Source organism: Excalfactoria chinensis, chromosome 2 (assembly GCF_039878825.1).
Source record: "Excalfactoria chinensis isolate bCotChi1 chromosome 2, bCotChi1.hap2, whole genome shotgun sequence".
Lineage (NCBI taxonomy): Eukaryota > Metazoa > Chordata > Aves > Galliformes > Phasianidae > Excalfactoria > Excalfactoria chinensis.
In genome coordinates, this window is record NC_092826.1 from 62,034,229 (window position 1) to 62,178,407 (window position 144,179).

General features: G+C 40.2%; 1 protein-coding gene across 3 annotated transcripts; it reads left to right on the forward strand.

The window, feature by feature from the left end:
- Window positions 1–849: 849 nt before the first annotated feature.
- TMEM245 (transmembrane protein 245) lies at window positions 850–80,854 on the forward strand. 3 transcript variants are annotated; one of them, XM_072329131.1, is made up of 18 exons: window positions 1,050–1,658; window positions 9,098–9,215; window positions 10,065–10,166; window positions 11,135–11,242; window positions 15,457–15,666; window positions 19,451–19,620; window positions 24,472–24,495; window positions 30,710–30,814; window positions 32,144–32,226; window positions 34,492–34,582; window positions 35,352–35,450; window positions 38,393–38,524; window positions 43,389–43,511; window positions 50,137–50,282; window positions 68,634–68,734; window positions 70,388–70,562; window positions 73,507–73,701; window positions 74,621–80,854. In XM_072329131.1, the coding sequence occupies exons 1-18, from the start codon at window positions 1,065–1,067 to the stop codon at window positions 74,664–74,666; spliced, it is 2,622 nt and encodes an 873-aa protein (XP_072185232.1). In that variant the 5' UTR covers window positions 1,050–1,064; the 3' UTR covers window positions 74,667–80,854. The 3 variants fall into 3 exon arrangements, with proteins under 3 accessions (XP_072185233.1, XP_072185234.1, XP_072185232.1); XM_072329132.1 differs by lacking the exon at window positions 24,472–24,495 and having other exon boundaries at window positions 850–1,658; XM_072329133.1 differs by lacking the exons at window positions 68,634–68,734; window positions 70,388–70,562; window positions 73,507–73,701; window positions 74,621–80,854 and adding an exon at window positions 55,073–59,069 and having other exon boundaries at window positions 850–1,658.
- Window positions 80,855–144,179: the final 63,325 nt, after the last annotated feature.

Genomic DNA, 144,179 nt, shown 5'->3' on the forward strand with positions numbered 1-144,179 from the left:
AAGTGTGGAAAAAGCCCTATTTTTCCTCCCCTGGCTGATGACACAGGTAGGTTTCTGCAATAGTCTGCCGTCAGGTTAGATATTAGTAAAAACTTCTCAGAAAAAGAGGTAAGGCACTTGGTGGGAAGGCAGTGCCAATCCAAAGGAGCTCAGGTGCTTGCAATGCACCTGAGTGACTGGAAGGGGTGAAGTTCTAACAGGCAAACAGCTGGACAGCATCCAGCTGCTTCAAATGTAGTGGATCCCTGCCCTGAAAGATACTCCTTCAGATCAATCACATTATTAGAGGCATTCAGACTGCCTTTACAACACTGGCTGGCACCTCCTGTATGGACACAGGTGTCTGGTGTACAAGTGATGCAGGGAGATAGTTCCTCCTTATATTATTCACAAGTACAGAAAATGATGCACAGCACAATATCACAAACGTCAGGTCTAAATAGCCCACCAGAACTACTACTACTAGTGAGATTAGTGTTCAGTAAAAGTACGGATGTTTCCCTGTGAAACAACCTGATGTTAGCGTGGGCTCAAGCAAGAACAGTTCTCCAGTTGCTCTCACCTGTCTTGCTCTCCACCTTCGCAATGACGCTGCACTGTGGAGCATTACCTGCTCCCAAAGAGTGCAGTGCTGGGAATGGGAGAACTTAATGGAGCTACGAAGGGGCTGCAGTGCATAGGCCGAGGACAAGCTGCCGAGCCCAGGTGTGCTGGGCTGCACTTCGCTCCTCTGTCTGACCCTTCAGTAACAGCAGCGGCGGAGCCGGGCAAGTTGGGCTCTCGCTCAGCGATTTCCCAAGAGCGAAGGAAGAGACGCGGTGCTCCCGCCCTCCCCTCCGCCTCTCCGCTCCGTCAGGCCGCGTTTCGGGGGGGCGCGGCCGCGGGCTCCGCCGGAGGAAAACTACATTTCCCGGCACCCTTCCCCGCCGGCAACTCCCTTCCCCGCCCGGGCCCGAAGCCGCGCGGCGGCACTAGAGGCCCCGCCGCCTCGCCGCGCCCTCGCCTCCCGCGGCGGCCTCGCCCCCTGGCACCGGCGGCCGGAGCGGAGCCGCGGGGCGGGCGCCATGGCTGACGGCGGAGAGTCCGCGGCGGCCCCACCGGCGGAGGGGCGGCGGCCGGGCGGCTCCCCCGGCGGGGCGGAGGGCGCGCCGGCGGCCGTACCGCGGTTGCCGCTGGGCGGCCCGGCCGGGGCGGCGGGGATGTCGCTGCCGCGGCTGGAGAAGCCGATCAAGCAGGCCTTCTACAACACGGGCGCGCTGCTGTTCGCGGGGCTGTGCTGCGGAGCCGCCGTGCTGGTCTACTTCATCTTGGAGGCCTTCCTGCGGCCGCTGCTGTGGGCCGTGCTGTGCGGCACCTTCCTGCACCCCTTCAAGAGCTCGCTGACGGCGCTGGGCCGCCGCTGGTTGGGCCGCCTCCAGCGCTCCCGCACGCCCGTGCTGCTGGCCGCGCTGCTGCTGCCCCTCTGCTTCGCCAACTACGGCGTGGAGGCGCTGGGCGAGCAGGTGCTGCGGCGGCGGCGGCTCCTGCTGCTGCTGGGCGCCGGCGGGCCGCTGCTCTACGGGCTGTACTGCCTGGGCAGCTCGCTGGGCGTGCAGGTGCTGCTGGCCCAGGCCGCCCGCTTCATCTGCCAGGGGCTGGACTACTTCAGCAGCCAGTGGGTGAGTGCGGGGCCGGGGGGAAGGAGGGAGGAAGGGGCGGCAGCGGGGCTGGGCGCGGCCCGGCGCCATCTCACTTGTTGCGCGGCGGAGGTCGCGGGGACCGTAAGGCGGGCGGTGGAAGCGCGATGGGGCCGGCCGGGCGCTTGTGCTCCCAGGTGTCCCGCCGGGTGGTTTGAGCTGGTTGCGCCAGTGCGTTACTGCTGTAGAAAGGATGGGCTGGAGGGTGTGTGAAAATGGTAGGGAGGGATGTGCGTGGCTTTCTGCTCCGAAGGATCGTCGTGTGCTGGGAAGTGTCGGGGAGATGCGTTTAGTTCTTACATACTTGTACGGTTAAGACTGAGTAGGCAGGACAGGCAGGCGTTCTCTTTTTACGAAGAGACAAGTTACCAGCGTTTCTATTTACCTGCAGCAAAGCGGTGGGGGGACACGAGCGTGACTCGTCGGTACTGACTGGAAGTTTTGTTTAGTTGCTGTGCCATTACCTTGCTAAGCTTCAGGCTTCCCTCTGGGTTGGAGAACGTCTTATGTAGATGTGTTGTTGCTAGGCTGCGTGGCTTGGCTAAGTCCAGTCCCTTATTTGGACTTGGTTAATCACGCTGTAATGATGGCTGGTGTGTAGAAAGCTACCAGAAGATGTTAAGTAACTGTGGCTGAAGTGCACTACCCCATGGCTGTACTTGCTCACCGCAGGCTTGTTCAGCTGTGTCTGATTCTTCTACTTTATTCTGGTGTTTCTGAAGTGACCTTTCTGTTTGACGAAGTACTATAAGATTCTAATTGGGATAAAGAAAGAAAGTTCTCAGAACTTTCAGCCTCAAGTTCCTTGGGAGGCTAATAAGCCTTTCATCCCAAGCCTTGGGATGCGGGGCTAATGTCAGAAGAGCTAAGGTTGGTCTTCCTTAAGCAAACCTGTAGCTAGTGAGCTTGTGCTGGGACTCAAGGTGAAGGCTTTAAGTTGCGCCAGAGGAGGTTCAAGTTGGGTAATTAGGAAACATTCATTTGCTGAAAGAGTGGTGAGGCATTGGGACAGGCTGCCTGGGGAGGTGCTGGAGTCACTGTTCATGGAGGTGTGACGCTGCCCGATTCTCTTCCTGAGACACTATACAAGAAGAAACCTTGGCAGTCCCTTCTGTGAATGTCCTCTGCTCAGCCAGGCATCTCCTATACATTGCATAGTGTTTTCCTATTCCAGTTTCATAGACTTTTCCTCTCCATCACTTGTATGATCTCAAAGCTGCAGCAAAGTAACTTAATTTTATCCGTGCTGCTGAGGAGCCCTGAGCTTCGTCTGCCTTGATTTCAGTTAAGCGTTTAAAAGCTGCTCCATTTCCGTGTTGAATTGCAGGCCCGTGTTTGCATGTGTATGGCCTGCTTAGAATTCATGTGTATGCTTAAAGGTGATGCAGGCCCGTGTTTGCATGTGTATAGCCTACACTGGAATTCTGCATGTTGCAAATCGTTTGCTCCGTTGTTCTCTGGGATATGAATGGTTCTTCCTTTATATTACAGTGCACCAGAATTTGTTAGTAGATACTCTGTGATAAGCAAAAGGGATGTTCATCTCATTTTTTTTGTCCTTAATTTTAGCAGCCTACTAAACCAATCCAGATTTCCATGTTTAGAAATATTTCAGTATGCAACAAATAAATAGAGAATAAATAGGTTTTTTTTTTCCCCTTATCCGGTAGGAAACACTTTTATTTGCCAGGAACATAATGTATAAATAATTTAGTAAAAGCCTAAAGAAGATAAAGCATTGTACCTAGGGAATCCTAATCTTGGACTGTTGTGCCCGCTGTAGTTTTGCGAGAGGGATCTTGTATCCAGCTCTGTATGAAGGTACAGGAATTTTTTCTGCTTTCTGTCAGCAATTCAAGTTACTTTATCGTGATGTTCTGCAGTTGCAGCATGTTCAGGTGGTTCTGTTTGTTTATTTTTTCTCTAGGAGTCAAATGCTGGTGTTTATTTAGGAAATGGTTTGTTTTCTATAGACATCCCAGCAGATGAAATGAATTATACAGCCATTCTACACTGACTCTGAAGTTCATCTTCTGAGTAAATTCAATCCAATGTGGTAATAAAGGGCAGGATTCTCCAGAGTGAATTTGGTTACAGGGCTGTCCAGGTCTTTCTCCTATGGCTGATCTTTCATCCGTGTTTTGTTGTAAGTTATTGATGAAGTTCAGAAACATGTCTTGTCTACAGTATGAACTGTAGGCCTCAGAACCTGTTAGCTGAGCTGCATCTGAATGTACTAGGTACTGCTCATTTTATGCTGGTAGCATGCAGTAACAGGACTGAATTGGTCCTTTCCTAGCTGCAGCGTTAGGCAGATCTGGAAATACAGTTTTCTGTGACCAGTACGTTGGATGGAATATTGCTTAAAAAGGTGCTTTATGTCTTGGTCTGTCAACTGTGTAATTCTCCCTTTCAGGGAACTACCAAAGACATCCACCAGGGCTAACACCATTGTGCCGGCACTAGGTGTCAGCAGTCCTTAAGGCATCCCTTGCAGTCTGAAATACTCAAATGTGCTACCTGACAAACGTTGGGAGATGCAGGCGTCTATAATGTTCTGCTTCTGTAGTGCTGTTGGGGATCACTCGTGGAGAAGCAAAAGCCTCTATATTTTGCAGAGTTCACCTACTGGGCAATTTCTCTTTTAGCAAAGGAAAGGGTTAAGTCAGACTATCATGTTGGCATAACTATAGATGAGAAGAATGCAGTTCTGATTGTTGAAGTGTTCTTTTCGCTGTTCGTAACGGTCCTTTTGCTGTTTTGGTGTCACAACTTGTAAATCACGCAGTCAGGAACTGACTGTAAACGCGTGCTACCAAAACCACAGTTCAGGTTTGTTGTCACAACTCGGTAGAGATGATTTTGTAGAAACCACGTGTCCTGTTTAAAACAGGATGGAGAGGGGCAGGAAAAGACTAGGTGTTGTTTGTAGTGTTTTCCACCTTCTCCCTTCCACACCCACCTCAGCTCTGGGAGAACCTTCCAGGACTCACCTATCCTGAAAAGCCATATTAGTCTATTTAGATTTACGTGCACAAAGTGCAACTCTGGGTTTAAAGGTGACGCAAGTCTTGAGCCTAATGATGAATGCCATGTAAAGATGGATATTTTTTGCTATTTATTATTTGAACATGATATTGTTTGGGTTTTTTTTTCCACTTCTGAAAGGAGCGTTAGTATGAAACTGACCAATAAAACTTCAGCTGTGCTCTGTGGAATAAAACAAGAAGAGGAAGAAGTTAAGGTAAATTAAAGATCCATCTTTGGTTAAAATGGCATCATGAAACACTCTGTCTGGAGAACTTCAAATCCTGAATAGCTTTTTTTTAACAAAGGTTCTCGTAAGTAATTTTCCCATTGAAATAGGAAATGTGAACTGTAGGAGGGAAGTGTTAGCACCCATCGCTGCAGGTTTCTGTATCTTAGTCTAATGGATTTCCTTACATTCATGGCACAGGAAATGTTGCAGAAGACACAGTAAATGCTTTTAACTCGTGCGTGACGGTATTGATTTTGAAGGTTAGTTCCTGCCTGACTCTGAATTCCAATTGTAAGTTCCTAATTGAGTGGCTTCAGAAAGCTGGAATCTTGCTGAGCACCAGGCTTCTGCTTCATCCGGTTTAGTGGTCACGGCATGTTGAAATCCAAGGCATTTAAATGGTTATATATTGTAACTGGCGGGTTCTAGAAGCAGAAGTGGTGCAGGTTTCTATTCCCGTGAGGGTAGTACAAGGAATAACTTGTGTACAATTACTTGCACTTTATTAGAAGAAATCACAACGTCACTTACTTACTTAGGTGATATTTAAAATATCCATTGTTGTCGTAGAATGGTTTGGTTTGAAAGGGACATCTAAACATCATCCAAATCCACCTTTGAGTCCCCTAATCTGAGAAGTTTGCATGTGAGTGCATTTTTTGTACTCATTTTCACTCCTGTCAAATGGAATTCTCAGTAACGAAGGTTTCCTTAGCGAAGGGGAGGATGAGTTTGCTCTTAAGTGGTTGGTAGCATTCCCTGTGCGGGAATTTGGTTTGGTTACGTTTTTTGGTCTTTGTGTCTGCTGGACAGAAACTCCCTCTGAACCGAAGGCCTGTGATGCTTTCTTCGTTCTGCTTAACTGCGTGTTGTGAGGTCTTGTGTACTGTGGAAGAAACAGAAAAGCTTTGTAAAATTAATTTCGATTCTGAAAACTGGGATAAAAAAAAAACTGGGTCTGCAATTCCTCGCTTACCTTGTTATCTATTTTCTCAGTTAGAAAAACATTTTCAATTAGATAAAGAAAACATGTTTGTCATGGCAAAGAGTTGGCTTTTACTCATGCGTGTAAGGCCTTACATGGATTCAGTTCTTAAGAACGTACTTTTCTGCTCAGCTTTTGCCATCGCTCCTCGTTCCTTTGCTAGTGAGAAGGCAGAGGTTAGAAATCACGTCACAAGATCTCTTCGTCTGCTACCGTCATCTGGCGTAATCACAGAATTGTAGGGGTTGGAAGGGACCTCTAGAGATCATCGAGTCCAGCCCCCCTGCCAAAGCAGGCTCCCTACACCACGTCACACAGGTAGGCGTCCAGGCGGCTGCTTTAAAGCTTGCGAAACAAGCATGGAGTGCCTGAGAAGGCTCTGTATGTGTGGGATGACTGCTGCTGATTGCAAAAGCCTAAAATGATGAAATTCCCTGTTCTTATAGGGATTTGTATGAGACCTAGGTATTTATATGCTTGAGACAGCTTGCTTGGAAACATCCCCCTGTCCTGTTGATTTACGATTTGATTTTGAAAGCAAATGATAATTGTATGGTGTGTAGGAGAGGTGTTCCTCTCCTACATGTCCATCAGTAAGAAAGAAGGGAAGCACTGCTTTCGCTAGCAGTGAAGTATTAAGTGAACTCAGTTGTAAAGCCTTAAAGATTAACCTGCTGGTACCACGAATGCACTGTGTAAATGAAAAGTGGAGTTTATTGTAAAGAGTTGAGGAGTAAGAGAGAGCTCGTATATGGGAGTTGTTAATATTGAGATTGAATAAGCTTTTAAAATGTAGAGTAGATGGCGAAAGGCATCTGTGAATAACTTCTGTTTAATGAACAGTTAACGGCAGCTAATGTGTTTTGCAGTATCTGTAGAGTGTGCGTTACCTGGTTAACTGTACCTGCATAAATCACATCTGTGTGCATTGCGGGTTAGCATGGCTTGTGTATCCACAGTTCAATTTAATTTCAGTGAAAGTACAGTGTCTTTTATTCTTCATTTCCATGGAGACAATTGTTGCAGTGGTCATGTAATAATAAAGAGGCTGTCACTGTGCTTATAGCCAAAATGTTTAGAGACCATTCGGGGAAGGAAAAGGGGGAAAGTTATGTAGGAGTCACTTAGAGGGTTAAATAAACAGAAAATTCCAAAACTCAGAAACAAATTGTTGCCAAGTTAGAAAGGGATAAAATCCTGGTCTTTGTCAGTGTGAGTTAATTCGCTCTGTCAGCTGCTTTCAGCCGTGAATTGTTAGAAGGCGGCTACTCCGGTTCCCATTCAGTACATCCCGTGTAGCATAGGGAAGCACTACTGAGTTTTGAGAGTTGCTTTGCTGTAAGGTGAACTGGTGGTGAGCTGATCTCACCACGGTATCATTGAGGTGAAACCTCTTGAACCAGCCAGAAGGCCGCACGGTTCGTTTACAGGCATTGGGGGTTGTTACTGTTTGATTTCTAAAACAAAATGACTGATTTATTCTAAAATAATCTCTTTCTCTCTAATCAATAGAAGTTAGAGGTGCTTCTACTTGGGTCATTTGCTGAGCTTTGAGAGATGAGCATTGATGAACAGAACAGGAGTAAATATTCAACAGCAAAACCCACGTGCACTAGCTTAGTTCAGCTACGTGCATGGCTAAAGGCAATGGAGCATGTTTTAGTTTGCTGGCTGTTAACCAGAGCCTCCCACTCTTTGTTTATTTTTCATTGGAGGATCTAATTGATTGAACTTACCATGTCCGTTGCAGGTAATTTTTCACTGAAAGTTAAAAAAATTGTCTCCAATGTAATATGCATCACACAGATGTATGGCTGATGTTAAGGAAAAGGGTGTTGTCTTGGAACTGAGTTCTCTCTTGCAGTCGTGCTGTAATATGACTTCTGGATGAATTTGATTAGAAACCTGTATTGCCTTTATCACGCTGCTGTGGGCCAAAGCTGATTTCATATTTATTTTAAGTCTTAATGCCTAGGACTTGTAATAAGTTTTAGGCTTTAGTCTTTGCTGGAGCAGTCCCCTTCACTGGGGCTCTGCTTCTTACATGCCATAAAGCAGAATAGAGGTGAATGCTCTTTCTTTGTGTTCTGCTGTTCTGCCTAATTGCTTGTTCTCTATCTCTGCCAGTGCATTCTTAGCTTTGGCAGTGAAGTCTGATTCAGCAAATGCAGTTAATAGCAGCTCTGTTCAAGCTTTGTTGGGGTTTATGAATTTATGAATGGGAATTCAAAGGTTTTCTTAACTGGTTGTGGATAGGGAGTCAGAGTGTTGAATTTGGGGCAGAAGCACCTCATACATATGAGATAGTGCATTCTTATTAAATATATTGAAATGTTTTACAGGTTTTAATCCTTCTTATTTCACCTCTTCTACTGCGTATTGGCTATTTCCTGCAAAAATCTATGGTTTCTGCGTTCTGCTTTTTTTACATTTTCAAGTTTAAATTCTTCATCTCGAGATTTAATTACAGAATTCTCTCTTGTCGTTAATCTGATAAACAGATTTATACCTGCTTTTTACAAGCAGCATAACCAGAATGATGGTACTCGATTTGTTACTGCAGAACCATTTTATGGCTTCAGTGGAATGAGTTTTGATCAAATTCCATGTGACAAGTTATTTTGAAGTCATGACTTCTGTGAGTGAAAGCTGCTGGCGAGCAGCATTTTTGTTTTTATTGTCCTTCCTAATGACTGTCTTTGGTATAAAGATCCTTTATTCCTTTGAGCTGGAGCACAGAAACTGGCAAGTTGTGCTGTGGTGGACTAGCTGGTGCCCTGCTGGCTCTGTGTCTCCTAAGGCCTCACTGGTGCTGCTGCTGGCCCTATGTCATTTAGACACAGATCTTTCCCTGGTAGTTCCAGAGTAGGTGCTTGGACTCCGCTGGATAACCTCCTTCAGGGTTTCTGTCAAGCAAAGAGTGTATTCCTCCTCATGTTCAAATCGTACTGATGTCAGGCCGAAGGCATGTGTGGCCTTATCTCCTTACACTTCGCACCGGCTTTGCACTCCTCTTGTGTGCAGGCTGAAGTCCTGTGCTTGATCCTTCTTTAAGAAGCCTGTGTTTCGGAATTGGAACCTGACATCAAACTCCTCACTAGACCAATGGGGGTGTGTGTGCGCGCAGTTAAAACTGTACTGTGTATGTGTACATAATTGCGTGTCTTTTTCTTACAGATATGGACACTGGTAGTTGGTTACCTGCTGATGGTTTCATTCAAATGGAATGTAAGCACCGAGCGTTACCTGAAAGCAGTTTCTGTCCCTGTTTGGATCATGCTGCTCTTTCACTTAGGTGAGTAACAAATTATATTTCTAGTGTGTCTGTATGTAAAATAGATTTAATAGTAGTACTAGGAGCAAGAAAGACCGTCTGTGTCAGCAGTCATTAAGCAAGTCTGTATCAACAGTAGCAAATAAATTTATCAGTAGTCTGTGTAATCTGTAATGCAAACATAAGATTATAGTAGAAAGTAAGACTATAGTAATTGATTTTACATATTTAATAATATCAGATTACATTATCATATGACTTTATGGTGACAGTGTTATGCAAGTAATAAAAACCTATGATGATGAAGGATTTCAGAACATATTCCGTGATTTACTTTGCTTCAGCAGCAAGTTTCAGGTATTATGATGAGCACATAGGCGTGCTTTACTGAGGTTTGTAGCTGCAGATAGTGATTTTGCATTACTTTATGTTTGGTGGTCATGTATTTTCTGGAAATAGTACATGAAAAGTTGAAACCCAAGAAGGCACTGCTTGATAACCATTCTAGAGATCTAAAATAAATCCATATTATTATTATTATTATTATTATTATTATTTAGGAAAGGGAATTTGGCTTGCCTCTGATTTCTGAAAAGTTTTTACCTCATGTGTATCTTAATGTAATTTTATCAGCATAGTTTAGGGTCATCAGTGACAATAGAAATGGTAATAACTTGGCTTGTTAAAGAGAAACTTGCTCACCTGCTTTTCCTATTCTTCCATGGGAATGCAGGAGTCATGTTAGTTTTATGACACTTAGTTTCTGCCTAGATTTTTCTTTGGTAGTGGAGCGCTTACCTTGGTTTTCTTAAGTGTAGTGATTATTAATACTCTAATTTTTGTGGTTGTCTAAAATACCATATTTTTCAGCTTCTGTCGCAGGTTCCTGGAGAATTCCTGTGTTCCTGGTTATAGTTGTTCTGATGACTGTAGGCATGTTGCATGAGCAGCAGAATGGAGAGGAGTCTTCTGGTAAGAAATGGATCTGTTTCTTCCGTAATGGAGACAGAGGATCAGGGAAGTCAAGAATCTGGATTGTATTACTGTGAATTCAGTATCATGTGAATTGGAAGAATTTACTCTAAGATTTTAGTACTTTTATTTCAGAGTGGTTTATGTGTGCTGAAGTGAATCTCCAGTTCTTTACAGAAAATCTTTGAAGTGCATAGTTTCCTTTTTGTGGCAAAGTAGTGACTCATTATCAAGCCCCATCCACCTGTAACTACAGTTTAAAATATATTTCTATAATTAAACGTTGGAGAATCCTATATGTAGCCTCAAGCATAAAGAAAGCTCAGGAAATAGGGAATCAAAGGCTAATTTAGAAAGAAACGATCAGTGTGGGTTTAGTAGCTCCTGTAATGTTGTGTGTGAGAGAAACTGAGACAACTCCATCCAGCAAGCTTACTCTATCTAATCGTTTCTGGTTAATGCATGTTTTACGGTTTGTGTTTAGACTCCAAGAAAAAATGATTTTCTCCTGTTGCAAATAATTTTGGATATAAATAAACGTCATCTGTTCCTATCTAATAATGTTGCATGGCTACTTTAGGAAATTTCTTTCCTGTTTTGCTTTTATTGTTTTCCTGAATGTCGTCATCATCTTGGTTAGTAAAATTGACTATCTGCTGTAGAGATTTTTAGATTAACTGAACTGTCAGCAACTGCAAATGACTTTGTCAGTATCAGCTCACTAGCAAGGGAAGTGTAAATAATTGCTTTTGTGTTTTGCTTCCAGTTGTATTGTAGTACTGAAATTAATAGCACTCATTTGTGTTTGATAACATTGACTATAGACAAGACATGTTATAAACTACCGGTATCTATCCGTATAATTTGTTTTATATGACAACTTCAGTGGCTATCAAGAAACACATAAAGCATCTTAAGACTTTTTTGTTTTGTTTTGTTTTTAAATGACATACGTATATATTTTACAGGGGCAGAGCTTCCTGGTCAGATGATTTCCATTGCCGCTTCAACAATTGCCATGGCTATTTCCGTGACAGAAGATGAATCCAGTAATGAACGTTCCTCACAACCCTCAGGTGACTGAATTCTCTGTAAGACATTTAAATTTGCTCTGACGGCATGAAATTGGAGGGAATAAAGAACAAATTTCAAAATAGGCCCTCTGTTTTTCATTCCTAACAAAATAGCACATTTGTACTTTATCAAAGTGATTTCTCTGTTTTGAAGAAAATGCTAAGAAGGAAATATATAAAAACCAGTTTTCAGATTATAGTATGTGTCTGTTTGTGCATGTAGGAAAAGCTAACTAGCAGATTTTATTTTCCAAGTGAGGGCATTTTTTCCTCATCTTTATTATTTTATATGCTTTGTTTACTTTTCTCTTTGATTTCTTGTCTGTTACAAGATATAACTAAGGTACAGCAGGTACAAGCAGGTACAGACAGGAATAACATTTCTGTACATCACAGTGACAAAGAAACTTTGCTTTCTTTTTTGACTGGCATGATAAGTGTGTCTTTCCTTTAGTGAGTTTACTTGAGAATGTAGCTGGAGTCGTGATATTTCACTTGCCACAACAGAAGTCTATAAGAAATGGCTTCAAAGTCTTGCAAAGAGGATGTTCAGATATCCATCACTGTTTTTGAGCTTTACCATCGTTTTTTTTCTGAGTAGGCCTTTATGGAATGGCGTGGGATACTTGAAAAATAAGCTATTATGGAAACCTGACAATTGAAAGGTTTCATCAATTTCCTGTGAAACAGGTCATTCAGCTTGACAGAATACAAGCTTCCAAAGCATCTACTTGAAATTGGCTGTGTCTGAGTGGTCTACTTGAAGACAGGATGTTCTTATATGCTCTGTAATGAGGGAATTGTGAAGAGGAGGAAACACTGAGTGTGCAAGAGAGAATCCCTTGAGCACGCTGTGTTAAAAGTGTCTAAAGAGCGGCTGTTGTGAAACTATAAAGTTACTTCAGCAGTTGGATAAAAAACAGTTGATCTCTTCAGAAATGTTTTGTTGAAACAAACACTTGCGAATTTTAAATATGTCAGTGTAAACTGTACTCGAAAACAAACTTGTTTTTTTAAATATGAAAAGGATGACTGTAGACAGCTTACTCTTTTCTCATCCTCATTTCTACATTGTACAAGACTATAATGAAGATAAATACAGAACACCGTGGACATATCCTGAAATTTGGGAATGGAGCATTGTGTGGCAGCCTTCTTTTATCTCTCTTTCTTATATTTAATTCTGGGAGTGAGTGGTGTTTTTTGCCTGGACTTTGAACATACGGTTAAGAGGCAGTCTCCCACAGTTCTGTAGTGTAAATGGTTATGGTTTTCTTTATTGTTTTTGGTTTTGTTTTTTCTTTTTTTTTAAACTTACACGTTAGTTTTAATTTCTTGGAAAGGGTCCAGAGGGAAGGCCACTAAGATGATCAGAGGGCTGGAGCACTTCTCCTATGAAGAAAGGTTGTGGGAACTGGGCTTGTTTAGCCTGTAGAAGAGAAGGCTCTAGGGAGACCTCATTGTGGCCTTCCAGTACTTGAAGGGAGCATATAAACAGGAGGAGGAATGGCTGTTTGCATGGGTTGATGGTGATGGGACAAGGGGGAATGGTTTTAAAGTAAGACAAGGAGGTTTAGGTTAGAGATTAGGAGGAAGTTTTTCCACCCAAAGGGTGGTGAAGCACTGGAACAGGTTGCCCAAGGAGGTTGTGGATGCCCCATCCCTGGAGGCATTCAAGGCCAGGCTGGATGTGGCTCTGGGCAGCCTGATCTGCTGGTTGATGACCCTGCACACAGCAGGGGGTTGAAACTGGATGATCACTGTGGTCCTTTTCAACCCAGGTCTTTCTGTGAATCTATGATGTAGTCACCTGAATGGCTGTTCTGATGCTAAGAAGTCTGTGTGTTTGGCATGGGAAGAATACTATGAGGTCGTTGGCAGTGTCAGTACAGTTTTGCTTAAAGCATTTAGAACTGCATTCTGAAAAAGGTGTTGTATCTTAGGATTTCCAATTTTGTAGCCTTTTTTTTTTCTTCTCCCTGCCTTCTTTCTTTTCCTGTCATCTTATTCCTACATGTGTTTTGCATTCTGTGCAATCTGCTTGTGTTCATAGAGTAAGTGATATGTTCATAGTCTAAGTGATAAACTGTAAGAGGGTGATTGAGTTTAATTTGCATTATTCAACATTATTGTTGCTGTTATTTAGTTTTTTTTAATAGAAAAAATACATCCCAGCACACTTTTCGTTGCTGGAAGGGGTAATATTCTTTTCTTCTTTCACAGAAGTGACAGTACTAAGTGCTTTTGGGGCAGAAAGTATCAGATAACTTTCATCTTGAGACAAGGGCTTCTCTGAATTAAATTCCTTTGTTTTTTATTTTGGCTTTTAGAATTGTCTTCCCTTTGAGTTTCTGCTTGTTGTCACATTACTTCTTACTTTTATTATGGCAATTTTGGAGGAAAAAGAAAGGTGTTGAGTAAGTTGAATAGTTGGGGAGAATTCTCGATTGTGAACACACTGCTTTCTTTAGTGTATTACAAGCTTGATCTGGTTGTGCTTTTTTTTTTTTCCTTCTTTAAATTGCATGGTACAGGGCAAAGATAGACCTCTCTTTCTATATGTGGTGAGGTACTGGAACAGGCTGCCCAGGGATGTCATGGATGTCCTGTACCTCGAGGTGGTCAAGACCAGGTTGGATGGGGCCCTGGGCAACCTGATCTAGTATACGTGGAAGTTTGGTGGCCCTGCCAGGCAGGGGGTTGGAGCTTCATGATCCTTGAGGTCCGTTCCAACCTGGGTCATTCTGTGATCTGTGATTCTTATGACAGTAACATGTTGCCTGTCTTTTTAGGAGAGCTTCCCCCTTGTGAAAAATTATATCTTGGGTCTTTTTATCCAAAGTGTAGCTCATATATGAGAGAGCTGGCCTTCACCTGTTAGAAACGTGAGCGGATTTGCTAAGAAGCACTCCACCTGAGCCATCTGCTGTGTTTGGCTGCTTGCTGAGCTCCTTTCAGACTGCCTCCTGTAACCCTTTTAGGAATATTCACCAGATATGTTACCTTCAACCAGCTGATGTTTCTGTTATCTTTCAGTATCTGTCAGTTAGTTGAATCAGTACATCTGTTCTGTGGTATTAGCAAGCTTGCAAAATGCTTATAAGCTTTAAAAGTAGTTCCACTTTCTTGTAGGAAGACCAGTGCAGATTTCTAAAACCAAAGAAGAGTGTTTATCAAGTGTGTGGGGTGTGAATTGCATGTGTGAAGTGTGTGGGCTTTTTTTTTGTTATTGTTTGTTTAATTTTAAATGTATGCAGCATATTGCAATACAGTTTCTAAAGCACTTTTTCTTCATGTGGGGGAAGTGATTGCTGTTGATGTGACACAAATCCAGTTTTCATTTTTACCTGCTGTGTATGACACAGCAAATTACCTTTTTTTCATTAGCTTGGAGTGACTTTTCAGGTTTTCTTGTATCCCCATTCTTCCTTTACGGCAGTAAATGGTTTTTATATAATGTTGCATGGGAAACTTCCCCATTTTGCCTGAAGGGTCCAAGCATGGGGGTACAGTAAAAGCTGATACTGGTGTTCTCAGAAAGAGGTTGTCCTATTTACAAGAACTTTGAGTTGGATATAGTATTTTTACCTGAAGTTACTATTTGCTGTTCATTCTTAAACAACTTCATTCTTAACCTTTCACCTCACATTTATTTTCAAATTGAACTTCATCTTTACTGGTTTATAAATGAATGACAGTGTTTGCTATCTACTAACCTGTGCTTGCTTTAGACAAATCAGGATCACAGTGAGTGCTGTGTTTGTAATGTGAGCATTCAAAAAAGTGTATTGAGAAGATATAAGCTTCCTCTTTCACTTATGCTCTTTTCTGTTTAAATGGGTTTTGAGCAAATCTGAGTTTCTTTTTGAGTACTTGAAAAGATTTAAGGCAAAAATTTCTGCTTTCCAGAGGTTTCTAGAGTTTGTGGTCATTTGCTAAAGTACATTTAGCTCTCAATTAATAGAGGCTGTAGCATCTCTTCTCTGTTCCTTCTCATACTGTCTGGCATGGTGTTGTGTGATGGGGGAAGGCTTATTGCAGCCCCATTCTAGCTTTTCAAGACACAGATCAGTGTCAAGGCTGTCCCTGTCACTTAGTGAAATTGCGAAGAAATGAAAAAGGCAACAACAGGATAAGTTGGCTGTAGGGAGCAATATTCTGTTCTGCAGTGAAGATTAATGTGATAACTTCCACTTCTTTGCTTTTGTTTGTTTTAGGTGCGACAGAAGGTGCTCCACCTCCACAAGCTTCATCTTTCTCCTCCTCTGCCTCCTCTTCCGGAAACAGACAAAGACCTGAGATCGGTTCTTTTCTTAAAAAAAAGAAAACAAGTGACGTTTACTTCGTTACACTTGTGTGGGCAATTGTTATTGTCCAGATCTGGCTAAATTTGTGGATTGTGCAGCTATTGCCAGTGCCCTTTGCAGGTATTAATACAATTACTATACGTGTTTTTCAAATGATGACTTTGGATAGCTGTGGGCTTTGTGTAAAGTGAAGTAAAAGAAAAGATCTATAGGCTTATAGAGTTTTTAAGTTTAAAGCCTTTTAATGATTTTCTATTTTCAAGTGTTCAGAGTTCAAAAGCATCAATGTTTTCTATGAACTGTAGTTTCAAATAGGATGAAATGTGGGCTGTCTGTTACTGAGTAGTGGACAACTGTCATTGTAGAATTGCTTTGTCTGTTGACTGTCGTTACTATGTACGTTACCTGGAATAATGTAGTGCCACACCTTAGATTTTAGGAATGCTTTCAGTGTGGAGTACGTTTGTTTTTCTTCCTCTTGATGTCTTGTCTTTCATGTTTCTGTACATATTGACAGAAAACATTTTTCACTGTTATTCACTGTTGGAGTACAACTCATGCATCTGTTTTAATTTCCACTAAAAATATGTTGCTAGGTTCTGTGAACGAATCACAAGATAAATTTGATTCTAATTCTAGCTCTCAGGCTAATTGGCTTTGTCACTTGATGTCTGTGCATCTGTTCTGCTACATATCAAGAAAGAATGGAATATTTGATAGCTGTCTGAAGAAGCAATTTAAAAGCTGAATGCCACTCTAGTTGTCTTTCTTGGAGGGGTAGGTAGGGAAGATAGGAACTCTAGAAATAGGTCTGGCCTGCTGTAAACAAAGTGAGTTGCCAGATTTCTTTTGGCTTTTCTCTAAACTTCCACCATTTTTTGTGTATCTAATACTGTTTACCCTTTTTCCAAGTTTTGTGGGTGGGCTCCAGCAAGCAGCAAAAGTATCCTAAAACTGCTTACTCTTTCCTTGTTCTTCAGTGTGGGCTTATCCGTAGGCTGTGTTGCCCCTGGGGAGGCATGACTTTAGCACTGCAATTCCTCTGGGTGCGCCTGCTCCCTTATGGGACACTTCTGCTCCTCTGGCCTTTTTGTTTCTTTCTCCTCCCTGTTTGCTTATTTCCTCCCTGTTCTCTTCTGTGTTCTTCCTCCTCTCCCTCTCTAGCTTTTTCTGCTCTTTCTTAAAAACGCTTTCGTGGAGGCAGCATATGTGGCTGATGGGCTCAGCTGTGTTCTGCTGTGGGCCTGCTGAGGAGCTGGCTGGAACCATCTCAGACTCTTTCCTGGTTTCTTTCCATGGAGGCCACTCTGCTACCTGGTACACAATGACATTATAGGCTTTCCAGTCTCCTGAAAATATCAAGAATGATGTAATCATTGGAAATAACTGCTTGGCTGGGAGGGAAGAATGGACACAATAATTCTGCAGTTAGGCTGACAATGGTGGTTGGTTGTCCCTAAGTTTAAATCAGCTACCTGAGCAATAAGCTCAAGCCAAAATAGAAATGTTGAGAATGTTTGTGACCTACTGTCTTAGGAGGAATACCGGAGCAGTCAGTGCTTTTTCTTAGCCATGGACAATGAATGTAACTCAGTCACAACAAAAATGTTGTGAGAAGGCAGTATAGTGATGTTCACTGATGTTGACCTGGTATTGTCTTGCTTTAAGATCTTTCACTTGTTTGTTCTGTCAAATATATATTTCACTTTTTCTCCTGACTCTTTATCCTGATATAATTTCAGCCATGTAATTGACTATTGGATGACTTGATACCACGTTTGCAGAGAGCGTACAGTCAGTTACTTTAGAAGATGCCGTTTAAATGTTTGTATTTAAACAATAGTAAAAGTTTAGAATTCCATTTCAAATGTTTGGTTCACTTCTTGTAAAATGCAAACTTACCCTGTTTTGCCATCAGTTTAATTACCATCAGTGGCATTCTGTCACACAAAGCTTCAACCTACAAGTTAGGTGCTGTAGTAGGTTAGTTAGGCTAGCACTGACACTTCTTCCCTGTTTGTTTACCCTGTGATCTCTATGAGAAAGCTTCCTAGATTATTTAAGAGACTAAATCCTGTGTTTGCCACATGATGGTGCCAGAGGCAAGCAAATCAAATCTCAGTGAATTATTGAGTGAGCTCTTCATATACCCGAGTTACTTCAAAACAATAGGCTTTTGTAGAACCTTGATAAATGCACCGTGGGTGTTAAAAGTTTGCCTTTGGGGCCATGGAAGTAATTTTGGATATCTCCATGTAGAAACATAATGAGTGTTTCGCAGGACGGGAGGATTGTCATAGTATGGAAGTGTGGCAGTAAGTAATGCATCTCATTTGGAGGGGAAAAAATTCTTTTTAAGAACTGTGTTTGAATCTAGTGATGGGGAGTTCGGTATCAAATATTGCAGTAGATGTGATATACGGGATTGTGTAATGTTTTTAGTGAGTCTCATGCTTTCACTGATACTCTGATAATATCAGTTGTAGTACAAAGGGTGAATAAAAAAGAATTTAGCAAAAATATCAGGATGTTAAGGGCCCATTGGCTTCTGAGGAGAGTTTTGCATGTAGCATTCTTTCTTTGCTTTCACATTTTTTTTTGTGATTCTTTACTAGTTTTGAGTATATATTCAGTAAGCAAAGGAGGGCAGAGATGTCTTAGGAAAAGATTTACATAGAAGCCTCTGGGCAGTACCTTATTGGAAGTAAATAGATACCTGTGTGTTGGTTTTTTATGTCCTTAACTGTAATGCTAGACTTTTCTAGCGTTTCTAAGTACAGTGTAACTACATTAGGAATATTAGAGAAAAGCCATTTGTGGTAGCAAAACGCATGTTTTCAAAAGGAAAGGGAAGAGCTGTTCATCATGTTGGAGTGGGTCCAGAGGAGCGCCATGAATATGATCAGAGGGCTGGAGCACAGCTCGTGTTTTTCAGCCTGGAGAAGAGAAGGCTGTGAGGGGACCTTATAGCGGCCTGCCAGTACCTGAAGGGGACCTATAGGAAAGCTCAGGAGGGACTTCTTATAAGAACAGGTAGTGACAGGACAAGAGAAAGTGGCATTAAGCTGGCAGAGAGTAGATTTAGACAAGTTATTAGGAAAAAATCCTTAACTGTGACGGTGATGAGACACTGGAAGAGGTTGCCCAGAGAGGTTGTAAATGCCCCTTCCCTGGAAGCATCAAAGGCCAGGTTGGATGGGGCATTGAGCAATCTGGTCTAGAGGGAGATGTCCCTGCCTACAGCAGAGGGGCTGGAACTACATGATCTTAAAGGTCTCTTTCAAACCAAGCCATTCTGTGATCTGTTTCTTTTATCTGGTTTTGAGGAGCGGCATAGATTTTTCTGAAGCTTTTTGTGATGATATTCAAGCCCAAGATACAGAGCTGATCTTAAGATGATGTTTTAAGTGTTTAATGTCAAAAACCATCAGTAGTTGTATTTCAGTTGAAGGTTTGTATACTTGCTTTGTGATCTGCTCTCAGTCCCTTGATAAAAGATGTAGATTTAGCAGAATAGAAGGCCAAAAGCTAAAGGAATGAGTGAAGAACTTATTTTACGTGTAACGTGCTAATAAGTTCTGAGTGTGATATCTGTGCTGTGTGTGTGAACATATGATAAACCCACTGTACTGGAATCACGGATTGGCACCTGCTTATCTTAGGCCTTGCTGAAATCTTAGATACCTCAGAAGTGCCCATGCACTGCGCTCTTTTCTTGTGCAGTTTGAATTCAGTGTCTGTGAAGTGAATGAGGAGATCAGTAGCAAAATCACTTCAAAATTCTGAAGGTGATTTCTAGTGAGAAATAAAACTTTCTTTTTTTCATAGGTCTTCCATACTGGCATAGTTTTGTGGTGCTCCTCTGAAAATCACTAATCCTTTCATTTTCTTCTTGTGGTTGCAGTTTGGGCACTAAAGAAACTTGTGGTTCATTTTGGAGTTTTGAGTTTCATGGCAAAACGTTGCAAAAGTTGGTGGCAACTTGTTGAAAGCTTTGTGAAAGAACGTCAGGAAGCTCTTGCTCCACGTCCCATCAGAGGGCTTGGAAGAGTCATGCTGAAGCTTGACAGTAAGGTATTTCTGCTTACTTTATTAAGCAACTGAAAAAATCTGTTTTGTTCTGTGTTAACTGTAACATGCTGAGATGCCTTAACTCCAAAACAAGTGTCTGTCACTAATAGAAATGTCTGTCATGTAAAAGTGTATCTGTCTTACCTTTAGATCTCATCTCTTCTGTCACGGCTCACACTGAAGTACACGTTTAACTTTCGTTCAATGTATGCAGAACCTGACAGAAGTCACTTATAGAAGTCAAGTTAGCTTTAGAGGACTCCTTATCTAAGTCCTGCAAACGTCTTAAAGTTTGTTCTTTTTATCTGGTTGCAAAGATTTTGAAGTTAAACTGAATGAACTCAGATGTGAAAGATGAAATGTTACTTCTTTTGTGCGGACTTAAGGGTCTGAGCTAGCTTGAATGCATTTGTTTATACTATATGGACAAGTAGTTGTTGAGCAAGGTAGCGTGGTAAAGAATGGAGGCTTTCTTTTCTAGAAGATGAAATATGATGGATAAGGGAAAGACCTGTAGAGTAAGACTTCTGTGATCGTCTCACTTCCTTCATCCCCTTCAAAATGCACCCTATATGCATTGCAAATTGCAGGGTCAGAACGCTCCATAAATTTTATGAAGGCTCCTCCTTTCAGAATTATGAGTTTTCACTGAATGATGAATGATTTTGTTTGTAATAGTTTTGCCAGTTTATAAGAATGTACTTTCTGTACCAGTTCTGTCGAATTATTCTTGCTTTAGAAAAATCTGTTACCTCAGATTTTCAGTAATGTCAGGTCCTGCACCCTGTAAGTAAATTTGTTAAAGTATTTACACCTGGACAAATACCTGCAGATAATACCTCTGGGTTCCTACAAGAAAAGGAGGCATTGGAGCTCAGACCTAGTGGGTAAAAGGATGCCAAAAGGTCAACAGAAGATTTAATGGGTGTAGGAAATAAGTAACAGTTCCACTGAGTTAATTGAGGAACAAATTGAAAAAGAAAAGCCTTTTCAGAATACAGCTATGAACAAGTTGAAGGGGTTTTCAGAAGACAGTGGGGAAATGTGTTAAGGAGGAAAAAAGTTTACAGTATACAAAGATTTTTACTAAATGCTTCTGTTTTGAAAGTTAGCAGACTGTCTGGACAGAATAGTGTATGTCTTGTATTTATTGTGTTATAGAGTTTAGTGTTCTTGTATCACAGAACTACATGATAAAGGATGTTTCCTAATTCTATTAAGCCTCTTTTTCCCTGCAAAAGGTAGGGTTTTTGTCCTAATGTGCACCAGAACCTCCCACTCTTCAGCTTAAATGTACTGAAGGTCAGTTTATACTTGTATTGTTCTTGTCTAAGCAAATGAACAGTGTGGGCAAAATACATTACTTCATCTTTCCTCCCCTGTTTTTTATCTAACAGTCATACTCCTGTGTCTGTGCTCTGTGTTAAAACCATCCAAGCTCTTCTAGCCATTAGAAGAAATGCGTTTGATATTCTGCATGATTGTATTGTCCTTGTTTGTGCCTGCAGTAATTCACATGTCTCATGGGTGACTGGAGTTAACGTGTGGGCTTCAAGTATTTGTCACACTAATGCTTTCATGATCTTTTAAGTTCTACTGGATATGGTTATTCTGTGCCACGTAGGGTCAAGAATTGATCTTATCTCCAAGAATTTGGGAAGCAATGCTAGTAAGGTCATACCCATTTTTTAACTAAAATAACTTTTTAAAATAACAGCTAAAAAAAAAGACATGCTGTTCTTTTTCATTGCTCATTAGCTCCTGGTTATATTATTGGAAATGCAGACAAATTTGAATTGAAGTGATCATATCAAAGATAAATTGGGAGTTGCTTTTCGTTTTCATTCTAAACGATAGGTCAGGATCTGCTCATACATACGGGTCTGGTTTACATATGGGCTATGGAAACAGCATCATTACTGTATTCATTAGTCCATAGTTGTAGATTTGGCCGCTGGAGCTGATGGACTCAACAATTCAAATGCGGAGGTTTGCTGGAGGAAGGAGAGAAGGTTTTTGTTGTCATCTGTCTGTTCACTTTACAGCTTAGTAGCATCGTGCATGTTCTCATCAAGTCATAGAATCATAGAATTACCCAGGTTGGAAAAGGCCTTGAAGATCATCAAGTCCAACCACAGCCTAACCATAGTACCCTAACTCTAACAGCCCTCTGCTAAATCATATCCCTGAGCACCTCATCCAAACAGCTCCTAAACACATCCGGGGACGGTGACTCAACCACCTCCCTGGGGAGCCTATTCTAGTACTTGACTACCCTTTCTGTAAAGAAGTGTTTCCTAATGTCCAACCTAAACTTACCTTGGTGCAAGTTGAGACCATTTCCCCTTGTTCTGTCACTTGTCACCAGTGAGAAGAGACTTGCCCCCGCTCTCACTGTAAGCACCTTTCAGATACTGGAAGGGAGCAATAAGGTCTCCCCTCAGCTTCCTTTTCCCCAGACTAAACAGCCCCAGCTCCCTCAGCCTCTCCTCATAGGGTTGATTTTCCAAGCCCTTCACAAGCCTTGTGAAGGCTTCCCTAGTCCTGCTCACCACACCATTCCTGATACAAGCCAGGATGCCATTGGCCCTCTTGGCCACCTGGGCACATTACTGGCTCATATTCAGCTGACTGTCCATCAGCACACCAAGGTCCCTTTCCATGTGGGAGCTTTCCAGCCACACCTCCCTGAGCCTGTAGGGTTGCCTGGGGTTGTTGTGACCAAAATGCAGGACCTGACACTTGGCCCTATTGAAACTCATGCCATTAACCTTGGCCCATTGATCCAGTCTATCCAGGTCCCTCTGTAGTGCCCTTCTCCACTCAGGCAGATCAACACTCCCTCTCGTCTTGGTGTCATCTGCAAACTTACTGAGGGTGCACTCAATTCCTTCATCCAGATCATCAATGAAGATGTTAAACAGAACAGATGTTAAACGTTCCTGCACTGAGCCCTGGGGGATGCCGCTTGTGACCGGCCGCCAACTGGATTCCACTCCATTGTCCACAAAGAGTCAAGAGCCAATAGCTTGCTTCAGTCTGATAAAATTAAAACAACAACAACAACAACAAACAACACCATAGTCTTTTTACATGGTGACTGTAGCTTGGCTTCATTGAATTCTCCAGGTAGTTTGGTGGTGTAATCAGAGGGTCTGCGCACACTACTCTATTCTTGATATATTGTTGCATGCATCCTTTCTGATAGACTTCAACAAGTCACATGTTTATTACGTAGTGCTTTTAGATAGAGCATACTAGAATTTTATAATAAGAGGTCTTCAATAGGGTGTTTGGACTTTGAATAAAAAGTTATTTTAGGAATTATTTTCATAGACATATAAGACCGCATAAGTGGTTTTCCATTAATTAACTGGAAAAGCTGCTGTAGCCTTATTTCTTTTGAATGACCGGAATCTCAGTTTTAAGCTTAATACTCTATTTTTAAATGTAAAATGATCCTATTTATTAGAACAACTTAAGTATAGGTATTGGTAAGATAATAGGCAAGTAGACCCCCCCCAGATTTTCTCTTAAGCGTTAATTAATAAAATGATTGTTATTTTTAGCATGTGATGTTTTTTCTTGGTTATTGTGTTTATCATTTAATTACAGGAGGCAGGAATTATGTAAAAGCGCCAGAATTTCACATTCTGCTAAAAGCTCAGGCTGAGACTGAGGCTCTAACCTTTGTTATACATTATGCCATAGGCGAAGAAGGAAAATAGAAGGAAATTGTACAATATCGGTTTGAAGCTTTTGAAGCTTTGCCGTCCCTTTTTCCACTACTGTTCTGCTTTCCACAAGCATGCTAAAGCCATACAACTACACAGGAAAACTGGGTGCTTTGTGATGTCTTTTATGTTCAGATTTCCTGGTGTTTATATTTCCTTGTAAATCTTGCTTCTGATAAAAAATTAATCAAAACTGAGTGGTGTTTTCTGTTTTTTCTTTCTTTTTTTAATTAGAATTTTTTTGTTTTCATTGGGAGCTAATATGAGTTCTGGCTGTTGGTGAAAACTCACCCTAGCTTAATTAAGAGTTTAATAGGCTTTCTTGTGTCCAAGGAGGACCAAACTTAACTTTGTTTCTTCTTAACTTCTCACACAGATGAGTAACAGCATTAAAGCTTTTCCCTGTTGTTATGCTAACTGACTACTAATAACAAGATAAGAGCGTAGCCCTATAGAAACCAGACCTTCAGAAAGTGTACTTAAGTGCTTTATGTGAGAATTAGTAAAAGGTAAAAACGAATTAGAACAACACAGTTGTACAAGACAGAAAATGGTCTGTGTTTTTGTGTGTATGTCAGATTTCTTTCCATGTCGAGACATTAAATGTGAATGTTGTAATAATATGAATGTGGAACTAAAAAAATATTTCTGAACATCCCTATTATGTCTGCTGTTATAACAAATGAAACTGCCGGGATGGGAATATAAATGCAGTCATTAAATATTTCATGTTAAGTTTTGGTGTTTCAGTAATGTGTCCTTGTTGGGGTGCAAATCCTATTCTGAAATCAGAAATGTTAGCACTCAGAATAATGACCAGGTTAAGCTGATTGCTCTGTTAATGTCCTTGTTTGTTTTTACCTGTTATATCTCCCTTTGTTTAAAAAAAAAAAAAATCACGTTAAATGCAAGAACCTATATTTTACTGTTGAAGTTTTTACACTCCTTTCTTCCTATTACAAGTTAATTTTGTGTCTGAAACAATTTCATTTCCATTCTGTGGGTGACTGCCTGCCTCTCATTGCTTTCCCTTCCCTCTATTACTGCATTTTTCAATAATTTTCCACTGTGTTCTTGTCTTTTTTCCCCTTTTCTTCCATCTCCCTCTGCCACTGACAAGCTGTGGCACTGGCTTAATAAGAAGGTAAATAAACAGCAAAATTGTGATTCCAACTAATTGATTCTGCGGTGTTGGGGAGGTTTTTCGCAGCATGAACACTCCTTAACATGCTTTGCTTCTTAGTTTTCTCTCCCGATTGTTTCTTTTCCAGCTCTTGACATAAGCTACGGAAGGTCATATAATTCTACCTGATCTCTTGTTTTCTACTAAAATAAATGCATATAGCTACACGTTTTGTACAGGAGAATATTGCATTAGCTTTTCAAGTGGTAGTTTGATTTAGTAGCACTTGTATTTCAAAATGGTTGATCTCCTCCTACTCCTCACTTGTGTGCTTGACAAAATGAGTTAGTTCCCTGACTAGACATCTGTTCTCTGCTCAGGGGAAGCATCAGTTATATGAATTAATGTGGGAGTGGAGAGGGTTAGGGCTTGAAGTGCAGTCTTGAATCTAGGAACATGGATGCTTGCACACGGGGCATTGCATGGTTTTGGTCTGTGCTTTTAATGTCTCACTTTGAAGTGTCCAATTGGCCTGTATATTTAGTGATATCATAGCACAAGTGAAATGAGAGTACCGAAAATGAAAACTGTTGAATCCAATGGCACTCTGAAGAGAAGTGATTGCTAGTTAGAAAAAAAAAAAAAACAACAAAAAACACACACCAAAACACAACCCGCAAATATTGGTATAGCTAAAATAATAGTGTGTATCTGGGTTTTAAGAGTATGTCATGTGTTATATATGAAATGTACTCCTCAGTTGATGTGGTTCATCTTAATCAGTCCTAGTGGACTATAGCTGTTCAGGGAGCCATCAACCCAAGAGAAGTTGAAACTGAGTCAGTCTGTGTTTGGCCTCAGGTGTGACTGAAGTCTGAAAAACTCAATGCGGTGATATGTCTGAAACCTGTGCAGCACCGCTGTTGCATGTGTACAACTGAAGAACCCTAGAGTTTTGGCAAGGAAAATTTAGGATGTGATAAAACGTATGAAAACTACGTAACTGAGAGGGAGAGGAAAAAAATTAAGTACTATATGTAGAAATGGGCTATGCTCTCAGCAGCAACCTTTGTCCTTACTTATCACTTCAGAACTACTGAGCTAATCAGAGTGCTTTCTTGGTTTATAAACAGCTTTAATTTTTGATCAACCACCTATCAATTCTATTCAGATACAACTGAAGTAGAAGCCGTAAACCTGCCTTACATGTTTTAAGGATAGCTGAAATACCTTTGTTGTGAGTGATGCTGAAAACAAATAGAGCAGAATAGTAGAGCGCGTAGGCCATGAAGGGCACTTACACAACCCTCCACAAGGTTCTTTTAAACAATTAAAGGAGGGTGGGAAGCTGAAGTCTGCTGGATGACAAATGGAGTGATGCTGCAAGTAATTACAATGAATTCAGTATGTTTAATAGCAAGTATTTAACCATTGAGCTAGGACTGCGTATTTGGGAGGATTTCTGTGTTCGTAAGTAAGAGGATAGAGTTGCTTGTTTTATGATTCAGTTACAACTGTCCATTGTAGGACAATGAAGGGCAAACAAATTTTCTTCTGCTTTTGAATATCATTTGGCTGCTTTAAAGTTGTGCTTTTATTCCTGGTTTTGCAATGTTTCTGCTTTCCAGGTGGTTTGTGATCAGTAAACTCATACAGCCGTAACCCTTCATAACAGTTTGGTTAAGTGATTGGTTTGTTTGCACGCTTGAGGTGAGCTGCTAAGTTCAGTGAGTCAACAGTGAAAGCTCAGTCTCAGCTACTTTTGTCTCTGAATTGTACTTGCTTTTTTGAAGACTCGGCCATATGGATCAATTTTTGAAAGGCAGTGATGTGCTGTAAAAATAATTCAGTTGCTGTCACTTTGAACTCTGAGTTATTGGTGCTTTTTTATATTAGAGAAGTGAATTATTGGTAAAAAACCTATGGATACAGGTTTTTAGAAGAGGATTATGTGGTTCCTAGGAGGTGGTTTTGAAACTGTTGTTTGGCTTCATATTTTTATAGGAAGAGAAGCTGAAAGTCTTGTTGCATATAGTGTTGACTTCTGTGTGTTGTGAGCAAGTAATACTAGCATTATAGTCATGGTAAAGAAAAAAGCAAAGCAAGATACTGCATGAACTATAGCAGGTTCTTGAGGGCTTTTTTTCCTTCTTAAATTTAAAAATTGTGCTCTACCAAAGGCAAAGAATAGAGGAAACTTGTAATACAGGACATTACAGTCACTTACAAAGTTACTTCCTCTGGGCCTTTCTCTTTTTTGCTACTCTGCAGGGAAGTATGTTTGGGAATGCTAACATAAGTTCCTGATAATCCACTGAGGATCACAGAGATGACAGAGGCTGAAGTGATGACTGGCTGGAGCTGCTGGTGATAAACCTTAGCTTATTTTTTTTCTTCCTCTTGTAAGAGCTGTCAAAGAGCTGCTTGAATTTTTCTTTAGCAAACAGAACAACGTTTAATTGTGTTTAATGTAGCAGATACGGCCCAAAGTGGAAAATAGGTTCTACTGAGTTAGCGTGATTTGTTCTGTGACATTGTACATGGCAGGAATCTTTAGAGTTACTAAATATTGTTGATGTTGGAGAAACATGAGTATGAGTGGGCTTATCTAGATTTTTCTCCAATGCTGTCTGAGCCATTCATGTGATTCGTTTTAGCATAGTGTAAGTTGTGTTACGATTACAAGCTTCCCTTTATTCTCACCAGATGATATTAGTAAGGTGATATCAAACATTAATGGAACTAAAGGAAAAATGTTATCAAGTCTGTTGTCGAAGCAGGTATGGAAAAAAAACAAACAAAAAACTGACAGCTGGTGAAATTGTTTAGAAAGAAATTGCCCCTGTTGGTAATTTCACGTGCAACTAATGAAAATGGAACAGGTATCCAGGTGTGCATTGCTGTGTGTGAAATACAGTTTATAAAATGGTTTTAAAAAATGTTCTAGTGGCTGTGTGGTTTGAGGACACAAAAATATGAATTCATAAGTGATGGATCTTACTGTGTAACCTGTTTAGATAGCATGATTCTTGATTGCTAAACATGACGAGAAGTCTTCTTGCAGCTCAGTTTAATGGGATTTGTATCATGGTATGAAAGTTGTAAGCAGGGAGTATTTAAACATACTTAAGAGGCATTTTAAGAGTGCAACTTGGTTTAGAAATTTATTTTTACCTTGAGATAAATTCTTTAAATTTTATTTATTTATTTATTTATTTTGAAAGTTGACGCCTTTTCCTTTAACACCTTGAAAATTGAAGATAGCTTTTTGCGGTCAGTCTATCACAACTTTTTAACCTTTCAGTTTGGTTTTAAAAGTGTGACCTTCTGTAGCTTAGGAGCCTGGCTTTCCTTAGCTTTGCGTAATTTTTGGATGTTGTGGCAGCATCAGCTTCTTGTTGTTAACTAATTTTTAGATGAAGAAGCTCAGAACTGAATTTAGTGCTTTCTGACCTGGCTGATGACTAGTGCTTAGTCAGTATGTTTGTGTTTGTGTGCATGTCTACGATTTACAGAAGACATGTAAAGGGATGGCCTGATGTAGTGGTAAGTACAAGTACACAGGGATTTAGCACTCTAACTTACATGCAGTACTAAGCTAGTACCAATGAATTATTTAACATGAGTGGGCCAGGGTGAGAGCTTCTTACTGAAGTATTGTGGGTAAATTTAGATGAAGGAAAGGAAGCTTAATAGCAAGCAAATTAAAAGAGGCAGACTAAATATAACCCTAAGTTAATGTAGTGCATCTGCTTTTATTATGGGGATACTGAATCCTATTCAGATCTCTCCTCTGATTTGTTTGTACCAGTTGTGTAATGTTGATCTCCTTAAGGCTGTGGTGAGAGATGTGGTTGAGGTACCCATAGGCATACTGCACTTGGCTTCTGTGTAGATTGCACAGGCTACCTGCCCAAGAAAATAAACACAAAGTAGGCTTGCGTGGCTGAGGTTGCTGCCTGTGCTAGTGCAGCATCAGCACTGCCATTACTTTGCTAACTAGATTAAAGGCAATTGAGGCATCACATGTGTTGCAGCTGTACTTCAAAGGCCTTATAGCCAAATTCCAACCTGCAGTGAGAAGCATCAAGAAAAGATCCTTGCTGGTGATGTTCAGAGAATCCTCATCCTGATTTTTAGCTTTTTCTTCTTCCAGTGGTTGCTATGGTGGTAGAGCACCTAATACATCCAGCCTCTGCTGCTGGATGAGATTCTTCCTGTTGGGTATTCTCACACAGCTAGTGACGGTAGCAGTGAGACAGGTTTGAGTTCTAATTATAAGACTAAGTAGTGAGTTTATTTTGTCTCTAACTGAGAAAGTAAACAAGGATTAGTTCTTACTTTCACTAAGAAATAGCAAGGGAAGCTTTACTGTCTTCTTCCACAGCTTCAGTTTAAAACCCATGCCATAAATTTTCCCTTCCCTGACCATCCATTGTTTTTCAGGGACAATTTTTGGTTCTCACCTTCAAAACAGGGGCTTCTTTTTGCTTCTCTTGCTTAATTCTTAGCTGAATGTGAAGTGTGGAAGGGCACAGCAAATCCTGTTTTCTGTCTTGTTTCCAAAGAGTTAACAGCCCCAAGTAGAGATTAGTCAGAATGTTTCTGAAAGCTGCACTATTGCTATAGGCAGGTAACCTCCCCCCAGCATAAGGCATTTCTGATGGCAGAGAAATTTCAGCAATGGGGGAAAAAGTTAAAAATATCCAAGTTTTGCAGATTCCTTCCAGTTCTACAGAATTCCTTTCTGCAGGTCATGTAGATCTTGCCATAGAAACTTGCTGGCTCAGCATTAGTTTCTATTAGAAGGATTTTGCTTTCTTCCAGCTTCTTTTTTTTTCAGTATTTTAAACAGCAGTTCTAAAATGCTGAACATAATCTTTATTGTGATTCAGATCAAACAAGGAATTAGTTGTAAAAACTTTAGGCTTTCTTCTTTTTCTCTCAAAGCTTTATGTGTATTAACTTCTTTAATGTTACAGAATGAGCTTCTGTTCCTTTTCAAGCAGGAGATATAATTTCTGTGTTAAGCTGTTCAATAATCAGACATACAGCAGTCCATAGTAGTTGCTTCTTGGTTGTTGGTTTCCTATGTAGCAGTGGGGCGAATAGTAAGGAAAGAGGTGGTTTACATTTGTGAACCATCAGTATGCTCAGAAGTTTGGAAAGATTTCAATGCAAAGAGTTATCATCCTAATCTCTGGCTATGTAACTTGTACTCACTTGGAAATACTTTCTTCTCCTGCGTATTGTCATTAACCTTAGTTCTCCTAAAGCTTAAGTTTTGTAATTGTATTTTTTAATGCCAGATGAAATAAAAGCAAAACTTGGCACTTGAACTATATGGAAGCTAGAAAAATGTGCTTGGTCATACTTGCATGAGCTTTCTCAACTTTTAGCGTAGGCAGTCTACTGAGGTATGAGAAAGCTCAGCTTGCACTGTGAATCGCCATGTAGTTGAGCAGTTTTCATGTTTTTGATGACATCAGCAGAATTTCTCTAATCTTACGTGGTGCCATTGTTACCTGTGGACATACACAGAATGTGCCTTTCCATAAAGCAACAGAACAACAAACACGCATGTTCCCTCTATGAGTAGTTTTAGCTGATTCATGTATAATACTGAAAATCCTTTCCAGGTTCAAATTAGGCAGAAATATGCAGTGCAGAATAATTGGCCAGAAATTCGGTCATTTAGAAAGCCTTCAGCTTAAGTTCAGAAGGTGATAAGCAGCTTTAAACATTTGGTTATTTGCAGAGTTATCTTGGTAGCCATTTAGATGGCTACTAGCTATTCAAGTTCCAAAGTCATGATCATGCTAAACAGCATGCCCAGTTAACTTCCAACTTCCATGCAAATAATATCTGTAAGTTTCACAAGTTGGTGAAGGACAGGAAACAAAGTCACTTTCTAGGCTGGTAGTTGAAATGAATGCTAGCCTTTCTAGGTCTGCTAAGTAGATGTTGAATTATTATTTGCTTTGCAGAGAGCTTGCTGTGTCTTGTGGTAACGTGTAAATGTCGTTTGCAAAACCACATGTCATACCATCATGCTAACATTGCTTGTTAATTGTCCATCTCAAAGCTTGGGCATTAATGCTGTTTGATTAGAGCCTAATTTTGCACTCCAGTTTTAAGTAGAGATAACAGTGCCGTCAGTTAGCATCTAACATTGCTTTCATTGAGATCAATTTATATGTCATGATTTTTTTCTTTTTTCTTTTTTCCTGCACAGATGATCGTGTGGTTGGAGAAAATGCTAGATAAAATAATCAGCATTTTCATCATATTTTTGCTAGTGATAGGAACCCTTCTGCTAGCCCTGCTCCTCACTGCAAAGGTACAGTGCACTGAAGAACGTTGTCACAGAGCTCATGTTTAAAAGCTGAATGAAAGTTACTGATTCTTAATGCAAAACTGTGCTGCTTAAGGAACCTTTTGAAGTATTTAGGAACTGAATGTTCTGTAGTTGAATTTATTACCATCCCAAGATTTTTGAGGATAAATGCATATGTATTTATTTGTATGTTTGTACACAACGTAACCAATCTATAGACATTCGGGGATTTAAAATTTATTCTAGTAGTGCAGTTGTTACCTTATGTATTAATGTAACAGTTGTGTTTTGCATCTGGTTACAGCTTTCATGTCAGTAGTGAAGTTGCTTGGAATTTTCTATTTTTTCTTTAATTCACCTTGCATCAAAACTATTTGCGAAATGCTTAAGGTGGTGTATTTGTCTATTTGCTTGTGTGATTGCCTGTAATAACCTCATAGTATCCCATTCAGAGTTTAAATGTGCTGAGATTCAGATGCTCGTTGCAATTGATTTTTGAATCGTGGTTGATTTTCTGTATTTTCGCCAGAAGAGGTCACCCATATTTTTTGTTTTGTTCTGTTTTGCTTTTTCCTTTCCCCCCCCCCCTTTTTTTTTTTTTTTTATGGGGCTGTATTCTTATTTGGCACAGTCAGTGGAGACTGAATGGGTTACATGAACAGAGCTGTGGAACAAATAGCAGATTGATTCTGATGTCAGTCTCATTCCTCCAAAATGTAAACTTACATAATATTGAGTACTTAAAATTGAAGGCTTTAAAAGTTGTGCAAATGTTCCAACCTAAAGCTTTCTTACAGTCAGAAAAGAAATGCTTAAGGTATTTATATTTGGTGTCTTATGTTCTTATTGAAGAATTAATTTGGTGAGGCACTTTTTAGTGTGGTTCATCATATTAGAATTGAGCATTCATTAATTTTTACGGTTCTTTGATCCACGCCTTGGAAAGTCATATCTGAAACTTAAATGTTTCATGTTTTAGTACTTTTCTGACAGCACAGCTTTAGTTAGATATTATTTCACTATAATTTCCCCAGCTATTATTTTTTTTTCCAGTTGATGAGATGAGGTTTAAGTTTCCATTTGCCATTGTTAATTAAATGGTGCATGACCAAAACTGTCAGAACAGCCTATTGTGTATTACATTGATTTCTTTTCTGGGTTTATGCTACTTCGCTGCTCACAGTAGGTCTTTTGGGTTGTAAGAATTGTTCTTCCAGTCTGTCAAAAACTGGGCACCAACCCAGCCCCACTCAGTCCAAAAGAGAGTCTCTCAATATAGGTAGAGTTCTGCTTTGCATTACATGACATTTCTTCTCTCTTTGTTTAATTTAGGTACATCAAGAGAGCGTTCACATGATTCAAGTCACGAGCAGCTTGATCAATGAGACAGTAGCCAGCCACCCAGAATGGGCAAAGTAAGAATGCTGAAGTTAAGCGAAATAGTATAGGGTGGATGAACAAGCTTCCAGGTGCTCTTACAGATAGTTTGGTTGCTCTGTTGCTTGTTTCTTTTTTGGGGGGAGGGTTTCTTTCTTTTTTTTTTTTTCCTTTTTTTGTTGTTGTTTTTTGGGGGTTGTCTTTTGTTTTGGCTTCAGAATTCCCTAGGTGAACAGAAATGGGAGCGACTGTTGCAGGCGGATGTAAAAGCTGATGTATCAAGGAGTAGCGATGTTTATCCACTGTATACTGCAGGAGAGGCATGTAGTATCTTATCTGAGAACTATGAGCTTTGATGGAGAAGGGGCAGCTGCATAAGCTTCTGTACTTACAATTTTGGAGGAAAAAAAAAACCATAATGCAGAGAATAGTAGCCAATATTTCTTCTGCTTTTACCCAGAAAAGAAAAGTAATGGTGAAGAATGCACTAAAAGACTGTGAGCTGAAAGCTGAATTATATTTTCCATATAGAGAGCTGACTACAGAATGCCTTTGACAGAGCTGAATTTGAGAGAAATGTTTTTGGATCAAGCCAGAAGAGAGTTCAGGGATAGAAAGAATGATGGATGGTGAAAGTTTGGTATGAGTCATTTAGTAAAGGATATGCCTATTTAGAGCAGATATTATGTACACTGGGAAGACTCTAGATACAACATACGTAATGATTACAACTAAAACAAGGTAAATATTGTGGAAGGGAGAATATTACAAAATAAATGAACATAGATGAATAATAAGAGTGCAGTGGTGAGCAAACTGATTGTGTTAACAACAGAGTGGGAAGAGGTAATAAAGGAAGATTATTCAGATTTGCTTTTGTTCTGCTTCAGCTAAACAGACCTTGAGTGAATGTAAGTCAGAGCACTTCATGGGCAAAAGAACTGTCTCTTAAATGAGAATTGTTGATGTTTGTCAAGGGCACCTTCTCAAGAGAAGTGACAGTGTTTTAATAAGATTGAAAGAAACTGTGTACTGTATTATAGGAGCAAAAGGAGTTTTCAGAAATAGAACTAAAATGGTATTGTTGATAAATGCTGTAACAATGTGTTTGAGCAAAACTGAAGTAATTTCAGTCAAGAGAGACCACTTAAATGCATTTGTTTATTCCTTTGTGACATCTGTTATATCATTTAGCCTTCCTATTTTGCCACAGGATGAAAATAAGTAGGAGTAATGAAAATGGAAGTTTGAACGTCCAGAGTTTATTCACAAACTGAGAATTCTGAAGTATTAGCTGAGTAATTAGCAGAATTTTATTTAGGATGTTTACTTGCAGTTTTTGTCTCCACATTTGAAGCATTCAAAACACCATATTTTAATTCATTAGGAATAAGTATACCTTCTGTCAAATCTAACAAGCTTAGATTTCAGAGCTTGATACTTAGTACTGAGATTATGTTTAGAAATCAGTTACTGAAATGTCTTCAAATTCCAGTGCAGAACATCTCTGAAGAGTTACGCGTACAGGAAGGCTTCCATATTGAGTTAACTCAAGAAATGCAGCAGTTTTTAATTCCCAAGTGTTTTTTGTTCTTTTTTTTAATTTTTATTTATTTATTTTATTTGAAGGGCTTTAACTTTGTTTATTGAATGAAGATGTAGGAAAAAAAAGCCAGGGAACTTATGCCCTGTATTCACGGTTGTTGAAATGTTGGCAGCTCAATAGGTCCGTTATTTGAAAGTGACGTGAATCATGTCATGATTTCTGATGAAACATGAAAGTGACATGGAGATATTTGTCAGCAGATAACTTGGTAGAGCCTTAGAAATAAATGGTGCTCTAGCCTACTAATTCATCCTGTTGCTTATGCGGAGAAGCCACATTAACTAACAATTTGCATTCAGTTCGTAATTGAGAAAGATGTCTTTGTAACTAGAAAAGGCTGCCTCATGTCATATTTTCAGAAAACTACAGCAGTAAAGAAAGAGGAAGGATGTAATATGAATAAGGCTCTCTTGAAAACGTTGAGATAGCATCTGAACTAAGGTTTCAGGTACTGTTGTGAATTATAAGTATAATGACATATGCTGTGTTGAATTGTGCTCTGCTTAACATAAAATTCTCTTTGACATATAAGAACAAAGTACTCTAGCTGTAATATGTTCATTTATTCTTAGCTATTTTTTGTTGTTTCTAGATGTTGATTGTTAGTATGTTTCAGGTGTAATGGAATGGGTAAAATATGTAGCAGATAACTTTGTTTTCTTCTTTAAAAAAAATAAAAAATAATGAAATACAACAGCTGGCTTCCAGAAGCCCAGGTGTTTCAGAAGGCACTCAACTCAGCAGCAAATAACGTGTACCAGTATGGCCGAGAATGGATTACGCACAAGGTGAGAAACAGTATCCTTGTATTTTTTTTTCAGTAATATTTTGGGTGTAAGTAAAAATAAAATAAAAATGTTTTTCTCAGTGACCATATTTTTTCATGCGATTAACTGTTTTCTTAGCAGATCTGTTCTTTCCAATTTCAGTCTGTGAGTGAAGGAGGGGGTGGGAGTGATTTCAATAGATTTTATGCTTAGAGGAATATCTGTTTATAAGAGCTGAAAAATCTGTCATCATTTTAGTAACACTGCCAATGAAAATACATCAAATAAAGATGACTAAGTTTTTCATTTGACTTTAACTGTCCGGTTTTAGAAAATGTGCTGTTTTTCGGTTTTTGTTTTTGTTTTTTTAAACCAGCTGGATTTCTAAATGAACCACAAGTGGTAAATTTATTTTATGAATTTATTTATAAATTAACATTCTTCAGGAGGACTTGCCAAGCTAGCACGCATCTCACATAATTTGAAATGTTTTCTGGAGTAAGATCAGGGATATTATATTGGATTAAGCATTTCAGAGGCAGCGTTAGTTTTTGAGTGGAGAAAGAGGCCTTCAGCTTAGTGTTGCAGAATGTTTTATCGGTTAAAAAAAATCTTTGTTTTGAACCATATCCATTTGAAGAGTATATTCCATGCTGATACACGGGTCTTCTAGTTATTTGGGTTTGGATTATGCCTTTACTGATAATTCTGTGCATTTGTCTACCTTTGAGTTTGTCAGCAGATATCAGCTACCTTCTGTCCTGTGTAATAAGAGTTGTATATGTTTCAGCTTCATAAAATTTTAGGAGAGAAAGTGAACAACACCGCTGTGATTGAAAAACAAGTGCTGGAGCTTTGGGACAGGCTTTATCATTCCTGGTTTGTGAAGGTGGGTAGCTTGTTTAAATTATATAAACTATCATTTACTGTTTTCAGGTAGTTATGCTAAATATGTTTGTAAGATTAGCAAGCTTGAACTGCTGAGTAAATGTTGTAATGATACAACATTGATTTTACAAAGAAACAAAGCAAAATCCCAAGTGCATAAGGTTGAGCATGTCCAGAATTATGTCCTCCAATGTGCTTTTATGCCTGCAGTTTAATAAATTCTTTGTTCATTATTTAGTCTCTAGTTCAGAGCTTTCTTTTGGATTCTTGTTATATTGAGGGGTTGGGAAAAAGCTGGTATTCTGTGTGATTTGTGTAACTTCTCTTGATGTGAATTTGTTATGAAAAAGTTTTTGAAAAGAATTCCAATAATGGGTTCTGCACACTGAGTCTTGAATAGTTTATAGAAAATAAATCTTTGTGCTGTCAACGTTGCTTGCCTGTAAATGAAGAAGAAAGCAATTAGTTAGCTGTGACGCTATTGAAACAGCAAAATGTGAAAGAGAGGAAACTATATCTACAGAAGAGATAGAAGTAGAAAGCTGTTCTTTCATTCCCAGTCTCTTCCCCACTTAATGTGAGGAAGAATGGGCAGATGCTGGCAGAAGAAGCAGAAAAATCATGCAGCAAAGGAGATGGCTGGTGTGAAAGGACGCAAGCCAGTAGTGTGTGCTCACAGTCTGGAAGGCCAACTGTATCTTGGGCTGCATCAAAAGAGGGGTGGCCAGCAGGGCAAAGGCTGTGACTGTCCCCTTCTGCTCTGCCCTCGTGATTCCTCACCTGGAGTACTGTGTCTGTGCCTGGGGCCCCCCCAGTACAGGAAGCATGTAGAGCTATTGGAGTGGGTCCTGAGAGGGGTTACAGAGATGACTGGAGGGCTGGAGTACCTCTTCTGTGAAAAGTGGTTGAAAGAACTGGGCTTGTTTAGCTTCGAAAAGAGAAGGCTTCAGGGAGATCTCACTGTGATATTCCAGATGGGAGCCTATAAACAGGAGGGGGGCTGATTTTATTATTATTATTATTATTTTTCTTTTTACATGCGCAGACAGTGATAGGACAAGAGGGAATGGCTTTAAACTAAAACAGGGAAGGTTTAGGTTAGATGTTAGGGGGAGGTTTTTTACTTGGTGGGCGATGAGGCACTGGCACAGTTGCCCAGAGAAGCTGTGGATGCCCCATCCCTGATAGCGCTCAAGGCCAGGATAGATGGGGCCCAAGGCAACCTGATCTAGTGGGATTGCAACCAAATAGGCTTTAAAGTCTCTTCCTACCTAAGCTGTTCCATGTTACAAGAGATTTTGCTGGAAGAAAGCATATAGGAGTAGTCAGTGTTGGCCTAGTGCTATTGCTTTTGGTGTTGTAACCAGTGGGCCAGCACTGTATGGGTCAGTTGAGCATGTGCTACAGAGGTACGTTGTTGCTTCAGTATGTTGAATCTCTGAATTGCATTATATTATTATGTTCCTGTGGATTGTTATTTGAGGAGAGATGATGAGGTTTTGATCTTGTAGATGCTATAGTAGAGCAGAGTGGCAAGTTGTTTCCCTAGCAATCAAAACATCAGAAAGACCTGCAAGAGCACATTGATGCTTGCTACTTATGTCCTTAGTTTTTTTTCCTCTCGAATTACTAGTTGCTTATTAGAGACCCTAAGTTATCAGGGGCATGATGGGCTGCCGCTTACCTGTGGGCTATGGGTAACTGCCCCAGAGTTGATTAGTAATCTTGCCCCTTCTGTTATGTCCCACGTCCATTTACAAGTAAAACCTGGCTAATTTCCACCTGGCTATTTCCTCCTGTAATACTGCAGTTACCTCGTGGAGCCTTTCAGAATAACTGAAAACTAGTAAACCATATGATATTCCAGCATGCAAGACATCTGTACCACATCTTATGGTCTCTCAGTGAATCTTTCAAGCTCTCCAGTTGTACAAGCATAGTTATGCTTTATTTTGAGGCCTGCATAGTGTTGTTCTAGGCTGTAAGGTAATAATTTCACATGAAGGCTATAGAATTGAGGAAGAATTGCCAACAAAATGTGGATTCAGTCATTAACTTCCACTTTGAGAAGAGATCAGCAGATAGCAAATGGTGTATATTTTAAAAAGTTCTAGCGATGTTGTAAAAGATTAATTGCTATTGAGCATATGTACTCAATGAAATAGAATAATGGAATAATAAATCACTGATGATGGCAAAACTGCAATTAAGGTGTCATCTTCAAGGAGAACCTCTCCTTTTAGCTCATTCAGTTGTGAGGTTTTTCGTTTAATTCTGTTGCTCACAAGCTACTTCATAATTCAGGTGTAGCTACCTAAGCAACTATTTGTTGTGTTTATGACTATTGTGGTCAGTTCCTGTTGTCTTGTAGTTTTAGAGCTACAGAGCTGTGTAGTCAAAAGAAATCCTACACGCTTCTGGTTTAGTTTTTAGCTTTTGAATGAGTGAATGTTGCCAATGGAAAACACTGATTGTGAGATATATATTTCTTTTTGTGGCTTCTTTTTTTGTTTTTTATTTTATTCTTTATGGTTTGCACTGGATGAAGTTGTGTTGCCGTCAGCAAATTATGTAGGCAGTAATTGCAATTGTTGCCTCCCTGTTCTGTGCTTTCCTAAAGAGCAAAATAGATACCATCATCTTTGTCAAGCTGTCACGCTAATGTTTAACTGAGATGCATTAGTACAATATATAACTGTAATTACATCAGATAATTAACTATAGCTTTTTGTCTGCTTTTAGTTTTCCAGTTGTACAGAAAAATACTTTCTTGCTTCCAGTTATTTTTGAAGATGCCAGTTAAAGCAGACCTAACTTTAGGTCTGTACATGTAGGACAGATTCTAATCTTTGACTTGTCATGTTTGTTTTGGTTATTCAAATATACGTATATATAACTTAATATATGTATATATATATTTATATCTTTGTATCTCTCTTTAAGAACGTAACGCATTCTGGAAGACACAAAGGACACAAATGGCACATAAACCGTCAGAACAGCTGGCTTGGTGATATTCTGGACTGGCAAGATGTTGCTTCATTTGTTCATGATAATATTGAAACATTTCTTTCGGTATGTATTGTTTGGCCTTTTTTTTTTTAACCAAATTAGTCTCGTTTTAATTCCTAGTACTCTTGCTAGGGATATGGCATGCAGGTATATGGAAACACCGTTTGTGGTATTTATAATTGCGTGTATAATAATTTTAAGTCTCCTTTGGATGTATTCATATTACAAAGAGAACCAGTTGAGATGAGAAATCTGGGGATTTCAGCATTTTCCTTGATATCTCCTTCTCTGGAGTTATTCAGTACCTGCCCAGATATCTTCCTGCTCCACCCACTGTAGGGAGCTTGCTTTCAAGCATAGGGGTTGGACTTGGAAGGGACATCTGGAGATCGACTCCTGTTATTGTAGGATTACCTGTGTCATTTGCAAGCTGGTTTAAATTCTTCATATTCTGTAGTTTACTTTTCTGTTTCTTAGAGGTCATTATAAATTAAATATGTTGACCAAGAGGTTGTGACATGCACGCACATATATGTAAAATGCGTATGTAAATACATGTGTTGAATAGACTTTTTTTTTCCCCTGAAATTATTATTCATTTGGTTGATAGTAACTTTATTACTCTTTTATGAAAGTTCTTTGGAGAATGAAATTAATATTTTACACTGTATGAGTCCCTGAATTAATGCACTGGACCTTTTCACCTTATGAAAAGGAAAAGCATTGAAAGCAAAACGAATGGAAGCAACTACATTTGTCTCACAAATGATGTTGAGTCTGAAGCATGTAACATGCAGTCAGTCCCTGACACAATTCATCTTTGACCTGAACTATTGTCATTATCAAGAAATATCTGAAGATTAATATTTTTACATTTTGAAAGAGTGTTAATTATACCTAACTTGAATCTTTTGTGGATGCAATTTAAGCTATTCTTTGCCTTGAGGCAGTTCTTGGTCTTGGCTGGCAGGCGTCTGTGCCTTGTTTTCCTTCAACTGCTGTTTAAATGGTTACAGTTTCTATCATTTAAAAACATAAAAAGTGAGTCAAGAAGTTGAGAGGAACTTTTTACTGTAATGAAACCTTTTCAGCTAATACAGATAATGTGCTTAATTCTTTCTCAGAGTTGACTGTGTGTGCCTGAGGCGACACTGCAAAAATGTGTAGCAAATCATCATTTAAAATCAATTTTGCTTCTAGGTAAGAAAGAGAAGATTAAATGAAACGGAGCTACACAATAGGTGCTAGCCATTTCCTTTACTTCATTGCTACATTGTGCTCAGATACCATGTGCGTGCATCAGTAGTCTAAGTGGGCTAAAACAATGAAGAAATAGTGACAAGGGAATAAATATTTAAGTTTGAGGTAGATCTATATTAAAAATGTTAATCTATCTAGGATGCTTTACATTGTCTTGAAATCTGGTTTTAGAAGTACAGGAAAAATGCCAGCAGTAGGCTTGCTTTACTGCTTATGTCCATGAACTCATTACTTGCCATCTCTAGGGAAGTGCCTGTCCTTTTTCTCTGTACGCGTAGATCCTTCATGACAGATTGTAAACTGGTCATCATTAGTATATAATACTAGATCCTAATTTCACTCCTTATTGGGTAGCATTTTTTTAACTGGCTAGCTCATAAACCACTGCATAAATATTAATCCCATTGTTTCAAATGAAAATCAATAAAGGTCTGATGTGTATTTGTCTAGGCCATCAAGGCTTGGCTATGATAAAAAATAACCACAGTTCTAACTTAAGTCTGGTACTTGTTAGCAAGTTGCTTCACTTATCCTTGGATACAACAGAAGCTTACTGCTTCCCAGATTTATGCTTTGTGAGAGAGTGACCGTCTTTCTCTTGGCACTTTGAAAAGGAGCGATGAGTTTATAGAACAGCGTGCTCGACTGGAAAGGATCAGTAGTTTAAATGATGTGGGGTTTTTTTGGAGGACAATTTGGGGGGGCTACTTTTGTTGTTGGGTGTGTTTTTTGGGGGAGGGGGGGCTCTTACACTCTTGTGGATTTTGTTGTTTAGTAGGGTTTTTTGTTTGTTTCCTCTAGGTTATGGTTATGCTTTGCAGGATGGAGGGGTTATTAAATGTCTTGGCTATAATTGAAACTGTCTGATGTTTCTGCTTTTGGACACTTAAAATCAATGTTTACCTGTAATTCTTAAGCATACAGTAAGACGTAAATTCCTAAAACTGCTTCAACAAACATTGTTTTTAAACACAGCCTATTGAAAGAGGTAACTGTAAAGAATATGAAGCTATAGTGAGACTTCATTTTTAAAATGAATTATTTTATACTACTCGCATGTAATAAGTACCTATACATCAATTGTGGTTAGAATTTGCCACAGAACAATTCTTGCTAGTCCCACCATTTTCTGAAATATTTCAGAATAGCCTACAGGTCGCTGTATGTTCTTTTAAAACACAGCTGTTAGACCATGTCATCTTGCAATTTCCTATTAGTGGAAATAATAGCAAGCATTCTTCTTGAGAAAGAGGAGTATCTGCTTTTCACTTCCCATATTGGAGGAAACTTTGACGTTATAGTTGAAAGCATATAATTAAATCACTGGTATACCTGTGCAGGGGAATTAGTGGCGTTCATTTTGTCTGTAACAATATGCACCAATTCAGGAGTTGAACTGTCATTATCAGATAAAGCACAGAAGAGTTCTGTACTTCCCTCAAAATGTGCCGTTTGTTATGGTAACTCTAGTAGCTTTAGTTTGATGTAGGGAGATCTTATCATTTTGAAGCAATTTGCCATATAAACATGTAAATTGCCTCAAGATTTAATATAAAGATAAGCTTTTCTAAATAATCATTTTCCTATTTTAATAGCTTTGGTGTTAGCAGCCTTGATGCATTTCCCCTTTTAATTTTTCCAGCATTCAGTAGAAGCTGTAGTGTTACTGAACTGATTTTCCAGTGATGTATTTCCAAGGTGGATTTGTTTCATCCTGTTCTCAGGCTAGGGAAAGAACTGGGGCAGGTCCTCATGTCTGCCTCAAATTTTTGACCTCATGCTGTATCCTGAGGTGTTTTTTCTGGTGAATGAAATATGTAAGTGTATCTGGGCTATTAGTTTTCATTTTTTGGAAATTAAACCTTCTTAATTCCTTTTTCAATAACCTGTTTTTCCATTTGTACCTCTTACTCCATTTCTGTAATATTTGAAACCTTGAGAAAGAAAATTGCTGCTGGCCAGATCTGTGAATGATCACTTAAAACTCCCTCGGTGTTATATGAGAAATTGCTCATGTCTCCTTAAATTGATCTTCTTGCTTCTTCCACAAGAGTATTCATCATTCTACCGGCAGTTGTTTTCTCATTCAAAGATTTCTCATACAGGAAGACAGAAGACCTTCCATTAAGACATATACAGTAAGCTTTAGCTCAGTTAGGTTTCTCTATTTGTTCCTTTAGCAGTGACTGATAAATGTATATTCCAAATCAAGTTGGACTGATATCCAACTTTGGATGCTCCGTTTTGAACTGTAATGTTCTCTCGTAATGTTATTTTCTGTCCCTGGGAATTTCTTCAAGTAATTTCATAAGCATATAGCTAACACAGTCTGTTCTCCATAATGATTCCGCTCCTGTGCATTCCTTTTAGTGAGGGAAGTCTAGGAATCAAACATCACTATCTACTAAATGCAAGGATTTGCCTTTTGATTTTATGACAGTTAGTTGAGTATTTGAATGCTTTTTGATGGCGTATTCAGCGATGTCTAGTGTCTGCAATGTCTGTTTTCTCCTGAGACGTCTTGAAATAGGTAATTCTGAGTTTATGTTAGGGGGAACTTACTCTGCAGCTGAATACCCATCCCAAAACATGCCCTTGCTTTAGTAGGTAATACTGAAGATCACTAAGAGGCACTATTTGTGCATGCTTCAAATGCTAGTGATATCTTAGCTCAGCAGTTCTGATGAATGACTCCATGTAACAAGGAAGTTCTTGTAGCAGAGATGTTCTCAGAATTGATTGAACCACCTGATAGCTGCACTTGAACCAGCTGCAGTTGTTTACTCCACGTTATCAGTTCCTTAGCCTAAAATTTGTGGGGAAACTGTTACACAGCTACAGCCTATGCTGAGGAACTTAATATCTTGAAAGAAATTCTCCCAGCCTTCTCCAGATATCTGGCTCCTGAAGTGTTATTGCCTTAATTAGCTTGTTGCATCTGCATCCAGACATGAACTAATTTGGCTATACTCGGTATTCTTTATTTAAAGGTGCATCTCAATACTACTCTGTGCTATCTGTAATTAATAAGCAGTCAGTTTCCCAAGGCACTACAGGGCTTAATAGGTTGTCCTGCATTGATTAGTTTTCTGTAACTACTTGACTAGTTATTGCATCCCTGTGCAAAATCATGTCCTGTATAGTAGTCTACAGACATTATGAATATTATGCAACTTAGTTACATACAACATTTAAAACAAACATATTAAAGTAGTAATTGTATTACTTAATTTGAAGCTGCCTTCAGCTTCCTTTCTACTTTGTGATGTTCTTTGTGCTTTAGCATTTCTGCTTTTGAAGAGGTGAGTTTTCTCTCCCGAGATGAGATCTGCTTTTGATTGGTGCTGACAGAGATCACAGTAAACACCGTCACATCATCTAGATTTTATGCAGTTTTACATGATGAAGTTACTTAGAGCGCTGAAGGATTCCCAAAAACTTTGTAATTATCTACCTAGTGGCTTGTCTTTGGCCAGTTAAATGTTACCTGTTGCAATTTAGGGGAAAGGGAAGATGATTTTTTTATTATTATTATTTTATTTTATAAATGTGTAATTTTATTTTTTGAGCGTGTACCTTGATGCAGAATGACTCTGAATGCAGTTCTGTGTTTTAACTAACACAATTTGGCGATTGATTTTTGCATTTGTTGCTCCTCCTTTTCTAGATTTTGGAGTCTCTGTGGATAGTGATGAGTCGGAATGTGAGCCTGTTGTTCACTACAGTTACAACTTTGGTGACAATCCTTTTCCATAGTGGGACAGCTCTCCTTAATTTTGTGCTTTCAGTGGTAAGTAGTATGCTGTGTGTTTACATGACTGGTTTTACTGAAGGAATTTAATTGCACGTTTTGTGACATGGAATATCAAACATAAGCATGAAAACATGCTCTAACATTACCAACTTGAGTTGTTGCAACTTTCAGATCAGTTATTCAGGTGATAACCTAGGCAAAGGAGCCCGAAATCCACGCTGTGATTTCCACGTTGAGGATCTGGCAGTCTTCCCATCATTCTATTTATTGAAAACTCTTTGTTTCTGGCCACGTAGATACTGAGCTGTAACCTGTGATACCCAAAATAACTGCTGAAATCTTATGGCGTATTCTTGTAAGCATACCCTTAAACAAACTGACGCCTTTAGAAGAGTGGAAAAAATGTGCTGACTGGAATTTTGCTGAAAGCTTATGAACATCTTGATCTCAGACAGTGTGTGATATTAACAACTCTAACCTAGGACTTCTTCCTGGTTTAACTTAATAAATACGAATCTTGGAGGCTTCACTGGAATCAATGCCTTAGTTACTAGTTCAACACTGAAAAACATTTGTTAGAAAAATAGATGTTTTGCCAGTTTAACTTTACTACCCTCATTGATGCTTGTACAGGAAAGGAAGTCTTTCTAAACAAAGTTGTAAAACTGAAGTAATGTTTAACAGTATTTCAAGGCACTTGTGTGAGTTCTCCTCAGTATTTAAGAAAGAACAAACAGCAGCAAGACTTAATTTAATGACTGTCTGAAACTGAAGAAAATCACTGCAATTGAATTTTGTTGTTTTTTTAATTACCTTTTCTTTAGTTAGTGAGGAAAACGGCAAGATTCCATGGCAGACAGAGTTACATTTCTTCCTTAGTTTACAGCTTCACCTGTGGCGACACATTGGAAACAGTGTCTGAGACAAAGGACAAATTCAAATTGCAGATCGTCTTAATGCACTCAGTGCTCAGAAACAATTTAACTTTAGCTGTCCAGTGGCTTATATCAGATTCATTACATGCTGCTCTTTTGATGCCGTGGTCCTGCCTTTTTGTTTGTCATCAGGGTCTTGCCACTTGCTGGGGCGCTGTACAGTCAGCTAGCTTAGCAGAGCTAGTTGAGATAACTTGGTGCCTTGGAGCTCTTTTAAAGACTGGATACCCTAAAGGCTACTCAGTTTCCTCTACATGTGTTTTGGGCTGAATCTAAGTAACGGTCCTTTTTGGATCTCTGACACTTACTAGACAACATAATCTGTAAAATAAGCTTCATTTTATGAGCTTATTAGGAAATAAACATGCAGTCCCCTATGTATAGACCAGTCTTAACGTGAGATTCCACTGATTCCTCACTTAACTCATGAGATTTCTAATTCACAAATTTTCAGCTTCATACATTGCAAATTAAAACTCAGATTTACTGTAGCTAGCGACACGTATCTGTGGACAGTATAGTTATCTAACCAGCACTGTGTGGCCATCCTTCCTCCCCTGTCGTGGTGCAGGTGTCCCCTCTGTCACACCATGCAGTATGAAGGCCTTAGCAGTCCAGCTGCTGTTGGTTCCGCTTCAGCAACTTTTTGTCTCAGCTGATGTATTGTACCTTCTAGTTTGGAAGTTTGGCCCATTTTCGTGGTTTAGCTGTTTCTGAGGAAACTGTCACACAGCAGTGTGTGAGGATTATGGCTGAGGAGACAGCAAGCTGCAGGTGATAATAGTGACTGTTAGCCCTTCTTGGCCATCAACCCTGCCACTGTGTGACTTTGACCCCAGCTGCTCTGCTCTCAGCATACATCAGGCCTTAGCATGAGCTGTGTGTTAGCCAAACTCTCAGCCAGAGTTGATAACAACGTGCTTAAACTTTTTGTATAGAGCTAGCCCCATCCAAATATGTCAGTCCTACACTCTTGGATTTTTTTATTATTTTTTATTCTAACTGTACAGAATGTGTCAGGGTATAAAGGGATCATTGAATCACAGAACACCCTGAGTTGGAAGGAACTCACAAGGATCATTAAATCCAACTCCTGACTCCACACAGGACTACCCAAAAAACAAACCCTGTGCCTGAGAGTGCTGTCAAAATGCTTCTTGACCTCTAGCAGCTTGGGACCATGACCACTGCCCTGGAGAACCTGTTTTAGTGTATGACCACCCTCTGGTGAAGAATCTTTTCCTAATCCCCAACCTGACCCTCCCCTTGATACAGTTCCGTGCTGTCCTCTCAAGTCCTGTTGCTGTCACTGGAGAAAAGAGATCAGTTGTGCCCCTCTGGTTTGTGAAAATTTAGCTAACAAGGTTTTTCAGGCTTTAATGTACTTATTAATGTAACTTAATTAAACTGTTTTCCAGTGTCTGAATTAAGAATATGTCTTCTTTCAAAACACTCAGTACAGAGCAGCTTCTATGTGTATCCTATCCATCTACAATCCAATAGGACCATAGTTGTGTTTCCCCCAGGAAGAACAGGCCTATGTTACCCAGAATTTTCTCATATGGGAGATGCGCCAGGCCTTTAATAATCTTTGTGTCTCTCCTCTGGACTCCTCCTAGGAGTCCTCTGTCTTTTTTTTACCTGGGGAGCCCAGAACTCGGCACAGTAGTCTAAATGTGACATCACCAGGGCAGAGTAGGGGAGAGGGTCACATCCCTTGACCTGCTAGCCACGCTCTTTTTAATGCACCCAAAAAACCCTCATCTTTATTTTCCATGTGCCAGACACAGAGCTGAGACTGATGGGCCTGTAGTTCCCTGGATCTCTTTTTCCCCCCTGTTCGAAAAATGGTTTATGTTTTTTCTTTTCCAGTCAGTGGGAACTTTACCAGACTGCCATGACCTTTCACATTTGTTGGATAGCAGATTGTCAACTTCATCCACCAGTTCCCCCAGAATCACATAAACGAATCTTCTTTCTTGGGCCTCTCTTCCCTCCAAGGCTTTATCCCATGTCACACGGCCAAGCAGTTCCCTGAAGAGTTCAAAGTCCATTTTCCTGAACTCCACAGTAGCAAGCTTGCTACTCACCCTCTTTGATGCCCTGATGCCCTAAGGATTTTGAACTCCACCATTTCGTGGAGCTTCATGCTGCTTACCAGTTTCTCTTCATTGGTGAGGGCAAGGTCCAGCGTGGCACCTTTCCTCATGGGTTCCTTTACTGCTTGGAAGAGGAAGTTATTGTCAGCACATTCCATGAGCCTGTTTGATGACTTATGTCCTGTTGTGTTGGCCTTCCAACAGATATTGAGGTGGTTGAAGTCTTCCATGAAGACCATGTTTTGTGAATGCGAGCTCCATGAACTCCATCCAGCTGGTCATTGATGTATGGGGCAGTACCTTCCCCCCCGCTTGTCTCCTATAGAGTTTGTACTCGTTCCAGTTGTGGGAGCCATTCCACCATGTCTCAGTGATTCCTGTGGCATTATAGCCCTGTAGGCATGTCTACACCAGTATCTTTCCTTGCTTGTACCCCTTGCTATATGCATAATTGTGCAGGCCTTTGAGTTGGACTCCTGTTTAGGCTGATTTACTAATAATTGGAGTTTCCTTATTCTGCACCGTAGGTGCTGTCTTCTTGGCCTGTGATCCAACTCCAGGCCCAGGGCATCCATTACTATCATCAGCCTTCAAGTAGAATGGGTGAGGATCCTTCTCCCCAGCAACTTCATGAACCTCATGAAGGTTTAAAGCCTTCATGACTAAACTGGAAAGCTTGTTGTCAAGGATGGCCTTCCCCTTCTCTGAAAGATGAACCTCATCTGCTCCAAGAAGACCATATTTCTTAAAGCTAGCTCCATGGTGTAATTAGCCAAAGCCCTGGTGTGTGGGTTTGTGTATATATATTATATATATACATATATATATATGCGTGTGGTTGGGTGTACAAAAACTGTTAAAGATTGGAAGAGGAAGACTCCATTGGGCAGATAGGTATCTGCATTCCTACAGGGAATACACGAATTTCTGATGCTTCTTAATAATAGCAAAAAAAGAAACCTTTGGACAGAAAACTGAGTGTGAAAGACAATTACAGAAATACTTCCCAAGTCTCTGGAGACGGCACAGAAGCAATTACACTGTGTGTTTCTTGGTAAATGTGGGAATGTTCAATTACCATTTTCAGCATACGCTGTTCGCCAATACATTCTCATTGAATTCATTTTATTCACCCCCAGATCATAGTATTTGAAGTTTCAGAACTTGAGGGCTGTAGGATAAAAAGCAAGAATGTGTGATCTGTCAGTTATCAATGGAAAGAGCTTATTATTTTATCTTCTGCGACTTCTTTCTCAGAGTCGTCAGCAAGATCTTGAGTTTCTGGTTAGAAAAGTTAGGCAATATCTAAAATATTAGGTACCCTGTCAAAGAGATCTGAAAATATTCAAATGCCTGTAGAGATAGAGGAGGGACATAGAATTTTGCTGCTGAATGTACTATTGAAACTGTTTTAAGAAAAGTCAGCAAGCTGCTTATGTCAAATTATATGCTGTGGCTGCTCCTTGTTTCTGCATTTCTGTGCTAAAGCAAATACATTAATTTCCCAAAACATAACTGCTCTAAAATTAATTTTGTTTTGCATGGGGCTTTTACACGCTTCTTGTCTTAACAAGACTTGAATTAGGTTTCCTATCTTTTTTTAGCTTTTAGTCTGCTTTAATACTATTTTATGTCACTGCTATTAATCCCAGATGCCTTCTTTGGTGTCTGCAGTTGAAGTGGGTGTGTCTATATTGGCGATTCATTGCTCCTTAAGGAGGCAGGTTTCTTTTGTGGACACTGAGAAAGAATAACTTTTCCTGTCAGTACTGGCGCTGTGCTTGTTGACACTTTAACTGATCGCCAGCTCTAGTTCATTGCCTGCCTTAAATTAGGTTTTCTTCTCATATCGCAGATAATCAAGCTTTGATTGTTGCTGTTAATTTCCTCGTTCCTTGAATGCACTAAGCCATTCAAGGGATAGCGCTCTAAGAATTTAACTGTAGGTGTACTAATAAAACAAGATTTAATTGAGCCATTTATCAGCTTACTTTTTGTGAGTTTCAAGATGAGAGAATATTGTTCATATAGAAATACACAGCTTTTTTCTGTTGAAAATTTCACTGCAATGAGGATTTGTAGTAAGGTTCCACCTGAAGGAAGACTAAACCATGTCTGGATGCCTACATCAGGATGGGGAGTGTTGTAACTATATAAGAAAACATTGTAGTAGGTCAGGAGAAATGGCAGGTCTTACCAAGGGGAAAAAACAATGTTTACAGCATTACAGAGGATGCTAAAACATGATTCAGGTTTTAGGTTTTACTTGAAAGCTGATGTTGTTACTGATGATTGGTTATTTCCCACTAAATCAAAGCCTGATTTAGGTTTTTTTTTATGATCTCAAAATGAATGTTAACAGTATGCTGATCAAATGGGCTGAAATGGTGACTTGTTTTCGTTGATAGGTTGATTTATCACTCAAGGCCACAGTTAAACACTTGGGAAGATGAAGTCTGTACATGGTGTTTTGGAAAGGGGTCATATTGGGTGAACAGTTCAATGCAATTTCCGAGTTAAAGGCTATGATGAGGGGAAAAAACAGTAACATTTTACTGAGTAGAAATAAATTAGGAACAGAGATGATAAATGGATGGATTTGTTGAGGCTAGTAACTTAACACTGAATGTTATACCATTTGCATTTTATTTTTAGTGAACACGTTCAAAGAGAATGCAGAAAAGAGGCATGAAATGTCAGCAGACTGAATAAAATGCATGAAAGTTAAGAGAATTCTGTAGGGCAGACAATTTGGTTTATGAGAAGATTAAGATGTTATTTATTCCAACATACCAGTAGGCTGAAAATAAGAAAAGTGAGAGGTTTTTGTTTTGTGTTTTTTTTAATCTTGAGAAGACAGACAAAAGAAGTAAGGCTTGAAGATAAAGCAAATATGAGACATATTTTACCACTGGCATATCGTAGAATGAATCTTCTTTGTTTGAGATTTTCTATTTCAAGCTGGTTATATTTTTGTGTTCTTCAGCTGAAGAAGTTGCTGAGCCCACTGACCAGAAAATAAGTAAAACATAGTGGGCTGCAAGATACCAGGAACTAATATGATCTCATGGGGTAGTTTGGTCTTTAAATTGGAACAGTACAACTACCATGGCTTCTGCCAAAATTAATCTTCAAACTCATAGGAGGGGATACTCAGTCAACCTAACATAAACTTCAGATTTTCTATTTACGGGTTTTTGGTTAGCTTATATCCAATAACCAGCCATACATTAACTCCCCAAGCAGCTCAGTTTATTTGGTTTTGTTTGTTGGTTTGATACTGTTTAGTAACATTCTGTTGTGCTAAATAGGTCTCTTCTGGAAAAACAAAAACAATCTAGGAAGTTGATCAACATAGTTCAACATCTAGTTGTTTGATCTAGACTTTGACTTTGTGAAGAGGCTGAAAAGGGCTAAAAGATGTTCACTGTTTAGTTAAGTCTCTTGTGGAGCAGGGGTGGGAGTTACTCTTCTAGCTCTTAGTGTTCCAATACCAAACTTCCAATTCCAAACTTGTGGAATAGTAGTTTGTACCTTCTCAGTCAAGTCTAGTGATCTGAGGAATATCTGCATATTGTAGTTCTCTATTTATTGTCTTTCAGTTTACAACTCCTATTTGTTTTGCAGGTGATTTTCCTGACCACGCTGTTCTACCTATTGAGTTCTAGTGATGAATACTACAAGCCAGTGAAATGGGTGATAAGCCTGACTCCTCTTTCTCAGCCAGGTCCTTCTTCAAATATAGTTGGCCAATCTGTGGAGGAAGCAATAAGGTATGTTACTGATCTGTTGCCCTTTCTGGATAATTCTTTAAGGAAAAAAAAAACCAACAAATGTGTTCAACTGCAAATACTTAGTTCTTACGTCAGCTCATTTTTCAAAGACATGAGTTATAGATCTCCTTTATTTTCAAGAATCTAGCATTGATGGATTTTTCCCACCTTGATTGTTAAGAGCTGTTTGATTGGATTTACCTGAAACAAAAAGGTAGAGGTTGATGCTGTTGTGAATGCTAGTATTTTATAAAGCAAAGTCCAGACTCATCAGTGAGCATGGTGTCAGCAGCTATTTTGGTATTAACAGCTAGTGCAGCTCTGTATGAGTTCATACAGTAAAACAGTTGAAATAGAGGATTTGGCATCAGTGCTCATTTTGGAGTGAGTTACTTGGAACTATTTTTAGTCTAATCTTGGGGACTAAGTACCCATTGGCAGCTGGAGTGTGTTAGATTGGCTCCTGGTGTGCATTTTCCATTTCTTTTGTGTCTGAGAGAAACCTGCTTCATAATCTCCTCTCAAGACTTCTCCACTTTGTCTACGAGACTACAGCAAAGAGGAAAAGTGGGGAGCGTTATCCTTACCTCACTTGAAACACTAATCTGCTGTACCTGCGGAGTGCTTAGTTACCCTTCTTACATTACTACCATTTGAAATTGCTATAAACTACTATATATTACTATAAACTTATATATATATATTATTCTTCAGGGAGATTTTACAAGAAAGTAATTTTGGAGTTGATACAGTAATGTTTTCTATTCATCAGAGATGAGTGAAATTGCCAGTCTTTGCCTGTTAACAGCATGAAACTCCAACATTAGTAGCATAAATACTTTATGTAAATCCGTTTATTATATCATAGCTCCATTTTCCAAAAGATTGGTGGACTGGACAAAGCCAGCAGTCTCTGTTCTAAGATTTATGCAGCTATATCTTACAGTGTTGTATATACAAAACATGAATAGACTTTTAAATCATTGATACATTAAACTCTCTGTGTCAAGTTGTACCAGGGTAAGTTTGGGTTGGGTATCAGTAAAAACTTTACAGGAAGGGTAGTTAAGCACTGGAATAGGCTCCCCAGGGAGGTGGTTGAGTCACCATCCCTGGATGTGTTTAAAAACTGTGTGGATGTGGTGCTCAGGGACATGATTTAGCAGAGGGTTGTTAGTTAGGGTAGTTTGGTTAGGTTGTGGTTGGGCTTGATGATCTTTAAGGTCTTTTCCAACCTTCCAATCCTATGATTCTTCCAATCCTATGATTCTATGTACCACACAAGTAGGTGTTGTTTTTTGTTACTGGAATTAAGCTATTTCTGGGTATGCTGTGCAATTAGAAGTTTAGATCATGTAAGATGCTGAACAGTGATAGTGCTGTAGCAGTCCAGATAGCAGTTGTAGCAGTCCAGGTGTGGGTGCTGCTCCAAAAGCAATGCCTCCTGTTTTATGATGTTGGCCCACAATGTCTGAGGCAGATGTTGGTGGTATGACAATAGAGGTTGAACCTTCCCATCAGTATTCCATTATATTTTGTTGCTGTGTGACAGACAGCATCAGAGGGGCAGTCTGGCAGAATAGCGTCTGACATGGAAGTGTATATGAAGCAAAGATGTGTCATTGAATTCCTCTATGTATAAAATATGGTGCCCATTGACATTCATCAACTCTTGCTGAATGCCGATGGAAACCATACAGTGAATGTGAGCACAGTGAGGCAGTAGAGTGTTTCTGCAGTGGTGACTGCTGAAAGACAAACCATATTCCAGATGGACATGCAGATTTTTATGAGTATGGCATGCAGGCTCTTGTTTGTCACTCAGAAAAATGCACTGTGACAGTGTTGAAAATTAGTGTTTTGTAACTAAGAATTTGCTCCAGCAAATACTGTTAGTGTGCTCTTCAGTGGTGTTGCCATGACTCGGAAACCCCCAATTTCCCAGCTTCTTGCGAAACCTCTGCCAGAGCCAAAAGACCACCGTGACTCATCAAGAAACGTGGCAAAATGGCGTTTATTAGGAGTAATCAATATCTTATATACCTTACTACTTCGTCTACGCCCCCTAGGGCACGTTTGAAATGCGCGCCAATGTACCTTGAGATGGAAGAGGCTGGATTACTATCACCGTCACATCCCGAAAAAGCCCCGCTACCGCCTATATGCTTGTACTACAAGGTTCAGCCTCGTTAGCATCTACAACAAGTGGAAATAAACAGGAGGCATTACTTTTGGAGAGACGTCCGTGGAAAGAGACAAGTCACAGTTCTGCCAAAAAATTATTAGCCGTTCTCTTGAGAAACTGCTGTTGAGTTTTCGGTGATCATGTGGTTAACATCTCAGTTCTTCTGGAAGGTGCTGGCAGATTTATGAACTGAAACTTCTTTGTCTCACAGAATTGTTCCCTTTACTGCATCTCTGGGTGGATGGGATCAGTGTCAAAAAATAGATGATAACTTCCCTAGGCAAGGGTATTCTGCAAAGAAGATTGCGTTAAAGGGGATTTAAGGTTACGGGCCTGTTACACAGGTGGTCAAGGATATATGTCAGTGCTAAGAGTTGGTGAAAAGAAAGAAAATCATGTTTGAGAAGCAGAAGAAAAAAAAAAGGAACGGGAAAGAGTGTACATCAGTAATTGATAATGTGATGGGGAAAAGGTGAGGTCTATAGATTATGGGATATGAAACTACTTATCATATGTTTTTATTTTTAAAAAATGAGAGGGTACTAAGTCTGTGTGTTCATTCACATGGCTTGAATCAGTCGCTCATATTTTTTCCTTTGGAGTGGGCTGTGCTTGATACTTTATATATTTGAAGAGCTTCTGAGAATTTTGGTTTTTCACCTCTTTTGCTTATTTTTACCAAATTCTTCTAGATGAGCTTGTATTCCACTCAGTACTTAATGTGTCATGTTCGGTATGTAGATGAAGGTTGTACCCAACAATTTTCTGTGTTGATGCATGCAGAATTTAGAATTACAGAGTCAGATTCATCCTCCAAAACTCTGAAGTCCTTTTTCAGGACTGATGTGTTTGCCATGTGAAAAACAGCTGCCACTGGTGGTCTTTTCTTTTGTTAGAATGTAGCAGCTGTCCTTTCTTACTTTTGAAGACTAATTGTTGGTAGAGGTGTAGGATCCTAGTCATGGCTTATTGGGAACTCATGTAAAAAAGGCATGCAAATGTCTATGTAATGCTTGGTGGTAGGATGAGAACAAGGGGCTGCATTAGTATTATGATTTACCAGACAATTAAACCTTTGTAGTTGCTTTCATCTTTAGGCTCTGATAACACTGCACAAATGCAAATACAGTCTCAAAATACTTGTTTGTTTGACTAAAAATATAGGAAGATGAGATCAAAAATCAGCAACTCTTCAGCTCCATCACTGTCCAGCAGGGCATAGCATAGGAGTGCATGTAGCTAGTTTACTGTGGGGGAAGAGGGTTACTCCTGGAAATTCTTTTGCTTTGTGTCCTTTCCTGTCTGTCTCCAATCTAAGGTTAGAGAAGAGGTGGGCAATCAGGAAATAATTTCTACACCTTGAGGCATTACTCAGCTTTGAGCTGTTACCTAACAAGAACCTGGTCAAACCAAGGTCTTTTCCATGGCAGTTTGTCTCTTCAGAGTTGCACTGTGATTTCATCATTCTGTTAAGTACCTGTAGATTTTAGAAATACTTTTCTAATTGCTTTGTCAATGAATTTGCAAAAAGTGATAGTTGTCCATTCACACAGATTGAACTGAGTAGCATTTGGATAAGAGCAGCTTTCCTGCCTGTTTTCAGCCAGACAATGAATCTGACTGTTTCTGTCACAATGCCTCAAGCAGTAAATTCCTGCTTGAGTAATGGAAGCGGTAGAAGGACAAAACGATGAAGCTCTAAGAGTTTTGCAAAAGTTGTGAAATTAGAGCAAGTCTGGGAGATAAAATGCTTTTTCTTCTTCCAGTAGGAAATCTATTCATCCCAGACAGAAGAGAGGCAAAATGCCAGGAGCGTATGTCAGGTGATGGGTGTAACCAGCGATTTGCCAAGCATACATCATATCAAGGCCTAGCCTAAAAAGTTGACTTAACTGTCTGGGTAGGATGAGGAAAGATCACAGAATCGTAGGGGTTGGAAGGGACCTCCAGAGATCATCAAGTCCAACCCCCTGCCAAAGCAGGTTCCCTACACCAGGTTGCACAGGCAGGTGTCCAGACGGGTCTTGAACATCTCCAGAGAAGGAGACTCCACAACCCCCCTGGGCAGCCTGTTCCAGTGCTCCATCACCCTCACTGTAAAGAAGTTCTTAAAGAAGAAGTGAATGTAATTTACTGACTTAATGGCTAGTGATGCAGTTTACAACAGTGTCCAGCATGAGGTATGGACAGAGGGGGACTACAAGGTGAGACAAACACTGTCTCATAATCAGCAGGATAAAGTCCACCTGCAGGTCACTTGCTGCTAGTGATATGCCTCAGGACAATGGTAGGACCAGTGCTGATGATTGTCTGAAGCAAGGATTTAGGTGGTGGTGGCCACATTTTGCAAGGCTATGGGCTTAACTTCCGGTATGAGGGAGGGAAGGATAGCTGCCATTCTAAGAACCGCAGAAGCACTTTTGGAGAGACTCTTAGAGGTCTCCGATCCAGGCTCCTGCTCAGAGCAACCCCAGTTGAATCAGTTTGCTTGAGGTCTTGTTCAGTCCAGTTGGAATACCTTCAAGGACAGATTCTCTACAGCCATTCTGGGTATCTATTGTGTGTTTAAGCAACCTCATGGTTACATTTTTTTCCTTTTATTTAGCTGGGAATCTTCATCTGCCATACCAGCATGGGCCTGGTACCGCTCGTCCTTATACCAGAGAGCACCTCTGAGAAGACTTGAGCTTCATCTTCTCTGCATGCTTCCAGTAGTCAGCTTTAGTCAGCAATCAGGTCCTCTCCTAAGCCTCATCATCATGCTGCCCGAAAGCATTCCTTCAGCATGCCCTGTATGCCACGTACCCCAGCCTTTCACCATCTGGAAGGTCCTCACACCACATGCATCAATATCTTTCCTTTACTGAGGAGACCAAAAGGAGATTCAGGAGTCCAGGTGCAGTTATGAAAGTACCAAGTAAGAGAGGAGAGCATATTTTCTGTTCTGTTTATCGTTGCCTGGTCTTGGAAAGAACTCCTAATGACTCATCTTGTACAGATCTTAATGCCGCACTTTAGCACTTCCTCCTAGCAGACTTGAAGTCCTCTGCTTCTCCAGAGGAACAGTTTTCTCTTAGTTTTTTCATTGATCTGCTGCTGTTCTTTCTTTCTTTGCCTGCACAGGAAGTGTTGCCATGTCTTCAAGCACCCACTGAATAGCAATGTAATCCTCAGGCTGAGACACCCCCACCTCCAGGACCCGAGGCTTATAGTGGCCTTCTGTGGGGCCCTCCTGTTTCCCAATGCAGCTGCTGAAAGGAGGCCAAGTTCACATTTGTCTGCTTTCTTGGAAATCCACGCAGAAGAGATGCTACCTCTTCATGAGGGATAGGGATGGGAAAGGAGGCTATCCTGCAGGCAAGCCTGCACAGTGTTAATGGATAGCCCAGATAATTGGTCTGGAGGCTACATGCAGATGGTATAGTGGTGGACTTCTGCGCCTTTTAATGATGTTGCTGTGAGCACTCCAAAGGGAGCCCTGGTATGCTGGTATTGTGTCAGGTCAGCTGTTTTGGAGGTGGATTCACCTCTATCGCTTTTTTTATCTGGAGCTCAGTTCACCTCCATTGGAGGTGGATACACCTCCATGGGCTCCACAGCAGTGGTCACAACACTGGCTATTTATTGAAGGCCTCAAACTCTCTTCCTCATCTTCCTCCACATAGTCCTCTTCAGACTCTTTGGTTCCATAGGTCGTTTCTCCTTGTTCTCACATAAAAGTGAGCAGCCACTGCTACAAATCCTTTTGGTTTCAACCATAATTAGCTATTGCCAGAGGCCTGGAAGCTCATGGATGTTGGACCAACTGTAGAAGAAGTTGTTTAGTGGAGGTCTTTGTGATAGTGACCTCCATGCATGGCATGATGTAACTGTTGGGAGTGGTGTTTTGTGGTTTGAAAAATGCCCTTTGTGTGGAAGGAGGAAGACTGTTAAAGTCTGAGTGTCCCTTTTCTGGGGATGGTTTCCCTATGCCATTTTGCTTGCCAGAGACAAAAGCTACTCTTTGGGCACAAGGACTGCCTTTGTGTTTTGTCTTTGTCTTCAAGCACCCACGGGGAGCTTTCTTGTCTTCAGGCTGAGACACCCCAACCTCCAGGAGCCAGGGCTTATAGCCTCCTCTGAGGGAGGCCTCCTGTCACTGTTGGAGCTGCCAAAAGGAAGCCAGATTCACGTTTGTCTGCTTTCTTGGGAATCCATGCAGAAGAGATGCTGTCTCTTCATGAGAGACGGGTGTGGAAGGAGGCTATCCTGCAGGCAAGCCTGAGCTCAATTCACATCCATTGGTTCTTCATCTGGAGGTGGATACATCTCCATGGGCTTCTGTTGTAGGCATTAGCAGGGATTTGGGCTGTGACGTGGCGGGACCCCCCGGCTCCATCCACTGCCCGGTGATGTAAATTGGTTGCATATTTCACACATATACTCAAGGGGTGTAGACAAAGTAATTAAAGCCTTGGAAGCTCAGTGAGCAGTGGGACAGACACAGGGTTTTTATAGGATCTGGAACAAAGGGTGGGATAGTGGTGACTACTGTGACATTAGGAAGACTCTGTGATGTCTGCTGTGATGGTGGGAGTGGTGCTGGCTGGCCTGAAAGATGCCCTTTGTATGAGGAGGAAGATGTTTGGAGGGGCTGAGGGTCCTCTTCCCAGTATGGCTTCTCCATGCCATTTGGCTTGCCACAGAAAAGGGCTGCCCCTCAGGCACAGGAACAGCCCTCCAGCTCTCCTCCTTGCCCTGTCCTCCATCTTCCTCCTCATCCCATGTTTGGGGTGCGTGTACCACAAGATGGTAGCAACAGTGTTTCTGGAGTGTCAGAGATCTGCCCTTACCCTGCTGCCACTGACCAGACTTCCTGCAAGTGGTGCAGCTCCCTCACTTTGACAGGAATTACGAGAGGTTGAAGCACCCAGATGACACACAGGCAGGAGAGAGAGGTCCAGCTGGTCTGTGCAAGGTCTTCCAGCAGTCTCTAAAGACACTGCTGATGTTCAAGTGCTGCTGAGCTCTTTTTTGCTGTCCCCTACTCCTGCCTGTCTCCTTACAGCATGAAAGTGCCATGACTCATGTCCTGAGCACCGAGGGGGAGTACAGGGGCGGACCTTCTGTGGTCTGCTATGCACTATTTTCGTTGGCAGCACTTCCAGTCAGGAGTTAGGGAACATGATTTACTTTAGAAATGTGAGAACCAATAAGACCAGTTTATTGGATTTAGATATTTTTGTTTTCAATATTTGACAGTGAAGTGTGTCGAGGCTTAGAGGAAATGACCTACACATAACAGATGGCGAGACTTACTTTCCTCAAAAAGCTTCTGTAAAATTAAGTTAGTTTGTAAGTCACCCACCTCACCATGTAAACAGGAAAATTATGTCCTTCAGACTTCAACCCTGAAAGAGGGAGGTGTTGCTTCTGTCTGGATTTTTATTATTATTATTTTTTTCTGAATGGATGAAGTAGTAACTCTCCAATTCACAGGTCTCCTAAGTAGTAGCATGCACACCTTTGCCTGAACCATTTTCCTTTCCCTGAGCAGCATGTCGTTCTCTTCCTGAATGCACCATACCCTTCTTCCCTGAAGCTCCCATTCTGCTTGCTCTGGTGGAGATATTGCACATTACTAAGTTGCATGTTGTCACGGCCTCAGTGCAATTTAGTGTGTGCGATACTTTCACATGAGTGCATGCACACGGGTATGGCTGTGGCTTAAAGTTACTGCAGCTTTCAATTTTGGTGGGGCCTAAATTACATCGTAAAGCGATCTAAAATCCAGATCAGTATTTTGAGTGATGTCTTGAAATACTTGTTTGTAGAATTTTGGTTTGTACTACTAGGAAGATGAGCACTGTTTTCAATTTGAGAAGGGTTATCATTATTTGCTTCATTTTCTTCATTTGTCGTGTGTATGCTTCAAATTTGATCAGATTTTTCATTGACTATATGAATTTTCTTAAAATCTCAGGCATTCCTAAAATAAAGGAAGTATTTCGGTCCAGAAGTAATCACATTCTTAATTGAAATTTGCCAAAAAGCCAAAGGGAGATTTGATATGAAGAGTACCTGTGTATCTGGATAGCCAAAGTAGAGTCTTAATGGCTTTTAAGCTTCTATTTCTTAACACCTAAAGTGATCAGAAGTCAGGAAAAAGTAACTGTTTAAAAAGTACCTGGCTTATTTATTGTGGCTTCAAGGCAGTAATGATGAAGAAAATGAAATGGTGATACAATTCCCACAGAAAACAATAATCTTCCAGCATGTTATGCTAATGCTTAGAAAAGCTAAAATGTGTTTATTTTACTGCAACATTAATAATGTCTTTCAGAGTGATTTTTCAAAGCCAACTGTTAACTGATTATGTTTTGACTGAATTTCTGCATGCGTTCTGTGTTCCTTAGTAACAGGAGTATCTCTTGCACAAATCTGTTTTGTCATTAAAAGGATCTTACTGAAATAAGCTCTACTTACGATGTATGTTGAGGGATGGGAACAGATCTTAAAGTGATTCTGCTTTAATGAAATAATTTCCCAATCTAAAACTGGGAGTAAGTGATTTCTCAAAAAAATGATGGAGGAAAGGAAACCTTCAATTGAGTTACTGGAGAAAAAAATAAAAATAAAACAAGGTACGATCTATAAATCCAGAAGAGGTGCTGTTTTGTTTCTGTGTGTTTGTAGAGCCAAGCTGACAGTAATTGTAATCTGATTATCCCAGTGGGATAGATAGCAGTTTTTATCTGCTGAGAGTTTTGACTCGCTCGTACCACAATATTGAATACTCTGAAATATGGTCCTATAAGCAAAGAATAAAAGTAAATGACACGTCTTTTCTTGTATTTCCTTTTGATATAGTCCAAATATTTGTTCTAATTAAGTACAGCTGTCTGTTTGTTATTTTACGTGCACATGATTTCAAACAACCGTTCAAGGGAAAACACAGAGGAAGAAAAATAAAGGGATCGATTTGCTCCTGCTTAACTGTTACTTGCTTTATTTCTAAAACACATCCAAAACTGTGAAAAAAACTAGGCACGTAATGTGGGTCAAACACGTCACATAGTGTGCTAGGTTACCCTAAAATCTACCTGCACCCATGACAGGGGGCAGTCGGCCCGTAGGCCGCAGGCCCAGAAGGAAAAGAAAAACAGGGAAAAGGAAATAAATACAGCGGCAACGATCTAAGGAGGCACACTTATTTACTAAATACTATATCGGAATACAGAATAACACAATATAATACAATATAATTGGAATTAAGGCTAACGAATCAAGTAAAATAAGAGAGAGTGAGTCCCGAAACCGAGAGGCCTACTGTAACTCTAGGCAAATGGCTGGAACGCTCCCACACGGCTCTCCCCTGGCTGGCAGGATCCAAGAGAGCGAGTCCAGCACTGAAGTGAGATTATATAGTCCTGGTCATATGACTGACCGTGGTTTTCCCTGGGACATTCAGTCTTCCTTCTGTGAGCAGCAGATTCATCAAAATTATCTATGCTTAACATGATGTTATGATGTGGAATACTGATAGCAAAATTACAACATTGCAAAACCATGACACATAGTCTGTAGGAATTTTACAGTGTTGTAGACACAATTCATGAGATGATGCAATTGTGCAGTCCGATATGAGAAATAAAACAGGTCTTTTTTCTGAACTGGGCAGATGGCAAGAGTGTATTTTCAAGCATACTGACTAGCTATCAAAGAGCTTCTTTTTTTGTACTGGGCAGTGTCATCATTCTGACATTTGCTCCTTTCATTTTCTAGGTGGCATATTCTGAATGCTCCCAACATTTATTTTAATGTAGTTTTGTACTTTTTGGTTCTGTGACTGTTCGGTCTATTTAAGTCTGAAGATATCTATAGGAACACAGAGGGAATCTGTGTCTGTGTGTGTGTGTGTGTGTTTAAACTCATGTGCAAATTGCACTCAACCTTTAAGAACAATATAACTGCATAGCGTCTTATATACCGATCCTTTAATTTTGTCTTGCACTAAGTAATCAGATTTTAACTACACAGTTATGCGTGGCACACTGTTTGTTTTTTTGTTTGTTTGTTTTTACCACACCAGAAATTAGAAACAACAACAAAACAACAGAAAAACCCATATTACTTGCATGTTGTAGCTTCTATTAGGCGTTTCTAGGAGTGAAGTGATGCTCTGATAACATACTGCAAGTTTCTATGCTTGCATATCTAATGGCTCTTTGTATTTAAGGCTGCAGTATGTATTGTAACCTAGAACAGATCTCTGCTGTTTAACTTGGGAATTCATTGTAATATAAGAGAGAAGCATGGTGTAAAACGCCAGGATTGCCTGACATTTTTAAGATTTAACATTGTAGTCTTTAGCTTTCTGCTTTCTTGTCATTTTAGATTGAATTACTAGGTTAATCTACTATTTATACTCCGCATAAGCAATCAAAATACTCCCTTTGATGCTTGTGATTCAGAAGTTTAGAGTTGTAATAATCAGAGCAGACAAGTATGTTAGTATAAGACTGGAGCTGATCTTGATCATTTTTTACTGAGTCCAGTTGGCTATTTCTCATGCATTAAACTTTTGAAGCTGAAAGAGGTGTCTAAAATGATTAAATTCTTTCAAGTTGCGAGGTGAGTAATGCAATGTTCAGTGTGCAGTGCCAGCGAGTGTTAACCACTAAGAAAGGCCTGAGTAAGGTTAAAGGAAGCCCGTGCAGGTAAGCACTTACTTAATGAAGGTCACTAGAAATGAGAAAGTACTTGGAAAAAGATGAAGTTTTAGCTAAATGGAGAAAACTCTGGCAGATAGTTCTCTCATCCAGACACCAACCCATCCCTACCCTGTCCCTCAGTGCCACATCCACTCTGTTCTCAAACACCTCCAGGGACAGTGACTTCACCACCCTTCACTCCCTGGGCAGCCTATGCTGCTGCCTCACCATGCTTTCAGAGGAGAAAATTCTTCTTAATAGCCAACCTGAACCTCTCCTGGCACAACTGTGAGGTCATTACCTTTTGTCCTGACTGTTACTTGGGAGAAGAGACTGACCTCCACCTCTCTATACAGCCTCCTTTCAGGCCATTCCAGAGAGTGATGAGGTCTCTGCTGAGCCTTCTCTTCTCCAAATAAACCAAACAAATGGTGGGTGATGGGAGAAAAGAGTTTGATTAATTTGCTCAAAGCTCCTGCAAGTGCCACTGCAACAAAATTCCATTTTTAGCATTCATCAAGACTTGGAAGTGTTCAGAGGGCTGGTGAGGGGTAAGCAAGGAGTGCACAGCAATAACAAGATTTCTGTGGGCTTTTGCTGAGGGGAGGTTGAATGATGCTGTGTTGTTCTTTGCTGTGCAGATAAGCGGAGGGAGTCACCTTGTAAACCATTCTTTGGTGGGAACAGTAGCAGAGTCTCTCAGAAATTAAGGTGGCTGTAGAAGGTGCTGTGACAGAAGTGAACAAAATGAACAATAGCAGATTGCTAGGAATGTATGATATGTAGCGCAGAAAGCTGAAAAGTGGAATTAAAAGGGGGAACTGAGGAAGTACAGACAGAAGTCAGTGCCACCAGGATTGCCGTGATTTAACCCCAGCAGGTGGCTCAGTAGCATATAGCTGTATGCTCAGCCCCTCCCTGGAGGTGGGGACAGAGTAGGAAGGGTAAATCCATGGGAATTCATGGGTAGAGAGTTTTCATTGTGAAGCAGAAGCTTCATGCTCAAGTGAAGCAAAACAAGGAATTCCTTTGATACTTCCCATCCAGCTGCCCAAGACCAAAGCTGAAGGACCTATGCTTTGTTCAAGACTGTATGGCTTTATCTGATTAGTAGGATGTCTAGAAACCCTGTGTTAGGTTCAGCTCCCCCTTAACCCTCCCCCCCCCATTTTTGGTTTTTTTTTGTTTGTTTGTTTTTAATGTTGCATCATTCCTACAGAGAAATGTATTTCAACAGCAGAACTGTCAGAATCATCTCATGGAGTTGTCTCTGAAAATCATTTGCACATTTATGTTGCTCCAGAGATGAAAACCCACTTACTGCCACTTCTGCTTTATTTGCAGCTGGAGTGTATCTTGCCACTTGTTTTCATGTGTAATTTGGAGCTGAAAAACAATGAGGATCTTTTTGTCTCCCTAAGAGAACAGAACACTTAAAGAGATACAAAAATGGGCATTTTGTGGAAGGACTTCTTTCAGTCCTGGCACTCAGGAATGAAATTGACTTTTTCTAATAATATTCTTGGCTTGGGAATTCTCAGTGTAAACCATTTTATGGCTTGCCATATGTTTTGTTAGGTTCTGTCCAGTTTTTAGTCCCTTATACTAGTAACCAGCATAACTCTCTTCTGAAGCTACAAAATTCCTTCTCTAACCTTTTTAGAAGCTCTGATTTTCCTCATTTCAGCCCATGTGGTGTTCTTCCCTCTGGGAAGATGGAGAAAATTCAGGGAATTCATAGGTCAGAAATGTGAACGCCCTGAGTTGAGACTTGAGGCGTGAGCTGCATCCCAAGAGCCTTCATCTTCTTGTTTCCTTTAAACTGGGATTATCGCAGCACAAGTTTGAAATGTTTGGAGGTCTTCATATGGGAGTCAGTTCACATGTAACTAACGGTGAGCAGACCTTACCTGTAGGCTCTGTGAAGCGCTCCTGAATTCATCTGTGTATATTAGGAGGCCAGCATACATTTAATGTGAACCACATTAGAAGCAAAGGGAAAGCTGTAGGCTTTCTACAAGCAATCAGTAAAAATGAACAACCAGAATTCACTGAAAACTCCTACACCTACCCATCTAAACCCATAAAATGGAAAGGTCTCACTTTTCCTTGTGAAATTTAAAAGCAATTCTGTAGTTTCTCAGTGAGGTAGAAGCAACTGAATAGTTTAGGCCAATTATGCAGAAGCATTTGACAACTTGACAGAAGTTACTTCATCTATAATCTCAATAATGCAAAGTGCGACTCACGTTCCTCTGATTTTTTTATTTTTTTTTCTCTCCAGTTTTACCTACTGTTCAAAACTGTAAAAAATACATATGTCTAAGTGTGCCTTACACTGCATTGCCTGGAGTGCTTGTACATTACCTGTTGGCAGATGACAACTCTTGTAGCTGAAGTGGCTCATCTGAATGCGGTACCTGTGTGAGATGTGAACTGTAATTGAATTTTCTGATTTCTGAGACACAGAATTATCTTTATGTATGAAAGGGATCTGTGTGTTTGCCCAGAAGGTGCTAAGAACCAAAGATCGTTTAATGTCATAGTTTCATCAGGAAGTTACTCTTTGTATGGATGGTAATAAATTCAGTCAGCATTTGGCTGTCTTTGGTATCTTTAATCTTTTCCTCAGATTTTCCTCTTTGGTGGTATCTTTGCACAGAGATCACCTGTTCTGGACTGCACGTCATTCTTAGTGCTTTTTGCTTTAGATTGCATCCATGCATTTTTCTTGAAGTATTAGTAAATCAGTCTGGACAGCAGTCTCACAGTTGATGCCTGGGCATTGATGAGTGAAGTTGGTACTGGAGGTGTATCTCACAGACAGTGCCAGTGTGCATGCAGGTCATACGATGTTTCCCTTTTTTGCATTCATGTAATGTGGACTTGCTTATCATTTATTGCAACCATTAGCTCTTTACATAAATCTACTGGTGATTCCGTTTATAGCACGCTTATTGTTAATTTTTAGTTTTGCTGTTGAAATATGCTATTTTTTTTCATTGTTTGGACTGCATTCTTTGTAAGGTGACCTTTTCAAGCCCACTTTGAGTTGTGATCTGTGCCCATGAATTACCAGAGCTCCTCCCAGCTTTGCAGAATGGTCTACGAACTTCAGTGACCAATGAATTTCATCAGGTTGCAGAATGATATCAGCCAAAGCTGTTGTCTGGGATGAACTTTTCAGTTATTTTGCTGTTGCATCTATAATGAGTTGTGGATTTACAGTGTAAAATTCTCCTACCAATGGCATGATGACACCAGCAGAAGAAATGTCTGCACTTGAATTTAGGCTTGAAAAAATTCATCTGATGAAGATAAAAATGAAGCTTGCTTGAACTGAAAAGCCCAGAAGACTGTCTAGATAGACTGGCAGAATTAGTTTTAGTCTTGGATTGGTTTTGAATAGTTCTACAGCTTGATGTGATTAAATTCACAGCAATTATTATTATTATTATTATTTTTATGGCCATTGGAATCATTTTCCTATTTATTTATTTATTTGTAGTTAGAATAATAAGACTGCCTGCTCTTCTTCAGTAGTCTCTGGAGGAAAACCTAAAGTGAGTGGGGATCACTAAAGTGACTTGGGTCCTGCATTTTGGTCACAACAACCCCAGGCAACCCTACAGGCTCAGGGAGGTGTGGCTGGAAAGCTCCCAGACGGAAAGGGACCTTGTTGTGCTGATGGACAGTCGGCTGAATATGAGCCAGCAGTGTGCCCAGGTGGCCAAGAGGGCCAATGGCATCCTGGCTTGTATCAGGAATGGTGTGGTGAGCAGGACTAGGGAAGTCATCCTGCCCCTGTACTCGGCATTGGTGAGGCCTCACCTCGAGTACTGTGTCCAGTTTTGGGCACCTCAGCACAAAAAGGACATGGAGGTACTGGAGCAGGTCCAGAGAAGGGCAACGAGGCTCATCAAGGGCTTGGAGAATCAGCCCTATGAGGAGAGGCTGAGGGAGCTGGGGCTGTTTAGTCTGGGGAAAAGAAGGCTGAGCGGAGACCTTATCGCCCTCTTCCAGTATCTGAAAGGTGCTTACAGTGAGAGTGGGGCAGGTCTCTTCTCACTAGTGACAAGTGACAGGACAAGGGGAAATGGCCTCAAGTTGCGCCAAGGTAAGTTTAGGTTGGATATTAGGAAGCACTTCTTTACAGAGAGGGTGGTTAGGTACTGGAATACGCTCCCCAGGGAGGTGGTTGAATCACCGTCCCTGGATGTGTTTAAGAGCCGTTTGGATGTGGTGCTCAGGGATATGATTTAGCAGAGTTTTTTTTGTTAGAGTTAGGGTACTATGGTTAGGCTGCGGTTGGACTTGATGATCTTTGAGGTCTTTTCCAACCTGAGTAGTTCTGTGATTCTATGACTGCTTGGTTCAAGGTACTTCAGATATCTGCCAGGCCTTTGCATTACTGCCTGTGTAGTGAAATATGTTTTAGAGGCATGCTCATAGAAATTAAGACCTTGTTACTTCTTCTGCTTTACAGGAAATGTTTTTATAGGCAAAATAAGGAGATATTTCAAGGGCAGCTCTAAAACATGCTTGACAGCTGAAATGTATTTGTACCACAGCTCCTGTTTGAAAGGAAAAGGATTTACTTGAGGATTTAATTATAGTGTGCTGAAATCTGAGTTCTCATCAGTGCTATTAAATATTTAGATTTAATATTTTCTTCTGACAATCCAGATTTTCTGACTTTGTTGTTGTTTGGTTTTTATGTTGGTTTCTTTTGTTGCTGTTCTTTTCTTTTCTTTTCTTTTCTTTTCTTTTCTTTTCTTTTCTTTTCTTTTCTTTTCTTTTCTTTTCTTTTCTTTTCTTTTCTTTTCTTTTCTTTTCTTTTCTTTTCTTTTCTTTTCTTTTCTTTCCTTTCCTTTCCTTTCCTTTCCTTTCCTTTCCTTTCCTTTCCTTTCCTTTCCTTTCCTTTCCTTTCCTTTCCTTTTCTGTTCCTTGATTTGCTTTTGGAAGAATGTGTAAAGCTGTATTAAAGAAATAAACTTTTGCATCACCAGTGAGGGTTTTCAGTGACTGTGAGATAACCAGCCTTCTTTGTAGCAGGCAAGTGTTTCTGTGGGACAGACCTAAGATTTAAGAGACCAACAGGGCTGTGGAGGTTGGCTTGACAAAAGCATAAGGGAACAAATGTATCCTTACTGCAACAAGAAGGGTTTTTGCTGCAGTCTCATGGTCATGCAGCTCAGCTCGCTCTTCATTCCACCAGCTGCCCTGTGGCTCCCATTGCCAAAAGCTCCATTATAACTGTTCATCTTCAAAGCTTTTAAAATCCAGCCATTTTTTTGATAGCCTCTGAAGGAGGATAAATGTCACAGAAAATACAGAAAAAAAAAAAAAATCAGACTTTTGAGCAGCTGAAGTGTGAGTTTTTAGTGCAAGGTCACATTGAGCATTTTTGCTGTGGTTTTGGGTTTTGGGTTCCTTCTTTGCTCTTTGATAGTTCTTACTGCGCCAGAGGCTTGCTTCGTGTATGACTAAAATGTGAGCAAGTATTTCACTAGTCAAAACATGCAAATTATATGTATGCATAGGTCTGTAACTTCCCATTGTTATGTCATTGAAGCTTTTTCAGACTATGAGGTAATTCTGGCTGTCTTTACTGAGGCCCCGCATATGCATAAGCACTCCTCCCCTTTCATCTTCAAGTACTGGGTCTATTATTTCAAGTCATTGCTTAAGGCTTCCTTTTTCTATACTTTTCCCACCATTATTTGTTTGTTTGTTTGTTGCTGGGAAAATGGCTGACAGCAGCTGTTTCTTGTTAGTCAAGAGAATCTCACATTTTATAACACCATGTGGGTTTGTAGGGCTTATTACGCACTCCTAAATACCAGTGGATGAATTTTAAACAAGGTAATTTGGTTCAGCATTCATTTGGGAGTCCATGTGTGCTTTTAGGTGGGAAAGAGTTGCAAAAAAATATATGCACTGTTCCTGGGGCTAATAATGAGAGTGAAGCCCAAAGATGGCAAAGCTGGGAGTCTTGGAATTCTTGCTGGTTTTAGCCAAGAGAAGATTCTTCTTGTTGGCTGAGTAGCAGGGAAGGTTCCTCTTGTAGGTTTTATCAATGCAACAAGGGATTGAAATTGTGTTCTTAGGGGGTGTTGTTCCAGAAGGGGCTGTTTCCCAGGCAGACTGTTACTGCTCAAGGTGCAATGAAGGTCTTTCCATCTTATCATCTGGCCCAGCTTATCATGTGGCTTCTTTGCTTCTGTTGCATTAAACGTAAAATGGGAATTTAACATCAGCCAACTACATTTATGACTGCTAGGAAAGATATGTGTGACGCCACTAGCGCAGTGATTCCCATTGGATGGCCCGCCCCTGGAGGTGTTCAAGGCCAGGTTGGATGTGGCCCTGGGCAGACTGGTCTAGTATTGGAAGTACTGGATATGGAGGTTGGTATCCTTGCCTGCGGCAGGGGGGTTGGATCTCATGATCCCTGAGGTCTCTTCCAACCCAAGCCATTCTATGTTTCTGTTACCTTTTATGACTTCTTTGAGGAAAGGAACTTAGAGATAACAGAGATACTTCAGTTACTTAGATCTGAGCCGGAATAGTGGTTTTGAGAAAGGCAGTGTCTTTCTCAGTAAGGGTGAAAAATGAGCATAATACAATGGTGAGAGATGTGAGTTTTCAGTTGCAGGATATTTCACTTTTGTGAATGTGCTAGTGCTGTAAAAATGACGCAGTACTGAGCTGCCTGTTTGCTGTCTCATGAAGCTGTGCTGACACTTAACTGAGGAATACTTCATTTTGTGCCTAGCAAGTTGGATAAAAGTTCACCAGGAGTTAATTACATCACAAGGCTTTCTATTTTCTTTTCAGTAGTGTGATGTAATAGGCGGGCTAAAATATAGGAATATAAAGATACTGAGGCTCGTGACCAGTAATAAATGCAAAGTGCTCAGTTATTTTCATGTAGAAAGCTCTGTAAGCGTGTAGGAATGACAGAGCTTAGGCAGCCTGTTTCACTTCTGGGCCCTTGGTTTTATTCCAACGAGAGTGAGCAGGTATAGGAATATAAGAAGATAAAGAAAATGAATTGAGAGGTAGAAATGAAAAAGGACGAAGAAAAAGTAGCTCATAAATAGAACTGTACTGTTTCTCATAGATAAAAGATTACTTTTTTTTTCTAGAGAATGTGCTCAGATTTCTGAGCAACTTCTTTCAAGGAATTTGTCCCAGGAACCCGCAGTGTAGTAAAAAAACAGTCTGTCTGGTGTGTTGTTTTTTTGTTTGTTTTCTCCTGTAGATGACATGAGTGATAAATATGATGAATGTTTGTCCTTTTCATAGGACAAACCTAAGGTATAAGTTTTGAGTTGTGTGATTTATGGCCCTAATGGCTTCAGGGCTTATCAAAGCACCTTTCAGTTAAAGATACACATAAAGATACCTTCATTGTTCCAGAATCGTACTACCAAATAACATTTAACAGAGTTTCTGTGATTGTTTTAGAGGTGTGTTTGATGCTTCCCTCAAAATGGCTGGGTTCTATGGACTCTACACTTGGCTGACTCACACTATATTTGGGATTAACATAGTCTTCATACCATCTGGTAAGAATTGGAACAATTGTAATCTATTTATACGTAGCGTTATATAATTTTATTGTACAAGAGCAGTAGGATTAAATGTTGCTGACAGGATTAGTCCTGAAGTTATTTTTATTGAACGTTATATCAGAAACTGGCAACTCTCAGAATTGGAGTTGTGTATGCAACCTTAGTGTTATCGATTTGTGCAAACGCCTTAATATAGTTTCTAACTGCAGGATTGCGTTGGGTTTTTATTTATTGCTTTTTTTAATCATGACAGCCGAGTCTGTGGGCTCAGTATATGGTATGAAATCACTGAGTAGCTGTTCCAAAGTTTTATCTTTGTTCTCCATTCAGTACATAACTTTTATTTCCCGTTGATTATTCAAACAGATGTAGGAAGTACCGTGACAAGTTGAATGCTTTTGTATGATATGTAAGGATTCTGTAGAGATTCTGATCGTTGATTGATTCCTCCACGTGCATTTTAAACTACCATAGATCAAATTAATCAGTCACTGATTGCTGTCTTATCTCTTAGCTGTGCTTTTTTCTGTCTTCACAGCATTTTACTGTTTCTTTTGCTGGTTGTAATTTTTTTTCCTTTCTGTTTAGTCCAAATCTTTCCATAGTTTGCAGGTGCTGGGTTTTTTTTTTTTGGGGGGTGTGATGCCTAAATGCAGGATGTCATGGTGTCATGGAAATGCTCAATGGAGGCACACTTTCTATTTTCAGTGCTGTTTCCTGACAGCATTACCAGCCTCCGATTTTCTGTTACTCCTCAAATTTTAGCTATGGAAATGGCTGAAAATCTTCTCTGTTCCTCTTTTCTTTCTAATCCCCTTAAAAATCCCCCTCAAAACTACAAACCAATTGTACCTTCATGTACAAGGCAACAAAAAGGGGACCTTTTTGACCGAAAACAAAACAACAAACACAGCCAACAGCTGTATCACAAATTCCAGCTACCCTAAAGATGTTGGTTGTTGTTACAAATAGTTACATAATTGTCACTTTTGTTTTGACAACTTGCAAAGTCTTGTTTTGTATTCTGGCTAATGAGGCTAAAAAGGAAGAAAAAATTAAACTTTTTTCTCTACGATGCTCATTCATGTTGGATTAAATTAGAGTGACAGCAGTACTAAGTTGTTAGAGATTCCAAGGAGCATTTGTATAAGCAGAAGGCATTATGCCTGGTAGAGACTTGTATGCATGCACAAATAAGTGCAAACATAAGTACGTGAAGTCAGGGGTTTTGCGCTTGCTTGGTTTCTCACAGTACAACCTACATTGTAATGGTTGCCTCTGGTAAGCTACAGTGCTTCACTGAGAACTTCTGTTTGTATACTTTCTTGTGCACATTCATTAGTTCTGTGGTTACATAAAAGCTTGAAATGTGAATGATTGGTACAACTTTAATTTTTTCTTAATTGGAAGTAACTGTGACTGACAGCTGGTAAGGCTTTTCTGCATGGGAATAGTTACATTTTCTTAAATGCAGTTCTCTTTTTCCTTAATCACAGTTATAAAACAACAAGAGCCTTATGTGCTGTCTGTTCAGTATCTTATTTACAACAGCTGATAGAAGTGAGACTCCTGGTGTGGCAAAAGTCAGAATTTTTGTGAAGTATGTTTCTCTGGTCTTTTTCTCACCCCTGCTTCTGTGTGCTTTAGCATTAGCAGCAATCCTTGGAGCGGTTCCGTTTCTGGGGACGTACTGGGCAGCCATCCCTGCAGTCCTAGACTTGTGGCTTGTGCAAGGAGAGGGATGCAAAGCCATTTTGCTCTTGGTTTTTCACTTGCTGCCAACCTATTTTGTAGATACAGCCATTTATTCAGATATATCAGGGTAAGTATACTGAAAACTTTTCAAGTTTGCGTGTTGTAAAAATGGTTAACGGTGATGCCTTTAAACTTACTTCTATGAAGCACAGAAGGACATGCAGTGGTACCATCTCACAGTAGAACTGTCCTAAGTGCCATTACTTTCACAGGCTTCTTTTCTGTTAAATTTGTCATTTCGGATGTCTTGAGCTTGTTCTCATTCATCAAAATCAGCTGCTTTGGCAGGTAAAGCCATTCCAAGTAAACTTACGCTCTTTGCCTGAGGATTATTTTGAAGCCAGCTTTCATGTTGTGCCTCTGTACCCCTGTGTAAAGATCTGTTGATATGGTTATGTGCTGGAAAACATTTGCATTAATTTGTATTGTAGTAAATTAATGTAGAATAAGAACATTAAATGTTTTGAGTTCAGCACTGTTTGATTTTATTTTCTTTTGTCCTGTGACTTTGACTGTGGTTAAACTAAACAGAGAACCTCATGATAAAGATCAATGGTAAGAATCTTTCATAGACTGTAGCAATGATTATTTTCCAGGAGTTAAAGCTAACAGGTGAAGTATAATCAAATTACACTTGTTTTCACCAGCAGATAAATTTAAGGCTAGTAGCTATTTAACTAGCCAATAATTCTTCTACCTATTGAAATAAAGTTTTGACTGTAGGGTTGCAGGCTCTGTTCACCATTCAGAAAATATATGTGGCAAGAATAGATTTTCTAACAGCGGAGAAAAATTGTATTTTTACCATTGCATAAATCCGCTGTCTTGCAAATTGGGTTAATTCTATTTGAAATCACTATAATTACGTTATGCAAGGTTTTCCAACTGCATTAAATATATATTGCAGTCCTACTTCATCAGGTGATACGTGGTCTGAATTGTCAAACTAGCCAGAAAAAAACTTGAAAACGATGCAAGTTTTTAAGGATTTATAAACTAATTGTGTGTCTTCTTTTGGAAAAGTATAAAACCTTAAGGGCTGATCCTGTCTTCTCAAAAAGTGATCGACTTGACCCTTCCAGTATGTTAAATTTGATCCAAGTAAGACATGATGAATAAGCGTGTATGATGTAATAAGTCGCTTTTTAAGACCTGATAGCGACCTTTTAGTATCTAAAGGGGGGGCTTATAAGAAAGAAAGGGATAGATTCTTTAGCAGGATCTGTTGTGATAGGATAATGGGAAATAGTTTCAAATCAAAACAGAGGAGATTTAGACTGGTTATAAAGAAGTTTTTTACAATAAGGGTAATGAAACACCGGGACAGGTTTCCCAGGGAGGTATGGATGCCTAGTCCGTAGAGACATGCAAGGTCAGGCTGGACAGAGCTCTGAGCAACTTGATCTAGCTGTATTTGTGCCCTGCTCATTGCAGGCAAGTTGGGCTAGATGACCTTTAAAGGTCCCTCCTGGCTTAGATTCTATGATTTCATGATCTTATCCTGCATGCAGTTGTAATGCACATTAGGATTGCCAGTGTGGGAGCTGGGTAGAGGTCAAGACAGTGTTAGAAACCTGGCAGAAACTGCTGAAGTTCTAAAATGACTGGTTAGTATTTTCAGTGCATTACACTCAGAATTTAGGGCAGCTTTCTAAAAAATGGGTGCTCAGTTTCAACCGTAGGCTTTCTAATATAATTCCATAAACATGAATGCTCTGAATGCTGCTGTTTGCAAGCAACGAAAAGTTGAAGATGAGCCAGCAGTATGCGCTTGCAGCTTTGAAAGCCGACTGTGTTCTGGGCTGCATCAAAAGAAGGATGACCAGCAGGGTGTGGGAGATGATTGTCCCACTCTGTCCTCATGAAGCCCCATCTGGAGAACTGTATACAGGTCTGGGACCCCCAGTACAGAAAGGATCTGGAACTATTGGAGACGGTCCAGGGGAGGGCCACAAAGATTGTCAGAAGGTTGGAGCACATCTCCTATGAGAAAAAGGCTGAGAGGTCTGGGCTTGTTCAGCCTTAGAAAAGGCTCTGGGGAGACTAAATTGTGGCTTTTTAGTAATTGAAGGGAGCTTATAAACAAGTGGGAGACTGACTTTCTACATGGATAGATAGTGATAGGACAAGGGGGAGTGTTTTTCAACTAGGAAGAGGGAAATACAGATTAGATATTAAGGGGAAAATTTTCACTCAGAGGTTGGTGAGATGCTGAAACAGGTTGACCAGAGAAGCTGTGAATGCCCCATCCTCGAAGATGTTTGAGGCCAGGTTGGATGAGACCCTGGGCAACCAGGTCCAGTGCCTGATCTTGTGGGTAGCAACCCTGCTTATGACAGTAGTTTGGAAACAGATGATTGTTAAGATCCCTTCCAACCCAAACCATTCTGTGATTCATAAATGATGTATCCTACCTTTTGTTCAAAAGACTAAATATTCTGATCATTGTGTAAATTAACGTCTCTGCTGAGGAATGCTCTTAGTAAATACTGCTAGCTCTCTTGAAATGAAAGAGTTCGTGACCAGGAGGCATGAATAGCCTTCATAAGGAATCTTCTTTCCATTTTCAGAATGGAAATATTTTTAGTGTTAACTCCTTCAGATCCCTGGAGGTGTTCAAAATCAGACTGGATGGTTCCAGGGATAGCATGATCTACTAGTGGAAGGTGTCTCTGCCCATGGGAGATGGGATGGAACTAGATGGCCTTTGAAGGTCACTTCCAGCCCTAGTTATTCCATGTTTCCAGCAGTTCTCTAGAAATCAGCTATTGTGGCTACTACTACTATTCTGTGCTATAAAATATTGTTTGATATGTTGTGTGAATGTTGTACAGGATGCAACTTAGGATGTCTCTGCAATCATTCAAATAGCAGTTTAGTGTGAATATGGGTATCTATAAATAGATCACTTTATAAGCTTAACGAGACTGTGTGATTAATCTGCATTTCATAATCAGTAGTACTGTTTGTTGTTCTTGCTTTAACTTTATTCTGCTTGTGCTTAATTCCAGGGGTGGTCATCCTTACCTGACGGGTCTTGCAGTAGCTGGCGGAGCATATTACCTGGGACTGGAAGGAGCCATCATAGGACCAATTCTACTTTGTATACTTGTGGTTGCCTCCAACATATATAGTGCCATGTTGGTTAGTCCAACAAATTCAGTGCCCACTCCATCACAAGCAACATGTCCACTACAGATTTACCGGTAAGCATTGATAATGTCTCATGTTACATACTGCAGTTTTCAAGTGGATCTGTGTACGCCCACATAGATGTAGAGAATGTAAGCATGAGTTTGTGTCTGTGCGTGCATCTGCACACCTACACATGTATGGAAATATTCAGAGAATATTCAGCTTTTATTCTAGAAAAATATTTACCGTAAAATAAGTAAACTTGAAATGTTTGTTTAGTATCTCTTACAGGAGGCTCCTTTAGAGAATTCATTAATAACAGCTTTGTATCTTATATTACATGTGCTGCCGTTGTGCTAGAAGATAACTGATCATCCCTGTTTCCCTGTTTATAACTATTATTCATGGACACCAGATAGCGTTTATTGGTCTGAAAAAGAGGCCTGTCTGCAGATACTGCACTTTGCGTGACTGTACAATACTACAAAGCATGCCATTATTCCATTAAAAGTATGGTCTTGATTAATCCCTTCATTGAAGTTACCAAATGTGGAATATAGAAATGTATTTTTAAACTGTACAGTTAAGGGATGGGATGAATAAATTCCTAATTGAATATTTAATTAGAGCTGGAAATCACGTTGTAAAATTAGTAACGACTGTAGGCATTGTAATGTCTCTGCTGTCTTGTTTAATTACATAGGTTAGCTCATTATACGTATATCTTAGAGATTATATGCTTGTGAGCAATAATCCTTTTCTTCATTCACATGAATAATGTTGTCATCTTTCATATGGGTAATTTAGGAAAAAAAACACTCATGAACCTGTCTGTAGTCTCTGACTTGTGGTTGTTATGTTCCTAGACTTTCCGCATACACTGTACATAGAGCTTCCAGCATTATACACAGAATTTTACATGTTTTTTCTTGTTTAATTCATAGGGCACAAGACATTTGAAGTCACTCAACAAATTTTGTCTTTTTGCAGGTCAGCTAGAGAAAGTCCTGAGGAGACAAAAATGGCTGCTGAATGATAAAGGAGCTATGCTGCACCTGTTCAAGATGAGAGAATCACGTGGTCTTTCTCGAGTTCCCAGCAGCCATGGCCTTCTGTCCCTCTGCAGCTCTGCTAGGGGCAGTTCACAGGGATGCATAGTTTGAGTGTTAGGAGACACCACTCCTCAAGCATCTGCTGGCCTTATATTACTGTGCACTTTGCCTCTTTGAGAGAGAACGTCAGCGTCCCATGGCTTTGCATACTAGCACATGGTTCCACAGCCACCTTTGTAGACTCTTCTGTCTTCTTAAAAAGAATGGCTGAGTGGACAGATATATCCACTGGAGTTGTTATCTGCTGAAATGACTTACTTAGCTTTTATTTTTTGGGTTGTTTTTCTAATTTGTAGTATTTTTAAAGAAAGTTAAGTCCAAAATATTTATTCTCTGCTAATCTGATGGCAACAGAGATGTAAACCACTCATTGTTAAATGAAGATTAAATACAATTGTTTGTTGCTCCATTGAAGGTTAGAGGTTTTGTTATCCCTTTATAAGCACTGAAATTTAATGTTGTTGAAGACAAGTACTTCTAGTATTTTCCTAAATTTAATTGATATACAAATTGAGGAATGTGAGTTTTCATCATTTAGAATTAGGACGTGTTTAAATAGTTTAAATCTTGCCCTTGTTTCTGGTGAAATCTGATGATATTCTGATGTCTAGTCACTGTCCAGTGAAGTCATAGTATCAACTAACTTTGATTAAAGAACTTAAATACTTTAAACCTAAGGTAATGTACAGTTATCACATCTACTTCCAACAATAATAGCTTGAGTGGGATTGTTTTATGTCAGTTTTCAAATGCCGTGACCAAGTAGCGTTTACTTTTCAAACAAATATGAGTTTATTTCAAAAGAGAAAAGGGAAAGAGTAGAGATTTTGTTTTGTTGTAGAGCTGGGTTTTGTTGGTTTTATTTTTGGTTGCTGCTTTTGTTTTTCTCTTTGTAAGCCTCTGGCCAAATATCGTAGTGATTTATGCAGAGTTCTTGAATTCCTGAAATGGTGTATTGCCTCGATCACAGAAACAAACTACTTCAGTGTTTTTCTTTCATATGTAATTCTGCTGAAACTGCAAGTTTGGTGACGTTTAAGGCCTTCTGTATTGTTGGTTGAAATATTTTGACACAGTGGATCTTTATACCTTTGCAAAGGCAAAGTGTGTTTTCGGTCAAAGCTTCCACAAATACACTGGGGCCCTTCATACAAAGTAGCAGTTGCACATGCTTAACCAAAGAACCACCTTTCAGTTTCTGGTAACTTAACCTTGAATTTATTTCAGTTTGATTGACAAGGTTTATGCAGAATTCAGGCATGCCTTGTGTTTACCGTTTACCGTAATGCAACTGTTGATGCACGACTTAATTCTCGAACTTAGCTGCTGTGGTTTTAGTGATGAAATGTTACTCCAGAAAGTGGGGTTTTGCATGTGCTGGTTTGGGGCTTGCAGACTTCCAGGTATGTGATTGGAGGACAGGCTGGGGCTTGACTGGTGATTTGGTTGTTCCTCGAAGTATGGAAACATCCTATTTAATATTTGAAACTCTGAGAGACCTGCAAAACAATTCCAGCTAACTTAACGTGAAGAGTGTATTGCTTGAATTACATAACCATCCCATGTTTTAATTTCCTCAGGTTTGTGAATCACTTCATCTTTAATAAGACCCATTTTTGGAATTGTTGCTGGATAAGCAGGAAAATGACAACCTGAGGCTGCCCCTAAATATTCCTGCTGCATTTCCATGATACCTGGGAAACTTCTTTATTCTTGTTGTTATTCTAAAGAATTTTGCACTGAAATACTTTCTTTACATTCTAACTTCATCTAGTCAGCATTTAAAGATTACTAGCGAGAAAGATGCATATTTAATGTATTTCTGGTTTTCTGTTGCTTCTCTTTGCTACTGGTCAAGACATTTAAATTGCCAACATTTTTTATCCCAGTTATCTCTTTGAATCTTTTTGAATCCTAAGGTAACATAGTCATTTTAGAGAGTCATCACAAGGCATTCTTTGGTCTGCTTGTTCTTATGTTTTCCTTTTCTCCCTGCCTGCTTGTGTGACTGCCTTAGAGCAAAGAAGGGTCTCCATTACCAAGATTAAAACTGTATTTCAGACAGTTATCTCCAATACCAGCAAATTAGTGAAATCAGCTGAGAAGATGCATTGCAATTTTGAAATGTTCCTTTCCCAGTTTGAAGAGAAGTCATTTTGTAAGGAGAATTAAATTCACATAGTCTCTTAGCTTGTCCTCCTTTGAAATGAATCTTCCTACTTGATGCCTCCTGTTTCAAATTCAGCAAGGACTTGTCAAGGAGAACTTTCAGTAGTGTAGCCGTTCTCAGGAAATATAGCTTAAGGGCCTCATGATATGTGCCATGTCTGATTTAGAAATAAGTTGCGTGGCGCGGTGATAAGCAACGGTGTGCTGCCAAAAAGAAGAGCAAATGGAAAAACAAAATCTCCAATGAAACCTTCTTAGGATATGAAATATTCACTGAATTCTGCCATATTTAAATATATATAAATATATATATATATATATATGTTAAAAAGCATACCTTAGCAGTGACAGTCTCTTAATGCTTGCAGGTGAGAAGCTGATGGTCTTTAGCTTTACTGTGAGCAGCCATTTCAAGCACTGGTACTTATATGTCTTTGGTATACTTAGTATTCAATTTAGAACAAAGACAATGATTTAGAGTTCAGAAGGGAATGCTTGTAGTAATAAACTTAGGTGGTACTGTGTCATGGTATTGCAAAGTACAATGATAATGTTTATTATTGCTCTCTTCTAGCTAATCAGGCTCATTGCAAGTAAGCATAGTGTCAAGGGATTAGTGATAATTGCTTAACTGTTTTTGCACAGAGCCAAAGTTAGCCCTTTTTCTCCTTCCTTTACCTTAGCTGAACGTTACTGTACTGCAGCAGGACTCAGAAGTTCATGTGTGTCCATTTACAGCCCAGCTTGTTAGCTTCAGGTCACTGTAGGTACTGGCTTAATTGAGCACAACACAGCAAGTTGCAAAGGATGAGAATCTGGCACACGCTCGATTTGCCAGCTGTACTACAAGACAGTGACTTTCAGCGCTGTGCACTGATGGCTGCGCGCTGTGACCAGTTGGGAGCAGTAATGACTTATTTTGAAACACTACTTAAAAAAAGAAAAAGCAACACAAAAAATAAAGTTTATTATTCTAGTCATACAAAATGCAGTACATACATACAATATACCCATTTTAGAAATTGAATTGATAGCCGTCTGTCTAATAATTGAGATAAGCCTGATCTTTGTATGCACACTAATATACAGGTTTGTTTCAGCTGAGGTACCTTGTAGCTTGACTGATTTCAAGGAATGTTTGGATTTGTTGGGGTGCTGTTTCCAGTATTAAACATAGCGGGTATCAGTGTAACTTCTGAAACTGGTGTTTGGTTGAAATGTTCAGTGTTTTTCAGAAAGCCTGAAAATACAAAAGCCCAGCACCCCTTTAAAAGCAGCAGCAGAACTAAATTACTAATGCCAAATGCTTGTGGCAGAATTCTGTACAGGGTGTTGCCTTCCCTGTGGACCTGTGTGAAAGATGGGACAAATGCATTCTACAGAGACACCATGGCTTTGCATTGGCTGTAGAATATGCTTCCACAACTGCTTTTATTCAGACATCGTCTTTCTGTTGTATCAGCTTAATTTTCTCAATATATGTAGTGCTACCTTTATGTAAATCACTGCTGGAAACAGCCAAGCTTTCTTCAGAGGGTGCTGAAAACTGTTGGAATCGGAGTTAGCCTTCAGTAGATTTCATAATGGAGGTGGCATTCTAGAAATGCAGCTGTTTTCCTTGCCAATTAAATACTCTTCATTGAAACCTGGAGTCTCTTAACCATGTGTGCAGATCGTCTTTATAGGTTCCATTTGGGCTTGTATTTCCAAGGTTGTATTAATATTTATGTCTCACACTTTTTGGTGACGCACGCTTTGGCAAATCCATTCCCTTCTTGTTTCTAGTTTACACTCCTACAAAACTAAATTTGCCTAATAACAAACCTCATGGAAGTTTGATCTTTAACCTGTTGCTGTTTATCTGTCCTTTTTATTAAAATCTCGTAGTGCTTTATGGTCAAAATCTCCAAAATGGCTTTTAAATGAGAAAATTGGCAATTAAAGTAAATAAATGAAAATTGGAATGTGCAAAATGAGCTTGATATTTTGAAACCAGAAGCAGCGCCAGAAGTGTTGATCATATTCAGGGATTCCGTGAGAGCTTCAAAAATATGTATGTTTATATCACCATTATATAAATATGAGTAATGTTTCTCATATTCAGACTTCAACTGAAATGTGGGTTTTTGTGTTTTTTTTTTTAAGATACCCGAGAACAAAATAGTGCCTGTCTGTAGTGGAAACAAGCACCATTTTCTAGAATTAATGTTTATTTAAAGAAAGTTGGAGGGGAGCCAAGCAGATACTGGTGGGATGACTAGAACTGTTTTACTGCAGTTGATGTGAAGGTGGGAAAGACTGCTCTTCCATCTGGTAAGCCATTGCTAAGAGATCACTGGCCCTGGAAGAATTTGTGCACATGCTGTTTTGGGGTAGATTCCCTTAAAGGCATGCTTTGCATATCCACATACTGAAATAGTATGTCCAATTTAGGAAGGAATTGCTGGTTGGCAAGTTAAGTACATCATGGCATGGCCTGGGTTGAAAAGGACCACAATGATCATCTTGTTTCAACCCACTGCTATGTGCAGGGTTGCCAACCACCAGACCAGGCTGCCCAGAGCCACATCCAGCCTGGCCTCGAATGCCTCCAGGGATGGGGAATCCACAACCTCCTTGGGCAACCTGTTGCAGTATGTCACCACCCTCTGAGTGAAAATATCTTTATTGCACTCTGCATATGGACAAACTCAAACAAATGTAATTGGTGTTTTATTGAATTAAAGGTTGTTTTCTGAATATAGAATTATGTAGCAATTCCAGAACTAGGTTGTGTCAGAAGCAGGGCATATTTGCTTGCAGCAGGATGCATTTCCTAGCTAGTAGATGCAGCTTGAGTGCTCAGGCATCCACATTCATATCTGAAAGATTTTCAGCATGGCGATTTTAGAGTAAAAACACCGATTTATTTTCCTGCCCTCGCTTTTTTGTCTCTCAGCTTTAAATGAGAAACCTAATTCTTAGTTATTTCTTATGGTTTGTTGTGGATTAAGTGTAAGAGGCATCACAAAGCTAAAAAGTAGCCATGGAACAGAATTTCATTAAGCTTAAGAACTGTCATCCAGACCATGCTCTTGGAAAAGCATCATCCAAACTTTTGGCTACCTTTCTGCCAATCGTAGCCACAGACTGACACTTTGTCAGGAAGTATCAGTAAAAAAAAAACAGCTTTGTGTTGTTTGTAACTGTCTGGCTGGGTACTTCAGTGTATTCAGTTTCCACTGTTGTTGCTGGTATATTCTGCGAGCAGACAAGTTGTTCTGATTGTTACCTTTAAAATTAAAGACTTTGTTTCAGTGATGACTGGACATAAGCTTTCTTTACTAATACAAAACGCTTACCTATACATTAGTTAACTACTGTCTGATGTTTTTGGTCGGAAGAGTAGGGAAGTTTTGTTTTTTCTCTTTGGTAAATTTCACCAAACCAAATCCAAAGAAACTTGTGACCTTCTGTGCAAAGACTGGCTAGATCCTACTGCAATCTAGAAGCAGATCTGTTGTGTTACAGAGCGCAGGTTGTTCTAATGTGTGCATTTCTAAGCAGAACTTGTGGGGGATTTGGAGCAATAACTTCTGTCGACTCAAATTCGTCTGTAAGTGTACACGTGACACAATTTCAGAATGGAACTATGTTCACGAATAATGTTTCCATAGTTGGTTTTGGTACAGTGCCTGTTTTTGCATGTGTAGTATTAGAAAAGTAATCTCTTTGTCCATTGGTGGCGGAACAGAGAACGTGGTTTAAGGTTGAGAAGTATTCGTATAGACTGCAGAGGTATTTATTTCATTAATTTTGATTGTATGCACCAGTCCTCTTCCTAATAAAGGGTTTTTTTGTTTTTGTAGCGGGTATAAGAAGCTTTTAACTTAATACTGTGTTCACACTGCAGTCCTTTGTAAGCACAAAATGTTTAATATATTTTGAAATAAAATACTGTTGAAGACAACTGAGTTGGATTTTGATGATGGGGGTCTCTGGTCCACAAAAGCAGTTAAGCTGGTGAAATCTGAGGCTTGCTTCAGATGAAGCGCAGATATGGCAGAGGATCACTGAGCACAACTTCCTTCACTTCCAGACTTCCATTTCTTCTTCACTTTCCCCACTGTGAGGCGTGTGCCTCTGCAGTAACTCTGGTTGGCTTGGCTGCCTGCAATGGCGTGACCATGTGCCCAAACACTTTGAAAGCTTGCATTCAGCAGCTGATGGTAATTCAAGTTACTTTCATTATGGCTTACTCTGTGAAATGGAAATGATTGTTGGTGTCTAAGCGTGATATTAGCTCGTTCTATTGAGTATAAAGCAAAAGTGATCAAATCCTTTTCACATGACTGCTTGCTTTGTTTAGAAAGTGGTATGGCTGATGTTCCACTCTCAGCCCTATCACTGTGCTGCGGCCCGACTGGTTGCCCTCAAGTAACTCATACAGCACAGCCCATTTTAGCTTGTGTCTCTTAAAAGAAAGATGAACGATATTTAGTTCTCTGAAGGAATCAAACATTATTTCACTGAGTGCGGGCAGGGATTTGGGGCAATTTTTGCTAGCAATGTAATAATGATTTTTTTTTTTAATGTTCCTTTATTAAGTTTGAAAACCAGGGCTTCCAAGATGCTCAGAATTCAGTAAGTTGGAACCAAGACAAATGTACGTGCAAACCTGTAGCCCACCATACAAAGCTAACGCACTTCTGAAAGAACTCCTTTGTTTTCACTCTTTTCTTCCTCTATTTTTTTAAATAGTTTTAGTGCACAGATTGAGAGCAAATGACCAATTTTTCTCATGCTCAGAACCCACAGCAGAATGGTTTAGCACCAGTGAAGGGTCCTATTTGCTCAGTTCAGCTGTTCCCTCAAAGTGCGTCAGGAGCTCTAAGTGCAATATAACTCGCTAACAGTATGGTGTGGGAGGCTAGGTGATATGAAAGAATGATCAGGTAGATAGAAAAGTTGAAACAGTGCTGAAATAAATATGTTATCGATGTATTTTGATCTTGACCAGAGAAATCATTTAAAATGTAATGGCTTCATTGTAAGAAGCTCTCATTGTTTTCAAACAACAGATGTATTCCTTGCAGAGTTCAATTGGATTGTTAATGCAAGTAAAGATTCTTTGGTGCAGTCATTTATACTGTAGTTAATTTGGCCTGCACTGATTGCCTTTATTTTTTTAATCGGTCTTTTAACTTCAGAACAGAGTCAGCTTTGCCTACACAGTGTTTGTTACAACTCCCCTTACACACTTGAGGAAGACATGCATTGAATATCTGTGAGCCTCAGAGGGCTTTACCACCTCCATTGTCTCCTCAGTTCTACTTGTTGCAGTTTGGTTAGCACTGAACATTAATTGCTGGGGAAGAAGGAATAAAAGCTGCTCTGTCCAAGAGTTTAAACTGATAGCATTTAATTGAAAAGTGGCAGGAAATCTGTGGCAAGCAGCTGATTACTACTAGCAAAGATGAATCCATTTTCCCTTAGAGATTCATAGAATGGTTTGAGATGGAGGGGACCCTTAAAGTTCTTCTAGTCCAGCTCTCCTGCAATGAACAGGGACACCTACAGCAGATAGGTTAATGGGAACTAAAGCTGGATGAGTTGCTTTTACCACACAGTTGTTTCTAACCTATGCCCCAAAACTCTTTTCAAGTTGACTAATGGCATACAAATTATATCTTCCTGCTGAGTGAGGCCAAACCATGCAATTGCTTTACTAAACAAGCTTTACTGAATGTTGGTAAATTTTTCCAAAGATTACTTTCAACTGTTTTCACCCTTACCTCTTTAGAAGACTTCAGTGATACACACAGTGCAGTTACATTTTGTTTTTCAATTGAACAGCGCTGAAAGCTAATAGTTGGTGAGATTATTTTTCCATCTTGAGAACTTTAAAGTCCCTTGTTCACAATGCAATTGCAGTCTTTTGGCTCTACTGCTCGTAAAAATAGCAATTATCATTCTGAGAAAAAAAAATACCCCAGAGACTCAAGTATTTATGTCTGGTTGACATAAATCCAAGCACTCAATGAATGATAATAGCGAAGAGTGTACAAAGAATGAAAGCAGTTCGGAAAACCACTGGTGACTGAAATACGTAACACAGTCCTAACATCACTCGTAAGAAGAATTGAACTTGCATATTAAATATTAAGTTTATTCTTCTCTTTGATTGAAGGATGTTTAATTCATTTGACCTAGCTTTGTGTCAAAAGTTAATAGCTCTCTACCTCCATCCAAATAGGAACAAACTCCGTTTTAACCACATTTCTACATAAATTCACAAGGAAGTTCACGCTGCGTGTCACAGCAACTGGTTCTTTGTTTCTTTGCACAAGATGACCTTTGAAAATTTAATGCTGCCATTATTTGCGTGGTGAGGGCCTCAAATATTTGAGGATGCAGCTCCCTGAAGTTCTGAATATGTATCTTCTTTACAAAGAGAGCGGTATGTTTGATATGCATCTTTCCGATGTAGTTGTCTGACAAGTTTTAGGAAGACTCCCGTTTTGCTTTGGCTGCGCTGACTTTGGCTTTTGTTTCATTTTCTTTGCTGCTCCTGATCTGAGACTGCGAATTGGAAAGTTAAGGGCATTTCCTGTGGAAATTTGGAAGTAAGTAACTGATCACTGGATTAACAAGGAACATTGTGACAAAGAAGCATTTCTATGTAATTCCCTTCTTTCTCTGCTTTACCAACAGGGGAAACTGAACTGTTGCAGTTTAGGTGGTTCATCTCCTCTAAGATGCCACAGTCAAAGAATCAGATTTATGATTATTACCTAAGGGAGACTTGATCCAGGTATGTATATCTAACTAGAGTGATTATCAGTAGAAGAACTGAACCCTCTATAGATCTAGAGCTGAACTTAACACTGTCAGAGTTAGGCAATGGCAGCTCTGCTGGCCAAAACTGTGATATGATTTCTTTTACACCGGAATAATGACGTGAGGGCTTCGTAGGCTACATGTCAACACATATCCAGCAAGTGGCAAGACGTAGCAGTCCCCTAAAGTGCCCACATACAGGTTGTACCTCCGTAGGTCTCAAAAAAAAGTGAAAGGATGATTGACTGATAATTAAAAGATCACTGTTATTTTGTTTGCTGATTGGGAGTGGGGGTATGCTGCAGTATTTGGTGACAATGAGATATTGGCGGTGTGAGGAGAAAAATACCACATGGTCGTCTGGAAGCACCATATGGAATTCTGTTGTAACTTTTGTCATAAATGATTGGGCAAAAAATATGTGGGTTGATCCAAAAGTAATGCCTCCTGTTTATTTCCTTGGAAACTTTAGCAGATACAAAGAGCGTAATAACTATATTTGGTAGAGCAAATTCTCGTCTACAGAATGTAGATGTAGATCTGGTTTGCATCAAATGAAATATTTACTCAGATTCCTCTCAGAGAAGGGTCCTCAGAAAACCATCTTTCCACGAGACATACCAACAGTTTTTCTTTGTTATGACTGTTCATTTCAGCTCGTTTCAACTCACACAGAATAAAACCATTGCTGCCTTCTCCTACCGAACAAAAGGCCATAACATGTATGTAGCACCATCGGGAGGCAGCAATGTCAGGTTTTCTTTAGATAGATTTCATCTTTTACTTTCTTTATAAAATACTACCAATAGATAGCTCCTGCCATTGCTGTACGATTGCTGTCATTGCTGTGGTTTATTCTTCTCCCATTTTTCCATACATCCTGACCAGGAGCCGCATATTTACTGTGAAGCCATTTTCTTCGTGGAGACTTAAATTCAATAAATGTTTTTCTCGAGGGTGAAATAACTTTAATTTTCTCTTCAGATTATTACCAATTATTGCAAATTGATGAAGTCTTGTATGTTTTTCTAGCCATATTATCTGAGGAATGGTGAGCCTGATGCTTATGGATTCCTAATAAAACTACAGAGATAGCAGTGAATTTTACCTCTCTGCTTGCCATCTCCCCTGACATGCAGGCAGCAAAAAAAAACTTGCCTTCAAAGCATTTCTGCTCTCCTGTGAGAGGAAGTGAGTGTCCTGTAGGAACTGAAACTTCCAATATATTTAACTTGGGGGTCAGAATGAGCTGTCTTGTATTTATAAAGTAGCTAAATGGAAATTTCTCTCAGTACCATCACAAGAAAATTGGGGTTGCCTGTGCAGTTTCAAATGCCATTGCTTTCTTCATCTCTTTAGGAACAAATATTTGAAGAAAGGATTCTGGGGTTAAGTTCTCCCAGATGGGAAAAATCCAACATAGGCATGGCCAGAGGGCAAAGTTGCATTTTTCTTCCAGGACAAATCAGCTTATTTCTACAGTTATATTCTATCTTTTTCTAATAGATGGATTGTAAATGATTGTATTAAATAAAATACAAGCAAGATATTATTGGCTAAACTGAAATGACCATTTGATTAAAGGGTATTCCTGTTGTCTGAACTGTCATGCACGTGAGAAGTCTTGTCTCAGGAAATATTTCCATTTTGATTGACTGTAAAGAATATTGTTGACCTGATAGACTCTGGTGAGAGCTGACAAAAACACCACATCAAAATAACATCAAGATTAAAAAGTTGTTAATACAATTGAGAGTCAAGTGTCTGTAAAAATTGTAAGTGAGAATGCTCACAAAGCATTGCAGTATGTTCCTTTGAAAATGGATCTTGGTCTATCAGAATGTTTGAAGTCAAAATAAAATAGCTCTGCTATCTCTTCCAAATGCAAGGTGATATACATTCAGGTTTCTGTATATGAATGAGGATTATATTTGGAGACCAGTGCCTCTTTTTTTAAGGGTTCATGGTTCAAGTGATGTTGGATGACGTGATGTGGATGATGTGATCTTTGAATGCATAAAGATGAGAATATTGGGTCTCTCTAGTGTCTCTGACACTAACAAGAGAATTGAGAAAACTGAGCTAGACCCGAGGATTATGCACTGAAAAGGGTGTTAGTTTCTTAGGTAGAAAAGGTTCTAAAGCAAAGGAAACAAATTATTCAGGCTTGACAAATTTTCCTTCTAATATGTGATTAAAAAACACTACCTTTGGAGATTAGCAAAAATGAAAAAGGGGGAGGGGAGTGTTGGTAGTAGGCTGATAATGTTCTAAGGGGAAACAAATTAAATGTAAAAAACAAAGTCTTCCTTTCTAGTAGTATAAAAATGGCAATATCAGAGGGCTGGACTTTATTTCTAAGTAAATTTGGACTGTAATTATGGCACATGTTTTAACACTAATTAACAAATGCAAAAGTCGCACTGATGAAGATATCCATTATCACAGAGGAACTAAAATCTGTGTCCTAGGCAACTGGGTTTCTGAATAAAAAATACATACAGCTTCTCTGACACAGGATAGAAAAGAGAAGCTAGAGCAATCATTTTAGCACAAAATTCTGTGAGTGCTCCAGTGTGGGGAATATTTGCTGAAAGCTGTAATTTTGTTCAGTTAAACCTCCTCGTATACTTAAAAGCATCTGTAGTTGCCTGCAAAGCTAAAAACTGCCCGCTGTCTCGGGAACTGTGAGATCAGCACCTTTAATTTCATGACAGTTCCTTGCATCGTACTGGTCTTTGTCCTTTATTGTATCTTTTTATTGTAACATAAAAATGGTGGTTGCAAAAAGGCCTTTTACTGAGGATTTAGGAGTGGAAATGGGTTCATGAGTCATGCTGAAGCAAGATATATTTTTCAGCTTTGTGTGGCTTTACTTTGATGTTAGCTTGTTGACTTTTATGTTTTCCAAATAAGTATCTGTGATGCTGAGTGAAAAACATTCTGCTTTTTTTGTCTTGTTTTTAAGAAAGTGATGCCATGCCCTGATCTTCCTTAACAGGAACATTTGTCACTTGCAGTTCTGGAAACTGCTGTCAAGTTTTCTGGCATGCTTAGGAGCTCTCTCATTTCCTCCCAGAGTCACTATATTTTCTGGAATGACATGTAGTGTCCACCTCTCCTTCAGATATAAAATACCCAATAGTGAAGGAGTCTAATCTAGTGCCATAAGGTGAACAGGAATGACCTCGTAGCTTTGCCAACATAATTTATTAATTTATTAAATTGCCTAATGTGTGAGAAAGTCCTACTGGAACTAACTGTTGGCTTTTCTTTTTCTCCCAGTGAAACCTAGTCCAGAAGAACAGGGTAAACTGTTGCTGTCTGCATTATCCTTATCACAATTAAGTAATACAGAGGTGCTGGTGCTGCATTTCAGAAGAGGCTGACTCTTTTCATGAACTCTTTGCATGTATTTGGATCAAGACTTAATATAATTTTTGTCTTTAAAACAATTGTTTCTCTCATAATCCCTAAAGGCTGAGAAACCCAGCAACACACCAGCTGAAGGGACCAGGGCAGGCTGGCAAGGACCTCCCATCAGGTTCTGCCACCTGAATTAACTGGGCAAGGCCAGCAAACGAGAGGCCAAGGCAGTGCTATGTGTTGCAGGAGGGCTGAGGCCATCAGTGGAGAAACAGCAAAGGCCTGTCTTGCCTCCCTCACCCCGACCACCATGTTTTTCCTTGGCCTTGTTGCTGTGGGCCCTGAGGGGAGAGCAACACCTGGGAGCAGACATTGCCATCCCAGATCTGGGCTGGTATTGTTTTGTGGCACAGTGGACACCCTCATAACACCTCCAGGATGGTGTAATGTTCACGATGGTTGTGAATTATTGAACACCTGTTGTTGCCTACTGCAGTTTGTATTTGCCTTTTCCTTGCTAAAACATCATCACGGCTCTGTTAGTGGTTCTGATGGTGCTGCCACAGAGGGGTTTCCTCAGAGTCATAACAGATGCTCTCATTACAACCCACTGATTGTTTTAACTATCTTTTATTTTTCATTTCTTTCTTCCTTTGCAGGTGACCCTTTGCTTTGCTGACATGCATAAGGTACTGACAGGCCAGGGAAGTTGTTAATTGTGCACTGGTCTTGATTCGAACAGAGACACAGAACAGAGGTGTGGACTAAAGGTCAGATCTGGAAGGGGAATTAGGATTTTTATGCCCGGTTTCACTGTTGAGATCATTTTAAGAGGCATCGAAGATTTGTAGGAGTTGATGGTTTGAATGCTTCTACATTTCCTTACATTTGTTCTTAGATGAGCCTAGAAGCCTAATGGAGTGGCAGACACAAGCAGCTCAGTAACAAGCAGATGTGCACCTGAACTCTCCCAAGTCTGTAACTGAGTATTGTTCCTTGGATTCTCTCTGTAAAGCGTATGTACTTGAAGCAGGATTACTCTGTGTGTCTGTGTAAGGAAAACAGTTGATCACAGCCTGAACCTCTGATTAATCAGCTGAGGCAAGTGACGAGTCAGCTGCAGGAGCACAGGTGAAAGTAATGTAGCTGTGCTCCCAGAAGGGGTAGAGCTTGACTCCACCTCCTCTAGACCTCATTTAAGGGCTGACCACCACTAAAGCACCATCTCTTTCTGGAGATTGCTCCTTTGTGGAGTTCTGGTGGCAAGCCTCAATGTTATCCATCTTGACTGAAGGCCTCAGAATTGGTGAGTCTTTTCCTTACATACCCTCTTGCTATCTATTTACAATTATACTTGTATTTTTTTTTTTACAATGATACTTGCATTTTTCCAATTATATGTAACTATAGTTGTATTATTCCAGCTATACAGTCTGTGTTTGGGCTGTTGGCCCAAGAGAGCCATTTTAGTGGGAAGTACAGCCAATATCAGTTATATGTTTGTTTTCTTTTTCTCTCGAATGCTATCCTGTTTGTTTAAATATTCATCTGGGATACAAGTTCAGTTTACTCTTCTTCTGTGTAGAAGCCTGTGTGGAAGGAAGATCCTGCTCTGGTGGCAGTTTAGAATAAAGAAAATGCTACATACTACTCTTAATTGTCTGATTTGTAAGAAAAGGGTAATTCCCTGCTAGCCTCTGACAGAAACCTGGTTTTAGGACAGAGTCCTAAGCTTCTAGTTTTAAACCAAATGGTATTTGCCTAGTACTGCCAAGCAAACTTTCTTAAGCATCTGGGAAGATGGATGTAAAACACACCTTCACCAGAGATATCTTATGGGTAGTGCTTAGAGAATGCCTGTCTGGCTGCTGGAAGAGAATGAGAGGGGGAAAAAAACAAACAAACAAGGGTATGCAACTAATTTTTGTCAGAGTTTTCAGTTTAACTTGCTATCAGGGGGCTGGAGAGAGTTGAGGTTCTTCAGCCTGGAGAAGAGAAGGCTCTGTGGAGATTCTGTAAAGGCACTTCAGTACTTAGAGGGGGGCTAGAGGAAAGCCAGAGTGGGACTCTTCATCAGGGGGTGTAGTGGTAGAACTGAATATGTGACAGACTATGCATATCAAACCAGTAATTTGCACTTGTATATTCCTCATCAGTTACCTGAAATGTTGGCTAAGAATTTTCATTTCTCTCAGGAAAAAGCAAAATCGTTTAAGAAATTTTTGAGAGAATTTCCTATGAAAATTTTGGGGTTGTTCCTTTTAGGAAGATAGAGTTGGTAAGCTCTCAGTTCAGAGGAAAATGAAAACAAACTGAAAAAGCCCAGCAAACAGAATGTATTGCTGGCATGTTATAGGGCTTGCTAGATTAAAATACAAATTCTGGGTTATCTTCAGCAGTAGACAAAAATGGAATGTGGAAGTATGTTGCTTAGTAGTATTCTTGTTTCAGGGAGCAGAAAGTCAAAATAAATGCTTTTTCCTCCTCTGAAATTCCTTTCTGGTAAGGAAGATTGTAAGGATTATTCTGGGGCTGTTGTGCTTTGTGTGTCTTTGTGATGGTTCTGTCAGACAAATGTTTTTGTAAGCCAAGGGAACAGTAGCAATGCCAGTCCAGGCAGTTTTAGTGGATACTGTTGTAGTGGCTATTGACTACAGGAGAGGTGACCTGAATATAATTTTGTCTTTAAACAACAGCCTAAAGCAAACTCTGGAGCAGTTTCAGGACTCTAGACTTTCTATATTCATCTTGGTAATTCTGGCTTGGGTTAATACTGTGTAATCAGGTAAAGGAGGAGTTAAATGTGATATTCTGGAATGTAGTGATTGATAAGGAGGAATGCCTACCTATTAAGGACCCAAAAGTCATCAAGACTACCTTTCCTTTCAAACCAGCCTGGAATAGTAGCTTAAAAAAAAAACTATTAGTGAAGACTGTACTAAAATAGATTAGAAATTAAATATGAATAGTTAAGTGAGTTATCTGTAAGCAAAGGTAGGACTGGGATATAATTAGTGTGAAGGTTAGTTCAAACAAGTGTAATTTTGCATCAACATGATTATTTATGGTGCATATTTGAGAAACACGAGCAGACTTCAATAAATTAAAACATATACAGGTGATGTCATAAGAATTCTCTTAAGAATTTTGTTTAACATGCACTGCCAGCCAATATAATTGCATGCTCATATCCTTAACCAATGGCTACCTTTGGTTTGCAGTTGCAGTATGTTTTTACTGAACAGAACAGTGCTGCCAGGGAAACCAACATCTTGGAATAAAAAATGCACTATATCGCCAAAGAGACAAATAGACTTTGCATATTATCAAATTGAAGTCTTTTAATGTAAAGACATTGCTACAAGTCCCATTTTTAGCTTGAAATTAGATGACTTGGAAGAAATAATGAATTCAAATATACTATTGTAGTAGTTTAAACAAGCTAGGAGTTTCCAGCTCTCATATATTTAATATTCTTCTTTATTCTAAAAGCTCTTGTGCAATAGGGGTCTGCTGATGACCTTGGAAAATAAAGGTATTTATTTTGGTTGTGGAGAAGCAAGCTTTGTGAAACTGGTCCCTGCATCATCAGAACAAATAGTGACTCCAAGAAAAAGCTCTGATTTGAACTGAGTTTATCTAATTACTCACTGTGGTGTGATAAACCGTGTTGTCTTTCTAAAGTATACCATAAATCCCTTGGGAGAAACGTATTGTATCTGCATATATTACAGTTATATTTCAACGACACTTGATAAACAGCAATAATCTCATGATCTTCAGTGCAAGCAAATAGTTTCATCCTGGGAGCAGTGTGTTCTCATCAGGTACAATTATTAGTTAACTCCTAGACCAACAGTACAGGAGAAACAGCTTCTTCCAGTGGATTATTTCAGTATTTACTATGCAGTCTGGTCAACAGAGTAATGCTGTTGTGAAGCGAGGCAGTTATTTCTCAGGGAAGGTATCTGTATTGATTTGTTTGGTCTTACTAGAAATTCAGAACTTGGAAGATTTGTCTGATGCATAATTAACATTTAAAAGTAAAGGTCATTTGAAAGCTTTACTTCAGCATCTCACATAGCTGGCATGCGTATGATTCATTTTTTATTTCTGGACTTTGTAAGAATATTGTTATGAAAATCTAACCTACAACTTTCACACAAAATGGGACAGACAGAACTGTTCAAGTTTTCATTGGATTTTCAGATGCTTCTGCAACCTTTTACTGCTCTCTCTTCTACCATCTTATTTGTCTTTGGCCAAAAAAATAACGGAAGAGACTCAAAGGACAGCAGATGTGAACTAATTGGTAGCTGATACAGTATAGGAAGAAGTCTTTTTGAGTGGTCTGCTGCTATTAACCTTTGGATGGCTTTGCTGAGGGGGAGTGGAAGGTTTGTAGATATTTGCCTTTTTCCTTGATCTCTGACTCCAGTTAACAAGCAGTTGTCTGACAGTCGCACTGTCAAAACTGAGGACTGAGGCATAGGACTGAGTTATGACATTTCTGCATGCTTCTCTGTGTACTCTTAGCCCAGGGCAAATGTGAGGGATGTTGGTTTAATAAAGGCTGCTTCTGCAGAGTGGCCTTAACCTTGCACCCTGCTATTAGAGCATGCCCACCAGCTATTTTTTAGTGCTCATCTAACCTGTGGTAACTTGGTTGCATGTCTGAGCCCTAAGGTGTCACCTCTGGAAAAGACAGGGACATTTTTTGCATGCGTGATAAAGCATATCAGTATAAATATCATATGCTGTGACTTTCCATTATAACCTTTGTTTTAGCAGCAGAAAAGAGGAAAAGTTAAGAAACTGATGGATTTACTTCGTTATGTTCTAAAAGTCATTGTCGCTTTTCTAAATCACACTTGCAGTGTTCCCTGTGAAGCCAGAAGGCAATGCTGCTGAGAAATTGTGTAGTAGGAGAGAGCTGACATGGAGTTGTTACCATATAAGTGTATGATCATCTTGGGATTTCACTAATGCTTGCAGGAAGGATGGAATTCAGCCTGTATTTTAACAAAGGGGTGCTCTGAGATGGGAACCAACCTGGTGTATGTTATTTTATCTTGGTTTCCATTTGCCATCTTTCACTACAGCTAAAGACCTAAGGACAATGAGGATCAGATGATTTATGCATTCTTTGCAGTGAAATGTATCAGAAAAATTTGTTTAATATCAAGTACACTTATCCAAAATAATAGTCATCTTTATTGGATGAGCAAAGAGCTGGAGGGCAACATCCAATGAGTTTTGTAGGTATGGTGTTTTTCTCTCTGCAAGCATTGTGGGGTGTAAAATCATTGCTTCATTTGTAGCTAAAGAAAAAAAAATCCATCTGAAAAAAAAAAAAACATCTGAAGTGGTAATTATGTCTGTGTGTTGATCAAACATCTGCATGTTTCTCCACTTTGGTGAATAAAGCTGGTGCATGCAACTGCCTGTTTGTAATCTGTTCTCTGAAGCAGTGTAATGAGGGGTCTGGATGTTTCACAGTGTGAGAATGCGGGTTGCCACTGTGGAACTAACTGGGTGATGTGCTGCCTGACCAACTGTTTACTAATGACTACTTCAGCCTCACTGTTTCTCTATAGGGACTGTGACATTCTCCTAACCTATTCACTACGTAATCTGAGTCTGTTTTTAAGAGTTTTGAAGCAAAGAAGTAAAACCCAGTGCATTTACAGGAAAATGTTTTGTTCCTATTATTGAGTTGTTGAAGTTGCATCTCCATAGTGAAATTTGTGTTGAGACTTTCAGCATTGATGCTTGGAAAACAATTTGTGGTAGATTAATAAATACCCCCTCACTAGATATTATATAATGGGGATGGTGAAGAATGGATAACATGATAAAAATTTCCCCTGCTCCATATTCTCTTGCTTTATTTTTTTTCCCCCCTGCTGTATATTTTGAAAACTATTATTACACGTATAACTCTCAAACCTCTTTCCTCTACCCTCAGCTGCTTTGATTTCCATTAACACAATCTGTCAAGCCCAAAGCTGCCTGTCATCTTGTAGTGATATAAGTGATCCTTTCACAGTAATTTACCAGCATTGTGTTACAACAGAACCTACAAATTACTTTATTTCCAAATGAGGGTCAGCAGCTTTGAGGAGAGGGAGGAATCCAAGGTGCAGTCAGCAAATTAAAGAAGATTTTGAGTAGAGATGAAATACTAATTATTGCCTGGTTCTAAGAGATACTGTGCTGGTTAGCAGCTATGTAAATGCTATCTGTACTGATGTTCCAGTTCAAGGATAAAGGGAAATAGAGCTGGTCTTGATTTCTTAAGACAAATCATGCTCACGAGGGAAATAAAGCTAACAAACCATGGTCCTAAGTTCATGAAGTGCAGTAGCTTTTAAGGTGCAGAAATGGACTTCTCTTGCTCTTTAAAGCTGTGCCTTCCTGGTACTGAAAGGGAGTGTGGGGAGAAACATCCCAAAGCGTTTAGTGGTACTCTTTTGTGAATGAATTAAATGTTTTTGTTTTGTTTTGTATGAGGTGCTGTGGAAGAAAAGCAAATCATTACTCAGTATGTCTTTCATGAAAAGCTTTGGGTTTTGGTTTTGTTCACAGATGGATTTTAATACAAATGCAAAACATAGCTACATAAATATAGTGTCTATTCTTGAACATGTGTGCCGTTGTTTGATATCTTTGCTTTGCATTCCAAACCGATTGTGTGTTCAGTTGTGGTGACTGCACATAGTCAGATCAAGATGACTAAAGAGCCTAAGGATGTGGGATCTGATGGAAGACGAACTGAAGTTTGGTAGGAGCATTGCACGAGGGTGCTGCAGGGAGAGAAGGAGTCACAGCTGAAAGAGATGAGCAACACCTGAATGCAGTGTAGTGCAAGCAGGTGTGAAGATCAGAAAGGAAGCAGGTGCAGGGCAAGAGATAAATAAAGGATTTATAAATGGAGAAATGTCATATCAGGCCTTTTTTTTTTTGTTTTGTTTTGGAGCTATCTTCTGAGACTAAATTTGTACAGATGCTTTAAATCCTTTGAAATATGCTTTTTTTAATGTAGGTGATATGCAGATACATGAGTAAAGTGAAATTCAGGTTTTGTGTAGAGCCAGTTTCAGGATGGTGAATGTAAACTTCCAGGTTTCTGAATTTCTCAGGGAAGAGGGGAGTACAGGTGATGATCGACTCTGTGTTCAGCATCAGTTCAACAGTTCTGTGTTTTAAAGAGGGGGAAAGAAGAGATGTCAAAGAACTTCAAATAAAAGTAGAGTTGAGCATGAATAGTTTACAGACTGCATCTGGGGTAGTTGTAAATGCCCATCCTGTTAGAAAAGCAGCTGCTTCATATCTTAGGCAACAGCATAAACTGACAATTACCTAGAAAACACCTTACTAAAAATAAACAAAAAACTTGTATTTTGTGGCTCTCTGTTTTATGTGGTAGGTTAAAAGGCTTTCTTAGTTACAGGCTACAGGAGATACTATCGTCAGAAATGCTTGGCTGCATTCAGATCAGCTGCTAGGGCCAGTACTGAGCCCCAAGCAAAAGCTGTCATAAACTGTGGTATTTCAGTAAGGGAAGTATCCAGCTACCTTGCTGCTGGAGAGAGAAAGACAGGTGCTGTAGACTCATCAAAAAGCTACTGTATTCTACAACTTAGATTGTATAAGATGCCCTAATGGAGAAGGGAGTAGGTGGGAGTTTGAGTTAGTCCTTGCCTACAAGATAGTAGCTGCAGCAGAGAGCAGTCAGTGCCTGAGCCTTCCTCTTCTGAGCAAGAGGAGGGCTTGGGTGCCTTGAGGAATGCTGTGAAATGTCACTTGATAGACCTATACAAAGGCAGCAGCAGCTCAGAATGGGCGAGGCCTTGGACAGGTTTTTGAACTGCTCTTTGAGTTCACAGAAACAGATTGAGTCTGTGACCTTATAATGAAAAAAATCTGGTAGGTACCAAACCTCTGTAATAGAGTTGACACATATACAGATAGCCATGGGAACAGAATACAACAGATCCAAGCTAAAAAACACTCAATAAAGAAAAACCCAACCAAAGCAATTGTGTTTCTTCTGTTACTAAGGAAGGTATTGCTACCCATTCTTGTGGTTGTTATATGTCGCAGTGGTTGTTCCTTTGAAAACATCAGCAGCTGGGAAAAATAATAACAATAATAAATTGAAAGTATATCTTAAGTGGCCTAGGAAGCCTGGGTTATGGCAGGTGGGAATGGAATCCAACTTTATGCTGCATGGGATGGAAAGCCATTCAGCATTACTTGGGTGATGATTTAAAGCACTTAAGTTGGCAGCATGGCCATAGCACTGGTTTCCCAAGATTCCTCCAACACAAATTTAATTTCCAGTTCTACCATTTCCTTGGGATGTGATGCTGGTGAAATAATTTTCTGTGTAAAGTTTGTTTTCATCTCCAAAATTAGTATAATGATACTTAGCTACCTTGGGAATGTCCTGTGACCTACTGATGAAAAAGGATCCAGATGTGAGGGTGGAAAAGTGCTCTGAAAGTAATGCTTCCTATTTTATTATGTTGGCCCAGAACATTGGAGATGGATGCTGGTGATATGGCAGTGGAAGCTGAACCTTCCTGCCAGTATTCTATTCTGTTACCATGTGACAGATAGCAGCAGAGGCACAGTCTGTCAAAATAGCAATTGATGTGAGGTGCATATGAAATAAAAAAATATGCTATAGAATTCTTCTATGCAGAAAAAATTGTACCTGCTGATACTCATCAATGCTTGTTGAACGTTTATGGTGATCAGCCAATGAGTGTGAGCACATTGAGGCAGTGGGTGGTGTGTTTCAGTAGTGGCAATAGCAGCAGTGGGTCACCTCCTCTGGTGCAGATGTTTACAAGTGAGGTAGGAAAGCTCATCTTCATGACTGGTGAAGAGCTAAAGTGGCTATGTTGAAAAATAGGCTTCTGTAGCTGAGAATTTGCTATATCAAACAGTGTTATTGTGCTGTTTGGGTCTGTTGTGGTTTCCTTGGAAGTAAACAGGAGGCATTACTTTTGGAGCAATCTACATATATCTGAGGAATATGTTTTATATAATGGTTACATCCAGGTCACTGCAGAGAGGATCTTCAAGCACTGTCCTGTGGATTCCTTTCCTAAACAGTGATAATAATGGGAATTAACATACAACACTGAAATGAATTTAATACAGGAATTGTAATGATCAGTGCTCAGATTAATCAGTGTGTTTCAATCTGCACATGGATCACACACTTCTGTGTTCCATGTAGGCTTCTCTGCAACAATAGCATTACTCCTCTCTGTGTACACATTCATGAGATCTGGCTGTTGCTTGTTTGGGACCTTTCTAAGTCTTAGGACTGTCTTATCTTTCAGCTTGGATTATTACTTGATTCTCCAGACTGTCTTGGTGATACCCCTACAGGGTGGATCAGTTCATTTCTGTTGCTGCTGCTCCCTCTCCAAGTCATATTTGGTGTTACTTGACTTGGTGGCAGCTTAGAGGACTCCAAGTTGTAGTGATTTGCCTTTGTCTTGCTGCTCTCTGTCTTGACTGTTTGTAGAGCCCTGATATTTTGCAACCCAAACTTATTTCCTGCTGAATGAAACAGCAGCCGCTCATGAGGCAGATTCTGTTACTGCTATTCAGACTTGTGTTGTGCCCTGTCAGAGGCTTCTCTTTCAGCTGAGAGACTTTTTCAGACTTTGTTTTGTTTATTCACTGCCCTTCCACACATCTAATCCAGTAAGTCCAGAAGTGTTAAAAACAATACTTGTCCACATGTGATAATTAATTGAATGTTTTGTCTCACTGTTCAGTGAAGATTAGATCACTATTACTAAGCTTATAAGTACATTTTGTGGCATCCATTTCATTGCTTGTCATTGGTTCTGTCACTGCATTGGTTGTGTGCTTGTCCACCTGGAGTTAACCAGTGGTTTCTAGGCTGATGTCTTCATCTGCTGCCACAGAATTGTCCCACTGAAATACTCTTACTGTCTTACCATTGCTATCACAGTCTTGGCTTGGAGGTAGTAAAAAAACATTTGAATGTATGCACATACATGAGAATAGTGCTGATTTTTTGATGATGGTCAAATTTAAATGCAACCAAAAACAAACAAAACCCACAACCAAAAAAAGCAAAACAAAAAAACATTTTTTTTCCCCCTGCCATTTTGTTGCTTGATTCCCTAATACAGCCCGCATCTGTTGTCTCAAAACTTCTTGTCATTTACAACAACTAGAAAGAAAATACCAGTGTTGTCCAGAAGCTTGGTTTAATGTTCTTTGTGTGTATGAGCTGCTACTTGTCTCTGCAAACATCCTGGTGTGACTTGCCATTGATTTTTGTTCAACTTGAAGAAGTTGGCTGCTTGGCTGTTTGGTTTCTGTTACTTTTCAGTTTTTGGTTCCTACTGTGAGCTAACAATAAGTTTGACTGTCTTTTCCAAATAAATCTTCCCCGAGGATCATTATGTAAAGCTTCCAGAAACTCCAAATAATTTCTGCTCCTTGTCACCTTTACCAAATTCACCTTTGTGTGGTTTGTTATATAATGGGTGACTCAGAAGCTGTTTATACATTTCTTGGCACATTAGTTGGTCTGCTGGCTTAGGGAAGGATTTTTATGTAGACAAAAGTTGTTGGGATGATTAGGGACTATAAGTTGTGATTTGCCTCTGAGAAGTTCAGCTTGGAAGTTGTGCTATTCTCTCTGGTGAGAAAGTCCTTTTCTTTTTTAAAAAAGAAAATTGCTCACATACTCTTCTGTAAGCCTCGACTGCCATAAAAATAATGCTCTATGACACTCCTGGCCTCCTCCCAAGATCACAATTATTTATATCTAATTATCTCATGTATTTAGTGGTATGTATTTGTATTAAAGGGATTGTTTCTAAGACACAGTTTTTATGTGTGAGACATCAATTGTCTGAAACAGTTTCTGTTGATGCTTTTGATGAAATGAACTATGTGACTATAAAGAAGTGCATGCATGAGTTATATATATTTTTTTCACAAACAAGTATGTGCTACATGGCCATCTTTTTCTATAATATGCTTTGATTTTAGAGTATTCCCACTAACACGATATGATCATGATGGAAATGAGGTCTTTCGAGGCTAGCTCCACTGAATTGATTCAGTCAGAAAGTTTCAAGACTCGCTTCTCTCTGTCCTTGATGGAAAGAAGATACTGAGCTAAAATCAATACTGTTTACTTTCTCAATTATTGCGTGTAAATTTAAGTTTGAGCTTTTGTAGTTAAATTACAACAACTCTTAGTGATCCACTCTCCGGTCAGTCATTGGAATATGTTCATTTTTCTCATGTGCTTACATTTAGTTGAAGAAGGGAAGTGAGAGAATGAACTTCTAAATCATGTCTGCCTGAGAGCAGCTATTTACGTATTTGACATGTTGCAACATTTTTAAGCAAATTGTACCTCTAGGTTGAAATAGAACTTCTGTTTTCAAGCTTAAATGATAAAAGACAAACTAAATGCAAAACAACAATCATATTCCTGGAGTCCCTAAAATACTTCAGATTGCATAAAGATCACTGATATAATAGCAGATAGTCAAACTCATAGTTAGGGATGATGAAAAATAGTTGGGTAAAAAAGTGACAGTTCTTGAGAATTGCCTTTACATTCTGCAGATTTTTTTGGGTTTTTATTTATTTACTTATTTTCCATTACATCTTACTTTCTGGAGAGAAGGATGAATATATTTGCAGTGCTGAGATCTGTCTCCTGAGGATTCTATGAGAAGAAATGAAGATATGGATCAGGTTATTTGCAGTGATTTTACAGAAGTGAACCTGCTGTACCCTTGCTTATCTTTACCAGGATGTATCATGTATCTTCTGACTGTCATATCATACTATCGTGAAATATTTGGAGTTGAAAGGAAGGGATCTTAAAGATCATCTAGTTCCAAACCCCTGCCATGTCCAGGGACACTTTCCTCTACACCAGGTTACTCAAAGCCCTATCCAACTCAGCCTGAGCCACTAGAGAAGGGGCAACCAGAGGTCCTCTGGGCAACATGTCTTAGTGTCTCACCACTGTGTAAATAAAGAATTTCTTCCTAATACCTAATCTAAATATCCTTTCTCTTACTTTAAAAAGATTACCTCTTGTTTTGTCAGTGCAGTCCCTGATTAGAGTCCCTCTCCAGATTTCCTATAGGCCTTATTTAAGTACTGAAATGCTGCAACAAGGTCTCCCCAGAGCCTTCTCTAGGCTGAACAACCCCAACTTTCTCAGACTTTATTCATAAGAGAGGTGCTTCAGCCCTGTGATTAACTTCCTCTGGATGTGTTCCAAAAATTCCATGTCTTTCTTATGATGCAGGTAAACACAGTACTCCAGGTGGGGTCACGTGAAGGCAAAGTAGATGGGGAGTACCTCCTTCCTTGTGGTTTGTTTCTGGTGTTCTGGACTGCAAGCACACACTGCTGGCTCATATCCTGCTTTTCATCCACCAGAATCCAATGAGTCCTTCTCTGCAAGCCTTTCTCAATCCATTCATTCCCAGACTATATTCATGTTTGGGTTTGCTCCAAATCGGGTGCAGGGCCTTATACTTTGCTGTGTTGAACTTTATTGGGTTCATATGGGTCCCCATCTCAATCTTGCCAAGGTCCCTCTGGTTGGCACCTCTTTGCCCCAGTGTGCCAAATGGCCTACTTGGCTTGGTGTTGTTGACAAACTTGCTGAGTGTGCACACAATCCCACTATCCATGCAAAGAGATCTAAGTAAAGCTAGTCCCAGTACTGACCCCTAAGGAATGCCACTTACCACTGATTTCCATCTGGATACCAAGCCTTTGCCTGCAGTTCTTGGAGTGTGACCATTCAGACTGTCCTTTATCCACCAGGTGGTCCTTCTGTCAAATCCTTTCATCTTCAATTTGGGGACAAGGATGTTTTGCAGATCAGTATCAAATGCCTTGCACAAGTCCTGGTAGAAGACATCAGTTTTTGTTCTCTTATCCACCAGTGCTGTAACCTTGTCACAGAAGGCCACCAACTGTATCTGGCACAATTTGTCCCTGGTGGAGCCATGTTGGCAATCACCTTTTAGTTTTCTATGTGCCTTAGCATAATTTCCAGAACAATCTGCTCCGTGGTCTTGCCTGGTACAGAGGTGAGACTGACTGGCGTGTAGTTCCCCAAATCTCCCTTTTTATGTTTTTAAAAATGAGAGCTTAAAACTTGCCTGCTTTCAGTTAGTTGGAACTTTTTCAGGTTGACACAATTTAGCAACTTAATCTGCCATCTCTCTTAGCATCTTTGGGTGCATCTCTGTTCCAGTGATGAGGCACAGGAACAGGCTGTACAGGCTATATATGCCCTGTTCCTGGAGGTATTCAAGGCCAAGTTGGATGGGGCTCTGGGCAGCATAATCTGGTGACTGGCAGCTCTGCCTATCAGCAGGTTGGAACTAGATGATTGCATTGCCCCTTCCAACACAAGCTATTCTATGATTCTATAATTTTGTCAGGTCCCATGGACTTATGCACATTCACATTGTCTCAAACCTGATATTCTCCTACAGTAGTCAGTTCATTAGGACAGTCCCTGCCTTTGCCCTAAGTTTGGGTAGTGCAGTGAGAACTCTTATTGGAAGAGTCTGAGGCAAACAAACTCTCTGTTTCTGGTTGATTAAGTCTCATAGGAGCCTCTCCAAAGCTGCTAAAGGGGTCCTCAGAACTGTTTGCAACCACTCCAACCGCAGTTTCTAAATAATAATATAATACTGTTGCAGCCAACTACTATGCAGGTCTGTATAAGGATGGAAAATGTATGCAAATCAGAAGATAATATCCATATTGCTCTAAACATAATGCTCACAAACACAACAATTCACTCCTCTGTATATGACAGCGTGGATGTAATGCTGGCGAAAGATGTCTTCTTGATAACTCTGGGTAAGGTTAACTAGAGTAAGCAGCTCTCATACGCAACTGCACAATCATGCCCTCTTGAGAGGGGGAAGTTCAAGAAATTTTCTTAGAAGTTGTAATTAGGTTAATCTCCATGATCCATGCAGATCTGGCCTGTTCCGCTCAGTCTGCTAATTACTGAGGAGTGCAGTGATGAGCTAATCTAGGAGACAGGAAATTTATTGCGCCCACATGGCACCCCGTGGCCTAAACAGAAATATAATTTAATCCTAGTCAACAGTTGAAGCACAAACTGTTGATTTTTAGCTGATTTGCAGTAGCTTTGGGACAAAAACAGTTACTTCTTGAAGAGTATTGAAACTGTGCAGTTGAAAACTGTAAACATAAAAAGAAAGTTTACTTATCCTTATTCAGTCATGGACTTGAATAGCTGGTGGTTGTAGGTGATTGTGGAACTTTTTCCTGGTGTAGCTGTTCTAGGCTTCTCTCTCTCTGGAGCTAACAAAAGTATGGTAACAAAAACAGGTCTCTGGCTGATGTGTGAGGACCTGAAGAGGGCATGTCTCTCAGCCTTGGTGCAGAGAACCTGGGTTTCTGGTAACCAGCATGTTTGTCAGCACTGTATAATAAATAGCAGGTTCTCTTCCTGGAAGGGTGTAGTGTGGTGACTAGAGCTGCGTCTACACACAGAACACTTGGCATGTTTGTTACAAAAGGAATATAGTAAAACCCATAAGATAAAAGTTTCTTTTCTGTTCCAAATATGCTTGGAGTGCTTCTGTAAAACATCTTACTTGGCAGAGTGGGAAAATCAGTGAGATGATATTGGAGAATGAGATGCAAGCCCTTATTCATGTAAATTCCAAGAGAATGCCTTCATAGACATTCTCACAGCAGAAGTCTTTCTATGCCTGTAGTGCAAACTGGGTAAGAGGATGTGGCTTCCTCCTTATGATGGAAGCAATTATTTGGGAAGACAATTTCAAACTTATTTCTGAAAAGTGTTTTGTTCCATCCAGCATTATGATTACTGAGCCCCGTAGACAAGTAGAAATGATACCAAATCCTATAGACGAGTACAAATGAAGCCCGAACATCCCAGAGTGAGGTCTTAATGGGAAACTTTCAACTGAAAGCAAGGCATTCTAGCACATCATTATTGTCGTGGCATAATGTTTGTAACTGCTCTTTTGATTCTTAGAGGCTGACTAGCATGTTTCAGTGACATTTTTTTCCTCTATGCTTTCTCTTCTATAAATTCCCACGAGGAAATATTTGTCATGTTTGGCAGAAGGTTGAATTGCCTTATGAAGAGCTGTGTTGTGGTCCTTTTCCAATCACTGGGTTATAGGTAGTGAACTCATGAGATTCTTTGCTCTTACCTTGTGACTTTGAAGAGAAGAGGTAGCTAATGTCATAACAAATGTCTTTCACACCACTGCTACATGCACTTCTACAAAACCAAATGTACAAAAAGGGAACCCAAACCACAACTCATTTTATAACCTTTCCTAAATTGCAGGATTCAGCCATGTTCTCTGCATGTGCTCAGGAGAGATGCAGGGGGTAGACATCTAGGGAAGCAAAGATCCATTCCAGATTTTGCACAACAATTAACATAGCTGTGAGTAAAGAATCCAACAGAGGTGGCTGAAAGAAAATTGAATACCAGCCCTCCATGGAGTTGTATGGTTGTTCTGCAGTAGGAGCAATTCCTGGACTGCAGCCAAGAAGACCAGTGCAAGCTGTGAGTGCCTGTAGCAAAAAGGTGGTGAGAAACTAATGCCTATGTACGTTCTTCTTTTGTTGGTTATGGAATGAAATTTTGGTCGAGCTTTTAAAAACTGAATTAGAGTTGCTCAGCTTAAGGACTTAATATCTTGTAATTGGCACATAGGTTCTTAGCTGCCAACTAGTTGCTACTATAGTAAAGTCATAAGTTTTAACCACACGTAGGACATGAGAATTAAGTCTGTGAGCAAAATATGTACTCTTACCCTGATGCGAGTAGTTGCTCTTTGGGCTAATCCAAGTTCATTGTCTTGGTTTTGTGACTTGTAAGGTAGATGGGAGTTCACTGACATATGGAAGATTACTCTGACGATTGTTAAGGCATATGTGGTTCTCCTGTGTACACTTCAAGAATGGCACTGAAAACATAAAGAGTTGCAAGGCAAGACCAAAAAACAGTAATATGCATCTTCCAGTGGGAGACTTCCAGAACTCAATTTGCTTAGCTTTGTTGCAGAGAGGTAACCAGGTGGGTGAAGTTCACAGGATGATTTTACAAGTAGAAAATGATGCATTCTGAAAAGGCCCTTTAATCTTGCACAGGGAAGCATAACGAGAAGCAAAGGCTGGAACTGAAAGCTAGATAAACTCATGAGAGAAACAGTGCACGTGTTTTAAACATAGAGAGTGATTAGCTATTGGGTTAAGCTGACAGGTTCTTGAAGTTTGCAAGTAAAGACTGTGATGCCTTGCTGGAAGATGTGCCATAGCAAAATGTAAGTTGTCGGGATGAAGCAGGCTTGACAGGTTTTTATGGCATAGCAGATTGAAGTAAATGATCTGGTAGTCATTTGTGGTTTTATAAAACAGAAGTCTACAGACGTAACAGATCTCTTCATCCATATATACATACGTATGCAGTAATTTTTAAATAATAAGTATTAATGTACGTCACTAGATTATAGTTCCACAAAAATAAATGTTTTTGTTGAGCCTTATTTTTTGTAAAATACGGAATAGCAAACAGACATGCAACTTCCATTGATTTCATTGGCCTATGGATTAAAAAGACTTTGCTTTTGGGTATAAAGGTAATTGTCAAAATGGAAACAGTATTGCTCAAAACCCATGTTTCCACCAACTGCATTTGTTTTCACTGATATTTTTGCCACAATTTTGCTTTCCCACAATCACCACAGGTGAAATCATACATTTGAACCTGAAAAAAGGGCATCCTCTCAGGGATCTTTCCAGGTCCATGTGTTTGTTTTAGATTATTTGTGCTTTTCTTTCAGTAGTGAGACACGATCTGAAAGTTTATCAAGCAAAAGAATTAGTCACACCAGCCTTGTAGTTTTGTAGTTCTTTAGAGGGAAATCTTCCTCCTGTTCAGTTCTACATTTAATTGATGTAGCAGTGATTTTACTGTTACTTTCTATAAATCTAGTAAAAGGATCAAGATGAGGTGATCAGAGCTCATTTGCAAATCTTTTGGCTTAAGCAGCCCCCACGTATTGAGGGCTGTATGAGTACCCAGATTGCTGGCTGAAATGTACTCTCCAGAGCCACTGTGGTCTTTGCTGTCTTTATTTAAGGACATGCCCTGAGCACTGAAATATTTGGATGTCTTGAATGACTTCTTGTCTGACTTCTCACATCAGCCTACTTATTTCCTTAATAACAGAAAAATAATGAAGTATCTCTCCATTAGCAGCAGCTAGCATGGCTTCTGCAATGTAAGGCATAAGTAAATGGGCAGAGAGAGGGTGAATTGGATGACAGTAAAAAGAAATTGAAGATCTGATACTTCTCTTCTGATGTGAATCTGTGCCACGAATACTGGCACATGGAGGAGAGACAGAGGTGAAAATAAAACATATTTTTCACTGCTAATGCAGGACATTTTAGGAGTAAAAAGAGCACCAGGGAGGGTTTTGGCTTTGCAAACCAGCTTAGAAATGTCTGTCAGCTCATAATGAACCTGCTTTTTGCCTTGCTTTCCGCCTGAGTTGTCATTGCTTGTGTTTCCCTTTTTCCTTCCTCGCTGAACTTCTTACTTGATCAAAGCTCCTATTTTATTTTTAAACTTTTTGTTCCTGTAAATGACTGGAAGCTCTCCAGCAAAGCTCTGCTAAAGCCAGAGGGGACTGGAAGCAAAGAGCAAGAACAGTTTTGAGGACAAATAACAGACAGTTGGAGGACGCACTTTTAGAGTTGCAAGAAGCAACTCCCCTTCCTCTCCTTGTATATTATAGCTGTTTCCAGTCCTTTCAGAAGAGCAGGGAATTTCATCCTACGTCCTAATGCAGGAAGAGATGTCAAGGAGGCAGGGAAAGACCTTGGCAGTGCAAATAATTTCAGTGTTTTTAAAGGATGTGAATTCTTATTTTTGGAAAGTTAAAATAGACCGCTCAATCTGATGTAGGCAGCTGCGTGTAAGATTTAGGCAGGAATGGAAGTTCTGAATGCAAAAACACTAGGACTCAGCCAAAGGGCACTGTCACCTGAACAGTTTATGCCTAAACAACAAAGGATGGCGTCTCAATATTTAGCTGGCAAGAAGTAACAGGCAATGTAGCTTTTTGGCTCTGTGTGACAGGATGCAGAGAATGATGACCCCTCTGACCAATTCAGGCCTTATTTGCTTTTTCCTCAGGCATGGAGTGTACCAGGCAGACCGAGCACTCAGCAAAGTCACCAGGTGCTTGGGTTATCTTTACATTGTTGGTGCTGGCCTCACATGACCAATCTCTGTTTCTTCCATTGTGAGAAGTGGCATTGATTCCCTTCAAAAGATCTGTTGAAAAAAGATGAATGCAATAATATTGTTGCTAGCGATGATGGCAGACAACTGAAAGAGCTTGTTAACATTAAAGCAGCAGAAAGGTATTCCCCTCTATGAAAGAGAAAATTCCTCTTCAGGCTTATTTAAACCACTTTATTTTAGCAACTTTGCCTAATCAGTCATGTTCTCACTATATATTGTAATCCATGTTTCTTGGGCTTGTCTGCCTGCTGACCTCCTGCAGTATTTCCGTTTTAATAATTTGATATTTAGCATTAGTGCCATTGGACTGACAATAGCAGGAGAGATATATGTACTATACTGGTTGGAAAGCCAGTTCCTTTCCATCATTGTAGTGAGATTCAAAGTGTGCTCCAGCTTTTGGATGGCTCTCCGTTCCTGTATCATCTTTGTAAAGGGACCTGATGACCTTCTCTCAAAGGGGGTCATGTTAAGATAGTCCAGATGTAAAGGAGAAGTTTGTATATTTATAGGAATGTTTAGATTTATTATACGGTTTAACTAACTAGTCTTAACTTAAAGAGACACTGTCAGCTTAAATCTCACCCTTCGTAAACATCTGGTGTAAATAAACTGTAAAAATACCAAACCTGATGGAAAAAAAATCTTCTTAAAATAAACAGAATACAGAGATGCATGAAAACCTGTACTCCAAAGCTTCAAAAGAGAACTGACTCTATCATTGACAGTAAGTGCAAACAGAACTGAAAGACACTTTCTGATTTTTATTTTTCTTTCTTGCTATCTATGCTAGAACAAACGAATGTAAAAAGAAACCCCATCCAGTTTAAAAAAAAAAACAACAACAATATTCCCTTTAGGGGAATAGTGCACCTTGAGCACCACTACTGTTCCGCAGTAGTATCTGAGTCCTGTCTCACTATATGGGTGCCAAGATTACAGCACCTTATGAATTAAAACCTGTTTCCTGCAAACTGGTCCTCTCAGTGGTGTACATGCCTCACGTGGTTTGGATGGGGCAGGTTCTGTGTCATCCCACAGTTAGCCCTGGTCTTGCTTCATCCTGCTGCAAGATGAGCACAATGCTGTGGGCCAGACCTGTGTGTGGTTCTCCTGAGCAGATGTTCTGAGAGATGGGTCACAGCAAGTACCACTAGTACCAGGGAGATCCAGGTGCAACAGAAAGCCTTGGACGCTTCAGTGACTGCCTCAGCCACCACCTAGTGATGCGGCCCTTCTACCAACTTATGACCTCACCCTTACCTGAAGGTCTCCTACTGTAACAAATTGTCCCATGACTTTTAGGTGAGTAAAACTTTAATATACCTCAGGGCTACAGCACCCAGTTTCAAAATACTGCAGGATTTGATAACAATATTAGAGCTGTGCTGCCACTGTAGTTCTTGGTATCCTGGTGCCATTACCAGCTGTTTGATTCCTCCATGTCATTAGTCTGCCTTCACCTCTGAATAACAGTCTAGAGAAATCTGTCTCTGATCACCCTTGACTTGAGAGAGGACTAAACTTAAAATGTAAGTTTTTCTGTCAGCTCCACAAACCTTCTGTGGCACTGCAAACACAGAAGGGACCCAGGGCCCTGCCAAGGGCTATTTTGGCCAAAAAAATGCATTTCTCTGTGTTGCTGCTCAAATGGATGTGTAACTCCTGGCTTCAGCATGCCAGGTATTTGAGCTGTGTTGTTAAGTTCCATGAATTATTTTCAAGCGATGCTGCCATTCTTTGGCAAATTGAGCATATCTAGTCTCTTCACAGCAGGATTAGTCAGTATGTCACAGAGTGGCCATAAAGCAGCAAAGAAGCGCTTCCTGAAGGGAGAGATTTGGAGCTACTGAGCTTCTCTGTAGCTAGAACACCTCAGGCTGCTGTTACCTTGACAACTGTAGGCAGAACATGATTTGTCCTGGCTTGGATCCGAATCTTATTGTAATTCCTGGCATAGACTGAGCTATCAAATCCACATCAGCAAAACACCTGTTTTTCACTGAGAGTTAGAGAAATGAATGTTCTGGGTTTTCTCTCAACAGACAAAAGATATTTTTGTGCCCAGAGTTCAGTTCTCAGCTCTGACACAGGCTTTGTGCATGACCTTGGGCAGATGCTTAGCTATAACTCTTTGCATGTGAAATACAGACAATGATCCTGTTTCTTGTCCAAGGAGTACTATGAAGTTGAAAAGGCTGTTGCTACTCGGTGACACCACCACACTGATATCTAAATTTATGTTAAAAATCTGTATATACAAATAGTAGTATTCAGCTCCTACTGTAGATGTTTCAGTTCATTGCATCCATGGTGTTTCTCAAGGAAGTAGCCATTCTTCCAGGGGGAAAATGACACATACTCACACCTGAAATGTGTATGCAAATAACCCTCAGAAGGTCACCTTTTAGTTAACCTGGACTGCTGATGTTGAAAATTAGTGACAGATGGGAACACGCCAGTATTACATTACAGGGATGCAGGTCTGTCCTCTCAGGGAATAAGTAGAGCAGAAGAAGGGACTCTTAAGGGCCATCCTTCCAGTTCTGATTTGCAGATCAGAGATGTTTCCTCAAAAGACTTGTGGCAGATTACATTTTAAATTCAATTTTATTCTTTTCTTTCCAAAATGAGAAGCCTCTGTGACCCATTTGCTGATAAGACAGCTGATGGATGGCCTTTGGTGCAGTGCTTAGCAAGTTTCATGCCAAATTCTAATGGCTCTGCGAGAAACCCATAGCTGACAGTGAGACTTAAAAATGTCAGAAGGCTGTACTGGAGCCAGCAGCATCTGAGCTCCCTATCAGTGTCAAGGATAAATGTTTGAGGAGGCCAAGTACGTTGGCTCCTTAGTAGACCCTCAAGAATGATACATTCCTTGTTGGTCTTCACCATTTTATGTTCAGATCTGCTTGCAGATTCTTTTTTCTCCTCCATTTGAAAGCAATCTTTTTTATTCCTAGTAAGCAGCCTGCTATACACTGGAAGAGACTGGAGATGTTTCAAGTTCACAGTAAAACATAGTTCAGAAATGTGTCTTTTTTCTTATGGAAAAGCCCTCATTAGAAAGAGAGATGGCATTTAAATATTGTTGTGGCTGCTACCTAGGCTCGTTGTGCCAGTTTCTAAATAAGTGATTTACACAGGAGGAAATCTACTGTTATTTTCCCAGGTCTCCCTTAGGTGCAGACAGAGTAAAATTTGAGCAACTACTCCAAAAGGCACTTTTCCCCTCTCTGTAACTGCAGATTCTTTCAACATTAATTTTTTGTATTGTTTACCTTCAGGGAAATATATAAGAGTGAAAAGCCTCAATGCTGGCATTTTCCTTACAGTTGTCTTTTATAATGGTTACTTGCATTTATCACCCTCCTTCCTCTTCAGATTTGCTGTTTAAATTATACTGTTGCATACTTACATTCACAGCCTCTCTCTGCTAATGAAGGAGAAGAAAAGCCATCATATTGTTCCAGAGAGGATGAGCATGAATTCTAATTTAATTCTAGCATAGCTGGCTTCCTAGGTGATAGCTCATTTTTATCATTACAGAGTGACCTCTCCCCTCTGAATGCAAGTATTAGTAAAATCAGAGGTATTCCACCCATGTCTGAGAGCTTCCTGTGCTTGCTTTGCAGCAATGTGGAGAAAGATTCCAACAAGAGAATTAAAGCTGGACAAGTCAAATATGTATTTCAAATTCTGTCATTTAGCAGACACGGAAGTAGCTTAAGTGTTAACACATTAACATCTCATCTCTGAAAGCCTCACTGACTTCAGGGTGTCAGTAACATAGAAATCACAAAACCTTACTGTGAGGGAAAACAAAGATTATTCTGAGCAAGGTTTTGTCTGTGCTGCTATTTCTTGAAGTTGCTGCAGAAACTGAGCTCAGAATGAGCTACTTCTCCCCCTCACCTTGCCAAAATTACTTCCCATGTTCAGCAGGAGCTTCTAAAAACTGTTTCGCCAAACAACAACAACAAACTGTTGTCCTCTGAGTAAAATTTTGGGGCTCAAAGCAGACAGAAAACAGTCTATCAAAAAATGACTTGAATGTATATTAAACACTGTTGCATTCCCAATCTACTGGTGAATTGTCCCAGTCAGTGTAAGGCTGTTGGGTGTGATGGTACATGTTTCTGTATTGTCAGAAACATGGAGAGAACATATTCTGTGAGAAATGCGTAGTTAATCCCAATTGATGTTTCTCATGAGTGACAAAGTCTTCAAATTATTTTTTCTTTCCTCTCTCCAACTGATGTAGCTGGTTTTTGTCCAAACATGTCACATTCAGTTAAGTGTTTTAAATAAACAAATAAATAAGTTCATCACGCTACCGCTGTCATCTCAGCAAAGTAATGTTCTACATTTGTACTTTCTCACTACCTTCAGTGCTCCCCAGCATGGTCCCACACCCCTTCTAGTAAAAGCATTGGTGGTTTGGACTTGGCATACGTATTGGATCCCTCTAATCCTAATCTCTGCAAAGCCTTAAGCAGCATTTCAGCCAGCTTGCTGTGAATTATCTATGGAGAAACTCACTAGGCTAAGTAACGTCCATAGGCTACATAGGGTCCATGTACTGGGAGAAAGCCAGAGTCAGGCAATTTCTCATGTCCTTAAGTGATAACAATTCTCTCTCACTTTCTGTTAAGGCTGACATTTAACACCATCTAGCAAGGTAGATTGTTTGACTTCCTGTGGTTTTCCTGGTCACATATAGCTTTTTTGGTGTCATGCCCTGGACGTTTTGCACATATCCTGTTGTTGAGGAGTGATTTTCCCACTGTTGCCTTCACTGTTTGTTGTATTTGGCGAAAGGCCCTGGCAGTACTTCATTTTAACTGAGATTTTTTCCACCTTGTACACAAAACCTCAGAAACATAATATAGACTTGATGACTTGCCCGTCTCAGGCATTTAATGAATTCACCCTCATTTCACGTGTATTTTTTCACTGGATCTGTTCTCTGAATAACCAACCCATTTAATAGATTTTTTTTTTTTTTTTTTTCCCCTCTTGTTTCGCACCAAACCTTTCTGCTTTTGTTTTGAGTATTCACATTTATACCTTCAAATGATAGCTGGATATTCGTAAGACATTCGGTTAGTCCTCCTTTTTTATTTCTGCATGGTCTTATTCTTCCTAGTGATCCCACTGCAACCCGTGTTGCCAGAAGCTATGGAGATATAAAGGTTCTTGTTCCAGTTTGATGCCAGAGTGTAATCTGGTAGATCATCATAACCTCCTTGAAAGATGAAAGTCAGCTGTCTGTGTGATAAGCAGGTCAGAGTGTCTGTGCGCTACATCTTCTGAGGCTGCTGATTGCAAAAAGGAAATAATCTGTGAGATGATGCCCATCTGTTTTAATTTTGGCAAGCAGTGTCCTTTATATTCTTAAGGGTAGCTAGAAGCCAGGCAGTGACTCTTAAGTCATGGGCTAGGGCAGGGACTATTGAACAATTCATTTGTGTTGATTTAAAAGAGCCAGTACAGTGAAAAGTGAGGAATTAACTCTCGTTTGTCTAATAAACACTGATCAATTTGAAGTCTCCTTCCCTGTGTCATTGCCATTTCTCACAATTGGCTGTGCTGCTTCTTGTCTTGGACAGCTTCTTGATCAACGATCAGATATCTTGCTTTTTATTTTTCATCTTCCTTATATATATAAAATGCAATACATTATGTGTATCTATATATATTTAACTAACTATATATATTTAACCAACAAAGAATATTTCTGGCTTGAATTACTGAATATGGATTGGCTGATGAAATCAGAACTAAAGATAATACATTGGAAGCAGCCATAAAGTATAACTAAATCACAAACTTTCCTTTTTATTTTTCAGTCATGTCATGCTAATTGAATGGTCTGCTTGGAATCCTTTTTGAAGTGATTTGAATAGAGAATTGAGACATGTCACATAGCAGATTAGACCAGGCACTTGGAATAGCTAAGTGAGCAAGTGATAAAATGAGAAAACCACCCCTAGTACAAAAAATGTCCTAGTATGAAAGTCTGCAATGAGGAAGTTCTTTCTTAGAAGGTGTAAGATGAAAAGAATATAAAAATGTAGTAACGGGCCAGCAGTCTGCTGTCCCACCTTAGCAAGGAACAAAATCATCTTAACAATGGAATGCTTTAATCAAGAACCAAAATGGTGATTTTTGACATAAGATGAACAAGAAAAAAATTCAAATGTTTCAGGCAGGGAAGCATGAGGAAAAGAAATCTCATGCTGAAAGTCATTAAAAGCTGAAAGTTGTTAATCACAGGCATAACTAACCTTTTAACAGGAAAATCATGTTGTCTTCCTGGTGCAGACATTGATTCCAACCTAGGAAAGGAACATGAAGGCATGCTTAGTGGTAAAAACAAAAATACTCAGTTGTTCCTGAAAATTGTAGCTGTGCCATTTACTTCATTAGGAAGGATAATGAGTCTATTTAGGGAAGTAGAGCCAACCAGCATAAGGAATGTATTTTGTTGAATTTTAATTAAAGACAGAGACTAATTTCTTCTGAACGCTGTCCAAATAGTGAATTATTATTATTATTTTTAAATAGGAATCCCAGGGACAAAAAGCAAAAAAAAACTGGATATTCATCTTTAGCCATGTAGAAGTCACTCCAAATTTTAGTGTGTCACTGTCCAGATTAACTGTTCAGTTACCAGAATGTCTTGCGTACTATCACTAATGGGAGCTCTTCATTCTCTTTGGGTAGGCTGTTTGCTTGGCATGTTAGCTAAGGGTCTCTTCTACTACCGTTTATAAGCTGAAGATCTTGCTTGAAACCAGAGAGGTGGATTAGTCTGTGGCACAGACAATCTGGGCTTGTCTAGATCTGAGAGAGAATTCAGTGCACAGCTCAGGCTAGTAAACCCTGCTGATACGATGTACTGACATCTCAGTGCCTGCACAGTGTTTTTCTGTGCCTTGTGTTACCTAGGATCTCCAGGTGTTTTTATTGTCTTTGATTTCCATATACAGCTTCCTGAACAGATGAGGACTTGATCACGTGTGACCTGAACTGAGGAAATGCAAAGCTATAAACATTTATCCATCTCAGTTCTTAGTGAAAAAAAGGGAAGTTTAGTTCACCAGCAACTTGTCTTGAGACTTGGTTGTGGAAATGGGCAAGAGCAAGTGAGATTCCTAGATAAACACAGACTGAAGGAGCAGCCTTAGGAACAGAGTTGGTGGACCAGATCCCCTTGAGGATTCTGGTAGTTGGATACACTGCTGTTAAAACTTTAATTCATTCAGAAAATGAGGTTGGTACAACTCTGTCATTTCTGAAACATACTTAAGAGGGCTCTCCTCTCTTGCCCCAGGCTGAAGTGTGGCATGAAGTTCCTTTCCAAGCCAGTAGACATGTTAGACACAGTGTACTGGACTGTTTTCTGCAATGTGTGTAAGGTTGACCACCAGCAGAATAAACACTGCATAGGACTGAGGGAGAGGTCTTGGAGGGCATGTGGCTCCTTTGTTGCCTGTGCTAGTGAGTTCCTTCAAAGGATACCAGGAAGCAGGAGGGAAGGATATGCATCCTGGTCTCATTCTGGTATGTTGTGGGTATGAGCAGAGGATGCATGCAGCTGTGGGAGTCAGAACTGCTAGAAATACCAAAGGAGTGCACCTCTTCCACAACTTAGGGGCACTCAGTTAAAAGTCAATGACAGTTCTGCATACCTAAAAGCCTGGGACCCTAAAGAAAGTGTTCTTTGTGGTTGACAAGCTGAAGTGAAGGGGCTTTTATTAAAGCAGAGGATGGCATGAGGTGTCTGGGGTTACTTTGAAGACCTGAAGCTGGTACCTTTACTGGCATTATTAAGAACTGGCATCACTAAGGCCCTGCAGACAAGGGTCTTACTGCTCAGCGTCAGTGCTATGATTGAATCTTCTGAGATAGGGAGTACTTAAAAATGTGGCTCCACTGAGTGGAGGGACAGACCTACCTGCACTTAGACTCTTTCAAGCCTGGTTAATAGGATATAATTCGGAGAAAAGAACTGTTAATGCTGGCCTAGCAGCAACTTGCAGATGTTGAGGAAAAGGATGGGGTCAGTCCTGTTGCTGAAGTATCTGATTTATTATCTGGCCTTGCCAAGTTTTCGTTGTTAGTTCTTTTCTTTCAGTAAAGAAGCTGTTTGTTTAACCCTGGGATTTCTTGCATGCAGGTGGGCGTACTGCTTATCATGAATGCTCACATGGTGTAATTTAATTTCTGATTGAGGACTCGGCATTTTTTAAAAGAACATTAGAAGTCGAACTGCCTAGGAGAAAGAAGAGTACATGACAGATAAGAAAGTTGATAAACAATCACCATACTTGAGTAAATCTGCAAATTAGGTTGGTTAATAAACCACACAAAGAAGCGAAGCTGTGTTTTTCAGCTTGAAAATTGGCCAGGATCACTCAGTTCAGTGCTAGAGAAGCATGAATTATGAGGGTCAATTCCTCTTCAAAAGCAAGTGCAGTCCATCAGAACTAGGAGTTCAAGCATCATTCCATGCGAGTAGCTCCCTATTGATGTTGTAGTTTCAGGGACTTGGAGTTGTGTTTGAACTTTGCTCTCCCCAGACTGGATCTGTTAGCACTGATGTCCCCTGAGTGTAATAAGGGTTCAGAAAGTGTGCATTCATCCTTCCAACTTCCAGGAGCTTAATCAGATTAAATAGATTTCAGCTAATGCTTGCTTACAGAGAATCGTTCACAAGAAGCAGATTTGACCACATCCTTTTTAAAGCAGTGGGAGTAGTGTGACAGTCTACCTATACACATCTTTTGTATTATAGCCTAATTGGTTCAAACACATACTGAGAGCGTGTGTGACCAGGATAAATTCCTTCCTCAGCCTGAAGGGGTTTCAACTGTTCTTTCCAACATAGTATATCCAAGGAAGTGCTGAGTGGAAGCTGTTTTTCCAGCCTGAATCATGCTGCTTTCTTAGTGTATGACGAAGAATGCAAGAATCTATGATTAAAAAGAGATAGAGCACAAGGGGAGCCTTTCTGTAGCGATCGAGACCTTCAGCTAGCAAAAAGCAGCTGTGCTTTGGATTATTCTTCTGTTTGTCTCAGTGACTCTTACAGGAGGAAGAAACAAAACTCAGCAAGACTTAACAGACTAATTATTCTCCTCTGCACTGTGGCCCAGAGTGCCTGGATGGAAACTTTCCCCCATTTAACCATGCTTAGAAAGTGATTAAGTTCTCCCTTGAGGAAGAAAAAAATAATAATAATTTGAATCCCTTCAGGCTCAGCTCAGTTCAGCATTCACCTCAGCTCTCCTATTTGCTGGTTTAGTGTTTTATGTAGGAGGCAATTTAAAGGTAGCTCACTGCAACACCTTCTTTCTCCTTTCTCAAAAGACAGTAATTCTAGCTCTATTTTCTTTTTTCTTTTGTCTTAGTGAGTAGGCATATCTCATTTGCAGGAGAGAAGTTAGGACTCCAGATTGAGAGAAAAGATGTTTGCTCACACGTGCTATCCTATTGCCTCATTTTATTCTAATTAATATATTCATTAAATTATATTAACTAGTTATTATTATTAAAATATTAATTTTATTTGATCAACTTTATTTTCATTTTCCAATGGAATGCGAATTCAGAATTGTTTTTTCACCATTATCTGTAAAGTAACTCTCTTAAGCTTTTTTAGTACAAACTGTAGGATCAGTGGAAGGGGGCTGGTAAGTTTAGAAGGCATTTGGGGATGGTTATATGACTGATTTTTGGTTCTGTGGTGGGTTAGCCTAAGCTAGCAGCTGAATGTCTGCCCCACTGCTCCCTCCTCCTCAGTGGGACAAGGGAGAAGATAGGATGACAAAGCTCATGAGCTGGAGTAAGGATGGCAAGATTACTTCTGTAGGTAAAATACTCAACTTGAACAAAAATATTTATATATTTATATTCCTAATTAAAATAGAACTAGGTAGAGAGAAACAAAACCAAACATTAAATCAGAACTTCTTGCAGAAGACCCTGTCAGAGCCCTTAGTGTACCACAAATCATTAATTTTCCTAACCGGTTCCACCTGGGGCCTCCACCAAGGAGCTTCACCCAATGTACCCAAGCTGAGTCACCCCTCTTTTGAGCTATGTTGCAGGTACAGCTGGTTTATTTTTGTCTTATCTTTGGCAGGTTGTGTACTTGGCTTGCTCCCTGGCTGTGTTGGGGCCTGTTTGGTGCAACCTGTTGCTAGCACCTGGCTCAGCCTGCTGTGGTGAGATGCTCTGGGCCTGCTGCCTTGCTCGGTGTGGTTGCTGCCTGTACCGGAGTCACCCTTGGCTCACCTCCCATGAGAGCATCAGGCTCGTACTGCTACCTGACACTGTATTGGTGAGTTTTTGCTTCCTCTCTTCTAACAGTGGTGTCAGTGATGTTACTGTGTGCAAAATTATCTCCCTGTTTTGACTAGAAATCAAATCACATATGGTGGTGGGAGTGAATTTTCACATAACTGTAATCACAGGTTTGCTAATTCTTTCATGAGCTGGTCCATGGCTGATGAATACCTGACTGTGAAGAGGACAAGCCTAGGGAAGGGTGGCAGAAGTCATGTTGTGCAGTGTTGTGATCTGAGATTGCTCTGAGTCTCTTCTCAAACTGCATCCTGCTTGCACCTCTGCTTTGGAAGCTAATCTTTTTGCTCACAATTATCAGACCTAGCCCTCAGACTGCCAGCATATATGACTTTTCTGCCTTAAGTTATGGATCCTTTTCATCAACACCAGTCCTCAGCCATCATTCCAAGAATCTGGTTATGATGAGTTGAGGTACGCTCGCTCAGAACTGTTACTGTGCCTCTGCATCTCTGTAAGCACCCCAGTGCTGCTCAGGCCTGCAGAAATCCTTCTGTGCTGCAATGTCTCTACTCCTCAGTGACACGCCACAGGTTCAGTTGCTGTCTTGTTCCTAGTCTTTGGTGGTCACTTATGTTCTGTAGGGGTTTTCCAAGTTCTAGGAGGGGATTCTTTGTTTTATTTTGCTGGCTTGCATGACTGCACTCTTACTCAATTCGAAATTCTCTGGGGCTCATCTTTTCATTGATATGTCAGGTAAACACATTATGAATTGTCCCTGCCATTTAATTCTGGAGGCTTCAAAGAGGGTAAAGTACCTGAGTGACTGAAAACTCTCTAGCGTTGGGTTAATGCAGGTCCAGCAGCTATTCCTCAAAAATTTCTCTTAAAAATCTGCCTCATCTACAGAGAAAGTAGGCTGTGCTTTGTACCACCTGTGCTATGCCTGATTTGGAACATCTTTGTTTTGTGCTCCTCCTCTCTAACTAAAATTGCTGCTTCACATGGAGGCCACAAAGCAAATGACTGAAGAGCCTGTGTCTGCTCAAAAGTGTCTTTGAAAATTTTACTGATAATTTCCAGCTGTTCTAGCTGCCCCACCTGTATTTGAGCTGTGTAAATCCCCCACTCCATTTAACCTGATTTGTTGCTCTCTGGTCTTTCTCAGTCATCATCCACATCTGCTACTGAGCCAAATTCAGTTTTATTTAACCTTCCATAGCCAGGGAGGATTCCTGCTGCCAACATCGGTTATTTTTAGTGTAAGATTTTTCTACAGTCTGTTGAATATGAAATATTTACATCTCTCCTGTAAGAAGAAAATATGCCCACATCACAATTCCTATCTTCTTCTCCATGTGTCTAGAAAGGAATTCTAGAAACCTATGTGCCAGAGCCAAGCAGTATCTGGCAAATTAATCTTTGCTTCTTAGACCTGTGGTGATTTTGCATTTTTGCATTATGATAGCCTTTGTTTTAAGAAATACGCTGGTTGAATATTTTTTTTCTCTCTGTCTACGACGGATCTAAAGGTGAACAGTTTAAGCTTGCATATCTCATTTTTAATTGGTCACGTGCTTAACTTTTGCTCAACCTGGGAATCTTAAAACAGGTAGAGATAGATGGATCCCACCCAAAATTATTTGAAGTGTAACTGAGAAGCAGAACAAAGCATGGATACTGTGAGAAAAAAGACATACCACCCCTTTGTCTGTTCATTTGCCAAACTGGGGAAAGATGATTTTCAAAGTTAAACACATACGTTGGAGTCATCAGTCACATCTCTTATAGCAAATGGTAATAAAAGACAGCTTCCATTGTGTGATTCATCTCCTTCAAAGATATGCTTCTGTTCCCGCTCTCTCCTTTTGTGGCCGTGCTAAACTTTTTCTAGAGGTTTGGTACCTCTGACATCTGCACTCAAATATGCAGCATAATTCCCAGAAATCTGTTGTTGTTTTGTGCAGTAGTGTGGGGAATGCTTTACCCTCCCCATCCTTATTTGATGCTAGTACTTCTACTGAGGAAAAAACTTGGAAGCGCTGAGAGCAGTGTCTCCACTTCTAATGCTAAATTTTTCAGAAGCAGTGGACTGTTAATTGTTTTTGTTTGCCATGTTCCACTGTTCATTTTCGAAGCTGTTTAATAAAATGGTGGTAGGAGATTGAATTGCATTTCCTCATACCTCATCCCCCGACTGTTCGGGTTTATGAAAGGATATTGATGGATTGGGGAATCAGTTGGCCAGTTTCAGTAGCTATTTCAACAATGTAGCTCTTCGCAGTTATTGACAGAATTGTTACAACAAATAGACATTTCCAATGCAAACCTGCTGCTTAGATGCTGTAAAGTTTTAGGGCTTCTGGAGCTGGTAAGTGTTCTGTCAACTTTGCTGCAGCATCAAGAGATATGCAGAATACAGCAAACTAGTTATAAAAACCATAATCTCTAAGTAAGTTTTATCAGACCAAAGATGAATACTTGAATGGATGTAGCTTGGATTTTTATTATGCAGTTACTTTGGTATGCTAGAACCTAATGAGACTTTTTCTGCAATAATCCCTGCTTATCACCCTCTCCAACAGGAGAGACTCTTATTGTAAGAACCTTCTTCCTTATGCCCAAATGAAATCACTCTTCTTTTAGTTTGAAACCATTTGCTCTTGTCCTGTCACAACAGACTGAGCTAAAAGGGTCTGGACCCTTCTTTCCTACAGCCCCTCTTTAGATACTGAGAGGCCACTCTCAGGTCTCCCTGGAGCCTTCTCTTCTCCAGGCTGAACAGGTAGTGACTATGAGAACTATTTGTGTAAGCAGTGCTTGCTGGTCACTATTACAGAAAGGAAGATTTGGGAGGGCAAAGCTGTTTTCACACTTCTGTGTTTAAAAAGCTAAACACAGCACTGTCAGAACAAAAGCTGTGCTGCATCAGTATAGTGAATATGCAGTTATTAGAGGCTGTGGTTGGTATGGGTGGTTTTGTTTTCTTGAAGTCTTATTGCACCTAGTGGAGAAGCAAAAATAGACAAGGAGAGGAGTGTGGAATCTGTGAGATAAACATTCTTCACCAGTCTGTTCTAACTGGTTCTTATAACTGGGAAGCATTTGTTTCTAGCGTGACAGCTTCACAACATTATGCTTAGTGTGACGGTTCCACAACATTATGCCTGATTGATTCTACAAGATATCTTTTTCACCTTTCAAAGATGCAGTTGTAATAGTTGTGCTGTTCGGCTGCACCCTGTTTGAAGTAGCAATTACAAATTGGTTGAGGAGCCTGTAAGCAAAACTGTTGCATATACTCGTAGTGTTGTAGAACTATGCCAATTGGTGGTATAAAAGCTTGAACTGCAACTTCTTAAATGGTCCGTGAGTGATGGGAAAAGAACAGAGCTATAATCTTTTTTTTTCAAGGTGTTGGCTTCTAAAACACACCATGTTTATAGACTACTTCTCCTGTTGGTCTCTTGACTAGGACTTCAGACTTTCCCAATTAGCAAGATTCAGTTCCCAGTCCCGGGACAACTTTTATAAAGATCAGAATGGAATAGAGGGGCTTTGCACATCTATCTGGTATGAATTTGAGATGATTCATTTTATTTTTCTCACTTCAGGCTTGCCAAAATCCATAGCCAACTTCTGTAGATTTGTGATTATTATTATTGTTTTTTTATATCTATATTCACAAAATTTAAATTCATGATTTTCAGCCCTCTCTCCATAAAGTGAGAAGTAATTATCATATAGTTGCCAGAGTACAGAAGCTAACAGGGAGTGTGTCTTAAAAATACCTGAAAAACATCATGAAAGTTTGATTCCTGACTACTTTAGCTGAAGAATGGGAATGGTACAGATAAAAGATAAAATACTTTAGGTGGAGAAAATGTAGCAGAAGTTGTCTGGAGCCTGCTTAGCCTCATTAAAAGATCGTGGCAGAATTAAAAATGTTTTGTTCTCCAAGTTCTCTGGTAACATAAAGTATCTCGTTTTGCTTCTCTGAAATCCAAGATAGAGTGAACAAATAAATCAAAGATGAACTAAGTTAGAGGTTGGCTCAGGAAGGAAATTGTGGTGTTAAAGAAAATCTAGTGATATGAACAGTGAATATGCTATGGAGGAACTGTGGACAATAAATACTGCCCGTTCCAATGCATTATCATTCTTTCAGAGAAGAAATTGTTCCTAATATCTAACCTAAACCTCTACTGGCACAAGTTCTTACCTTTGAGACAAGAATATGACTGGACTTGTGCTCCAGTGAATAAGAGTATCCAGTCCAGTGATAGGAATGAAATGCCAGTTTCCTTAATTGTTCAAGCTTCTGTATAAAAGTACAAGTAATTGCTTAAGTGTTTTCAGATAAAAACACTTTTTTTCCCTCCTTCTCCTGGCCTGTGGGACTCTGACATACTTCATACGCACACATGTATATATAAGGTCTGGCTAAAATAATTTACAGAGTGATAAATTAAGTAGAACTTGCTTTGAGCAATTGGCTGCTGTCATCATAGTGGAATCTTCGGAGCAAAGTTGGAAAAAATGCCATGGAAACCTCAGAGATGCTCTGAAGTGTCAGCGTTTGCAAGAAGAAATCTTCTAAGGCTATTTGTTTGTGGGTGGTGTCATCACTGATGCTACCTTGAAAGTAACATGATTCAGTGATTCTTCTTAGAAGATTTATGTTGTGGGCTTTTTTTGTTGTTGTTGTTGTTTTATTTTCTTTTTTCTTTCTTTATTTATTTTTGTCTCATTTTGCTATAAAGAGAAGCTTGGAAATAGCTCACGCTTATGTGCCTTTTTGTTGCCTGGGTGAGATAGAGTGAATTCCTCTTTCTGCCTCAGGAAGAGCTGAATTACTCCCCAGGTGCAGTTACTTGTTGCTAAGGAAGTTCACCATTACCTCCTGGTAAGGATGGAATCAGAAATAGCTGAAAGGAATATAGTTCTCTGCTTGTAAGACATTCATAGCTGTGATATGAACAGTCGCAATTTCTAATTTGAAACAACCTGGCTTCTAGATCGTAGATTGGGCTAATTTATATCACAGTGCTGCCTCTGAGTAATGTCATTCATCATTCCTTGATGAACATTAAAAGTCTGCTTCTAACCTCCCTGAAATGCCAGGAATGAAAAATATGTTGCATTGAAATCCTCCTGCTTTTGGCAGCAGGGACCAAACCCAGTCTGTTCCATTAATAAGGCTCGGGTTACAAAACTGGGCATCATATAGGCAGAGTAGGAAATGAATTTCAGCTTACTAATACAAAGCAGTCCTAGAAGTACGATGTCACAACACTTGTGTACTACCAAACAACACCCCATCCTTCTGCTAATGTTCAGTCAGAGGTTTGCTTTAAGGACAAAGTAAGGATGCTAATCAATTGGATTATTCTTTTATCTTTGTGAATTTTGGGTGTGTGGGAAGGGTTGAGACTACTTTCTAAGCAGGGACTTCTTTCCACGTTTTTCTATGAGTGAAGGTTATATAAGAAAAAGGTATTTTTTTACATTAAAAGTTCCCATCAGATTTGGGTTAGCAGTTAAGCAGTTGCCACCCAGGGCTGAGGATGGGCAAGATCCTCTGAGGTATGAAGAAGTGCAGCGAAGGGACATGGAGGTTGCAAGTTGTACTTCAGCAAGTGAATGATGGTTATGGACAATGTGAAATGCTCAGGGGCTATTCCTAACATGGTTTTAGTTGGATTTAACTTTGTGCCTGTTTTTGTGTGTTGTTTTCATTTTCACCATTTCAACTATATTGTCAGAAGCTGTTAGCACTAATAGCAGGACACAAACTGGTTGGCTTGTAGATGGAGATCTTTGGCCAGCCAAGTAGATACCATGTAAATGGAGGTTTGTTGCTAGATAGCAGCAAATAACCATCGAGTAGGCTGCATGGGGAATCTGCAGCATGTAGCGTTTGTGATTGAATGGGGACCAGAATGGATTTTGCTTTCTCAGCTGATCTCTTCTTCCTTTTTCTTCTCTTGCTTTAAAACACTTCAGATTATGGTAGGAAAGGATTTACAGTCAGCTTCTGTTTTAGACTATTTGCTATGGGATATTTCACGGACAAGAGATTGCATTCACGCACAGCTGAGGCTGTATTGAAGCAGGGTTCCTACTGTCAGTCTTTACTCTGGATTTGTTATTATGTTTCCCTCAGTTTTTGACATGCTTTCCACTCCACTCATTTTGATAATCTCCAGTGAAATCCATTGGTTTAAGGAGGCAGCTTTCTTAATGTCTTGCTCACCATCTGTTGTTTTATTTTCCGTTTAGAATGGCTTTTATTTGTGATGCGATAATTTCTCCAGATATCTGCTTCTTTAATTATAGTGAAATGTGGAATTCCTCCACAATCATATCTTCAAATTAGGGATTATTTAATGCCCTCAGCCATCTTGGTTTTAATCATGTGAAGGTGCACAAGGTAAGACCGGAGGATGGCAATGGTCCCTTTCTGACTTCAAAATCTCTGTCAGTCTGTTTTTCAATCACTTATAGAGAGTTGCTGCTGATGGTCACTGTGTTTTTGTGTACTGGACACTGGCACACCTTTGAAACACTGTCAGGTGAAGGAGGGGGAGGCTTGCAAATTTAAAACTGTGCAGCTGCTATTGAACCTCTTGGCTTTTAGAATGTGTTAATTGAGCATTAAATGTTAGATAGCTGCAGGTGACTAGAAAGAGATCTGATTAACGCCTTCTCAAATGATCTTTCTCAAAGTGAATTGTCTGTTAAACGAGCAATAATTTTTTCTCTCCAACTGCATTCAGGAACAAACAGATTATAGACCTTTGGTAGCTTTTTCCTTGTCTGTACTGCCATGATGTATGGTAGAAATATTTTTTTCCCAGGAACGCTTCCTATGAGGTTTAGCTTTGAAGTGGTTTTCCATTTCCTCAATTTGTTTAAGCCTGAATCCCCCAGTCACAATGTGTATTCAAGGTGTCCATCCTGCTTCCTTGCAATTGTGTAATGTTGTCAATGACACAGAGGCAACTGCTTATGCTAACATGAATTACTTAGCTATTACTTAGCTATTCACTGCCTTGCGAGGATAGTCCATCACTTAGTCCATCACTCACAAAACTCATAGACTCTAAGGCAGAAGCTGTTGATGTACAAGATATTTCACTGTTTGCTTTATTTTTGCATGTCACTGACCTCATGTCATCTTGAGTAGTTCTAGAGGAGAAATGTGAACTTCTCTTTCTCGATTCTCCATTAGGTTCCTTTGAATGCTTCACTGTACAGAAGTTAAGCTCTTGAAAGAGTTTAAGCTCTTGAAAGAGTAATTACCCTAAGTGGTAAATCTCACCTAAACTGAATTTGATCCTCTTTTTTTTTCTTTTTTTTTTTTTTTTTTCTTCCCTGTATCGAGCTGATTAATTATTGTTTTCCCACAGGCATAAACTAAATCACTTCATTTCCTCTCCATCTGCGATAATAATGACGGCTCTGAGATCTTTGCTGCTTCAATTATAGTGAAATGTGTAATTCCCTTGCCAGCCAACCAAGTCCCACCTCTTGCAGCAGTCAGAAACTGCATGCTTGTTTGCTGCGAGCATTTGCTCTGTTGGATGAACTGGAGGAGCACACATGTTTGGCAGGCCAAGCCTGGGCCATAAGTTTGCATGCAAACTTGGTTTTTAGAGAGTGTGCACTGAGGTGGGCGCTTTCTATAAGCTGTGCCTTTGTGCTAGAAAGGTGACAGCAACCACTTCCTGCTTTTTTGTTGTTGTATGTGCAAGTTTGCTGCACTTTGCAGGCAAGATGCCAGTATAAATCTTCCAGTTGAAGTAGGTTGCAAATAACAACACTCATCTTGGAATATGTACCAAATTGCTTTATTCTAGTCCTTAATCTACATAATTAGTGTGGAAATTAGAGTAATAAATATACTCAAGTGTTTGGAAATGACTTTCTTCCTGATGATTTTTCACAGGATGGAAATTAGGATTAATTCTAGAGGAGCAGAACTGACCTTAAAAGGCCCACTTTAACTAACATTTAAGCCACAGTTCTTTTCAGTTACAGAGAAGCATCTTCTGAAATCTAATTAAAACTAAGCTTGACCTTTGTTAGAGTTTAGTCTTCTTTGCCCCCTCCTTCTTCCCAGTTTCTCTTCATTTACGCAGTTATCTTAAAAGCAGAACGCTGTCACTTCTGTAGAGGTCAGTGGTGAAGTTCAAGGGACGAAATTGGTGTGCAAGATGTGTATTAGTATTTACCGTTTCTTTTCTCCATTTTTAGTTTTCACTGTTTCAACTGCCTAAAGAGCTGAGAAGAGTGTGTGTACTGGAAAGTACAAAGCATATCCAGTGAATTACTTTTCTGTTACACAAAAGTTGTAGGAAGCCCTACCTAGCCAGCTTTGTTTTTTTGAGTGCTTTGAGACATCTTTTGTTGAGTCAAATAAGGCATCACAATTAGCCTTTGAATGACTCTGAGTTTTTAGAAGCTTGTTCATCATGCTGCAGTTAAAATCAAGTGCAATTCTTTTCTTGACACAGCTTAATGAGGATCTAAGCAATAAAATACTAAGACTTAGGATGCAGCTTAATCTTTTACTTCATGAAGGTTCTGAAAACCTCTTTTAAGAGTTCATATTGCAAAATGTTTACCCAGAGTTGGGCAGGATTCAACATAAAAATGTAAAATTCAAATCTGCATCCAATTTAGTCCGGTTATATCTCAGTTCGGCCACATATAGTGCTTTTAGGTACCTACAGTGTAGTGAAGCTTTGTCTCATATCTTAAATATTATGTCGGTTTGTCTCCCCTCAAAGCCAAATAATGGCCCATGAGTGCTGTTGCTGTACAAGCAAATTGAGACTAGCTGAAATTTAGAAGGTTCACTTTTAAATTCTATATCTGAAAATCAGAACTGTACTGTTAATGTTGGCCTGCTTTGGGTTGTTCTGGCTGAACAAAATGGTGTTGTTGCTGCAGTGTGTTTCTTTCATTGCCTGAGAATGTTCTTTCCCTATTTTTATCCCTAAAAAGTCTTCTTTAATTGCTGTATAAGCAGCAGCAGCTGCTGGAAGAACTATGAGCTGTTTCTGTACAAGTTCTTTAAGCCTTCTTGCTGCAGGAAGCTGCGGTCTTCAGTCTGTGCTTCCTGCTCAGCTCCTCCAGTTGGGGACTTTGCTCTTCAGTTATTTCCACTGCAAGTGGGCAGAAATCAGGAAGTTTTGCTAAAGCTGATGTGGTGCCCATTGCTTGGGATTTTATGTTGGAGTCGGACCATTTGGTATGATGAGTTTATGCACATCTTTTAATGGTTTACTGCCATTAACACTTTGGTTATCAGCTCTAGTTATGGCCTGATATTTGTTATGTTAGAACATTGCAAACTCTAACAGAGTTGGTTTCTACCCCTTATCTTAATTGTAGTTACCCTTAAGACTATTGGGGGCAAAAATATTGTCTAGCAGGCAAATGTTGTGCATCCCATTCAGTAAATACTCAGACAACGTGTAGATCCCAATTAAACTTATGGCTTCTGCCTGCTATTGCTGACAATACATAACTGTAATTACTCTAGCAAATAATCCTGATAATATGTGCACTAAAAATAAGAAATAGTCTTCCTCTGCTGCTGCTCCCTCCTTTGTCCTTAAGGTGTTTTGTGGTCCCCTTGCCATTTCACTGAGCTGTCCTCAATGTGGTATGTGTTCTGGAGGAGCCTTAGAATCCAGGAGCTTCTCATGCCCAAATATTTGAGATTCTGACCATCTTGAGAAGAGTTGGTAATAGCGTGGGACTTGGCACTGAGCTTACACAGCAAAGCTGTGCTGTCCATTTTTAGAAGCGTCAACTGAGGCATCAGAAATGCATCTATCAGTGTGGGGAGGAATCAGGATGGAATGCTGGATTGAGATGCTCAGTGTGATGGCCGTATTTGTAGCTGCTGAGGAACAAGGACATATTTAGTGATTCTAAGTTATCCCAAGCCTACTCAAATCAAAAGAAAATGCTCTTTTTTTTTTTTTTTTTTTTTTTTTCTTTTGTAGCTTTAAACTCTGGTACTGCAGTCTCTGAGCATGTGGATAGGAGGGATATGATGCATGTTATGAATCATAGAATCATTACGGTTGGAAAAGACCTCTAAGATCACCATGTTCAACTGCCAACCCACCCCTACATACCTACTAACCATGTCCTTCAGTGCCACATCCACACAGTTCTTGAACTCCTCCAAGAGATGGTGATTCCATCCCTTCCCTGAGCAGCCTTTTCCAGTGCCTCATTGCTCTTTCTAAGAATAAATGGTTTCTGATATCTATCCTGAACTTCCCCTGGTGCAACTTAAGGCTACTACCTCTCATCATAATTGTATGAATAATAATCTCACAGATCAGCATTGGTAAGACTTCCGTATAGTGTGATGACCTGTTTGGGTCCCTGAGCCCAAAGAAAAATGTGGAGAGTCTAGAGTATAACCAGCAAAGAATACTTGAGAGGTTTTGCTCAGTTTAGTGTGGAGAAGACTGGTATGTGAAAAGAAAGTAGCCTGTTTTTTCCCTCTATGTCTGTGGTGGACAGAGAGAGAAACAAAGGGATCTCACTGTGGCATGAGATGTTTCTCTAGGTTTAGGTGGAAAAAAAATCCTGAGAAAGATAGCTCGGTGCTAGATTAGTTGCCTAGGGAAGCCATGAGTCTTTTATTGGAGACTGATGAGAACAGGTGAGACAAATCTGTCATGAGTGGTTTATAGCTAGCTGGTCTTCCCTGAGGCAGGGGGATAGGAGGCTTGGGTGAGTTCCCAGACTATTTTTCTCTGGTTATTCAACAAGTCCTGTGCTGTTATAATGCCTACTGGGAGCACACCAGCTGACAAGCTGCCAGACCAGCAAAAGCAAAGTAGGTTAGAGGATTGATGTATTCATCGCCTGTGGGAGAGTGGAGAGTAAGGAGCTCCGACACTGCTGCTATGCAACACTGTCTGTGCATCCTCGTTTATGAGATTCACGGAACCACAGTGGCATTATGTTTGGGGCACTTGCTGAGCAGCCCTCAACACAGAGTGAAGGATAAGGAAGGGTGATAAGCAGCAAATTAGCAATCATTTATCCTCTGCTTCTTCCTGTCTGCCCGCTGGCGAATAGGCATTGTTAAGTAGTCAGATGTACACAAAGCTGGTTGTTATAATGCTTGCCAATTTTGATACATAACTTGTCCCTGTTTGAAAGAGTTTCCTATTGGGAAAGGTTGAAAGCTGGAAAAAATAAAGTAAAAAAAAAACTCATCAACAAACTAAAAAGCCTTTTTTTTTTTTTTTTTTTTTTTGCTAGAAAGCCTCTGTTAAATATGTTACTCAGATGAATTTCTACACTTTCCTCTATAAGGTGGGAAGTTGGCAGACAGTAAGACTGCTTATCATACAGTTTTTCTCCTCGTGTTCTGCTTGATATTTATCCCATCTAAAAAACCTTCTCTGGTTGATTTTTCTCATTTGATGGGGAAAGATGGAGGGTCACAGAGAAATGAGAAAAAGGTGTGAGGACAGACCAGAAGAGCTGCTTACTTGAATCTTATTTATGTGCAAATGGATGCAGAATCTGGGTGTAGAATGGATGTAGAAACTGTTTAATGGTTGAAGTTGTACCAGTGTTGAAGGAACTGTGAACATGCTAGCAGACTCCTCTTGCTTTCTTTAGCAACTTCTCTGTGGTATTTGGTCAGGTAGAAAATACTCCTTGCCTTAAGTATGCTGTGCATTATCACCGGTATGATACGATTGTCAGTGTATTCTAAAACAGATTATCTGTGATGCAAGCTGTCTTTTTGAGGTTGGCATGAAGAATATTGCTGTCTCTGGAAATGATAGGGTTGATTGTAATTACACCAGAAATCTCAGTTAACACAGCATCTGAAAAACTGAATTACAACACACTGGGTTAAAACTCAGAAGACTTTAATAATATCAAGTTCTTCCTACTTGCCTTTTAATTTTGAACACCGAGACATACCTGGGTCATGTTTTTGCGCCTTTATTTAACCAGCGTGAGGGCCAGTAATCTTTGATTGCTTTAAGGAGGAGGCAATAAAACCTCCTCTTGCGAATGTGTAAATATAGAAGTTGTAATTTTGAACAAGTTAAACCTAGCACCATTGAGAAGGTGTTGGTTGGAGTCACGCACATGCCTATCTGCATACACATAGCAATATGCAAGCTGAGTGCTGATCTGGTGCGTGTGCAGATAATGCAGTTCCAATCTGGAGTGTTCCTGCAGTGTCCCAGGAGCAATATGGATTTGGATCTAACAGTCTCTGCCTGATTGCTAGATGTGATCAGAAGCCAGACTGCTGCTGTATGTGTGCTGATTAAAGAATAGCTTAGTAACTTTGGCAAGTCAAGTCATAGGTGTTCCTGTTGTTCTGCCTCATCTGTGCCATTCACAAGCCTCTAGGGCAGCACTATGGCTTATCTTGAGTTCTCCTAAGCTTGTGAAGCAGGAGTATGAGGTTCAAGAAGTTGGGAAGGAATTGATACCCTGGGGATGTGGGTCATGCCACTACCGCAGTGAGTTTAACTGAAGTTGAGATTCTCACTGAAATCTGAGGTTGTAAGAAGGTACTTAATACTGTACTCAGAAAGCTGTTTTGTGAGTAACTTATGGTATCAAATTATGCATGCCCTACTAAAGGCTGAGAAATGCTTATAGCTCCCTTCCACTGACCTGATAGACAGTGCCACTTGGCCCTCCAGCCTTTGGAGGATGTAGAATGAGGACTGAAGGAAATGCTTTCTTTTATTGTACTTCTGGTTTAATTTAAAAACAAAACAAAACAAAACAAAAACTTTATGGGAAATAGTCTATTATCTGTAACTTGTTATTCTGGAATAAATATGTGAAGATATTTTTTTTGTTTGTTTTTGAAATAAGTGAGGATGTAGACTTTTTAGATTTGTTCTTACACTTTCCTCTCCATTTGTCTTTCCATCTCTTAAAAACTGTTCTTCTAGATTTGTTTTGAATCCTGACTTCTACTGCTCTGGGCAAAGATTCATGGGCAGTACATTCATTCTGTTTTATTTATTTATTTAAAGCTACAGTAAATCAATAAAAGGCCTCATCATTAATACAGTCTAGCAAACATAGTTAGAAGAAATAGATCCAGCTAGTTGAGGTCTCTGAATGATAAATAGTGAATTAGAAACAGGGCTGCCAGCAGGAGTAAAGAAGTGCTCACTCCCCTGTACTCAGCACTGGTGAGGCTGCACCTCAAGTACTGTGTTCAGTTTTGGGTCCTTCACTGGACACTGAGGCCCTGGAGAGAGTTCAGAGAAGGTCAGCAAAGTTGTGACAGGTCTGGAGCACAGGCCTTATGAGGAGCTGCTGAGGGATCCGTATTGTTCAGTCTGGAGAAGAGGAGGCTCAGGGGAGACCTTATGTCTCTCTACAGCAACCTGAAGGGAGGTTGTGGTGAGGTCGAGTCAGGTTGTTCTCCCATGTAACTATTAATAGGACTAGAGGGTATGGCTTCAAGTTGCGTCACAGATTCAGGTTGGATGTTAGTAAATACTTCTCTGAGAGAGTGGTCAGGTGCTGGAATGGGCTGCCCAGGGAGAGGTGGTGGAGGTGGAGTCACCATTCCTGGAGTTGTTCAAGAAGCATTTAGACGTTTTACTGAGGGATATGGTTTAGTGGGAAATATTGGTGATAGGTGAATGGTTTTGCTGGATGATCTTGGAGGTCTTTTCCAAACTTAATAATTCTGTGATTCTACTGACTAGTATGAGAAAGGAGGAGAAAGTTACACATCACATCTTTCTCTTAATTGATGGAGCACTTGAAAAGCTGAGAGCTCTTTCAAAAATAGTCAGCCATTATCTATAAATTTGGTTTAAATATTTATCAATCTGAGCATTGGATGGCATATGTGTGTATATATGCATGTGAGGACATTAAGGGAGAAGTAATACGGAACAAAACATTATTCCCATGGAGACTGTTGGTAGCTTCTTTGTCTACTGCCAGCTCCATGCTTCTGCTCATCAGTGTCTTTGCACAGGTGGTGGGTGGTTGCTTTGAAGGGAGTTACAGTCATAAGGATGAATATCCTTAGAGATCTGCCTAAACGCTGTGATACTGTACAGTGCCTGTACTCAGGTGCTTCCTGGGTAGGTTTATATATTCACACAGCTCATCAGAATTCTCTGCAGATAATGCATCAGGTCTTGGAAGCAATATGATGTTGTTAGCACAGCATTGCTCTGAGCTAATATCCTTGCCTCTCAGCAGAGCTAATTGCCTTTGATAAAGCAGTGAACTGATTAGTTTTTGTGGTCTCTGGTGCCTGAGCAACTCTCTGAGTTGCTATTAATGCAGATGTCTGTGCTTCTAGTATACCGTAATTAATACAACAGCATCATCTACACAGGTCATTTATAATAATACCTAGCATTCAGTGAATTTATTCAGTTGAGAATCACAGGATTGTTACAGGGAGAAACTTATGGCTGCCTTTTAAAGTATTTTATTTTGTACCCACCAGTATTTCCTAAACATGGTTGGTGTTCTGGGGCACTGTAGGTCCACGATTCAAAATGTCTGGCTGACCCTCCTGAGCGTACTGACTGTAGACTAAAAGGTATTTATCTTTGTCCATGGATCTGTTTAAACATGCAGAAGCCCCTTGTGCTTACGAGGTCAAAATGATCCTGGAGTTGCTGATTAGTTTAATAATGGAAGTTAATGTACCTTCAGTCCTAGGATTTTCTACAAAAGAGGTTGTTTTTAGAAGCAAATACCTGGCCATGCACTGGTTCTTGTGGCAATCGCACAGCAGAAAAAAAAATGAGTGTTTTCTTTTATTAGACCTTTTTATCCAAAAGATTGGTGCAACCAAGTCTGTTTGTTGCGATATCATCTTGCACTGTCTTGCTTGCCCTGACAGCTAGAGATACTCAGTTGTATATACTTTGTAGTTACTTGGGTTTTTTTGTTTGTTTGTTTGTTTTGTTTTGTTTTGCTTGCTCCAGTTGTCGTGGGTTAGCCTAAAATCTACCTGCACCCATGACAGGGGCAGTCGGCCCGCAGGCCGCTGGCCCAGAAGGAAAAAAAACAGGGAAAAGGAAATAAATACAGCGGCAGCGATCTAAGGAGGCACACTTATTTACTAAATACTATATCGGAATACAGAATAACACAATATAATACAATATAATTGGAATTAAAGCTAACGAATCAAGTAAAATAAGAGAGAGTGAGTCCCGAAACCGAGAGGCCTACTGTAACTCTAGGCGAAACGGCTGGTACGCTCCCACACGGCTCTCCCCCTGGCTGGCAGGATCCAAGAGAGCGAGTCCAGCACTGAAGTGAGATTATATAGTCCTGGTCATATGACTGACCGTGGTGCTCCCTGGGACATGTAGTCTTCTTTCTGTGAGCAGCAGATTCATCAAAATTATCTATGCTTAACATGATGTTATGATGTGGAATACTGATAGCAAAATTACAACATTGCAAAACCATGACATTCCACCCCTTATTCTACATCATTACATTATGCTTATTATACACACACACACATATATATAGTCGTGAGCAATCAGCAACCTTATTTTCTTAACAATTTATATCTATTTTCATGCAAATCCTTAGGCTGAAAATAAAACTTTATATCTTAACACCCTATTATTTACTAAGTTGAGGAAATGGCAAAACTGCCGGAAAAGGAATATGACAGCGGTGAAAGGGAAAGGCAGCGCTAGTGGGGCGTCCCCCACATCAAGGTGCACCCATCCTTTCCCAACCACCACAAATTCCCTTTGAATTAAACTTCTTTCCACGTGTGCTCTACACATGCATGGCCAGTACATGATATAGAGCCCAGATGGAAAAAACTTATTTATAGGATGCCTAGCTTACGTATACGGAAAATGTTTTCTTAACATTAATCCATCTATCTTAAGTCCTGCACCATAATTGGACATTCGTCATATATCTTTAAGGCTCTACTTATATATACAAGAAATTATTGGCTGCACTCCCCCAGCATCAAATTCCCTTGTGGAACACATTGAACATCCCCATTTTTGTGCATCACCCACCAAGTACATCCAGGTCCCTGGGCAAAGACAGTACCTCGGAGAGGTTTTCCCTTTCCAGATGCTGGAAGGACCCAAACCGCTTTTCCTAACACGCTTTTTACGTGTACTACAGGAACCTTATCTCCCTCTACGGTACGTAGGGAGCTGGATTGGTTGGGACCACCACGATTACCAGATCCTCGAGTGTTGACCAACCAGGTGGCTTCTGCTAAATGGTTTTCCCAATTTTTATATGTTCCGCCGCCCATTGCTTTCAACATAGTTTTTAACAATCCATTGAATCGTTCAATTTTACCAGATGCCGGTGCATGATAGGGAATATGGTAAATCCACTCAATGCCATGATTTTTGGCCCAAGTATTTACAAGGGAATTTTTGAAATGAGTTCCATTATCTGATTCAATTCTTTCTGGAGTGCCATGCCGCCACAGGACTTGCTTTTCCAATCCTAATATGGTGTTTCGGGCGGTAGCATGGGGTACTGCGTATGTTTCAAGCCACCCAGTGGTCGCCTCGACCATGGTGAGTACATACCGTTTACCATTTCGGGATCGTGGCAAGGTGATATAATCAACCTGCCATGCCTCCCCATATTTATACTTTTGCCATCGCCCTTCCCCCCAAAAAGGTTTCATCCTTTTGGCTTGTTTAATTATAGCGCATGTTTCACAGTCATGAACGACTTGAGCAATAGCATCCATAGTTAAGTCCACCCCTCGGTCTCTGGCCCACTTATATGTTGCATCTCTTCCTTGATGACCCGACGTCTCATGGGCCCACCGAGCTAGGAATAATTCACCTTTGTTCTGCCAGTCCAAGTCTATCTGAGCCACCTCAATCTTGGCAGCTCGATCAACCTGATGGTTGTTTTGATGTTCTTCAGTGGCCTTACTTTTAGGCACATGCGCATCTACATGGCGCACTTTTACAACAATATTCCTTATTCGGGCAGCAATATCTTTCCACAGTTCAGCAGCCCAAACAGGTTTACCCTTTCGTTGCCAGTTGTCTTGTTCCCACTGCTGCAACCACCCCCATAAGGCATTTGCCACCATCCATGAGTCAGTATAAAGATGAAGCATCGGCCACCTCTCCCGTTCAGCCACTTCTAAGGCTAGCTGAACAGCCTTTACCTCTGCAAATTGGCTTGACTCTCCTTTACCTTCAGTGGCCTCTGCAACTTGTCGTGTGGGACTCCATACAGCAGCTTTCCATCTGCGATGTTTCCCTACAATACGACATGATCCGTCTGTGAATAGGGCAAATTTCTTTTCATTTTCTGGTAGCTCGTTGTATGGTGGGGCCTCTTTAGCACGTGACACCTCCTCTGCGGGTGATGTCACAAACTTTTTACCCTCAGGCCAGTCCATGATCACCTCTAGGATTCCAGGACGGCTGAGTTTCCCCATTCGAGCTCGTTGTGTGATTAGTGAAATCCACTTACTCCAAGTGGCATCAGTAGCATGATGGGTGGAGGGAACCTGTCCTTTAAACATCCAATTTATTACTGGCAAGCGAGGTGCTAGAAGGAGCTGTACTTCGGTACCAACTACTTCAGAAGCAGCCCGAACCCCCTCATACACGGCTAAGATCTCCTTCTCAGTTGGAGTGTAGCGCTCTTCAGATCCCTTATAGGCTTGACTCCAAAATCCTAGGGGTCGGCCTCGGGTCTCTCCTGAGGCTCTCTGCCACAAACTCCAAGTGGGACCTTTTTCTCCAGCAGCAGTGTAGAGGATGTTCTTTACATCCTGTCCCGTCCGTACTGGCCCCAAAGCCACGGCACGGGCTATCTCTTGCTTTATCTGCTCAAAAGCTTGCTGCTGTTCAGGACCCCATGAGAAATTATTCTTCTTCCGTGTCACCTGATAGAGGGGGCTCACAATGTGGCTGTAGTTTGGGACATGCATTCTCCAAAAACCCACTACTCCCAAGAAAGATTGTGTCTCTGTCTTGTTGGTGGGCGGAGACATAGCAATGATTTTGTCAATCACATCTGCCGGGATGTGACGACGCCCATCTTGCCATTTTATACCTAAGAATTGAATTTCTTGGGCAGGCCCCTTCACTTTGCTGCGCTTAATAGCAAAACCAGCTTGCAAAAGAATTTGGATTATTTGTTTTCCTTTCTTGAAAACTTCTGCTGCTGTATCACCCCACACGACAATATCATCAATATACTGCAAATGCTCAGGAGCATTACCCTGCTCCAAAACAGCTTGGATCAAACCATGGCAAATGGTTGGGCTGTGTTTCCACCCCTGGGGTAGACGGTTCCAGGTGTACTGAACACCTCTCCAGGTAAAAGCAAACTGTGGCCTACATTCTGCAGCCAATGGGATGGAAAAGAAGGCATTAGCAATGTCAATGGTGGCATACCACTTGGCTTCTTTTGACTCCAGTTCATACTGGAGTTCTAGCATGTCTGGTACAGCAGCACTCAATGGTGGTGTGACTTCATTCAGACCGCGGTAATCCACCGTCAGCCTCCATTCTCCACTGGCTTTACGCACTGGCCATATGGGACTGTTAAAAGGTGAGTGAGTTTTGCTAATCACTCCTTGATTTTCTAGTTGACGAATCAACTCGTGAATGGGAAGCAATGAGTCCCTATTGGTGCGGTACTGCCGTCTGTGCACCACTTTGGTGGCAATTGGTACCTCTTGGTCTTTTACCTGGAGCAACCCCACAGCAGAAGGATCATCTGACAGATCAGGTAAAACTGACAGCTGCTTAACACCGTTTGTGTTAACAGCAGCTATTCCAAAGGCCCATCGATACCCCTTGGGATCCTTAAAATATCCCATCCTGAGGTAATCGATACCCAATATACATGGAGCCTCTGGACCAGTCACTATAGGATGTTTTTGCCAGTCTTTACCAGTGAGGCTTATTTCAGCCTCCAATAGAGTCAATTCTTGGGAACCCCCAGTCACTCCATGGATATGTATTGATTGTGTCCCTTGGTGACTGGAGGGCATTAGGGTGCACTGTGCACCAGTGTCCACAAGGGCCTTATATTTCTGTGGTTGAGATGTGCCAGGCCACCTAATCCACACAGTCCAGTATACTCTATTGTCCCTTTCCCCCCCCTGGCTGGGGGCAGGGCCCCTCTATTGGTTACCTCGACGGCTTGCGGCAACTGGAGCCTTCCCCCTTCTGGAAGGGTCCGCCTTGATGACTAACTTGCGCTGTAATTCTTTCACTCGTGCCTGGAGTGCAGAAGTGGGTGAATTACTCCACTTCTTTATATCCTCTCCCTGGCTACGCAGGAAAAACAACAAGGCAAAACGTATGACCTTACTGTTGTCATTTGCTCCAACATGAAGACGTCTCTTTTTTATGGTTGAGATCTTCAGTGATACAGGACGGGAGGATCTTGCTTGGTTTAGTTTTCCCGATAGGTTGTCGTGGGAATCCTGGTCCCCATCATCTTGTACCATCATGGATCCATCAACATCGGGCACGGTAGTCAACATATCTATAATATCATTCTGTGCTTCCACTTTATCTAACCGTTTAATTGTATTTTCCACTTTATCTAACCGTTTAATTGTATTTTCCACTTTATCTAACCCTTTAATTACGGCTGAGATGCAAACTCCTATAGTGTTTATAAATAACTCAATTCCATGAATTTTATCAATCAGTTCACTCACAGGGGGTTCCCTTGCCCCTGTGCCATATATTATTGCTAGTGCACTAGCATGCTCTCTTGGTGCAGTCCTTGTAAATGCACGCCACATAAGGCGTGAAACACGGACTGTCTCAGGATCATGTAATTGGTTGGGATCATCATGTCTGAAATTAGGGCTGTATAGCATTTCCACCACAGCACGTTCTCTCAAATATCGAATACCGGTCTCTATATCAGTCCATTTCTTTTCCTCAGGTGTCAGATCCTGTTTAAGGGGAAATCTTTCTTTTACTGCTAACAGCATCCTCGTCCAGAGGGTGTAGGACTCATCTTGGCATGTGCCAATACCTCTATCCACACGTGAGTCCCTGGAAACGCTACCCAGTTGGCGAGCTTCATTGCCATCGAGCCACACACTGTTGGCCCCATTGTCCCAACATCGAAGTAACCAAGCAGCTATAGATTCTTTTGGCTGGCGTGCATAGTCCTTTCTTAGATCCCGAATTTCACTCAGTTTTAAAGACCGATCAGTAAGAGTTGTGATTTTTTCCTCACCTCTTGCTCTTCCAGGAGTCCTTGGTGTTGATGGCGGCAACTGTATTGATGAGGACCCCCCATTTGAAATTTTGGGGGCAAGAAATTCTGGCATAGAAAATCTAATTCTTGGCTCCTCCTCTCCTATTTCCTCTATTTCCTCCAGTTCACCCTCCCTTTCTTTTCTCTTTTCTTCTGCCTCCTCCTGCTCTTCTATCACCCTCTGCTCTTCTACCTCCAGTGGTTGTTCTAACTGAGTTGAAACTCGTTTTGTTTTTCGTCCTCTTACAGGGGCAACCAACATTGAATCTGGTGCCCCCTGTGATTGATCAGGTTGGCTGATTTTAATGTCCTCCAAGTTAGGTTGGAGTCCGTCTCTGAGGGCGTTCAGTTCAGATTCAAGGATGTCCCTCTCAGACTGGAGGGTATCATACATGGACTGGAGGGCACCTATGTGATTCCGGAGGGAGTTACGATCAAACAGGATGGCACCGTACTCAGTCTGGAGGTTGTCGCGCTCGAACCGGAGGGTGTCTCGCTCAGATCGGAGGGTGTTACGCTCGAACTGGAGGATGTTGTGCTCGGACTGGAGGGCATCATATTCAGACCGGAGGGCATCTCTCTCGGATCGGAGAGTATTACGCTCGGACTGGAGGGCGTTGTGCTCGGACTGGAGGGCGTTGTACTCGGACCAGAGAATGTCGCGCTTGGGCTGGAGAGTGTCGTGTTTGGACTGGAGGGCATCGTGCTCGGACTGGAGAGTGTCGCACTCAGACTGGAGAGTGTTGAGTTTGGACTGGAGGGCGTTGTACTCGGACCGGAGAGTGTCTCGCTCAGATCGGAGGGTATTACTCTCAGAACGGAGGGCGTCGTACTCAGACTGGAAGATATCATACTCGGACTGAAGGATGTCCCTCTCAGACTGGAGGGTGATACGCTCAAACTGGAGGGTGCTGTACTTAGACTGGAGAGCATTGTGCTCTGACCGGAGGGTGTCTTGCTCAGACTGGAGGGCATTGTGCTCGGACTGGAGAGTGTCAAGTTTGGATTGGAGGGAGCCTTTCTCATTTCTGAGAGCCTCTCCCTCATACCAAAATGAGTCTCGTTGATGTAAGAGGTCTCTTCTCTCAACTATGAGACTCTCCTTCTCATACCAGAGTGCGTCTCGTTGTTGTAGGAGGCTATTTCTCTCAGCTAGGAGACTCTCCTTCTCGGCCCAGAGTGCATCACGTTGTTGCAGGAGGCTACCTCTCTCAGCTAGGAGACTCTCCTTCTCAGCCCAGAGATTCTCTCGCTTGGCCTGGAAACTCTCTCGCTCATTTCGTACTGCCTCCCTGAGACTCTCTTTCTCAGCCTTAAGACTCTCTCTCTCAGCTTCCAAAACTTTTTCCCTCTCTGCCTTTTCAGCTCTGAGACTCTCTCTCTCAGCTTTGAGACTCTCTCTCTCAGCTTTGAGACTCTCTCTCTCAGCTCTGAGACTCTTTGGAATGGTATTGAATAAGGCCCGATAAGCTTTAGCCAGGCCCCAAGTCATTTGTGCCTCCTGAGATCTTCCTGAGCCACAACATTCCTGTCTCAAATATTCTATCAAACTTTCGGGATTCTTCAAGTGTTCAGGAGTAAAGCTCCATGACACTGAAGATGTCTTTCCCTTAAAAATCTCTCCAAATCCTCTCCACACTCCCTGCCATTCAGTATTCTCTGGTTCTGGGGAAGACTTCCTCAGAATGTTATAAATCCAGATACTGATAAATAGAACAATAAACAGTAAGTTTAGGGAGATTGACACGAGAAACTCAATTGACAGTGTGGTCAACTGGGCTTTCAAAAACTGTATAAAAGATTCAAAAAAAGAACGAGGAACATGCTCGAAAACCACCATTTCTGTAATATTAGTTGCTCCTTTTGGAGCTTCTGGAGCTGTATGCAGGTACCAAGTAAGCATTTCTAAAAATGTTTTCAATCGATTGTATATGCCTATAGCCCCATAGATAAAAGTGGCGAGCTTAATTATGGCCCAATAGGTTTGGATCATTACAACGGAAGAACCAATAGCATGCAATGCTTTGCAAAATAATTCAATTAGAGGCCACATTCTTATTTATTTATTTATCTATTTTCTTCAACAGCGGGGAAAAAAAAGTAGAGCTCAAGTTTACAAAATATACTGGGCTGTTGGCAGTCTGCCTGGATTTCAAGACCTCAAAGTTTGTAAACTATTCCGGGGTATTGGCGGTCCGCCCGGACTTTCAAGGTCAAGCTCCCAGGTGCAGAAACGTAAACTTAGATAGCTCCTTAACGAGAAAAACTCTGTAAAAACTCTGCAGCTCTGTAAGAAGCTAAAAGAACAGCAGAAAAAAAAACGGCAACTTGCCACAGCTGGAAAAAAAACGGCAACTTTGCCCGCATTCTCCACCAAAATCCTGTCGTGGGTTAGCCTAAAATCTACCTGCACCCATGACAGGGGCAGTCGGCCCGCAGGCCGCTGGCCCAGAAGGAAAAAAAACAGGGAAAAGGAAATAAATACAGCGGCAGCGATCTAAGGAGGCACACTTATTTACTAAATACTATATCGGAATACAGAATAACACAATATAATACAATATAATTGGAATTAAAGCTAACGAATCAAGTAAAATAAGAGAGAGTGAGTCCCGAAACCGAGAGGCCTACTGTAACTCTAGGCGAAACGGCTGGTACGCTCCCACACGGCTCTCCCCCTGGCTGGCAGGATCCAAGAGAGCGAGTCCAGCACTGAAGTGAGATTATATAGTCCTGGTCATATGACTGACCGTGGTGCTCCCTGGGACATGTAGTCTTCTTTCTGTGAGCAGCAGATTCATCAAAATTATCTATGCTTAACATGATGTTATGATGTGGAATACTGATAGCAAAATTACAACATTGCAAAACCATGACACCAGTATCCGCTGCAGTTTGGGAAGAATGCTCTATCAGCTCCTCTCCTATCTTGTGCTGTTCCTCTATGAGAAAAGCTTCAGTCTTACTCTGGAAACCTCACTCATTGACTTCCGCTGTTACAGCTTGGCCATAGTGAATTAATGCATTGGGAGTTTGTTTGGGAGAGGCAAGTTATGGCATCTATGTGGAGGCTATCCTTTTCCCACATCTCATGGGACATTAAGCACATTTGAGAGCCTTTGATCCAGGACCTTCTGCATTTAACAGAGGCGTATGGACACTTCATAGGCTGCACTGTCAAAGGCTTAGGGTTGCAAAATTTGAAGGATAGTGAAAATAAAGGGATATTAATGTTTTGGCAATTTTTGAAAAGGGATGATAAAAATGTTGGAACTTCTAATTATCCCTCAGACCTTTTGCTTGAAATTAGCAACTAGCATTCTGCAGTCAAAAGTGGCACTATGCAGTTATTTATTTACTTTACTGCTGATATCAAACACTCAGGTGTGGTGTACAGGCAAGAGAGAAGTACTTATTTACCCTAGGGTGATTTTCCAGGAGACACTTGTGTTTTGTCATTGAGTATGTGGGGGTGCTGAGTACTGATGAAAAAGCAGCAGTGTTTTTTTCCATCCTGGGCAGCATCCTGGGCAGTTAGTAACAGGACAAGGGAGAAACTGCCTTAAGCTAATAGAGGAGAGATTTAGGTTGGGTTATAGGGAGGAATTATTTACTCAGAGGCACAGCTGCCTAGAGAAGCTGAGGATGCCCCATTCCTGGGGGCACTCAAGGCCAGGTTGGATGGGGTCCTGGGCAGCTGAGCTGGTTTGGGGCAGCCCTGCCTGCAGTGATGGGTTGGGACTGGGTAGGCCTTTTACTGTCCCTTCCAGCTTAAGTCATTCTGTGATTCTATGTTATGACTATAACATAAGTGGTTGCAGATGATTTGTCTTTACTGAATAGGGCTTTTCATATTCTTGTAAAGCTCTTGCCTGTCTTTCTTTATATGATACTAGTCAAAGTTCTCATACATTTCTATGAAATGTCTGACTTGCTGTCTTCAGCGAGTGTGATTTCCATAGCTTCTTCATAATGCTTTCTTTTGATGGGAATGGCTTCAGAACCATTTGATTTTGCTTGTGCCTTAGTCTTCTGTGGGATGAGTGAACAGTCCCCCTTTTCCAATCCATTTGTCAGTTGTAAAAATATTTTGTCACACACTCAGTTCACTGGTTATTTATTTATTTATTTTATTAACTAAACATGAAAGTCACAGTCTTTGTCACAGACCAGTGCAATAACACATTCTGCTAACAGGGGATGTGAGGACAGTATTTTCTGCCTCTGTGCTTAGCATTTCAGTATAATTTTTTTATGCTTTGATATCATGTTTAGTGATGTATTGGGAAGTGTCTTGTATGTACAGAACCAAACTCTTTGCCCCATCTTTCACTGCTATTACTTGCCATAACTGCATGTGGAAACATTATTGCTCCCTGCATTACTGGCTTCTTTATCAAGGAAAACTTGGTCATTTTTCTTGCGTCTTAGAAAGCCCTTGACAGCTTGATGTTCTTGATGCGTTAGTACGCACTGCTTAAAATGGAGGAGCAAAGGGAAAAAGGACTTATTATCTGTAGAACTGGAGTCCGTAATGGGACACTTCCAAAGGCAGAAAGTTAATCAATGAAGAGATGATCTAATGCCAGCATAGCATAGTATGTCTTATCTAAACTTGTCTGATCAAAATTTTATTCTCTTTAGGATTGATACTTTTCTAAGCCCTTTAGCTTTAATTGGCAATTACTCTTTGCATTACAAACTCAGCTGTAAAATCACTATACCTGTTTTATGCTGACCTCTAAAGTATCTTTCTTTTTCATTAAATAAAAATGCTATTTGGGGCTGAACAAATGAGCAGCAGATGAAATAATAATGTGTTTGAGTACTTGTAATTTTAAAATATACCTGCATTTGTTTTAAATGACAAAGCTTCAGGGTGCTGCATCTTTCTTTTACCTGTCAAATTCGGACAAATTCTTACTCAGCCAAGGTGCAAATTCTGGCAGAGGAAACAGACTGTTAGTCAGGAGTTGTTTAATTTAGGAGCTGAGAAAAGCAGACAGGTGTTGAGGAGCATTTAAGTCAGACGTAAGCATTAATAAAACAAAGATGCTTCTCAGCCTGGTAAGAAAGAGGACAGCCATGGATAGCTGAGCTAGGGGAGGAACAGATGGAGATTATGGAGGTAAAATGTCAGAGCACAAAAGGTAAAGTGAGTGTGTCAGACTAGAAACTAAGAGAAAATGATTGCCATTGTCTGCACATCTGTTTGAGAATCTAGAAAGCAAGATGAGCTGAACTCCATTGCAGGTATTATTGAGGCACGGCAGAATGACAGGAGTTGACAGATACTTGGGATTGCTGGCTGCAACACAAGGCTAGATCTGGGGGAAGCTGTTCTGTATTTCTATAGAACCAAAGATGATATGTTTTAGTACAGCGTCACATGGTTGTTCTGCCTTGTAATGGACACGTTCAAAGAAACAGAGTTGAGTATATAGAATTAGCCTTAGTTTTTTGCAGTTCTGGAATATTGTAGTCCTGCCTTAATGTTCAGTTAATACAGGACCGTTACTTTTAATGGAATTGTGATAAATATTTTCAGTGGAAGGCTATTTGAGAAAGCTTGAGAAAGAATGCAAGACTTTCTGCTCTTTTGTGGATAATATGTTCTGTCATGTGATCAAGTTGCTGACAGTTTTCTTAATCAGCATTTCATTTTCATAGAACTATAAAATCACCAAGGTTGGAAAAGACATCCAAGATCAGCGAGTCCAACCATCTACCTATCACCTACATTTCCCCACTAAACCATGTCCCTCAGCATGTGTAAACTGATAGAATTACTTTGCCTCTGCTGTGGATTTAATAAAGACGTTTTTATTTCAAGACTTCTGTCATCCTCACAGGACAACATTTTTCTTTTACAGGAAGAATTTGGAAAAAAATATAGTAATTCATAGCGAAAGATACCGTGGGACACGTGATACTAATAGAGCGGTTAATGGGAGATGCTGTCTTTTTACAAATAGATTTTTATTTTTATTTTTCCCAGAGTCATTGTTTACTCTTTAGTTCCATATTAAAGTATAATAGAAAAAGAGTTATTTATCTCCTGGTTGCATGGGACAGCGTGCAAGTGCTGTTTATCTTTTTCAAGCTAGGCTGAAAATCTGTGCTGTGAGAAATGCAATAAATGGGGAAAATAAGCTTATCCTTCCAGATACTTGTGAAAACTTTATGTACTGGGAGGAATACTATATAATGAGGTAGCTGGCTTCTTAGTATGAATTAATATCATGTCTTTAGTACTAAAAACGTAATTCTGCAGTCTCAAAATAATGCTTGGCTAAAAGTGTAGGTAAGACTGTTCACCCATGCCAGAGGCAGCCTAAGATATCCTCTTAGGCATGTAAATAGACTCTAAATGGAGACTGTACTCTGTAGAAAAACACTGCTATGTAATATCATTCTTCTTTTTTTTTATATATATATATATATTTTTTTTTTTAATCTCTCCATTGTAGATCATTGTAGTTCATTGTAGTTAATCTCTCCGTTGTAGTTCAACTTAATGGATGGATGGATTGTTTGATGGACAAGGAATTAATAGAATTACAGCACTTAAAGAGTAGCAGTCAATGGTTCAAATCAAGGCAGGAGATCAGTAATTAGGAGTATTTCTCAAGGGGTCCATACTGGGACCAGTGCTTTTTAATATCTTCTTGTGGACAGTGGGATTAAGTGCCCCCTCAAGTTTGCGTGGGACACCAAGCTGAATGGTGTAGTCCTTTCACAGGGAAGGGATGCCATCCAAAGGGACCTGGGAAGGCTTGAGAGGTGGGTTTGAGTTTAAGAAGGCCAAGTACAAAGTCCTGTACCTGTGTACAGATACAGACTAGGAATAAATGGGTTGAGAGCAGCCCTATGGAGAACTTAATTACAAGTGGATGAAACATTTGACATGAAGACAGCAACATGCACTTACAACTCAAAAGGTCGGATGTATCCTGGGCTACATCAAGATAAGTGGGATCAGAGGGGCAAGGGAGGTCATTGTCATGCTCTACTCAATCTTTATGGGAACCCTCTGTGCAGTAGTATGTTCAGCTCTGGGACCCTTATTATAAGAAATGTGGACTCATTGGAGTGGGTCCAGAGGAGGGCCATGGAGATATCAGAGGGCTGGAGCACTTCTATTGTGAAGAAAGGATGATAGTTGGGGTTTCCCAGTTTGGAGAAAGATGGGGAGAGACTCTTTATCAGAGAGCGCAGTGACATAACAAGGGAAAAGCAGCTGTAGGTGCTCCATCTCCAGAAGTGTTCAAGGCCAGGTTGAATGGGGCCCTGGGGAACCTAGGCTAGTGGGAGGGGGATGGAACTAAATGGTCTACAAAATTCCCTCCAACTCAAGCTGCTTTATGACTGTGAGAACCAAGTGCACCTTCAAACACTGTAGAGAACAGTGGATCCTGGAGAGAATGTTTTGTGGGAAATTAAGCACAATTGATACTGTGCAGCTATCTCTTTAGAAAAGCTAAGCAATAAGCAGTTAACACACAGTATAATGTTGTTATCAAAGGTTGTGTGGTATTTGAGATGATGTTGATATCTTGCTGTTATGAGAATGCTGAAAGGCAGAGTTTCCTCTTTGTGGCCAGGTGGAAATATGGCTAAGCAAGTGTTGTATAGCATGGATTTTTTTCTTACTCTCTTGAATTTAAATAAAAATTCAAACAACAACAACAACAACAAAAACAGCCACCAACAGAAACAAACAAAACTAGGTAACCTTCTTCCATTATTCATACACATTACGCCATAGAGGACGATCTCTTGTTGGGCACATAACTCAATTTCTAGATAAAAAGTGAGGAAAACAAAAGCCACAGGCAACTAGTTTGAAGCCTCCAGCTACCTATTCAAACATGCAATTTTGCCTTGAAAGTATCTTTTTCTTAAGTTTTAATTGAAATATGATTTCTAAAGTGCTTTTGACTGGAACATCAGCAAGAATGTTTGAAGATTTTCTGGGATCTTCTTGGACAGTCAGCAGTTCTTATAGCAATATTAATACTTAATATCTAACTGTCTTAATGTGTTCACAGGAAAACCAGTGGTAATCATAGAATGTCCTGGGTTGAAAAGG

Coding starts and splice junctions, on each gene's coding strand:
- TMEM245 (XM_072329131.1), top strand. CDS start 1,065: ATGGCTGACGGCGGAGAGTCCGCGGCGGCCCCACCGGCGGAGGGGCGG. Junction 34,583..35,351: donor GAGAATGGATTACGCACAAG/GTGAGAAACAGT, acceptor TATATGTTTCAG/CTTCATAAAATTTTAGGAGA. Junction 68,735..70,387: donor CATAGTCTTCATACCATCTG/GTAAGAATTGGA, acceptor TGTGTGCTTTAG/CATTAGCAGCAATCCTTGGA.